This window comes from Mesoplodon bidens (assembly GCF_964165515.1).
Source record: "Mesoplodon bidens genome assembly, chromosome: 9".
Classification (NCBI taxonomy): domain Eukaryota; kingdom Metazoa; phylum Chordata; class Mammalia; order Artiodactyla; family Ziphiidae; genus Mesoplodon; species Mesoplodon bidens.
The window spans coordinates 5716843-5861021 of NC_138166.1; the positions used below are offsets into that span (position 1 = coordinate 5716843).

The 144179-nt window shown below is 36.7% G+C and overlaps 1 protein-coding gene across 1 annotated transcript; it reads left to right on the forward strand.

The window, feature by feature from the left end:
* Positions 1 to 13000: 13000 nt before the first annotated feature.
* Positions 13001 to 72084, forward strand: GNAT3 (G protein subunit alpha transducin 3; the record flags this gene model as incomplete). Its single annotated transcript, XM_081244415.1, is given in 11 exon segments — positions 13001 to 13228; positions 36474 to 36516; positions 38207 to 38330; positions 55968 to 56125; positions 60560 to 60688; positions 69455 to 69501; positions 69504 to 69520; positions 69524 to 69583; positions 69780 to 69933; positions 71901 to 72047; positions 72050 to 72084. Coding segments are annotated over 11 exon segments (1032 nt in total). The 5' UTR covers positions 13001 to 13110.
* Positions 72085 to 144179: the final 72095 nt, after the last annotated feature.

The following is a 144179-nucleotide window of genomic DNA, read 5'->3' on the forward strand; positions in this document are numbered from 1 at the left end:
ACACCTCAATAGACATTTCTCCAAAGAAGATATACAGATTGCCAACAAACACATGAAAGGATGCTCAACATCACTAATCATTAGAGAAATGCAAATCAAAACTACATTGAGGTGTCACCTCATAGCAGTCAGAATGGCTATCATCAAAACATCTAGAAACAATACATGCTAGAGAGGGTGTGGAGAAAAGGGAACCCTCTTGCACTGTTGGTGGGAATGTAAATTGATACAGCCACTATGGAGAACAGTATGGAGGTTCCTTAGAAAACTAAAAATAGAATTACCATACGACCCAGCAATCCCACTACTGGGCATATACCGTGAGAAAACTATAATTCAAATAGAGTCATGTACTACAATGTTCATTGCAGCTCTATTTGCAATAGCCAGGACATGGAAGCAACCTTAGTGTCCACTGACTGATGAATGGATAGAGAAATGTGGCACATATATACAATGGAATATTACTCAACCATGAAAAGAAATGAAATTGAGTTATTTGTAGTGAGGTAGATGGACCTAGAGACTGTCATACAGAGTGAAGTAAGTCAGAAAGAGAAAAACAAATACCGTATGTTAACACATATATATGGAATCTAAAAAAAAAAATGGTTTTTGAAGAACGTGGGGACAGCACAGGAATAAAGACGCAGCCATAGAGAATGGACTTGAGGACATGGGGAGGCGTAGGGGAAGCTGGGACGAAGTGAGAGAGTGGCATGGACATATATACACTACCAAATGTAAAACAGATAGCTAGTGGGAAGCAGCCGTATAGCACAGGGAGATCAGCTCGGTGCTTTGTTACCATCTAGAGGGGTGGGATATGGAGGATGGAAGGGAGACGCAAGAGGGAGGAGATATTGGGATATATGTATACGTATAGCTGATTCACTTTGTTATAAAGCAGAAACTAACACACCATTGTAAAGCAATTATACTCCAATAAAGATGTTAAAAAAAAAAACTCACAAGGTGGTGTCATCCCAGTCTTAGATTTCTTTCCCATACTTCTAAAATAACCTTCATTTTCAAAATAAAATAATTGTGTCTCTCTTGAGTACTAATCATGTATTTTCAAATGTCTATTATATGTTGCCTAAAGGAGAGCCGCTGTTATAGCAAATCAGGCAAATAAAATGTTAGTCCTCTTATTTTCTCTTTCAAATATGTTGTTTTTTTCAGCTATCTTGTTCTTACTTTCTATTTCAAACCCTGTTTATTGATGCTATCATAATCTCAATTCAGAATTTAAACTGCCTTAGTACCCTGTCATATTATAATCACACAGCAAATTCAATGGTATCACTATTCTTATTTTACAGATTAACTAACTGAGGTTCATGGAGATTGGGTATATGATTAAATTGACAGAAAGAGTGAAGGCAGGTTTTTGAGCCCAACTCTCTGACTCCAAAAAAAGGTATTCCTTTCACTGCATCGAGCTTTCATTTTATGCTCCTCTTTTCATCAAGCATCTATTAGCTTTTTCTAGATACTAGTTCCTACGTTTGTACATTATTTTAAAATTATTTTTCCACATTTAATACACTAATTCTCATCCTTATTTTCTAATGTTTTAATTACTGTAAGAGACTCCTGACTTGATCATCTATTTCTATTCCCTTTCTTCCAAGCCAGCTGACATGGTACTGGTGGGTTTACATTCTTAAGACGTCACTTCTACTTGGTTATTCCCTTACTCAAAAATATTTATTGGCTCCTTCCAATCTTTATAGTAAACTTTCTACCTTGGAATACAATTCCCTTCACCATCTTGTTTCAATCTATTTTTCTAAGTATATCTCCCATTTTTCCCAAATACACACAGTCCTTGAGCCAAACTGATCTGTTCATGGCAACTCACCACGCTGTCTCTTAAACCTACCTGTGTCTATAGGGATTCCTGCCTCTGGTTCTCAGGGCAGCAATTTTCTTCATCTGGAAAAGCTATAAATGCTACTCTGTACTGAATTCCTATGACCCCCCAGGAACCATGCTTGGAGTTTTACAGATATTATTTCTAATCTTCAACAGAACACTGTAAACAAAAAACAAACAACCCAAATGAAAAATGGGCAGAAGATCTAAACAGACATTTCTCCAAAGAAGAAATACAGATGGCCAATAGGCACATGAAAAAGATGTTCAACATCACTAATTATTAGAGAAATGCAAATCAAAAGTACAATGAGGTACCACCTCACACTGGTCAGAACGGCCATCATGAAAAATTCTACAAATAACAAATGCTGGAGAGGGTGTGGAGAAAAGGCAACTCTCCTACACTGTTGGTGGGAATATAAGTTGATGCAGCCACTGTGGAAAACAGTGTGGAGGTTCTTCAGAAAAGTAAAAGAATTATCATATTATCCAGCAATCCTACTCTTGGACATACATCCAGACAAAACTATAACTTAAAAAGATGCACGCACTCCTAAGTTCATAGCCGCACTATTCACAATAGCCCAAACATGGAAACAACCTAAATGTCCACTGACAGATGAATGGGTAAAGAAGATGTGGTATATATGTATACAGTGGAATACTACTCAGCCATAAAAAGAATAAAATAATGCCATTTGCAGCAACAGGGATGCAACTAGAGATAATCACACTAAGTGAAGTAAGTCAGAAGGAGAAAGACAAATACCATATGATATATCACTTACATGTGGAATCTAAAATATGACACAAATGAACCTACCCATGAAACAGAAACAGACTCACGGACCTAGAGAACAGACTGGCGGTTGCCAAGGGGGAGGGGGTTGGGAGAGGAATGGAGTGGGAGTTTGGGGTTAGCAGATGTAAGCTTTTACATATAGAATGGATAAACAGCAAGGTCCTACTGTACAGCACAGAGAACTATATTCAGTATCCTATGATAAATCATAATGGAAAGAATATTTTTAAAAAGAATGTATATTTATGTATAACTGAATCACTTCACTCTACAGCAGAAATTAACACAATATTGTAAATCAACTATACTTCAATAAAAAAATTAAAACTGAAAAAAAACAACAACACTAAGCCTCTCAGTCCTTAACTACTAAGGAATTTATACAAGATGACACAATTACTAAGAAAATGGCATGTCTGCCTACAAATCACATGTCCTTTCAGTATTCTACACTGTGTTCTGAATGCCTTTTTTTATTTTAAATTTTATCTATAATTAAAAGTAGAGCTAAAATCATAACTTCTTCATATCACATTTCTTATATATAAAAGCATGTAAAAACTTTAGAGGTCTCTCCTCTGAACTCCTTAATTCTTGTGTGTGTGTATGTGTGTGTGTGTGTACAATTCTTTTGACATTAACTACAAACCTCATGTACCATAGTTCTCTTTTCATGTATAGCTGTAGTGTTGCCCTAACTATATTTTATATTCTTAAAGAGTATCATTTTTCATTGTGACTACAGTTCGGAACTTCGGTAGAAATGTAAGTAGGGCTGAATAGGCAGAGAAATCACTTGACGATTTGCCAGGGAAAGGATAATTCAATGAAGCCGTGAAATTATTCTTTAGCTAGCACAATGAAGGGCTAGATAAATGCACAGTCATTGAAACAGGTTCATTTCTCTTCCTGCTCGCATCAGGCAGCCAGTAATGTCTCTCGTTAACCCATACGTGGGTAGAATATAGAAATGACAACAAACAAGAGTGAAAATACAGGGACAGGGGTTAGCGTTTTTGTGACAGCTTTCAGGCTTTCACGTGCTCCACGTGGTACGGGAAAAGGAGGAAATAACCAGATTAGGATTCACGTAGCGTGAGTCATAGAAAGGGGGTCAAAGTTGGTACATACAGTGAAGTTCTGCAATGGCTGAGTGAGGTCTGAATCTTAAAGCAGCGTTCACAGCAAGGGTTTGCACGGGGTGAGTTGAATGGATTTTGCAGAAGGAAGTACCCCAGGAAATCTTAGAGTCCATATGCAGGCCGAACATGTAATATCGAAAAGCCACTTGCAGTTATTTAAATAAAAATGATTAAAATTAAATAAAATATAAAACTTAGTTCCTTAGTTGTACTAGCCACACTTCAAGTGTTCACTAGCCACACGCAGCTAAGGGATGCTGAACTGGTCTGTGCAGATACAGAACATTTCCTTTCACTGCAGATGAGTTCTGACTAAAGTACCAATAACATATAGTATTTCAGATTTTTGTTTCCAAAGCCTACAGCGTGTCAATTAGTATGAGTAATAAGTTGGATAATTTAAATAAATTGCAATAAGTTCAATTAGTACTATAAAAGTGGTGCCAGTAAAATTTTCTATTTTTCACAGAATATTACTTTCAAGTTAGGACGGAGTTGAAAGTACTCGATGCAGTTGCGTTTGAATTCGGCATTAACATATTTTTTAAGTTGAGAAAGGGCTACGTGGCAACAGGAATAGCCCAAGGTTAATGATGAAAGGCATGAAGTTTCACAAAATGTGTGGGAAATAGTACGTGATTCTTTTTGATTAGGATTTAGAATAAACATAGGAAAGAAATGTAAAATTTAGGAGAAAAGTGGATTGAGATCAACTAGTGTAGGCTTAAAAGTTTGTCTTAAATTTAAACAATGGATGTGTCATAAGAGACATTTGCTGCTTGGGAATATAAATCTTCCAGCCCCATGATGCCAGATTGAATAAGCGTGTCATTAAAAGAAAAGAGGAAGTAAGATTCTTTAAGGGACTGCTCCAATAATCAGGGAGAGAGAGGGAACTATGTGTCTGGATAAGGGAGTTGGCAAAGGAAGTGGAAAGGGAGAAAAGGATTTGAAAGGACTTTTGAGTGCTATCGAACTACATTAAACATAGGAAGAAAGGAAGAATCAGAAATGGCTCAGATTTCAAGTGTGAGGGATGAAGAGAACGATGCTGCTGCTCAAGGGAATGGGGGAGGGTTCATCAGGAACTACGGTGAGTTCACTTTCAAACACTTTCACTCTGAAGTGCTGTAGGACTAGCCACAAACTGAAATGGGGGTGGTCTATGTGGAGGTAAACATTTGGGGTAAACAACTTCATCTCGTGATGGTGGAACCCTAAAGAGGAAACGAGGTTGCCTGGAGAAGGAACAGGGGATTTAAAAGACAGAAACATGAAAAAACCTGGCTTTAGAAATGAGTAAGAGAGAAAGAATTTAGTGAAGACAAGGTGTGAAGGCAGAAAAGGAGAATAGCCCTAGCATGAAAGCCCTAGTGAGAGAGGCTTCAGAGGAATGAGTGGTTAGCAATCTCCAGATTTGCAAAAAACTCAAGGACAACTCCTAAAAGAAAAAGGATTGGATGATCTCCCTTCTCAAGTACAAGTTTGAAGAATCATTCCAGTTACAGACTCCCCAAAGGATCAGTTGAAGCCGTTGTTACAACTGCATATAGTTCACCCTTTCCTACTGCCGAGTTCTGTCTCCCTCCGTCCATACAGGTATATCTGCCAAAGGTGTTCTCCACCCCTCTTCTTCATGCAAATCTGCCTCAGAGTCTGTTTCCAGGAAACTTAATCTGAGAGAGTTGGTACCAGGAGTGGTCCCTTAGAAGCAGACTGTAAATGGGATATTGGAACTAGATTACCCACCGCCCACTCTCAACCTTCAGCCAGCTGGGCAATTAGGGCCCCATTACTGGTGGTAGGTTTATGACTGATAGCCCCCGGCTTGCAATAGCAGTTAAGTTTTTTTTAAATTTCACTGGTAGTAATCTGAGATTGGAGATCAGTGAGAGACGATATATAAGTAAGAAAAATCTCAGTGTTTGAAAGAGTTAGGGCAAGTAGAAATTATAAGGACGGTAGCATCATGGCTGTTGCTGGGAGCTATTAATTCACTGAAAAATGACAATGGAAGGCCAAGGGTGATTAATCAGAAACTTAATGCAAAGTCCAAAAGTCAGAGGATCTCCTGTAGAGATGAAGGTGGAAAAAGTAATGATCAGGCATACGACTTAATTATAAAGATAGGAGAGTCCAACAGAAGATTGAATTTTCAACCTTGGCAAGACTGTAACATCAAAGTCAAGGTCTTTATGGAAAGGAATGGGACCTAGATAATTAGAATAGGGACGCCTGAGTTGATGCATCAAAAAATCTTGAATCCTTAGATTCTACTTGGACCTTCTGAGCTGGCAAAAGTGTTACACAATTCCCTTTTAAAGATAACACCCCCTCTTGCATGAAGACAATGCAGAGTCCTTTGTCTTATAAGGTAATATTCAATCTAATGAGGATCTATATCCACTGCTTCAGGAGACCAGGTTAATAACTATAATCTACTTATGACATAACCTGACCAGGGAAGTTCTGGACCTGCTACCAGAAGAAAGAGCCCACAAACCAAAAGAGCTCCAGAAACTAACCAACATGTACTTGCAGGAGCTAGATGAGTGTATATGTATATTTATATACATACCTATATATATTTGGATTTTAAGGGTACTAGATCAAAGGGAGGTGGAACATAAAGTTGGATAAAGGCCCTTTCCTATGATACAGGATGCCAACCCCCTAGGAAACAGTACCAACATATTTTCTAGGATGGCTCTTAGAAGCCTAGATAAAGTGTTGTCCCAGGGCAAATGGTAGAGGAAGGCAACAAAAGGCTCAGAGAAGTTGGCTTCCTAGACTGGAAAAATAATCAGAATTTAGGAAATGATCAAACAGATTTCCATGTATTAAAATAGTAAGGAATGCACTGGTGTGGGGAGGAATTTCAGCATTATTGAGATGGTTCTCTATAGGCAGGGGTTGATGACAGAAAATGCAATTACAGACCTCGGTTTCCTCAAAGCAATGGGAATTATAAGACCCCAAAATAATAGAAACCAGGTACCAGCATTTAATTATGAGCACCAAAGCAGGTGTAATATTATAAAGAGAGTAAAGTTCAGAGTGACAGCCAGCAGAGCCTGATATGCAGAGACCTATGGAAATAGTTAATAGAACAGAGTGTTCTTAAGACCAAAATAAGTGAACAGGCCATATGAGTACTGCTGAATTTAAACAACCCCGAGTCAAGGATACTTATTAGAGGAATAATGTCAAAAAATGTCTTGATCCCTTATCCTGTTTCCAGAACTGAGCTATTTCTCAGAGCCAGATCCCAGATACTGAAAGATCCTCATGAAGGAGAAATCTTCAACACCATGACAAATGTATAGAATGAAGATTCACTAAACATATCCTAGGAGGTCTGATTGGACTTTGATACGTGGGGACCAGCAGTAGCATTGTGACCCTCATGTTAGAGTGGAGACATATGGGAACCAGGTAATAAGTGTATCCTGGACCACGTCAATGTCACAGTGGGCCCAGTGGATTCACAGACCCAGCCAGTAGTTATTTCTCAATTCCCTGAATGTATAATTGGAATGAGTATATATCGCAGTTGGAATGAATATACATGGCAGACTCCCCATTTTGCTTTTTTTCTGGCTTGTACAGTAAGAGTTAGCATAGTGAGGAGCATCAGATGGGAGCCTCTGTTACTGCCCCACCCAGTCCCCAGCTGTCATGGTCCTTAAATGGAGTGGAGTGCACCAGTCTTTGTGCTCCACTTCAGTAAAAATCTGAAGGACCATCTCAGCTTTGAAGCTCCCCAGAGGGCTGGCTAAGTTCCCTGTTGCAACTCCACTGCACTCCAATTTCTCCCTTTGCCAATATTGCTTCCCTCACTCACTTACATGGAGTATTCCAAAGAACACTTTCCAGTAAACTTTCTGTATGCCTTTTTCATATAAAAGTCAGTTTTTATGGAACTTGACCTAAAACAATTACCTTTTCAGGTTGGTCTTTCTTGGATGTATTACATAAAATTCAAATCGCTCATCCTTACCACTACCCCCATACTCCTTATGTCCATTCTCGGTTTTCTTTTTTAAACAGTTGTCACCATCTATAATTCTATATCCTTGAAATATTTAGTGTGTTTATTGTCTGTGTGAACACCCCTATGCACTCACACACTAGAATTTGAGCTCTGTGAGAGGAGGCATCTGATTTGTTTACTGCTGAATCTCCCTATGCCTGGTACGTAACAATGGTTAAATATATCAATTGTTGAATAAATGGATCCCTGCCATTCTAGAGGTAATATTTCACATTTGCAATCATTTGGGAAGGAGAATTGTACATTTCCAAGATGGAGCAAAGAGCTGTCAAATAGCATATATCTACTGATCACTCACTATTGACTAATTAGTTCAATAAACAAGATTTTCTTCTATGTACTCTCAGTTTGGAGCTTACAAACAGAAGAGAGGTACAAGAGGGCATGGTCACTGCAAAATACTCTGCCTAGTTAATGAGGATGGACAAACTGATCGGCAACAGATTCCTCTTAGGGATTTGAAAAGTAAAGAATCACCTCATGGGGGATAGTAGATGTGAAGCATATTGGAGAATATACAGATTAGGTTCTCTCTTAAAGGATGATTATATGAGAAAAAGTCAGCCATGGAAGATCAAGATATTCTTAGTGAGAAAAAAAGCATGAGTCAAAGCTAAGTTGGGACACCTTATTAGGAAGGAGGTAAAAGCCCAGATCTAATAGAGAATGTGTTATGAGAAGTCATGGGAAGTACATTTGGAGAGTTGGGTGGTGCTGACTCTATCACTGAGTGCATGGTGGTAGGATTCATATAGGAGACAGTGATAAATAAGAAGTTCTTTCCCAACACGGAAAGTAGTATGATGCAACTTGAGTTTGAGGTCATTTAACATGGCACAAGCAGACAGGTTAGACTGGGATAGGGTAGAGACTAGAATCAGGAAAGCTAAATAAGAGGTGGTTGCAAATCATCAGGACTGAAGTTACTGAGGAGTAAGATTAAGCGAGTATGTAGTGGAAATGTTGCATTAAAGAAATATAAAAGTTTTTTTTTTAAGAGACAGAATTTGGGACAGGAAGAGGTCCCACAGGAAATAATTATCTACTTTGTCAGTTAGGCTTGTAACATTTTTTATTTCCAATAATCATTGTATATCATTACATCCTAATCCATAAAGAGGAGTAGGTAGAAAAATAAAGGTAGAAATCAACTGCAATGAATAAAAATATGTATTTGCACTACCTCTTAAGATATAAGAGCTGCTTAAGGCTGGCACTGTAAACTTATTGCACCATCTGAATGTGCTAACTTGAAACACCAAGTTTTGCCCTATTCTCTCAAGATGGAAAGACTGCTCTCAGGAAGTCCCCAAAGACATGAGATATCTGGAGGAAATACCATGCACAGAGCTCCCAGAAGTGCACATCTGAGTACAATTAGCAAAGAAGAGATAGTTTGCCTCAAATATCATGGGAATACACAAGGACAGAGGTCATTGCTAAGGGAGCCAGGACTCAAACCACCCAGGGACCCAATGCCTGAAGTCAACACCTCCTATTAGATATGGAAACAAAATAAATAATACAGATGGCAACCTGATTTGACAATTTTCAGAAGGAGCTGAGCCACTGAAGCCACTTATTGAAGTCAGCCACATGTCACAATCTCAGGGGAAATCCATCTTGATGACTATTTTAGATCCGGTAATACCGGCAAAAGAGACATCTCTACAAACGTAGGTTGACATCTCAATACTAAAAGCAAATGGTAAATAATCGCACATTATCTCAAGCTAGATGTTGAAATATAAATGTAAAATGGTGATTATTCAAACTGTTTAAAGGCTAATGTCCCAGTCTGAAGATTCAGAGAACCTGACCAAAAACAGACAGAGGAAAAATTATGACACCATATAAGCTTGCAGTATTTCAGTGACCTTTAGCGCTGAGGACTCACTCTCTGTATTTTACCTCCTCAGTTTTCTTTCTTGCACAGCCTGTTGCCCAGAGAAGATGTTGCCAATCAGGTTTGTGATTTTTTTTTTTAAAGGCAACAATGTTCTTAGAAGTCATTTTTGAATGACTATTTTAAAAGACCATGAGGCTCCAACAGTGTGTTTTGCTTTGTGTGTGTGTTTGGGTTGTGCATGCACATAGGTGTGTATCTATGTGTGTGTATGTGTGTACACAAAGTAATCTGCCTTTTTTAGCTGGTCAATACATAAAACTCTAACATGATATGGTCTTGAATAGCTTTATGTCTCTGTTTTAAAGAACAAAATTTATGGCCACATTTTTCCTTGAACAAAAACATCGAATTTAGTTACCTTTTCCTATTGTCATTGTCTATCAATTTTCCCTCACTATGGAGCAGGGTTTAACAATAGAAAGGAAGTGTGCTGGTGTTATTTTTAAGGCTGAGAAAAAAAAAGGGGGGGTAAATATTGAGCTAACAGTTGTCATTGTATCAATAGATACTGACATAATTTCTGACTAAAATTGGGCTTTTTTGTTGATTTTTTGAGTCACTCTAAAATTTCTAGGGTGTTGAGATAGACCCACTATGATGTTGAACCTTGGAAAGAAATGCTAAGCATACTGTTACCTCAGCAGAGCACACACAAAAAAGGCCCCGGGTCTCTATCAATTTTTTAAAAAGAAATAATTTTTGAACATTTCCTCTGGTTAGCACTGTGCCAAATACTGTGGAGGACATCCAAGCTAATAATATGCTGTGCTCACTCTAGCAGAATTTACTGTTTTATTGTCATCATTTTCTTGGGCCCAGAAAGCCATAATCCCAAGTGAAGCAACATGGATTAATAGCTGTATTAACCTCAGCTCATTTTTGAAGTTGTGTCCCAGGCACCCAGGGGAGAGGGATGGGAAAGAAGTCTTTCTCTTTTCTCTGGCTTTCTCCAGCCTCCCTCCCTTAAATATAGACACATCCTGAATTTTATGTCGAGATTATTTTAGTCACTGATGAAAAAAATCACATAATAATCTCATAAAGTTGATGACCAAACATTCTGGGTTACACAGAAAAGTGGAAATTCGTAATTTTATACAGTGCAGAAAATGCACAACTCTATTCCTGAAAGAGCTGGTCCGTTTTTGTCAGTAACCCACTTAGGAAGTCCTACTAAAACGCATACCCTTTCAAAGCCAGGGTATGTCCCCACCAAAAAGCTATGGGGTATATTTACCTGAATGCAATTATACAAAGTACCTTATCCGTTCATAATTGCTATGGAACATACAAGAGTCTTTTATATTCAAGGTACTTTACATTCAATTTTTATGTAAAAACAAAAGGCAAAAAGATTTTAACGGGGGCTTCCCGGGTGGCACAGTGGTTGAGAATCTGCCTGCCAGTGCAAGGGACACGGGTTCGAGCCCTGGTCCGAGAAGACCCCACATGCCGCAGAGCAACTAAGCCCGTGCACCACAACTACTGAGCCTGTGCTCTAGAGCCCGCGAGTCACAACTACTGAGCCCACGTGCTCCAACTACTGAAGCCCATGCACCTAGAACCCGTGCTCCGCAACAAGAGAAGCCACCACAGTAAGAAGCCCGCGCACTGCAACTAGGAGTAGCCCCCACCCACCGCAACTAGAGAAAACCTGCACGCAGCAAGGAAGACCCAATGCAGCCAAAAATAAATAAATAAAATAAATTTATAAGAAAAATAAATAAAAGATCTTAACGTTTGTGATCTTGTGTTGCAGTTAGCATCGACTCTGTGTTTGTGGGTGAGTATAAATAAAGCAGTCATTGTAAATCTTGTTCCCTTGGGGCAGGCCCTTTGCATTGCAAAAGCAACACCACATGATTTGCATGGACCCTCACATACCTACCTTTCCACATCCTTACACTATCATAAAATGGCTTTGGATGGATGAAATCCAGAAAGTTTTGACTAAACTTATGTATTGACAGCCTAATATTTTATGTGACAAAGTAAAAAAAGCAGGACTATGTATTGAATTTGACAGCCTATTTTCTTGTTCTATGAATATGCAAAACTCCACCTGTTCAGACTTTGCCCATGGTCCCACAAGAACAGCACCAACATGCTGATGGACTGACTATATTCTAACGTTTCCCAGTTAGGCTGTTCACAAGTCTCAAAATGTGCACTGAGAGATTTGCCTGCTGCCACAGGTAGCCAACTCTGTTTATAAGGAAAACATCACTTGACTACCTAAGCACTTTATGCTTCATATGACCAAAAAATTATACAACAGAATCTCTGTCCCCAAGCTTGCAGCTCGTCAAGAAGGACATGGCATCTATTGGGGTAGTCAAAAGGCATGGAACATATTTAGGTGTATTTACTCTTCTTACTTTTCAGGAGAAACCAAATGACCTACTGTTACAAAGAATACTGCTTTTTATTCCCTCAGTACCAAATCAATCAAAGTCCTTCCAGCACAGCAGCTGTTGCTTAATGGCCCCAAAGAGTTAATGTATTGCTTGAATCAAACACATTTCAGTGTCTCCACCAAGCGGATCCTCAATTAATGTTGATGGGTTGACTTTCTCACAAGCAGTAAAAGCTCAATTTATAGAAATCGATCCTAAGAGACGAAAATAAATAATTTAAGAGCACTGTGTGTTGAATTCTATGTTTGGCAACACAGTGATGTGTATAGATGTAAGAATTACATGTATTTATTTCCATTTTTTAAATAAAAAGCTGTTTTCTAGTTGGCTGACAGATACTAAGTCTCGGTTATTTTGAGTCATAATCTAAGCATAGCAAGGCTATACATTTGGGTGATTCAATATAAATATTCTGATAGTGGTATTAGAGTGATTATGAAGAATTTCAAGACGTATATCTAAAGAAAAGACACAAGCTTGTTCATTAGTAATTATAACTTTAAATCATGTAATAAAGATTGCTTATTAGTGAGAAACATTCTATTTGAACTGTTCATTTCAGGTTATCTTTAGTGTACAGATTTTAACAACTTTCTACATTATTGTATGCTATTCTTTAAGGAAGAAGAGCAGGTTTGAAGATGTGTCAGAAGTAACCATTTAATCTGAAAGCATAAAGAATTTTCTCTTTAGCTGCCATAGGGTTGTATGGTTTTTACCCTTTGATCAGGTGACAGCTCGAAAGCATCTCCTTAGTCAAAACAGAGTCTTAGAAAATGAGGGAATGGGCAATTGGGTATTTCAGCAGAGCATTGCTTTTACATCCTATGTCCAAACCAGAGCTGTGCTCTACATTTCAAAAAGTTTGAGCAAATAAACTGACAAGTATCAAACACTACAAGATGGGAAGTGGAATTAGTTCAGAGAGCAAGGAGTCAGCCAAAAGATCAAAAGAACTGGAGAAAAAGCTTCAGGAAGATGCTGAGCGAGATGCAAGAACTGTAAAGTTGCTGTTATTAGGTAATACCTTTTTTTTTTTTTGCTTTTGCTTTTAAAACCCTGATTTTTTTTCAATTGTGATTTATTTACTTTTCTCAAACTTTAATTTCAAGGGTATTACCATATGGGAGATTTATTTTCAAAATGTGTTTGGAACTTGACTTTGTGTGCTCTATAAATATTTACTTGTTTGTTTAGCATTTTATTACATGTCTTTTGTTAAGCACAGAGACAAATATTTACTAGATGGTTCAATTTCTCTACGTCAATAATCTTTTATTATTTTTTTTAAAACTTTATATTTTTTAAAAAATGGACATTTATTATGTTATTGTAGCCTAGTCATTTCTTGAATACCAACTTCTTATATGGAAAACAACCCTTTAATTACAAGTTATAAAGATTTATGTCATTTTGTTTGAAAATATGTTGAGTTGTTTGATATCAACACTAATATGTTATTTAATTACTTGTACTGTTAAAACCAATTAGTCTCAAGTTATTTGGAGAGTAATGATAAAGTACTTTAAATTATACTAATAATATTTAGGCTTCTGAATACTGCCTGTAATATTGTCTGTATGGTTGAAAAATACTCCATTTAAATCCTTTTAGGATATTTAAATATTCATTCAGGTCAGGAGTTACATCTCTTCTATCTTTTATTCCCTCAAAATTCAGCACAATATTTTACCACAACTATAAACTTAATAAATGTTTAATGAATTGAAAGAATGAAAATAATCTAGATGCCACACATTTTTCTAAAAATTTTTAACATGTCACTAGAAGATAAATATATTTTTGAAATAAAATAAAGACCTATGAAAAGAATACAAAACAGCTTTAATTTAATCATAGCTGTATGTTTCTCCTACTCCTAGTTATACACAAAAGGACTTCATTTTATTTCAGAACTGTGAATCTTTCACACAACAAAATGCTATCATTTGCGTGTATGTGTGTGTGTCTGCATGTCCCTTTACTGTGTCTAATTTGCTCCCAGTAGCAAGAGTATCTCAGAAACGAACTACAGCATTCCCAGCACTTGCTCCTCCAAGGAAAGGAAACGTTTTCTCCCTTTATGCCCAAGTCCTGAGGCCTCACACTTGCCCACAGCACTTGCAAGTAACCACCAAGGTAGGTTGATAAGTTGGAAAGATGTAGGGGTCAGCTCTTATGAAACCAGAAAAGAGACCTTCCCTAACACTCCAGATATTCTCCGAGGCTTTGATCAAGAGTCCAAGTAATAAGTGGACATAGAGAAAACAAAAGATGAGAGGGAAAACCAAGCATTCCTGCAAATGCATCCTGTGTCCTTCTTATACTAAGAACAGTGGCACAGGAATAGGGATACAAAACATTAAGAATCCCTATGTTTGAAGAAAATTTCAAAAGAATAGACATTTTCAATATACCAATGATTTTTAGATTAAAGTGGTGGGCTAGATAAAGAGGAAAGGGTAACATTTTATAAGAAATATAAGAGTAGCTCCCGCTCGCCACAACTAGAGAGAGCCCACGCGCAGCAATGAAGACCCAACACAGCCAAAAATAAATTAAATAAAGAAATACATTTAAAAAAAGAGATATCGAAGAATCTTAGTGGTATTATTACATCTTTCACTTTCCTAAAACAATCACAATTGCACAAATTCATTTCCAATGTTACCATACAATAAGCTTGGATTCATCTGGTTCCAACAATGTCACCAAAGTTTTCTGTCACATCTTATTTACACAAAATGAATCGAATTCTCTTTAGCTTTTCACATTTCAATGTCCAAACACTTGACTAAATTTTCCCTTCTGGACTCTATATGAGTTCTATATCTAATGATTAAGTTGTCAAAGTTCAAAACGATAAAGTTTTGTAACAACTCTGCTTCAATTCTCGTGTTTTGAATTGAAAGCAAATTCTCTAACCTACAATCTTTATATTCAATTTGGCGTCATTAAGATATCATAAAAGCATTCAGTGGAACTAAACAAAACCTTCCCACCCTCAAATCCCCTAACTAATGAAATCTATCTAATTTCTCCCATCATTGAGACAATGTTTCTCACTCATCAGTCTGGTCTGAACAACTGTTTTTAAGTTTACCAGTGAGCAGACATCATGTGGGACTAACCAGGTAAGCGTTGGGAGTAATCAGTCCCTGAGTCTAGCTCTATTTTTATAAAAATTAAAAATCTGAAAAACATTTTCAACAGAATTCATTCTTTATGTTGATCCTCTTGTTATCCAATGAATTTCTAGGTGCTTTAACACAACTTTCCAAATTTAACAGGTGCTGTAAAGTAGATGTACCATTTGGTATTACTGAATACAAGGTTTCACTTAATCTGAAGACCTATCTATATCAAAGTGCACTTTACAACTAAAGGATCGCCTTGCAGACAGATTCCCTTTTATTGTACCTTTCAGACATTCAGTAAAATTATAGAAGAGATGCAAAATCTGTTCCTAGAAGCAGGCTTCTAGGAAACACTGGAGATGACATACATTCCTGGCTCATTTGATGACTGCTATCAAGACAATAATGTCACATACTTTAAAAAAAAATTAGCCTGTAAAGGTGCCCCAGGAAGAGTGCATTTTAATAAGAAAAACAAATGTTAATGAATAAGCTGTTCTCTTTTGTAAACTTCCTATGTTACTTTTTTTTAAATCTTAATTTACAAATGTTTGATTAAACTTGTATTCTATTCAAAAGAAATACATGTCATTTGATTGTGAAATCAATGTGGATCATGTTTCTGTTTATCCTGTCCCCTTTCTTTATATTTATTATTTCAAATTTCAGTTCAAATTTATTTATTTACCACATTTTTTTTTTTTTTTACTTTTACAAATTTCTATCACAGAGCTAGTTAGATTCAAAGCTGTGAAGTACAGGGAAAAAAATTAGTTTCGTTCTTTCTTCATATCTGAAACCTTGCCTCATTCACTCTACAATTTTTAGTTATGATATTGTAATGAGCTTTTAGCCAGTGATTCCCAACATTGTCATGGACTGTTCATCACTGGTGTTCTATTCCTTTAGTTCTAAAACCATTTATTTTTTATTTTTTTATATGCTATCTTGTAAGCATCACACTATCATTTTTTTAATGGTGCCATCTGAGTTTTATCATTTTAAAATATTATTCTAGTCATCTGGCTCTTAGAAACATGAACCTGGATGGAGTCTAAAATTTCTTAATCTACTTTAACTATGTTTATATTTACTTATTAATCAACATCAAATTTTCCAAATTGGTCCACTTATTCAACAAGTGGATGTTTTAGAAGATGTTCCATTGTTTTAGTATGACAGTAGGAGAATTATAATAATTCTGACACTATGTAAAAGCCTGTTAGAAATTAATTGATAAAATAAAACTTGCAAAGCAGAATTAGCTAAATAGGTTTATCCACCTGGGAGAGTGGAGAGAATACAATTTACAATTCTGGTAGAATAGAATGCGTTTTTAAGCCATTTGAGGTAAAACTGATTTGTTAATATTTTCATCAAGTGTTATGCTTTTTTCACTTCTCTGAATGACCTCAGCTAGACACATAACCTCAGAGAAATGATGGGTATCAAAGCATTTGGTGAATTGTAAAAATCCAGACAAACGTGGTTTACTCTTACTGTATAACAGATTCCTAAATCTGAAATAAATTGAATGTCAGTAAATGTATACAGGTTTTCTTCCTCTTATGTACATCAGGAGGAAAGAGGACATAAGATTCATATCAAAGTTGTTATTTTATTGTATTTGTTTAAATAGGTCTTTATTTTTAAAAAGTATTTCTATATATGAGTGGGAGTGGATGCAGAAAACTGGAGGTGTCCCTGAGTCACTGGCTAGAGTATAAATTCAACAAGTGTAAGAAGTTCTGTTTTGAATTTCTATTACACCAATAGAGTCAATGCCTGTCTGTGGATGTGATCACATACACAGATCCCCTGGAATAATTATGCTACACTTAAAACTTGCAAAGCAGAATTAGAAAGAAAAAAATTTCTTTCTCATCACTAGGGATAAGAATCTTGTGAACAACACGTAGAACTTATTTCTGAATAAGGTTTCCATTTTTTTTAATTGAAGTCATTCTTTCCTTTCTGTAATATCAATACATTTTTGTTTCAAAATATTTTATAATATTTTATTTTGTTTCTAAAGATATCAATCTTGAGAGTGCACAAATATTTTTAATAAAAATGTTTAAAATGGCTTTTCAGTAAATGGAGAGAAAACAGGCAGAAAAGGTCTACTTGGAGAACTTCAAATCGTCTCAAAGCAATGAACTATTTGCCCCATAACAATTTGAAAGTTCCAGAGGAAAAGCCAAATATTTGCAGTTGTATTCATTTATAAAGAATGGCAGTTGGCAGCATCTAATAGCTTTGTACAATGTCCCTTTTTTCTAATAGGAAAAAAGCACTTAGATGAATGTTTTGCATATATTTGGTTGTTTGTTTTAGATTAATTTATCTCAAATAATCAGGATACATTAACCATAGGCTCGTAAGTCTCTCACATAAAATATGCAAACCATTCATTAAGGCATTCCATATTTACCCAAATGATGGTATTTGTTAATGAGATTAAATATCCTGTCTTGCTGAGAATAGCTCCCGTTAACTATAATTTAACAGAACCTCTCTAGTTATATTACAGAGCATTTTTATATTCATTTGTTTTATTCAAACCTGAATTATTGACTCAAGAGCAATACTGTACCTTTAAAAACATTCATATAAGCAACATGGGCAGTTAACAAAAATCGTTTACCCCTCCACTGTGTTAGAAAGGAATGAGGGTAGTGAAACATTTGATGGTGTAAAGGCTCCGTGATATATTTTACATAAAATAAAATATACTTCCAGTTAAGATTTAGATTCAAATTCAGAATCCATCTCCTTATTTAAGTTTCCTCCAAATACATCAATGTAGAATTTGCACCTAAGGAGGCAGAATTCAAGGAGAAACTGAGGGTGAAATTAATCAAGATATGAAAATCTCCATTCTGTTTACTAGATTCTGATGCTAATAAAGTAGAACTCGAGGGTTTAATTCCTGCCTCAATATTTTATATTCAAATAGAACAAATTTGCTATTTAGAATTGTTCCTCTTTTAAGATATCTGGAAAGTTCACTCTCTGACCAGCATGTGATTCTTTACTATCTCATACTTGTTCACAGTTACTGAATATCCTTTAATTTCATATATTTTCCTTCAAAGTCAGCCATTATACCTGTGCTCCTCCTAAAACTCTGAAATATTCTGTCTCCTTATCTTCTACCTTAACTGGCATTCACAACCTCAAACCTGGATAATTCCTCAAAGTTCTCCATTTATTATTGTTTTAATACACTGTTCCCAACCGATTTCCTCCAAAGTGATGTTATTTAACATCTTTTCAGCCCTCAGTGCTCATCCTGGTCCCCACGTAAACTTCTAATTTCCTTCATTCCCAGATGTTTTAGAATAAAACGATTTATCATTGTCAGTTTCCTGGCTGAAAACTTCCTGGTTTTAACTTTGGCTGGGCTAATAATTGTTTTACTTATTCCTACTTTTCTACTAAAATATTCCAAAAGGCAGCTCTTTCTACATATCCAACATCATTTTCTTCTAGAACCTCCTCTCTTCCCACCTCACCCTAGATGACCACCCCTGTGTAAGACAGTCATCACTCATCATCTCCAAACTCATTAACTTTCATTTATTCTCTTCTACTTCAACTAGTTTTAAGGAATTGGTGGTATTCCATTTTCATTTAAGGCTAACTTCAGCCTTTGTGCTACAGATTCCATCCCCTTCAGTATCTTAAGAATTTTGCTTTATGAATTATTTTATCTCTTTGCCATTTTCAAAATTCTTCTCTGCTAGCTCCTTCCCCTTGGCATATAATATTTCTCTCCATTTGCCTAAAAAGTTTTTACTCTTTTCTTTGACTCCCTTTGAATTCACCTTACAGAGTTATCTTTTAAAATGTTATTATATTGAAATGCTTATAGAAATAGTCTATGGTCACTGCTTCTATTTCTATACCCTCTACATTCTCTTCAGTTAATTGCAAAATAACTTGTATATCCTTCTCTCTACTAAAAAATGATCTCTCAAGATCCCTGATAACCTGCAAATTCACAAAACTGAGACCTCAATAACTGAATCTCTCTTCTTTTTTAACTCCTGTAACACTGAAATACCTTCTCATTTTTTATATCCCTTTACTCCCCACTTCACTGAAGCTTGCTTCTTTTCTCTCCATTTGTAAGTGGTTTCACTCACCAAAATTTGTCCTTGGGCCTTTGTGTTTTTCAATCTGTACTCTCTCAGGGACCTCATATCAGGACTTAAATATCACTTCTAGAAGAATGACTACGATTTGTCCAATTTCTTGATCCATATTTGCAAATTTCTGTTATTTATCAATAACCTGATTGTACTTTGGGAGACGTCAAAATTATTTTCCAAGTTTACCTTGTTTCCAATCATCTTCAAACTTTATTTTTTTATGAGATCACTCATTATATTCTTTCCCATTAGATCAACTTGATATTTCAATCTTCTTTAGCTCCTTTCTTTGTAATCATTCTCTATCCATTGTCCAAAGCCTGTTACAAAGTTTAGTTTTAGCTCTTCTCTGATAGAATGGGTCTCACATTTCTCTTTTTTCCACTACTTCTGTTATTGTTTTCAATCTACGAGGAACCCCTATGAAAAAGTATTTTCATTATATAGAGAAGAAAATGAGAACTTATTAAGGTAATTCAATTTCTAAGAGGACAAATGAGTTTACAGGAGAACAGAGCCTTTTCTTTCTTTCTATAAACATCTTTATTGGAGTATAATTGCTTTACAATGGTGTGTTAGTTTCTGCTGTATAACAAAGTGAATCAGCTATACATATACATATATCCCCATATCCCCTCCCTCTTGCGTCTCCCTCCTCCCCTCCCTATCCCACCCATCTAGGTGGACACAAAGCACTGAGCTGATCTCCCTATGCAATGCGGCTCCTTCCCATTAGCTATCTATTTTACATTTGGTAGTGTATATATGTCCATGTCCCTCTCTCACTTCGTCCCAGCTTACCCGTCCCCCTCCCCGTGTCCTCAAGTCCATTCTCTACGCCTGTGTCTTTATTCCTGTCCTTCCCCTAGATTCTTAAGAACCTTTTTTTTTTTTTTAGATTCCATATACATGTGTTAGCATATGGTATTTGTTTTTCTCTTTCTGACTTACTTCACTCTGTATGACAGTCTCTAGGTCCATTCACCTCACTGCAAATAACTCAATTTCATTTCTTTTTATGGCTGAGTAATATTCCTTTGTATATATATGCCACATCTTCTTTATCCATTAATCTGTTGATGGACACTTAGGTTGCTTCCATGTCTTGGTCATCGTAAATAGTGCTGCAAAGAACATTTTGGTACATGACTCTTTTTGAATTATGGTTTTCTCAGGGTATATGCCCAGTAATGGGATTGCTGAGGCATATGGTAGTCCTATTTTTAGTTTTTTAAGGAACCTCCATACTGTTCTCCATAGTGGCTGTATCAATTTACATTCCCACCAACAGTGCAAGAGGGTTCCCTCTTCTCCACACCCTCTCCGCCTTTTTCTTTTTATCTCTGTCAGTTTTAAATTACTCTCTGCATTCTAACTTCTATGAAAACTGAGAGCATGTATGCTTTTGCTCTTCTTGAATTCCAACAGCTTACCACGGGAAAGCATGCATGGAAAAATGACAGAGTCAGAACCTAAAATATTTCTGTATGTTGGTCATGGTGACTAAACCATAGAAATACATTTGGTATTTGAAAATAGAGCTGAAAAAGAGCCATGTATGTTATCTCATAAGGAGTTTGGGTTTTTTTGTTGTTGTTTTTTTGTTAAATTCATATATATGTTCACATATAACCACAGCTAAGAATAATATTAGATCATTGAAACTGGAAATCTACATTTCTTTTCTTTCCTCTTGTATTCAATTTCATTTTTTTTTTTTTCTTTCCGGTACGCAGGCCTCTCACTGTTGTGGCCTCTCCCGTTGCGGAGCACAGGCTCCGGACGCACAGGCTCAGCGGCCATGGCTCATGGGCCAAGCCGCTCTGTGGCGTGTGGGATCTTCCCAGACCGGGGCACGAACCCGTGTCCCCTGCATCGACAGGCAGACTCTCAATCACTGTGCCACAACGGAAGCCCTCTTTTATTTTTAATTAATTTATTTTTTTTATTAGTCATCCATTTTATACACATCAGTGTACACATGTCAATCCCAAACTCCCAATTCATCACACAACCACCTCCACCCCCTGCCTCTTTCCTCCCATGGTGTCCATACGTTTGTTCTCTACATCTGTGTCTCAATTCCTGCTCTGCAAAATGGTTCATATGTACCATTTTCTAGGTTCCACATATATGCATTAATACATGATATTTGTTTTTTGCTTTTTGACTTACTTCACTCTGTATGACAGTCTCTAGGTGCAACCACGTCTCCACAAATGACTCAAGTTCATTACTTTTTATGGCTGAGTAATATTTCACTGTATATATTTACCACATCTTCTTTATCCATTCGTCTGTCGATGGGCATTTAGGTTGCTTCTATGAGCTGCTACTGTAAATAGTGCTGCAATGAACATTGGGGTGCATGTGTCTTTTTGAATTGTGGTTTTCTCTGGGTATATGCCCAGTAGTGGGATTGCTGAGTCATATGGTAATTCTATTTTTAGTTTTTTAAGGAACCTCCATACTGTTCTCCATAGTGGTTGTATCAGTTTACATTCCCACCCACAGTGCAAGAGGGTTCCTTTTTCTCCAAACTCTCTCCAGCATTTGTTGTTTGTAGATTTTCTGATGAAGCCCATTCTAACTGGTGTGAGGTGATACTTCCTTGTAGTTTTGATTTGCATTTCTCTAATAATTAGTGATGTTGAGCAGCTTTTTATGTGCTTCTTGGCCATTTGTATGCCTTCTTTGGAGAAATATCTATTTAGGTCCTCTGCCCATTTTTGGATTGGGTTGTTTGTTTTTTTTAATATTGAGCTGCATGAGCTGTTTATATATTTTGGAGATTAATCCTTTGTCTGATGATTCATTTGCAAATACTTTCCCCCATTCTGAAGGTTGTCTTTCATCTTGTTTATGGTTTCCTTTGCTGTGCAAAAGGTTTTAAGTTTCATTAGGTCCCATTTGTTTATTTTTATTTTTATTTCCATTACTCTAGGAGCTGGATCAAAAAATACCTTGCTGTCAAAGAGTGTTCTTCCTATGTTTTCCTCTAAGAATTTTACAGTTCCTGGTCTTACATTTAGGTCTCTAATCCATTTTGAGTTTATTTTTGTGTATGGTGTTAGGGGGTGCCCTAATTTAATTTTTTTACATGTAGCTGTCCAGTTTTCCCAGCAACACTTACTGAAGAGGCTGTCTTTTCTCCACTGTATAGCCTTGCTTCCTTTGTCATAGGTTAGTTGACCATAGGTGCATGGGTTTATCTCTGGGATTTCTATCCTGTTCCATTGCTCCATATTTCTGTTTTTGTTCCAGAACCATATTGTATTGATTACTGTAGCTTTATAGTATAGTCTGTAGTCAGGGAGTCTAATTCCTCCAGCTCCATTTTTTTCCTCCAAGACTGCTTTTGCTATTCGGGGTCTTTTGTGTCTCCATACAAATTTTAAGATTTTTTTGTGCTAGTTCTGTAAAACATGGCATTGGTAATTTGAAAGGGATTGCATTGAATCTGTAGATTGCTTTGGGTAGTAGAGTCATTTTCACAATATTGATTCTTCTAATCCAGAACATGGTATATCTCTGCATCTGTTGGTATCTTCTTTGATTTCTTTCATCAGTATCTTATAGTTTTCTGCATACAGGCCTTCTGTCTCCCTAGGTAGGTTTATTCCTAGGCATTTTATTCTTTTTGTTGCAATGGTAAATGGGAGTGTTTCCTTAATTTCTCTTTCAGATTTTTCATCATTAGTGTATAGGAATGCAAGAGATTTCTGTGCATTAATTTTGTATCCTGCAACTTTACCAAATTCATTGATTAGCTCTAGTAGTTTTCTGGTGACCTCTTTAGGATTCTCTATATATAGTATCATGTCATCTGCAAACAGTGACAGTTTTACTTCTTCTTTTCCAATTTGGATTCCTTTTATTTCTTTTTCTTCTCTGATTGCCATGGCTAGGACTTCAAAAACTATGTTGAATAATAGTGGTGAGAGTTGCCATTCTTGTCTTGTTCCTTATCTTAGAGGAAATGCTTTCAGTTTTTCACCATTGAGAATGATGTTTCATATATGGCCTTTATTATGTTGAGGTAGGTTCCCTCTATGCCCACTTTCTGGAGAGTTTTTATCATAAATGGATGTTGAATTTTGTCAAAAGCTTTTTCTGCATCTATTGAGATGATCACATGGTTTTTATTCTTCAGTTTGTTAATATGGTGTATCACATTGATTGATTTGAGTATATTGAAGAATCCTTGCATCCCTGGGATAAATCCCACTTGATCATGGTGTATGATCATTTTAATGTGTTGTTGCATTCTGTTTGCTAGTATTTTGTTCAGGATTTTTGCATCTATATTCATCAGTGATATTGGTCTGTTATTTTATTTTTTTGGAGTATCTTTGTCTGGTTTTGGTATCAGGGTGATGATGGCCTCATAGAAGGAGGTTGGGTGTGTTCCTTCCTGTGCAATTTACTGGAAGAGTTTGAGAAGGTTGGGTGTTAGCTCTTCTCTAAATGTTTGATAGAATTCACCTTTGAAGCCATCTGGACCTGGACTTTTGTTTGTTGGAAGATTTTTAATCACAGTTTCAATTTCATTATTTGTGATTGGTCTGTTCATATTTTCTATTTCTTCCTGATTCAGTCTTAGAAGGTTATACCTTTCTAAGAATTTGTCCATTTCTTCCAGGTTGTCCATTTATTGGCATAGATATGCTTGTAGTAGTCTCTTAGGATACTTTGTATTTCTGTGGTGCCTGTTGTAACCTCTCCTTTTTCATTTCTCATTTTATTGATTTGAGTCCTCTCCTTTTTCTTCATGAGTCTGGCTAATGGTTTATCAATTTTGTTTATCTTCTCAAAGAACTAGCTTTTAGCTTTATTGTTCTTTGCTATTGTTTTCTTTGTTTCTATTTCATTTATTTATGCTCTGATCTTTATGATTTCTTGCCTTCTGCTAACTTTGGGTTTTGTTTGTTCTTCTTTCTCTAGTTCCTTTATGTGTAATGTTACATTGTTTGAGATATTTCTTGTTCCTGAGGTAGGCTTGTATAGCTATAATCTTCCCTCTTAGAACTGCTTTTGCTGCATCCCATAGGTTTTGGATCATCGTGTTTTCATTGTCATTTGTCTCTAGGTATTTTTTGATTTCCTCTTTGATTTCTTCAGTGATCTCTTGGTTATTTAGTAATGTATTATTTAGCCTCCATGTGTTTGTGTATTTTACGTTTTTTTTCCCTGTAATTCATTTCTAATCTCATAGTGTTGTGGTCAGAAAAGATGCTATATCTGATTTCAATTTTCTTAAATTTACTGGGGCTTGACTTGTGACCCAAGATGTGACCTTCCTGGAGAATGTTCTGTGCGCACTGGAGAAGAAAGTGTAATCTGCTGTTTTTGATGGAATGTCCTATAAATATCAATTAAATCTATCTGGTCTACTGTACTTTTTAAAGCTTGTTTTTCCTTGTTTGGATGATCTGTCCATTGGTGTAAGTGAGGTGTTAAAGTCTCCCACTATTATTGTGTTACTGTTGATTTCCTGTTTTATAGCTGTTAGCAGTTGCCTTATGTATTGAGGTGCTCCTATGTTGGGCGCATATATATCTATAATTGTTATATCTACTTTTTGGATTGATCCCTTGATCATTATGTAGTTTTCTTCCTTGTCTCTTGTAACATTTTTTATTTTAAAGTCTATTTTATCTGATATGAGTATTGCTACTCCAGCTTTCTTTTGATTTCCATTTGCATGGAATATATTTTTCCATCCCCTCAGTTTCAGTCTGTATGTGCCCCTAGGTCTGAAGTGGGTCTCTTGTCGACAGCATATATATGGGTCTTGTTTTTGGATCGATTTAGCAAGCCTCTGTCTTTTCGTTGGAACATTTAATCCATTCATGTTTAAGGTAATTATTGATATGTATGTTCCTATTATCATTTTCTTAATTGTTTTGGGTTTGTTTTTGTAGGTTCTTCTCTTGTGTTTCCCACTTAGAGAAGTTCCTTTAGTATTTGTTGTAGAGCTGGTTTGGTGGTAGTGCTGAATTCTCTTAGCTTTTGCTTGTCTATAAAGCTTTTGATTTCTCCATCAAATCTGAATGAGATACTTGATGGGTAGAGTAATCTTGGCTGTAGGTTCTTCCCTTTCATCACTTTAAGTATATCATGCCACTCCTGGTTTGTAGAGTTACTGCTAAGAAATCTGCTGTTAACCTTATGGGAGTTCCCTTGTGTGTTATTTGTCGTTTTTCCCTTACTGCTTTCAATAATTTTTCTTTGTCTTTAATATGTGCCAATTTGATTACTATGTGTCTCGGCATGTTTCTCCTTGGGTTTATCCAGTATGGGACTCGCTGTGCTTCTTTGACTTGGGTGGCTATTTCCTTTCCCATGTTAGGGAAGTTTTCGACTACAATCTCTTCAAATATTTTCTCGGGTCCTTTCTCTCTCTCTTCTCATTCTGGGACCCCTGTAATGAGAATGTTATTGCATTTAATGTTGTCCCAGAAGTCTCTTAGGCTGTCTTCATTTCTTTTCATTTTTTCTTTATTCTGTTCTGCAGCAGTGAATTCCATCATTGTTTCTTCCAGTTCACTTATCTGTTCTTCTGCCTCAGTTTTTCTTCTAGTGTATTTTTCATTTCAGTTATTGTATTGTTCATCTCTTTTTGTTCTTTAATTCTTCTAGATCTTTGTTAAACATTTCTTGCATCTTCTCTATCTTTGCCTCCATTCTTTTTCCAAGGTCCTGGATCATCTTCACTATCATTATTCTGAATTCTTTTTCTGGAAGGTTGCCTATCTCCACTTCATTTAGTTGTTTTTCTTGGGTTTTATCTTGTTCCTTCATCTGGTATATTGCCCTCTGCCTTTTCATCTTGTCTATCTTTCTGTTAATGTGGTTTTTGTTCCACAGGCTGCAGGATTGTAGTTCTTCTTGTTTTTGCTGTCTGCCCTCTGGTGGATGACAGGAGTTTGTTTTTTAAGTCAATGAAGATTTTGATAGGTTTTATTAATGTAAATGAGAATAATAATACTTGGATTTTTTGTCAAAGACTATCTTGGCTCTATTATGAGACAAAGATTTCATGAGGGTGGTTAAGGTAGGTAGGCCATTTAGGAAATTGTCACTTCCTTGCAAACACTTGATGAGGTTGTAAATTAAGGCAGAAATTCTAAGTTTGAAAGTGAGATTTGAAGGACATTAAGAGACAAAAATCAATAGAACTTAGTGACTTGACTGCCTGTGATTGTTTAATAAGAGGAATGATTAAGAGCAGAATTGGGAATAGTGATTATTTTATTCATCAGTATGTGAAAGAGAGGACAAAGTTTAGGTTAGGGAAGAAATGAAAGGAGTGATAATTTGAGACATTCAAATTTGTAATGTTTCTAGAACAATCAAGTTGAGATATCTATTAGATGAATATATGGGTCTGGAAAGCAGGAGGGATAAACTCAAGTGAGAGCTGTCAATTTGATATATTCAATCCTCTGTTCTCCCTTTCCCAGATATACAGTGTGTAAAGGCCAAACTTTACACACTGTATAATTAACCAAGGCCTTTTTCTGAAGCATTAATTTATAAAAATGTGTGTGCATAAACACTCCCACAATTAAGGAACATTTAGATAAATTCTATCAATCCATGTTTCTATCTATCTATCATCGATGTTTCTATTTAAAGCAGGCCTGTGTGGGAAAAAAAATCACAGAATGCTATATTTCAGGGTTTTCTCCCCCTTTTTTAGCCTAAGAAGTATATTAAAAAGATACTAAAGATCACATATCTGTTAAAATACTTCAAAATCTAAGAAGGCTTACATAAATAATGTTTTAAATATAATATTATCAGATATTTTTAGAACAACTATAAAACTGAAAGTATTTAAATAAAATTGCATTAGAAAGAAAAGATTACACAGCCACAACATTCTTTCTCACAAATGGAATATGCTTGTTTGGGTGATGACATATTTTATAGTTTCATAATGCTTATCATTACTGTATTACAGAAATAGGTACTTGGACATACTAATAGTAATAGAAATATATCTGACACCATATGACTACTGATGTGATTCATTACAAAAAGACAATATTACTTACATCATATTTATGTTAAAATATTTACATTGGATCTAACCATCAAATATAGAATATTGGACATTTTATAATAAATTGTCCTAGGCTTTAGAAAAATGCCAATGTCATGAAAACAAAATAACAACAACAATATAACAAGGGAAATATTCTAAATTAAGAGTTTAAATATTATAGCATAATATCCAAAGGAAAAGTGTAAGCGTTGATTGGATCTTGGGGCCAAGTCACATGAAATGCATGAAAAACATATTTTGGAACAATCAGATAAATTTGAATATGGAGTATATATTAGATAACATTTTGGATTTATACATCTCAATCGTGAAAATAGTATTCTGGTTTTCTGGGAAAATGGCCTATTCTTACGAGATGCATTCTGAAGTATTATGGGTGAAGTGTCTGATTGCTTTCAAGAGGTTCAGCAAATCAAAGCATAAATATGTGTATATATATATCTATATACATACACACACGTGTAAATTTATATATATATATATATATATAAATTTATATATATATATATATATATATATGAAACAAGACAAATGACAAAGTGGTAAGGTGAAGGGTATAAAAGGTATAAAATATAGGTTTCTAATGTATTATTTTCTCAAATTTCCATAGGTTTATAAGATTATTAAAATTAAAATTTGGGAAAAATAAGTGCATTTTTTTGGCAAAAGAAAATATACAAATGTATATGTAAATTCATGTACATTTCCTTACAAATGAATTCTATGTGATATCTCATGAGCATATCACTTTAAAATCACATAAACTTTTTAAGGAAATTCTTCTCAATGCATTATTTGATAAGCTTGACAACAAAATTTGGCCAATCTCCTTGACAAACAGAGATCCATAAACCAAACCAAAATATTCGCAAACTGATTCCAACAATGTATAAAATGTACCAAAAAAAAAAAAAAAGAGCCAGAGGTGGGAAAGGTGTTATCTCAAGAATGCCTTGTTGAAATACTATTAGAAGATTAATATATTCACATTATCAAAGGAGAAAGATCATGCTTATGACAGGAGATACACACATGCGTGCATGTATGCATGCGCACACAAAATAAACTTCTTTTTATCCATTCCAGATAAAAATTTTTATCACACTAGGAATAGAAGGCAATTCCTTAAACAGGATAAATAGTATGTACAAAAACCTGCAGTAATTGTCATATTTAATGGGGAACATTTAGCATCATTAACTACAGACAGTGAACAAGGACTTATGATAATGAATGAGCCTGACAGCTTCCTGCCCTTGACCTTCTCCTCTTCAATGCTCTTATCAGGGATTTGGGTAAAGATAGATAAGGCAACATTTCACACTTGAGTAAGATTCAGAATTTGGAAGGATATAGTGACAGGAAAATCAATATTCCAAGTGATCTCAACTAGCAGAAATGCTTGGCCCAAATGAGCAAAATGGAATTTAACAGATATCTTCAACTGAGGCTCAAAATCAACTATAGTCATACAGTATACACATGTAGTATGTGGGAGAATCTGTTTGCTAAGAGGTGATGTGAAAAGAGTAGCAACAAATTAACTGCTACAAGCTCAATACATGTAAAAAGAAAAGTAGTAAAGCTACCAAAAAAAACCAAAAAACAAAAAAGAAAAGAAGAAGAAAAGAGACAAACTAATCATGGTCTCTATTAAAAAAAATGTTCTATTTAGAAATAAGTACCAGGATTGAGGGAGTCCTATGTTGCACCCCTATCTTACTACATCAAAATATCAGTGCTCTCAATAAAATCACCTGATATCTATGGCACCATTTTCAGTAGGACAGTGTTTCAAAAGGACATCGGCTCTTGCATGGAGTGTGGTTCAGAGGGTAAGGAATCTAAAACTCATGTTCCATGAGGAAGGGTTAAAGGAGTGGAACATATTATACTTGAAAAGTCTCTTGGAAAAAAGGTGGGGCATGCTTAAAATAATAGAGAATGTTGAGAGCTCACTGTAAGTTAGAGTATGCACCAGGTACTTTATATGTTAATCTACCCAAACCCTAAGAGGTAGATATTAATAAGTCAATTTTATGAAAGAGGATACTCTCAGAAATTAATTTTGATCAAGACACCCAAAGTCAGCAATGAGTACACGCTCACTTTTATTTAATTCGAAAGCATGAGTTTGCTTATTACATTGTTCTACCCCGTCTAGCCTATTTGAAGGGTTGTAATGTGAAAGAGACAGGTAAGTTTGTTGTTGCTCAATGAGAAAGAGGAATAGTGAGTGTAATAAAATCAAGTCACTTCAAAAAGGGTTACCCTAAAAATCTTTTACGCCAACAGTCCACCAACAGATGACAAGCAGACACTGCAAACCCATATGTCTATGAAAGTTCACTTCTTCCATATTAACTTAAAATAAGTGATTTTAAAATAACTTATGTCTTGACATCATTTTGATATTGACATTACCAGTGCCTACCAAAAAAGAAAGCAACAGTGCTTTCCTGGTGGCGCAGTGGTTAAGAATCCACCTGCCGATGCAGGGGACATGGGTTCGAGCCCTGGTCCAGGAAGATCCCACATGTTGTGGAGCAACTAAGCCCATGCACCACAACTACTGAGCCTGCATTCTAGAGCCTGCAAGCCACAACTACTGAGCCCACATGTCACAACTACTGAAGCCCACATGCCTAGAGCCCGTGCTCCGCAACAAGAGAAGCCACTGCAATGAGAAGCCCACGCACCACAACGAAGACTAGTCCCTGCTCACCACAACGAAGACTAGTCCCTGCTCGCCACAACTAGAGAAAGCCCACGTGCAGCAGTGAAGACCCAACACAGCCAAAAATAAATAAATAAAATAATTTTTTTAAAAAAGAAAGCAACATTATAGCATTAATATGCGAGTCAGGAGACTTAATCTCTTTGTTTTAAAGTAGGTCTGGGACTTTGGATGAGTATCATAATCTCTACTAGACTCATTTTTCTCATGCATAGAAGGAAGATAAGTGCACAGCTGGTTGATTTCTAACGTTTCATTCTTCTGCACAATTATGTGATTTTAAGACCACCTACAAAAAAGCTTCTGCATGATTGATTATAAGTCACAGTTTATTTTCATTTTGCCTGTTTTAACAAGTTGTATGAAATGAGTGAGCAGGCCTCAAGCGTGTTCAGGTGAAATTCAGTTACAGGTATAAATATCATGTAGCTTTAAAAATTTTTTGGTATTTGCAAATGAAAATGTGGAATAAAATCTCTAATTTATACCTATTAAGAATAAAATAATTTGTATCAAAGTATGAATTAAGTATAAATTTAAATATTTAATTATTTGAAACACTTTCTACTTCTAAGAAATAAATGCATATCTCGTTAAAATTCCCTTGATGCCCCTTGACCCCTTACTGATGACCACAAATAGGAAGGAAGAGATTATTTCAGGATGCCCTTGGCCTGTGTAAACACGCTATTGTTATGTCTATATTTGGCTCTCTAACACGGTCTAATCTTACAAGAATGGAATGATTATTGTGAACTAAGACGTAGAAACATTGTGAGAATGGTACTCAATAATTTATTAACTTTGCAGTGGGGTTCCAAATAATAGATGAGATTTTGGACAGATGGGCTTTTCTTCAGGAATTTTCTGGTTAATGTTGTAGTTGACTATACTGGACCTTGATATGGAAGACTGAAGTCACCATATAGAGGAAGAAATGATCCAGGTGCCTTTTTTTAAAGTTCTCCAAAAGAAAATATTAATGTTTCATACGGAGTTTCATTGATGAGTACATACTATTTTTCAAAAGTGATTATTTGACACACATCATGAAAGATTAGTTACCAACAATCTTTGGATAATACCATACCCACTAGTGTCAGAAATAATTCTGGAAACTTGCCAGGTCTTAGTGTCATCAGTATGATTACCAACTGGCCATATTTATGGAGTATAAAAGACCATTTTAAATGTATATTAACTCTCTCAGTCTAAAAATCACTTTTTTTCCAAATTTGTAATAAATTTTTGACTAAATAATACAGAGTTAATATAATGAAATTTGGTTGTGATTATTTAAAAATTTTGTGTGTGTCCAATAGTGGTTCTTAATTGATACTGTATTTGTCCATGATACATATGCTGGTACAATTCTGGAAAATTCTTTACACACTTTTTATATTATTCTCATGGTAGATAACTGAAATTAAATGAAAATTATCTAAATTCTTTTTACTTCATTGTAGAAATCATAGATATTATAGCATTATGTAAGGAAATGTAATTGATAGTCAGAAATGAGACATTCTTTTCTCATTCTCACATTTTCTCCAAAGTGTTTTCCCCAATATTTCCACTCTAGTTGAAGAAAATGCAGTATTAAATACACCTGAATGGACAAGTACCGGAATTCCTATTGGGCCTATTGGTTTTCCTCCCACTTCGCCATAACTCTGAAATTTTCCATACAGAAAAATTGAAAACATATATTTAGAGAAGATATTCTACAAATCTTTCAGCTGTGTAGGATGATGCTACAATTTCTAATGTCCACTTCTACTGTTGGAGTTTTTTAAAAAACTACCAGTTTTATAATCTTATTGGCCAACTTTTCTTTCAAAGTGATGCACAGCCTGGAGCAAAATAGCAAATTATATAAAGCCAGCAAACCAAGATACTGTGCAAAGCTCCTTGATTTACTCTTGTCACTGTCACAAACAAATAACGCTCAGCCACTCAAAATAATATAGCCAGTTGTCTTCCAAAAACATGAGGTGATATTTTAATATGATTTTCATTTTAATCTCAAATGTTTCATTCTTGGACATGGCAGCCTCTGTTAAATGAAACAGTTATGCCCAATCTGTGAATTCCTGTTTGATTACTTTAAAAGTCTATGAAAAAAGATTAGCAAATTGCTGAGACTGATTTTGCATTTATCAACTTTGTTGCCGAATTTCACACTGTGTGGTGTGGACCACACTAGCCTAAAACCAAGAAGCCAAGTATGCTGGAAGTTTACCCAAGAGGAGGAATCGATAAATCATCACTGGCAATAAAATCTTATTTTCCATAGCTTCACCGTTCTGATTCCCTAAATATCCTGTAAGGTGGGCAGCTCTTTCAGATAAGTGCAGAAACTGGACATATTTAAATATGCCTAAGAAAAAAAAATTTGCTGTGAAGTATAATTAGATTGAGGGGTCGTTATATCTGTTCATCACAGCTTAAGAAAACATGGAGTCAGGCAGAAATGATTCTATGTGAAGAAACTGATACGAAACACAGGGGACAAAATTTTATTTTTCAAGCATTCAATATGAGTTTAAAGAACGTATTTATTTCATTGAGATTCTACTATTATGCACTGTTCTAGGTGCTTCAGATATGTAAGTGAACAAAACAGGCTAATTTCCCTGCCCTTGTTGAATCTACCTTGCAGTTTTGGAAGACAGACGGGAAAAGTTAAAAACAACATGTGAATAATTTGTAACTTTGTAGAATGAGGTAAGTACTAGGAAAAAAGTGGGGTAAGGAAAGGAAGATAATGGGTGATAGTGGGGTTAAAAGTTTAAATAGGGTAGTCAGGGTCCTCTGATTCAATATGGATTTTCATATAATTTGAATAAAATTCTGAGATTCAGGGTTACCAGAAGTCATATTATTTTTGCTTTCATAAAATCATACTAGGGGCTTCCCTGGTGGTGCAGTGGTTGAGAATCTGTCTGCTAATGCAGGGGACACGGGTTTGAGCCCTGGTCTGGGAAGATCCCACATGCCACGGAGCAACTAGGCCCGTGAGCCACAACTACTGAGCCTGCGCATCTGGAGCCTGTGCTCCACAACAAGAGAGGCCGCGATAGTGAGAAGCCCATGCATCGCGATGAAGAGTGGCCCCCCCTTGCCACAACTAGAGAAAGCCCTCGCACAGAAACGAAGACCCAACACAGCCAAAAATTAATTAATTAATTAATTAATTAAATAAAGTCATACTAGTTTTGGTAAAACAAGGCAGTTGATTGCCATGCTGGTAAGGGATATGTTTATGTCTGTTAATTAGTTTTCCTGAATTTGGGTTTCTCCTGGAAATTCTTTAAATTGCCTTAGTTGTGCTACTTTGAAATTTGTCCAAAATTAACAAGCATACAGACTTTGAAGATGTCCTGTAACCCAATTTCACAATATAATATTTCAAGGCCTTTGCTTCTCTTAAGGATACAGAAATTAGTATAAGACTAAAAATTTACTCATTGGCATGTTATATCAGGTCCTTGGTCAATATCATATTTCAATGATATTCACATATTTCACATATTTCATTGATGAATGGTAATTATAACCTGAGGATACATTTTAAAAGATATGATTTCATATCAATTATAAAACACTGAGTTTTCCTCAATGCTTTAGAGTTTAGTGATTCTATATAAAACTTTTATGAACACATTTGTATTATCAGGTTTTACCAATTCTTGGTGACTCCCTGATTTTCTCCCATCTATAAAACCAGAACATCCAAACTTCAAGAAATTGCCTGACATCACTAAAAAGTCTACAAATAACAAATGCTGGAGAGGGTGTGGAGAAAAGGGAGCCCTTCTACACTGTAGGTGTAGTTGGTGCAGCCACGGTGGAAAACAGCATGCAGGTTCCTCGGAAAACTAAAAATAGAATTACCATATGATCCAGCAATCCCATTCCTGGGCATATATTCAGACAAAACTCTAATTCCAAAAGATACATGCACCCCTCTGTTCATAGCAGCACTGTTCACAGTAGCCAAGACATGGAAACAGCCTAACTGTCCATCGACAGATGAATGGATAAAGAAGATGTGGCACATATATACAATGGATATTACTCAGCCATAAAAGAGAATGAAATAATGCCATTTGCAGCAACATGGATGCAACTAGAGATGATCATACTAAGTGAAGTAAGTCAGAAAGAGAAAGACAAATACCATATGATATCACTTATGTGTGGAATCTAAAATACGACACAAATGAACCTATCTATGAAACAGAAACAGAATCAGGGACATAGGGAACAGACTGGTGGCTGCCAAGGGGATGGAGGTGGGAGAGGGATGGATTGGGAGTTTGGGATTAGCAGATGCAAACTATTATATTTAGAATGGATAAACAACAAGGTCCTACCATATAGCACAGGGAACTATATTCAGTATCCTGTGATAAACCATAATGGAAAAGAATATGTAAAAGGAAGTGTGTGTGTATATATGTGTGTGTGTGTGTGTGTATATATAAATGAGTCACTTTGTTCTACAAAAATAATTAACACAACACTGTAAATCAACTATACTTCAATAAAAAAAAAAGTTGCCTGAATTTGCTCCTTCCCCACCCACATCCCTTACATGTTTAGGACTCATAGATGAGTAAAAAAATTGAAAGATTGTTTTTATGGTCTATGCATACCCTACATATTATAGTAGTTTTAATCAAATTCTCTCATCATTTTCACTCTCAAGAGTCATATTCCTTTTTAGTCTCTTTTCATACAGTTGCCATTTTTATTCTATTAATCATTTTGAACATCCTTATATGAATTCTCCTGAGTTCCATTGCATTTATCCTTACAAATCACTTCAAATTAATTTTGGTTTGTTGTCATTTCAGAGTCAATGTTCTTTTTCCACATGGACATTCAGTTGCTCCCACATCATTTGTGTAATACATGTAGGGTGTCTTCAGACTGTTCTGTTTTACAAAACACTGCAATGTTTCTTATGACCTTGATTCTCAAATAACATCACTTTATGTTTTATTTTGTGTTGTAGTTTGCAAACGATTTCATGTGTATTATGTCATCATGGTCTTCTAATAATCTTGAGGTAAGTATTCTCAGTTTATAGATGAGGAAACTAAGAGGTTAAAGGATTTACTGAAGATCTCTCTCACACACGCACACACGTACGTACACACGCACACACACACAAGCACACATACAAGCACAGAGCCAAATCCTCAAATCTAAGTCATCACACTTTATTTCAGTACTTCTTGGTTTTCACTTCCCAAATAAATATGCCTTAAAGGTAAAGGAGACTCAAGAAATATGCTCAAAAGGCCTTGAGGCATAGCCTGAAATAATCACTGATCTTTTCATTAAAGGTTCATGTTTTAAATTTTTTAAATCATGTGAATTTTGTATCCTTCTACATGTTTGCCAACTATACCAAAATAAAGTTGTACATTGCATATCATCAACTAAATAGATGTCCCAGATAAATGCAACTGGTTCTCTATGACATTACCACCACCCCGCCCCTCCCCCAGGAATGTGTAATCTATTTTGAGACATTCCTATATCACTGTTATCCCACATGCTCTTTAGGTTTGCTTAGTATTATTAACAACTTTCCTATGCTTAAATCAAAGAGAAAGTGCCTGTATAACAAGGTAAACATGACAAAAACAAGAGCCCATCCTTCAATCAAAATAGTCTTTGAACTCTTCTGGAAATAAAAGATTATTGTCTCAGGTTTTTATTTTCCTTGCTGTTTAATCAAATAGGATATAGGAGGAGACATTCTGGGAGAATGAGTGTGATCTAGAGACTATGAAGTTGGGACCATTTTGGGGGAGAGTTGCAAACACAGGAGATAGAAGCGTTCCAAATTATGTTCGAATGCAATAGAATTTTTTCCTGATGGTATACACTTCTTGTTTTAGAAAATACTCTCTACCTTGGAGCCAGACCTATATCTGAATCTAATATCAAAACAGAGGGGTTGCTACTATCATTGAAAGTAGACAACTAATAATACCTTTCAAAACTTGCCAGATTACTCTCCTTCTTTACATTGGAGAGGTGTCTGTAAAAGATTTACCCACAAGAAAGTGATAGTCACAGGTTTTAATATCTATATGAACTTGGTGTATCAGTTGATAACACCCCCATCTTTCTGTTGCAGGAGGAGGAGAATCTGGAAAAAGTACCATTGTGAAAGAAATGAAGTAGGTATTTTAAACGTTTAATATTTGATTTCTGTCTGTCCATGTATTTGCCCATTACTAAAATAAATACTTTTGGAAAATCTGATGGATAGTCTCTAAATCACAGGTAGTGGTAGAGCTGTCACATTTCCTGTGCAAATATTCCTCCTATACTTTAGCAGAAAGCATAACAGATGAGTAATATTGTAGTTTCCATTTTTCTTTTGCATTTTGCCTCTCAAACTTAATAGCAATTATGTTTCAAATATATTAGTATAGGTATGATTTATGGTCAATATTGTGAACATAAGCCATAAACATTTCAAAATATGTCAGTGATCCATTTGAATTTAGGAGGAAACAATATTTTTAACCTAATTGGCAGTTTGTATACCTGGGAATGAAATGCATATTTAAAGTTTTTACCATCACGGATTTCAATTTATTTTTCATTTATTTTCTCTACATTTTTTTCTCTTTCTAATAAAATACACAGACCTGAATTTCTTAATAAGGACATAACACAAAAATGCTGTAATTCAAGAATGTGATGTCTAAATGAGTAAAATGACATTGATAAGGGGAGATGAATACATGAAATCTCATGGCTCTGTCACTGCTGGAGAATTTTAAAGGAACATTATTGATATAGGAGAAGAAGATAATGAAAAATAAGCTCAACTTCATTGATTAGCTCTAGTAGTTTTCTGGTAGCATCTTTAGGATTCTCTATGTATAGTATCATGTCATCTGCAAACAGTGACAGCATTACTTCTTCTTTTCCGATTTGGATTCCTTTTATTTCCTTTTCTTCTCTGATTGCTGTGGCTAAAACTTCTAAAACTATGTTGAATAAGAGTGGTGAGAGAGGGCAAGCTTGTCTTGTTCCTTATCTTAGTGGAAATGCTTTCATTTTTTCAAATGGAATATTACTCAGCCATAAAAAGAAACGAAATTGAGCTATTTGTAATGAGGTGGATAGACCTAGAGTCTGTCATACAGAGTGAAGTAAGTCAGAAAGAGAAAGACAAATACAGTATGCTAACACATATATACGGAACTTAAGGAAAAAAATGTCATGAAGAACCTAGGGGTAAGACAGGAATAAAGACAAAGACCTACTAGAGAATGGACTTGAGGATATGGGGAGCAGGAAGGGTAAGCTGTGACAAAGCGAGAGAGAGGCATGGACATATGTACACTACCAAACATAAGGTAGATAGCTAGTGGGAAGCAGCCGCATAGCACTGGGAGATCAGCTCGGTGCTTTGTGACTGCCTGGAGGGGTGGGATAGGGAGGGTGGGAGGGAGGGAGACACAAGAGGGAAGAGATATGGGAACATATGTTTATGTATAACTGATTCACTTTGTTATAAAGCAGAAACTAACACACCATTGTAAAGCAATTATACTCCAATAAAGATGTAAAAAAAATAAAGTAAAATAAAAAAATATGTATGAATGATAAAAAAAAAAGAAAAGTAAGCTCAAAAATGATTATGTTTGAGGATCTTGTTCTTTGGAACATACCCTGTGAGGGGATGATCCTAGTTAATGATGAAATTACCTGTTTGTAATCTAAACCAGGTTTTTTTTCTTCTTCCTAGGTAATAATGTAAGTTCCATAACAACCAGTATCTAAGTCCCACTTTTGAAATCTTCTGTCACCTCTATCTGCAACAAATTTTTGACTTTTTTCCTGTCTTTGAAGAACAGGACTTCTTGACATGGTCCCCAATCACACTGCTTTGGGGGCCTCAGCTCCATCCTGCCCCCAGGTCATCTCACATTCTCTTATAACACCACGGCTGTGTTCACCTGTTCTTTTCCTTCAGGTTGTAATCATGCTTGGATCCCTCTTACCCTTCTTACCTCTCTATTCTCTATGGGGTTAAATGCAGTTAAAACAACAACCACAACTATTTAGCTATATAAAAATTAAAACAAAGAAAAAATAGAAAACTAGAAAAATATATATAATAGATATGATAAATGATGAATATACAGATTAAGAACAACAATAAGCTGCCCAATATATAGAAATAGGATGAGGCTATGAATGAATAGTTCAAAGACAAAATTTCAAATATCTATTAAATATATATATTTTTTTAGTTGAACTTCACTAATAAAAAATAAATAAAAATTAAAGCAATAACGAGTTATTTTTCATCTTAGTAAATCAGTGAATAATTTAAAAATAATATTACCCAATAGGGTGAAGTTTTGAGAAGTGAATATTTCTCATGACTACCTGTAAAATTATATGCTACAGAAAAGTTGTAGAAATAATTTTTCTAATATACAAAGTAAGCTGGGAAAATAATTATTGATCTTCCAAATACATTTCTGATCATTTTAATAATGAAATAATTTAAATGTTAAAATGTATAAAAATAAAAGAATATAAATATGAAAATATGGAAATTTATGTACAAAGATAGTTATATCAGTCTTATTTAAAATAATTAAATATGGGAAAGAATAAAGTACCTTAAAATAAAACACAACAAATAGATTGTGAAATTATAGGACTATTTACCCTTCAATTAATATTTTACATTCATTACAAGTTATATGTAGGTGAGAAACTCCTAATAAAAGAAAATACTTACGTTAAGTGAAAAACCAAGATACAAGATTGCATAGAAATCTTTATCTTTATCTTATCTATTTATGATCAAATAGGTAATTTTTTAAAGTGGGAAAACACATACCAATATTGAAAAATTTTCTGTCAGTAGTAGGATTTAAAGTAACATTTCACTTTTATTTTGAATATTGCTGAGCTTTTCACATTTTCTACAATGAGCAAATATTACTTCTATTATTAAAAAAAGCATCATTCTCCTCATTCTGCCCCATCCCTCTTTTCTTTTCTCAGCAGAGCCTCCATTAAGAATAGTCAACACGGATGATGGCGGAAGAGTAAGACGCGGAGGTCACCCTCCTCCCCACAGATACATCAGAAATACATCTACACGTGGAACTGCTCCTACAGAACACCTACTGAACGCTGACAGAAGACTTCAGACACCCCAAAAGACAAAAAAGTCCCCACGTACCTGGGTAGGGCAAAAGAAAAAAGAATAAACAGAGACAAAAGAATAGGGACGGGACCTGTACCAGTGGGAGGGAGCTTTGAAGGAAAAAAGGTTTCCACACACTAGGAAGCCCCTTCGTGGGCGGAGACTGTGGGTGGCGGAGAGGGAAAGCTTTAGAGGCGTGGAGGAGAGCACAACAGGGGTGTGGAGGGCAAAGCGGAGAGATTCCCGCACGGAGGATCAGTGCCAACCAGCACTCACCAGCCCCAGAGGCTGGTCTGCTCACCCACCGGGGCAGGCGGGCCTGGGAGCTCAGGCTCGGGCTTCAGAGGTCAGATCCCAGGGAGAGGACTGGGGTTGGCGGTGTGAACACAGCCTGCAGGGGGCTAGTGCGCCACGGCTGGCCGGAAGGGAGTCCGGGAAAAAGTCTGGAGCTGCCAAAGAGGCAAGAGACTTTTTCCTGTCTCTTTGTTTCCTGGTGCGCAAGGAGAGGGGATTAAGAGCACTGCTTAAAGGAGCTCCAGAGACGGGCACGAGCCGCGGCTATCAGCACGGACCCCAGAGACGGGCATGAGATGCTAAGGCTGCTGCTGCTGCCACCAAGAAGCCTGTGAGTGAGCTCAGGTCACTCTCCACAACTCCCCTCCCGAGAGCCTATGCAGCCTGCCACTGCCAGGGTCCCAGGATTCAGGGCCAACTTCTCCAGGAGAACACACGGAGCGCCTCAGGCTGCTGCAACGTCACACTGGCCTCTGCCGCTGCAGGCTCGCCCCGCATTCTGTACCCCTCCCTCCCCCCGGCCTGAGTGGGCCAGGGCCCCCTAGTCAGCTGCTCCTTTAACCCCCGTCCTGTCTGAGCGAAGAACAGACGCCCTCAGGTGACCTACACACAGAGGCGGAGCCAAATCTAAAGCTGAGCCCCGGGAGCTGTGCGAACAAAGAGAAAGGGACATCTCTCCCAGAAGCCTCAGAAGCAGCGGATTAAAGCTCCACAATCAACTTAATGTACCCTACATCTGTGGAATACCTGAATAGACAACGAATCATCCCAAATTAAGGAGGTGGATTTTGGGAGCACGATATACTATTTTTACCCCTTTTCCTCTTTTTGTGAGTGTGTATGAGTATGCTTCTGTGTGAGATTTTGTCTGTATAGTTTTGCTTTCACTATTTGTCCTAGGATCTGTCCATCCATTCTTTTTTCTTTTTTTTTACTATAAAAACTTTTTTCATAATAATTATTTTTTATTTTAATAAATTTATTTTATCTTACTTTATTTTATTTTTTCCTCTTTCTTTCTATTTTCTCTCCATTTTATTCTGAGCTGTGGGGCTGAAAGGCTCTTGGTGCTCCAGCCAGGACTCAGTGCTGTGCCTCTGAGGTGGGAGAGCCAAATTCAGGACACTGGTCCACAAGAGACCTTCCAGCTCCACATAATATCAAATGGCGAAAATCTCCCAGAGATCTCCATCTCAACACCAACACCCAGCTTCACTCAATGACCAGCAAGCTACAGTGCTGGACACCCTATGCCAAACAACTAGCAGAACAGGAAAACAGACCCATCCATTAGCAGAGAGGCTGCATAAAATCATAATAAGGTCACAGACACCCTAAAACACACCACCAGACGTGGACCTGCCCACCAGAAAGACAAGAACCACCCTCATCCACCAGAACACAGGCACTAGTCCCCTCCACCAGGAAGCCTACACAACCCACTGAATCAACCTTAGCCACTGGGGACAGATACCAAAAACAATGGGAACTACGAACCTGCAGCTTGAGAAAAGGAGACCACAAACACAGTATGATAAGCAAAATGGGAAGACAGAAAAACACACAGCAGATGAAGGAGCAAGCTTAAAAGCCAACAGACCTAACAAATGAAGAGGAAATAGGCAGTCTACCTTAAAAAGAATTCAGAATAATGTTAGTAAAGATGATCCAAAATCTTGGAAATAGAATAGAGAAAATGCAAGAAACAGTTAACAAGGACCTAGAAGAACTAAAGATGAATCAAGCAACGATGAGCAACACAATAAATGAAATTAAAAATACTCTAGATGGGATCAATAGCAGAATAACTGAGGCAGAAGAACGGATAAGTGACCTGGAAGACAAAACTGGAAATAACTACTGCAGAGCAGAATTTAAAAAAAAGAATGAAAGAACTGAGGACAGTCTCAGAGACCTCTGGGACAACATTAAATGCACCAATATTCAAATTTTAGAGGTTCCAGAAGAAGAAGACAAAAAGAAAGGGACTGAGAAAATATTTGAAGAGATTATAGTTGAAAACTTCCCTAATATGGGAAAGGAAATAGTTAATCAAGTCCAGGAGGCACAGAGAGTCCCATACAGGATAAATCCAAGGAGAAACACGGCAAGACACATATTAATCAAACTGTCAAAAATTAAATACAAAGAAAACATATTAAAAGCAGCAAGGGAAAAACAACAAATAACACACAAGGGAATCCCCATAAGGTTAAGAGCTGATCTTTCAGCAGAAACTCTGCAAGCCAGAAGGGATTGGCAGGATATATTTAAAGTGATGAAGGAGTAAAACCTACAACCAAGATTACTCTAACCAGCAAGGATCTCATTCAGATTTGATGGAGAAATTAAAGCCTTTACAGACACACAAAAGGTGAAGTCCAGCAACACCAAACCAGCTTTACAACAAATGCTAAAGGAACTTCTCTAGGCAAGAAACACAAGAGAAAGAAAAGACCTACAATAACAAACTGAAAACAATTAAGAAAATTGGAATAGGAACATACACTTCGATAATTACCTTAAATGTAAATGGATTAAATGCTTCCAGGAAAAGACACAGACTGGCTGAATGGATACAAAAAGAAGACCCATATATATGCTGTCTACAAGACACCCACTTCAGACCTAGGGACACATACAGACTGAAAGTGAGGGGATGGAGAAAGATATTCCATGCAAATGGAAACCAAAAGAAAGCTGAAGTAGCAATTCTCATATCAGACAAAACAGACTTTTAAATAAGGACTGTTACAAGAGACAAAGAAGGACACTACATAATGATCAAGGGATCGAGCCAAAAGAAGATATAACAATTGTAAATATTTATGCACCCAACATAGGAGCACCTCAGTACATAAGGAAAATACTGACAGCCATAAAAGGGGAAATCGACAGTAACACACTCATAGTAGGGGACTTTAACACGCCACTTTCACCAATGGACAGATCATCCAAAATGAAAATAAATAAGGAAACACAAGCTTTAAATGATACATTAAACAAGATGGACTTGATCGATATTTATAGGACATACCATCCAAAAACAACAGAATACACAATTTTCTCAAGTGCCCATGGAATATTCTCCAGGATAGACCATATCATGGGTCACAAATCAAGCCTTGGTAAATGTAAGAAAATTGAAATTGTGTCAAGTATCTTTTCCGATCACAATGCTATGAGACTAGATATGAATTATAGGGAAAGATCCATAAAAAATACAAATGCATGGAGGCTAAACAATACACTGCTTAACAACCAAGAGATAACTGAAGAAGTCAAAGAGGAAATTAAAAAAAATACCTAGGAATAAATGACAATGAAAACACAATGAACCAAAACCTGTGGGATGCAGCAAAAGCAGTTCTAAGAGGGAAGTTTATAGCAATACAATCCTACCTTAACAAACAGGAAACATTTCGAATAAACAACCTAACCTTGCACCTAAAGGAATTAGAGAAAGAAGAAAAAAAAAAACCCAAAGTTAGCAGAGGGAACGAAATCATAAAGATCAGATCAGAAATAAATGAAAAAGAAATGAAGGAAATGATAGCAAAGATGAATAAAACTAAAAGCTGGTTCTCTGAGAAGATAAACAAAATTGGTAAACCATTAGCCAGACTCATCAAAAAAAAAAAAAGGGAGAACACTCAAATCACTAGAACTAGAAATGAAAAAGGAGCAATAACAACTGACACTGCAGAAATACAAAGGATCATGAGAGATTACTACAAGCAACTCTATGCCAATAAAATGGACAACCTGGAAGAAATGGACAAATTCTTAGAAATGCACAACCTGCCAAGACTGATCCAGCAAGAAATAGAAAATATGAACAGACCAATCACAAGCACTGAAATTGAAAATGTGATTAAAAACCTTCCAACAAACAAAAGCCCAGGACCAGATGGCTTCACAGGCGAATTCTATCAAACATTTAGAGAAGACATAACACCTATCCTGCTCAAACTCTTCCAAAATATAGCAGAGGGGGGAACACTCCCAAACTCATTCTACGAGGCCACCATCACCCTGACACCAAAACCAGACAAGGATGTTGCAAAGGCAGAAAACTACAGGCCACTATCACTGATGAACATAGATGCAAAAATCCTCAACAAAATACTAGCAAACAGAATCCAACAGCACATTAAAAGGATCATACACCATGATCAAGTGGGGTTTATTCCAGGAATGCAAGGATTCTTCAGTATACACAAATCAATCAATGTGTTACACCATATTAACAAATTGAAGGAGAAAAACCATATGATCATCTCAATAGATGCAGAAAATTCGTTCGACAATATTAAACATCAATTTATGAAAAAAAAACCCTGCAGAAAGTAGGCATAGAGGGAACTTTCCTCAACGTAATAAAGGCCATATATGACAAACCCACAGCCAGCATCGTCCTCAATGGTGAAAAACTGAAACCATTTCCACTAAGATCAGGAACAAGACAAGGTTGCCCACTCTCACCACTCTTATTCAACATAGTTTTGGAAGCCTTAGCCACAGCAGTCAGAGAAGAAAAAGAAATAAAAGGAATCCAAATTGGAAAAGAATAAGTAAAGCTGTCATTGTTTGCAGATGACATGGTACTACACATAGAGAATCCTAAAGATGCTACCAGAAAACTACTAGAGTTAATCAATGAATTTGGTAAAGTAGCAGGATACAAAATTAATGCACAGAAATCTCTGGCATTCCTATACACTAACGATGAAAAATCTGAAAGAGAAATTAAGAAAACAGTCCCATTTACCATTGCAATGAAAAGAATAAAATATCTAGGAATAAACCTGCCTAAGGAGACAGAAGACCTGTATGTAGCAAATTATAAGACACTGATGAAAGAAATTAAAGATGATACAAATAGATGGAGAGATATACCATGTTCTTGGATTGGAAGAATCAACATTGTGAAAATGACTCTACTACCCAAAGCAATCTACAGATTCAACGCAATCCCTATCAAACTACCACTGGCATTTTTCACAGAACTAGTTCAAAAAATTTCACAATTTGTATGGAAACACAAATAGCTGAATAGCCAAAGCAATCTTGAGAATGAACAATGGAGCTGGAGGAATCAGGCTCTCTGACTTGAGACTATACTACAAAGCTACAGTAATCAAGACAGTATGGTACTAACACAAAAACAGAAATAGAGATCAATGGAACAGGATAGAAAGCCCAGAGATAAACCCATCCACATATGCTTACATTATATTTGATAAAGGAGGCAAGAATATACAGTGGAGAAAAGACAGCCTCTTCAATAAGTGGTGCCGGGAAAATGGGACAGGTACATGTAAAAGTATGAAATTAGAACAGTCCCTAACACCATACACAAAAATAAACTCAAAATGGATTAAAGACTTAAATGTAAGGCCAGACATTATCAAACTCTTAGAGGAAAACATAGGAAGAACACTCTTTGACATAAATCACAGCGAGATCCTTTTTGACCCACCTCCTAGAGAAATGGAAATAAAAACAAAAATAAACAAATGGGACCTAATGAAACTTAAAAGCTTTTGCACAGCAAAGAAAACTATAAACAAGACCAAAAGACAACCCTCAGAATGGGAGAAAATATTTGCAGATGAAGCAACTGACAAAAGATTATTCTCCAAAATTTACAAGCAGCTCATGCAGCTCAATAACAAAAAAACAAACAACCCAATCCAAAAATGGGCAGAGACCTAAACAGACATTTCTCCAAAGAAGATATACAGATTGCCAACAAACTCATGAAAGAATGCTCAACATCATTAATCATTAGAGAAATGCAAATCAAAAGTACAATGAGATATCATCTCACACTGGTCAGAATGGCCATCATCAAAAAATCTAGAAACAATAAATGCTGGAGAGCGTGTGGAGAAAAGGGAACACTCTTGAACTGTTGGTGGTATGTAAATTGATACAGCCACTATGGAGAACAGTATGGAGGTTCCTTAAAAAACTAAAAATAGAACTACCATATGACCCAGCAATCCCACTACTAGGCATATACCCTGAGAAAACCATAATTCAAAAAGAGACATGTACCAAAATGTTTATTGCAGCTCTATTTACAAGAGCCAGGAGATGGAAGCTACCTAAGTGTCCATCAACAGATGAATGGATAAAGAAGATGTGGCACATATATACAATGGAATATTACTCAGCCATAAAAAGAAATGAAACTGAGTGATTTGTAGTGAGGTGGATGGACCTAGAGTCTGTCATACAGAGTGAAGTAAGTCAGAAAGAGAAAAACAAATACCGTATGCTAGTACATATATATGGAATCTAAGAAAAAAAAAGGTCATGAAGAACCTAGGGGTAAGATGGGAATAAATACACAGACCTACTAGAGAATGGACTTGAGGATATGGGGAGGGGGAAGGGTAAGCTGTTACAAAGTGAGAGAGTGGCATGGACATATATACACTACCAAACGTAAAATAGATAGCTAGTGGGAAGCAGCCGCATAGCACAGGGAGATCAGCTCGGTGCTTTATGACCACCTAGAGGAGTGGGATAGGGAGGGTCGGAAGAAGGGAGATGCAAGAGGGAAGAGATATGGGAACATATGTATATGTATAACTGATTCACTTTGTTATAAAGCAGAAACTAACACACCATTGTAAAGCAATTATACTCCAATAAAAATGTTAAAAAAAAAAAACAGTGAGCACTAGCTCTCTTCTTCCACTTTCCATCTGTCCTTCAACCATTTCCATTGCTCTTGTCTCTGGCATGTCACAGAAATTGCCCTTATAAATGTCAGTTATAATTTCCTAATTGCCATTTTTTAGGAATTACTCATGAGTCCTTATTTTAATTCCACTTGACTTCATTGAGTTTTTCCCTCCTAAAACTTTACCCTGGCTTCTAGGATCACTCCCTTTCCCAGTTCACCTCCAAACTCTACTATCCTCCCCGATTCTTTGACTACATCTTCACTGTTGGTGTCTCTACTGTATCAGGTCCTCTTCTCTGCTTACTCTATGCCTCCATCACATGAAAATTGCTTAAGTCCACCGATTTTCACAATCATCTTCAAGGGGACTGTACCAGAATATTTCTTCCAAACTCAGACACTTTGTCTGAACTAGGGAAGCAGATAATATCTACCTCTATATTCTGTGGATAGGTCTACATCAGAATAAACAACATTAAACTTATCTGTCCATCTGGGCTATAGTCCCCTACAATGAATCACAGCAACAGCAGCCTCTAAAGAAATAAATCTAGGTGTCGTTATACTGACCCCTCACTCTCTTACCAAGTTATGCTACATCTATGTAAGGTATGTTTCCCAACATGTCACTTAACTCTACTGTCACTGCCTTAGTTCAAAACCTCAGCATTTCTGACCTGGATTAATAACGGCATCTTGCTGTGTTGTTTCTACTTCCCCCTCTCTTCCTTCCACTGCATTATCCACACTGCCACCAACTGATCTCTGAAAAAATGATTGTATCTCCTTTATAAATTGAATGCTTCACCTATGCTATCAAGATGAAACTCCGAGACGTGGTAAATCAACAGTTCAGAATGCAGCTCTTGCCTATCTCTTCATCCTAACATCCCATAATTTCCCCCTTCCTACTTCCTGCTTCAGAAATGCAGGACTAAAACAGTTCTGTGGACTACCATGCTATGGGTGGCAATACAACTTAGTGGCTAAGATCACAGGCTCTAAAAGCAAACTGTGTTTGTTGAACAGCTGTACTACACACTAACATTTTTAGTCAGGGATAGTGTCTTAATGTATCTATGCCTATGTTTCTTACCTGTAAAATGTAGGTGATAATTTTACCTACTTTAAATTAAGGCTTATTGTAAGAAATAAGACATAGAAAGCACTTAAAACAATGTTTGGCACATACTGAAAGCTTGATGATTGTCAGCATCTATTTGGTCACACAGATCCTTCTGCCTAAAATGTTCTTTTTCCTTTTGACTCTGGAAATAACTATTTATCCTTGAAAAAATCAGCTGATCATCACTGCTGCCAGGCAGTCTCCCTGATCCCTTACAACCACTCCCAATAGAGTTGATCACTTTTTCTAGTTCATCATACCACCTGCCAGGATTTTTGCTAAACATAATCACACTGTACAAAAACAGGATTTCATGCCCTACCTTCCTGTAATCTACTACTCTCCAATAGAACTTTCTGGGGTGACAGGAACGTTACATCTGTGCTCTCCATATGTGGCTAGTGTGATTGAGGAACTAAACTTTTAATTTTACTTAATTAACATGTCTGGTGGCTACTGTATGGGGCAATGGAGCACTAGTCTGTTTCTAGGGAGGAGGGACTTTTATAATTCATTCATTCTCTTCAGTGCATGAAATATGTTACTGAAAATGCCCAGTAAATGCTTTTTAATTTGAACAGATCTAGGAATGAACTTCCAGGCAGAGAGCTGTCTCACATCAATTGCAGCCCTTAAAAAGCAATATTGCTTAAGTCCCACTACAGCTGGATTTTGTTAACTGTGCTTTTGTCAATTTGCTTGGTGAAAGATATTTCCTCATCCTATGAGAAAAGTATAGCAATCAGAATCTGTTCCAGGAAGAAAACCTAAATGCCCCCAAGTTTATTTATAATTGCCATTTAAATATAATAATTAAAGTAATATTCTAATTTCAATTTTTGACAGAGAACTGGGATTTCTTTAATGAACTTATTCCTGATCTATCCATAAAGACATTTTACTGTTTTTTTTCTACAGCCTTTGACTATTTTATTCACTTATTTAAGTTATTTAATTGCTTGCTACAGCAGGACAAACATGGCCATTTTTGAAGTAGAAATACAGCCATTATTGGCAATCAAATATTGAAAACAATAAATAATAGGTATACGTACTGCCTTTACTCCTTTCACTAAGAGTCCTTGTATTTGAAGGTTCTAATATCTTGGGAGGCATTTGTGTTGTTTTTTTCCCCCTATGCTAAAGCCTCTATGTGTATGGATGCAACACAAATCCTTAGTAATATGTCATTCAAATGATGCCTGATGAACACACAAGCACTTTTAAAAGCAATAAGAAAAAAAAAAAAACAGAAAGGAACAAGAACATATTATGCAAAAAAAGTGATTAGCATACACAAAGACATTAACTTTCAATAGGTGTATATTCCAAAACTAGTAGTAAAACTTTGATCTCTGATTGAATGAGTGCAAGGGAAAGAAGAGCTCAGCCAAATTAAATGTCTAGGCATTTCAACTTTAAGAACTCAGTGGCAGGTACACACCATGAACAGTGACAATGGATTTAACAGAGGGTAATTACCGCCATTAAAGAGAATGCCTTTGTTACTGTTATAAATAGAAAGTAGGCACTCCTATTTTCCAGTGTGTCTTAAATAATAGGACAAGACGTGAATGTTTTGCTAAATTACTTCATTTCCTCTAGACATCATGTTATAAACACTACAAAAAGTTTCAGAACTCTGTGTGTATCTTTGTCCTCAGAATATTGAAATCTTTCTCTTGAAAAGAAATAACCTTGCTAAGTAAAAAGCTAATGACTGACCCTTAAGAGACAACCAGTATAATCCCCTTATTTAAAGATGTAAAAAAAAAAAAAGAAGGGCCAGAGAGGATTAGCAAGTTGACCTGCATTAAATAGCCAGAGTTTAGGGGAAAACCCACTTCTCCTGGCTTCCATTATAGTGCTTTTCCCCTATACAAGGATTTTTGTAAAAATATTTTTAACAATTAGCATTATTTCTTTTATTTTCTTCCTTCTAAGCAATAATAGTTCCTCAGACAGGTTTACCTTCTGCAATCCTTTGAGGATGATTTAGCAATGTTTGAATCTGCATGTGTAATATTCCATTTATTTGCATCACAACCTTGCCCACTGCTACTTAAATGTATTTTTTGTTTCATGCAGCCCAATGTTTGCAAATTAGTGATGCCAGTCGTCACTAAATACCTGAAATGTGTTGGTTAAGAGTCTTAATGATCTGGCATGCAGGTGGAGTGAAAACAGACTGTACATTGCTACCATTATGCTAACTACAAAATAGAAATAAATGTTATTTATTCAAACCCTACATTAAATGGTGTAAACAGAGTAACTTAAGCGGCACTAAGCAATTGACATAACTTCTTAGGAGTACTTATGTCCTCAAGTATCAAGCATCAGAGTTGTCAGGTACTATATAGCTCACATTTTGATTTCGATTAATGTAGATTATAGCAGTTTTAATCACATTCTTCAGTATTTGATTTTAAGATTAATACACTCTCTACCTGGCTTAAACTGTTTATTCAACAGATAATTGCTAAGCATTTTGCTTATGTGTGGCTTTCAGAGATCTGGTGTCCTATGGCTTTCAATTTAGCTTTCAATTTACTTATACAGTTTATATGTTTCGATTTATTTTATACAGTTTGTACATCATCACACAGATTGCCATTCAAAGAGAGAAAGTATCCTAACTGAAAATATACATGAGCTTTATTAGTCACTGGTTCGGTAAGTCTGGACAAGTTACTTAGGTTTCAGATTTTTCATCCACTCAGTGTTAGTGCTTTCATCATTAAATTACAATGACCATTACAGGAGGAAGCAAAACCATAAGAAACCCACATAAACACAAAGTATTGAAGAACGTAAGCCCCCAGTAAATATTAGGTATTTTTACTTTCCAATAATCACATTGAATGTAGGCTCATTAACACTTATGTATGGAAGTCTACATATCCAATACCATTTGAAAAAGTTTTTTTTCATTACACTATTATTTATATGGCAGACATCTGACTGGACACTAGGAATATACTGAGGAATCAGCAGTAAATGAGATGGAAATAGTATTTGCCCTCTAGAGAAGAAAGATTGGTGTTGAATAAATAATTACAAAGCATGAGCTATTTCAAAAGAGCAGCATAGCTAGATATGGAACTAAATCCTCCTCATGTGTAGAGAGAATTACTGAGAAAGGGAAGACTATCACTAATGAGGATGGGGCGGAACTAATAAATTTCCCTTTGGAAATGCTGAGTTTGTAATTCTGTGAGCCATCCACATGTATGAACAGTTGAAAATGTGCATTTGAAGTTCAAAGGGGATATTTGGTTAGAGACTTAAGTCTCAGTGTTACTGCCATACCCTTACACTAAGGCATATAACTGACATTAAGGAAGGGGATGGGATGGAAGAGATCAAGTGCTTAGATTGAGAAGAGAAGGGCACTAAGGAGAATGGAGATGTAGGTAACAATGTTGAAAAACTCCAACGTTTTCCGGTCATTTGAGAGGAATAGGAAACTTTGGAGAAAATGATGGAACAGTAAGAGGAAAACCAGGAGAATATGGAATCATGGAATTTGAGTGAAGTGTTCCAAAGCAAGGTGATCTAAATTGAAAGGTCTTAAGAGGTCAAGAAGGTAGTATATTTCAAAGAATCTAATGGATTTAATAATGTAGAGATTATGGGAGAGGATTCAGAAAAGTTGTGAATGCAGAATCCAAAGAAGTGTGTTCAGAAATGAGTAGATATGAGAACAGAGTTTAAAGAACTATCGCTGAGAGAGAGAATCTGTAGTTGAAGGGGAATACAGCTAAAGGGGGGTCATTCTTGTTTCTTTTGGTTTAATGTTTGATAAACTAATTTCATGAGTATATAACTTTTAAAGAGGGTAAAGTTGAAGAAACACGAGGGGGAAATAATAAAGGCATTCACTCTCTCTGAATATTCCTATATTCTATTTTAGAGCATCTAAAGCAATCACTAGACCAACATAAAAGAATGCTGAAAATTAACACTTTAATTACACATTTTGGGTGTTGTGACCATCTTTGACATTGCACCCTATGAAGTGAATCCTATAATTACAACTAAAGAACACTGATTCCTCAAGATGTTCTATGATAAAAGTTCTGTAATCAAATAAGTTTGGGATACATATGTACTATAACAACTTATTGGAAATTTACCAACAGTATTTGTAAGCAAAGGCTCTGAAAATCCTATAGTTAAAACGTGGTATTCTGAACCTGACAGTTCTGCAAATTATTAGGCTATGATATCCTTTCCTTCCATTGATATATCAATATTTTTTTCCACAACCTTTTGAAATATGATTCTAGGGTTCAGAATGAGTTCCACAAGGTTCTAGGATCATCTGAGGTCCCTAATATTGATGAAGAAAGTCTGAGTAACTTGTTGAGGAAACATATATTTAACTTTCTATGCAACATAATTCTAGAACTATCCAACATTAAGAAAATGAGCTATTCTAGAACCACCATAATTCCCAAGCTTTTCCAAATACATGATAGGGGAAAAAAATTTCTTTAGGATGCCACTCATACCCACTGTGAATTATTTGAAACTTTTGGAAAATTATTACACATCCCTTAAAATTTCTCTAGAACATGAGGTCTGAGCTAATTAGTATATTCATTTTACTGATTCATCCATTCAACAATATTTCAGGGACATGTACTATGTGTTAGGTTCTGTTCTTGGTTTTAAGGATATAGAAATGAACAAAACAATAAAAATCTCTGCTTTCATATGCTTATAGTCTAATATAAAAGATATAAAGAACTGTGTACTATATAGGTAAAAATAAGTGCTATGAAGAAAAATCAAGGAGGTTAAGGGGCTAGAAAGTGATGAAAGAATGAAAAAAAGGGTGATAGGGAAGGCATTCTCGAGGAGGTGGTATTTGGGAAGAGATGAAGATTTGGGAAGATTTCAATGAAGTAGGAAGTGAGCCACAGGAAACACACGAAGAGATCAGCCATTCTCAAAAGCTCTGAAATGGGGGCTTGGAGAGTTCAAGGAATAGTAAGGAGTCCAGTGTGTCTTGAGGAAAGAGGGACAAAAGTGCAGGGGTAGGGGGGAGGCAGGAAATAAAATTAGAAAGGAAGACGTGGCTAAAACTGTAGAGCCTTGTGAGTCACAGTAAGGAATTTGGAATTTTATTGGAGTTTGATGGGAAATTACTGGAGTTTTTCTTTTTTTTTTAATCTGGAAGATAATAGGTAGGAGTTTGATGTTCAATCAATTTGGCTGTTATATAGAAGACTGTTCATAATAGCTGCTAATTTTGGTGTGATGTATTTCAAAAATTCAAATTTCATTGGTGGGCCCAATCCCTTAAACAATATCAATTTGGACTCTTTCATTATCATCAACCCTTTGATAACTGTAGAAGAACTTCAAGAATTGAATTGCAGTATGTCTAATACAATATTATTTATGGTTAAAAAAAAATATGTTGCCAGTTTTCTCAACTCAGGCTGCACATTTGAGATACCTGGGAGATTTTTAAAACTACCTTTGCAGACCGTGACACCTAGAGATTCAGACTCATTTTGTTTGGGTTGGGGTCCTGGTATCGATATATTTTTTAAAAGTACCCCACATGTTTACAATGTGCAGCCTGGTTTGAAAATCACCACCATCAACTTTACCTCTGCATGCAGTACACTAAAATATAAAAGGTCTTGAAAGACAAAACCAAACTGATAGGATGGCTTGCCCTTGGGGAAGCTAATAATAAATGATGATCAAAGAGGACTTCATGGGCTTCCCTGGTGGCACAGTGGTTGAGAGTCCGCCTGCTGATGCAGGGGACACGGGTTCGTGCCCCGGTCCGGGAAGATCCCACATGCCGCGGAGCGGCTGGGCCCGTGAGCCATGGCCGCTGAGCCTGTGCGTCCGGAGCCTGTGCTCCGCAACGGGAGAGGCCACAACAGTGAGAGGCCCGTGTACCGCAAAAAAAAAAAAAAAAAAAGGGCTTCATGACATTTAAATGCTCAAGGTGAGACTATATTCTTGATACCTCTACAAATAAAGTATATGTAAATTTAAAATGGTAACTATTTAAAAGAATGAAAAAGTATATAATAGCTTGTTTTGTAAAGCTTACAAGGCATGTGATTTTTTTCCCTTTAGGGACAACACTGTTTGAGCAGCTGTTGCACTGCATCATTTGTCCTAAATGGCACTTTAGTGTGGAAGGAAGCAAATAGGATGATGCCAGCAAAGTGATCGGATCATATTTCACTAATTTGTATTTCCTATCACATCAAACTAATCGGGAAGAAGGATTTTAAAGTTCACCTTTTGTTGATGCAATAAAATAGGATCAAAGCCCTTGATTTGGGCCAGTTAAAGTTTGTTGCCTAGTGGTCATCTGATCAGTTTGGTTTGGCAATAAAATCCGATTGTAAAGAAAGATGAAATAAGGTTTTTAGCCTCAACAGAGCCTCTCTTTAACAATGAGAGTTATACCCTTGGTTCTTCATGCAAAGAGCAGATTTCTAGTAAAATGGTGACAGAAGCCTGTCATAGATTTCAAATAATAATAAATTGAATTATATCAGAAAGTCACCAGGTTCTTATTGGACATACTTCACTGGTATCCACCTGATTTTGCAGAAAATACGTTTGGGTTTGACTCTTTAATGCTTATTGTCTTCATTGATTTGGCAAATTTACCTCTAAGTTTTAGATTCATCATTTGTAAGACAGAGAAAATATTGTGTCTATGTGACTACTGTTGTCAGGACTATGTAAAATATTACAAGTGCTAAATGTCATGTGAGTTGTTATAATAATACACACTCAAAAGAGTTTGAGCAAGAAAGAGAATGAGATTTGGAGTCTGACAACCAAGATTTGAGCCCAGATTTCTTCATTTGCTTGGTCTAGCATCATGGTCAATAACTGAATTAGTCTGAAATCCACATTCTTTGTTTTGTTTGTTTGTTTCTTGTGGTACGCGGGCCTCTCACTGTTGTGGCCTCTCCCGTTGCGGAGCACAGGCTCCAGACGCGCAGGCTCAGCGGCCATGGCTCACGGGCCCAGCCGCTCCACAGCATGTGGGATCTTCCCGGACCGGGGCACAAACCCGTGTCCCCTGCATCGGCAGGAGGACTCTCAACCACTGCGCCACCAGGGAAGCCCTGAAATCCACATTGTTAATCAAAAATTTTTTGTCATAAACCAGTTGTTGAGTATTAGTTTAAGTAAACTGTGGACTACATTATTGACTCAAACTTTTATTGCCTTCTGCTCTTGTCACTTCCAAATATCCCATCAGGAGTAACACAATGCTTGCTTTTTCTTTTCTCCTTTTCCTCTTTTTACTTTACTTCCTTCCCATCTCTTTTCCTAATGAAGTCTCAACTCTGCCCTATCGATTTGCCCCAAAGGCACGTAAGTGACAACACCTACAAGGATGTTCAAAAACTGGGTGGATCAAAATGTTTACCATTGCTGGGCTTCCCTGGTGGCACAGTGGTTGAGAATCCGCCTGCCAATGCAGGTGCAGGGGACACAGCTTGGAGCCCTGGTCTGGGAAGATCCCACATGTCACAGAGCAACTAAGCCCATGCACCACAACTTCTGAGCCCGTGTGCTGCAACTACTGAAGCCTGCTCACCTAGAGGCTGTGCTCTGCAACAGAAGAAGCCACCACAATGAGAAGCCCACGCACCACAATGAAGAGTAGCCCCCACTCGCTGAAACTAGAGAAAGCCCGCTTGCAGCAACGAAGATGCAACGCAGCCAAAAATAAAATTAATTAATTAAATAAAAAAGTTTACCATTGCTAATTTTTATGATTACAAAGAGGTATGTGATGGCAAATAATACTGTATATCAATACATTTTTAAACTCTAATTTTAGAGTACTCAGTTTTAATTTCCTTTTTTACTCTAATTCTTACTTGGTATTTTTGTTTCCTGGAAAATATATGGCCATAATCAAAGGAAGACAATGTGTCTGACTAGATCAGGTTCATTATCCTTTGACACTAGCATGCATTTTGGTTGTCTAGAAGCTCAGTGGACTCACACTAAAATACTGTTATCCCTTTTTACATCACATTTAGAAATCAGTGATATATACCAAAATATCCTAATTTCTCCATGTAACAGTTCACAGTTTTTGCAATGAAAAACTTTTCTGGACATGAGCCAATCATTATAAGGAACTTGAGTTCTAATGTGTTAACCTAAAAATATAGTGACTAGATGCTCAATGAAATTATTACTGAATGAAATAAGAATCACCAAATTGAAATGCTCTATTGGAAAAAAAAGAATATGTGGTCCCAAATAACAACGTATTTTTATCCTTCTCACAAAAACAATGCTATAGGAAGACCAAAGACAACTTTATGCGATAACAAATACCTTGGAAGATGGCAGCATGATGCCTGAATTGGCTGAGGTAATAAAACGACTGTGGAGAGATCCAGGAATTCAGGCCTGCTTTGAAAGGGCATCTGAATATCAGCTCAAAGACTCAGCAGCTTAGTAAGTGAATGCATTTTGACAGGAACTGTAGCTGAAATATTTACATTTAAGAATTGTAACTCTGTATGCTCTACATTTGTAATCACAAATGATGAAAGTAAATGGCTTTACATTTTATCATACTAAAAAGCAAGTGAAGAGAAAGAAAAAAAAAGATCAAGATGCTGTAAATAAGATGCAAGAAACATAACCACAGGAGCATTTTAAATAACTAATTTTGAACCTATATGTCTGAGAAGATATATATGTTGTAAATATTTTCTCCCAATTAAAAAGATTTAATCCTTACACACTAAGTTCAACATGAACACAGACTGGTAACATGCACACTGAGGTCTTGGGCTATTCACTTCATCTCTATTCAAGTTACCAAAATCATCTTCTAAAATAACCTTATTAATGATACATGCTTTGGCTCCATTGGTTTGATGGGCATGATATAGCATTTTAGAAGAAAGTTATGTATTGATCTGAAAAACATTTGTATATTGTGGGATTCTTTTTGAGTCTCAAGCAAGATTACATAATTTTCACAACTAACATCAACCAGTTAGCAATGTTTAGCCATAAGGAAATTAGGATGTTGTAACAATGTTTATAATTTCATTATCAAAATGATTTTAAATTTCCATTTTAGTAAGTGTTCCTTGACCTATCCCATGGTTAAATGCTTATAAGCATGTGTGCACATGCATGTAAATATAATGTAAATACTTATTCTATATTGCTGTCCATGCATATGAATGTGTAAAAGGGTATAAATAGCAGTTCTTCTGAGGCTCCCAACAGAACATGCTAGCAGTACTTTAAAAAACAGTTAAGTAAAAGTTAAACAAATGAAAGATTATTTGAGGACAGAACAGTAAGACTTGCATGATGCTTCAGATTTTTAAGCATAACGAGTAGGAGGATTATGGAGAGAAAACAAACCATACAAACTCTAGGAAAACATAACAACAGTCTTCTGTGATTGCTCATTCGTTTTCATTTTAAATTACAAAATCCAATGGACATATTGCCCTTGGAGGAAAGTGCTGCCTTATCTCTCTGATGACCTAGAGAATGGATATCATCCTGTGATTACATCAACAATGTTTTAATACTACGCTATAGTATAAACATTGCTTTTTCAGCCGCATAGCACAGGGAGATCGGCTCGGTGCTTTGTGACCGCCTGGAGGGGTGGGATAGGGAGGGTGGGAGGGAGGGAGACACAAGAGGGAAGAGATATGGGGATATATGTATACGTATAACTGATTCACTTTGTTACAAAGCAGAAACTAACACACCACTGTAAAGCAATTATACTCCAATAAAGATGTAAAAAAAAAAAAAAAGGAAAACATTGCTTTTTGATATGAATCATTAATAAAGGCAGTCACAATCAGAAACTGAATTACGGAATATTCTCATAAAATGTTGCTTAGCAATGTTCTGGGGAGAGAAGAGAAGGATAGTTCAATACTCGTAATGCATACATTTAGTTTCAGATACACATTACTGGTTAAACGTTTTCCCTTAAAATAATGTAACTTGTATTTGCAATTATATTATCATTATGTTTACCAAATTCTTTGCTCTTTGATAACAAAAAAATTTTACAGATTGTATACCCCAAATGGGCAAATAGAATGACTTTTTTATTGTTTTTCCTAGACTTTCTAACCTTTAATTTTAGCTTTTTTCTTTGTTTTGACACATAAAATATATTTTATACTGGGACTATCACATTTCAGATTCATATTAAAAGCATTTGTCTGTTCTTCAAGTTTAACAAAGGTACACAATATCTATTTGCATCCATTTTTGTGAACCTCGCCAGTAATGTAATGATTTTTAACCACCCACATCGATTTGCAAAGAGCCGTAGAATAACGACAGGAAAAAGAAAGTTTTCATTTAAAATTTAAAAATTTAAATGTTAACTTTCTTTTCCCTTAGGGATTCTTAAAGGGAAGATTAAGCAAAAGCTTGCTAAGAAAAATAGTTGAATGGCCTTTGCTTTCTTCCAAAAATTAACAGCCGATTTTTTTCTTTCAAATAATTATATTCATGTTTTAAAACTAAATACACTATCAGATTGATAACACATCCATTTTATTTCATATGCATTATATAGGGCAGGGGTCTTTCTTTTCCTTCTCCTCTCTTCCTCTCTACCTCCCCTCCTTCTTTTCCTTTCCTTCCTTCCTTCTGTCTATTTATTCATCCACCCATCCATCCATCCATTTTTTGTGTGTGAAAGTGAGATATTTGTTATTCTCTCAAACCTAGCAACCCTTTAAGTTGAGGCCAGCAAAGAGGTGAGTCCTAATCAGAGAATGTTGTTTGTTGGCAACATAACACCTCTCCCCTAATCAGTACTAGCAAACTGAAAGAAAAGGGTCATGACAGTGGGAAAAATTTTAACTAATACTTCATGGTTTGCTGATTGGACTGTCCAGTGTGTGACTTAAACTCCAGGTTTTAAGATTCAACATGGACTTTACTAGGAGAATACTATTTTTATATGATTAGAAAAAGAATCAGATATTTTTTAAGTGATTTGAGCTATATGTATTCAGGGCCTCTGGTTTAAGTTTTAGACCACAGGCTTGAGCACCCAAATTCTATATTTGTTTATTAAAATGAACATCTTAAATGCAAATTTGTCACTCTGCTACTGCTTCTGCTTTGCTTGAGATCACTTATGCATGCAAATAAAAGTACATTAAAATGTGTCCTTACCAAAGCATTCATTTAGCTATCATTAAAATGAATTTAATCTCTATCATGGCAGGTATGTTTTTGTTTGGTTTGGTTTGGTTTGGTTTTTGCTCCTGCATGAGCTGACCAGTAGTATACTACCACATATGCAGCCTGAGTTAACAGGAAATTCACCAAGGACCTGCCTTCAAAAATCAAAAATACATAAACTAGAACATTTTTCCAATACTTTCTTCTGATATTTCTATCTTGATTTGTCTGTTTTAATAAAATTAAACTTTATTAGAATAAAACATGGTGATAAATTTTCCCATTATACATATATGTGTTTCTGAGTGTGATTGTCTATTGGTCCTTGGCCAAAATCCCTTTGAGGCACTTGGCAATTCTTAGTTTATTTCAGCTTAAAATCAGAAAGTTCCTCCAAGAATAAATTATCTATATTGCTGTTGAATTTATTAAAAAAATAAAATAAAATAGCATTGGCTTTCAAGGCATTGTGTTAGGCGCTAACACATAACAGCTCTTTAGCTTATTCCCTGAAAACTTCAACTGTTGAGTAATAACTAATATTCAGTTAGATTATACCTCTCAAATTCTGTCTAGATGGATACATGCCCATCATGATCTTTCTATTTAGGTTATATGTATAAACTTGGTTCAATATAATGGGCAATTTTGTCATAAAAACCTTACCAAGCTATTACTATCTCTATTTAACAATTTTATAGAAATAGCCATATTGCTAAGCTCCTAAAGCCTTAATATCAAAAGTGTATAATAAGTGATTTTCAACTGTTTTTAAAGCAGTGATACAGTTTGTTTTAGTCCAAAGACATGATCTGGTTTGAAGGATGAAGCTAAGAACAGTTTGTTTCCTCTAATCGAACAGACTCTTCTAGAGCACACAGCTTAATCAGATTCACTCCTGCCTCTCACCACCTGTGAGAAATCCTGTGGGCAGCAGAAGGACAGTATTTCTCCTGGTAACAGTAGGGTTTTTAAATATGGCCTCCGGTGAAGAGTGAAGGACACACTGAGGCACTGATGGAAGCGAAGAGGAGGTTGGAGAGGATACAGTGTGGAAATTCAGCTTTCTATCCCCAGGAGTGTGATTCGGGAGTGGGTCAGCAATTTCATGAACTAGTTCCAGCATGAACCAGCAAGAAAGTCAAAAGTTTCTTCTGTTACTGAGCTAACCAGATATAGTCATGGTTCTTAATGAAAACGATTCCGATTCTTAAACTAAACAATCCAGGAGAAACAACACAACCACCATCAAATTATGATATTAAAACCAGTCTCTCTCTTAAACTTTGAAGTGCCTACATACAAACAACAGCCTTTTGAGACTAGTCTAGTGACCATCATTACAAGGTAGCATTTTTGGGGAAGATCTAAGTCCTATAAGGAGAGCTTTCTTCTCAAATGTCTATTCAGATGCCAGTGAATCCATCACATCATCCTTATCAAATACAAGCTAAGGCAGCATTCATCCAGTTGCCTTTAAAAAAAGGTCCCACAGGTCAGCTGTGTGTCACACTCAGTGCTCTGTAACATCCCAGCCGCCATGTTCTTGTAATTCTGGGAGCAGAGTGTGAAAAGCACCAGTGTGGAGTTTAATAATTTTAATGGACTCTAAAGTAAACATTCATTTGTACTCAATACTGATATCTTCTAGTACAAAGTTAAAATTATATATGCTATTTTGTTTGTTTTCCTTATTAGCTACCTGAACGATCTGGACAGAATAGCAGCTCCTGGCTACATCCCAAATGAGCAAGATGTTCTACATTCTCGAGTGAAAACAACTAGAATCACTGAAACTCAATTCTCCTTTAAAGACTTGCATTTCAGGTATGATCCAATGTCTTTTTGAACTCTCAACAGAAATATGCATCAGACACAATATTTCTTCATGGAGAAGAGCTCTAACCCATGGTCAAGTGCAGTGAGTCCTTGGGCATGCTCACTAGGCCTCAGGTACTTTCAGTACCACTGTCTTTCATTGCCCTCCTGTAGCTCTACATGCCAACCCTCATGCTGAGCCTCATCCTTTCCCTCCAGTAAAAATGCCTCTGTCTTGAGTAGGTGGGAGCTAGATTTTATTTTCCTCATAGTTGAAACTGATATCCTACATTGAAAAAAAAAAAAAAAAAGGAAATATATTTAAATAACATTTAACCAACAGGTGCCAGGGATCATATTTCCTGTGCCTTCCTACTCCCTCATTTGCTTGAAATATTCTTAATTTGTTTTCTTAGTTTAAAAAAAATGAAAATAATTGAGAATTATTTGAATGTGACGCTATTTACTGGAATAACAAGGCCTATTTAATAAGCATGGTTTGTGTATAAAAATGAGTCCATTATTTTCATTGCTGTTGCATTATCAAGACACTCCTAGAAATTCTATTGTAAAATTACTCATTGACTATACTGAGAAAGAGAAATCCATACCATAGTGTTAGAAAATGTCCCTTGACACTTAAGTACTTCTCCCTATGATTGCGGATGAGGTGGAGTATTCAACATTAAAACCATGTCCTAGATGTCCCCCTTGGTAATGAAAAAACATCAGTAAAAACATAGTTCAGTCATTCATGTATGCGATAACGGGAATATTTTTAAAAAGTATAAAAAATGAAAAAAAAAGTGACATGACTTGTATCCATTTATGAGGACAATTTGTTTCAGTGGGATCAAAGTTTAATATTTTTTAAGTATTAAAACTACTGACACATAATATCTCATTAGAATAGTTATTACATGGATGGCCAGGATACTTTCAAGTTAATATGGAAGAAAGCCCTTCAAAATTTACCCCGTATTTTCAGGCCCACAAATAGTTAATTTTCTGAAAGATGAACCAATGATCAAACCAGGATAAAGGAACTGCAAAGACTGGGACGGACATCTCTCTTGACAAACGTAAGCTGTTTGTCTTCGGGCTTGTCATCACTGTGGTATAGTTCCTCTTTAGCAACTACTTTCTCCAGACTCCTGATCTTTGGTCCAGTTTTCAGAGTTTTCCTTTGAGAACCCAAGTCCAATTCCTCCTCTCTGCCCCTCCTAAGCCTGTCCATGCATTTGTGGCACACTCACTTTTCTCTCTTACTCTCCTTTCTCCTCTCCAAATTTCTCACTGAAACACAGACTAGAAGCTGAGTGTAGGCCTTGGGGCTGATCCTACCAAGGTCCCAATCCCAGGTTCTCCATTAATTAGCAGCAGTTTTTGAGGAATAAAGCTACTTTTTCTTTACTTGCCTCATGAGGTTGTTGTGAAGATTATTTGAAATGAAGTACCAGCACAGAGTTATAACTTGGTGTTCGCTTACCTTACATAAGCAAATGGAATTTTCTGGATCCTAGACTGTCTGGATCATAATAAGCCAATTTTAACACTTAATGCCGCACATTGAACACCCAGAATGACCCAATCCTGGTCATTCTCTACAACATCAACCAATTTAGTATTTTGTCAGAAATAGTCACTAGCATGAATTATCTTTTTAATATATCTGTTCCTTGAACATTCCAAGCCTTAGAGTCTTCACACTTACTGTTCTCCTTGCCTAAAATGCTCTGATCCTGGATCGAGAAATGGAGGCTAAAACAAAGTAAAAGGTTTCCCCAAGATCATACACAGAAGTGCTAGAAATGTGATTAAAATGCATATCTTCCTAACTTCAAATATCACACTTCTTACACTGCTTATCACTGATGGGCTATAAGGTAAATTGGGCTGGAAACTATTCTTTTCCTGTACAGTAAGTGCTTCCTCCAGTGTTGTTCGTCATTCACAATTCCCTTCAAAGAGAAGAGGGAAGGGGGAATAAAATGACAGTCTATTGGGGAGGTGTATCTTTCAGTTGTCAGGGCTCTGTGGTACTTCACCAGTTGTGTTTCTAAAATGAGGCTAGATGCGACAATTGCCAATGAACACACAAAACCTCAGAAAATCACGTTCATTTCCTGAAACATCAAGTTCACTCAGTACCAAGTAGTATCATATTCACACATTTTTAAAAATAATTTTTTGAATATTATACAGCATTTGCATTAGGATGCTAGACTTTCATTGGTGTATCATCATTTTTCTGTCCTTTTATAATTCTTTGGTTGATTTTGTAAACCATTTTAAGTTGTATAAGTGATCTATTCTACTTTCATATATCACCGGCCCTTATGAAGGAATGTGAAAGGGCTTGCTAATTCTCTATTACAGTATTGATGCTAAAATGTAAGATGCTTGTGAATTGGATTGTGAAGCTCAGTTAAGACTTATTTTGACATAACATTTTCTATACTATGCAACTATTACCTCTTTCGCACCCATTAAAACAGGTTTTGAGCTCTTTTGTTTTCTTAATAGGTTTTGCTTTCTCTCTGGCTTAAGAGGGTGTGTTATTAAAGGCACTGCCTATGAGGAAGAGAATGTGGAGAATTTCTCTAAAAACAAATATTTAAACAATAAAATTTTGAAAATACTTAAATTTTACTATGAAACATAAAAAACACAGCTATACATACTTTTAAGCAACTATTTTAATCATTTAAACACATTTTTAAATTTAGTCACAGCAATTGAGATATATTAATCCCTTAATAAATTCTCACAGCTAAATCACTTTTTTTCAAGTGCTAAATAAGATTATCCTAAAGCACATAGGCTTTTGCAGTGTAACATTTCATAGTATTTCAAAATAGGAATTGTAAAAAAAATAAGGTACCTTCCAACTTCGTTTCAGTAAGTGCCCAGGTACTCACATTAGCATTGATTTGTATTCACATAGCATAAATCATCCTAAGACTATTTAAAACTAAAGACTTAATTTACATATTAAATTCAAGAACTGTAGAATTTTAAACAGGAATATCAAAATGAAAAAATTCTCTCTATCAAAATATTGTATCATCCTCATGTATCACCTAATTTAATGCAAATTTCCTTAGAGCTCTTATCAAACCAGAACTCCAACTGTCAAACTGGTAAAATTCATTCTCTTTACAGAAGTTACTAAGTAAACAGAAAATGCAATGCAAATGTGAGCCCTTTTATTGCTAAAAAATAATTCCGCAGGGCAAAGAACTTACATATTTACAAGGATTTATCAGTTATAGAGAAGTCCTTTCTTCCTGATTGCTTTATGATTAAAAAATAGAACTGAAAGGACATAAAACTATATGGAAACTAGGGAAAAGAGGTCACCAACCATTACAACATAGAGCTTTAGATTTTGTACCTGTTACATAACTATTTGCAACAGTGTTTAGTGGATCCATGATATGAAATAAATTATAATTGTTCTGAATTTAAAGTTGAATCATGTGCACTATGTTCATTTCTGTGGGAGTATGAGACAGCTTAGCAGTGAGTCTGGTTGTCTACCCAGCAGCTATATCCCAACTTAGCTTTGTTAGTTTTGTTATTCTCTATTAGACCTCACAGAGCAGTAACTCATGTATAACTATACCTTTGTTTCAGGTATGTTCATGGTTAATGTTACCAAAATTATAAGCTATATAAGATGATGTCTAATTTATTCTCATGATAGAATTTACTTTAATGACTTTAAAAATTATATTATTCAATAATCAGAGAATTATCTAGTGGGCATTTTAAGTTACACACACACATTTAGTAGGAAATATATGATGGTATTAACAATTATGGGAGTCTAGAGACCCAGCTTCCCTTGTGGTTGTAAATCCTTTTGATTCTGTTTTTAATAACAAGCAATTAAGGGATTTAGAATGACCTCTGTGCATATACTTTTTATCTGCAAGCATCTGCCCTAATCTATTTTCAGAACTGGGTACCAGGGAAAGACTTGGTTAAGCCATTTTGCTGTGACTGTGTAGTGGTGACACAGATCTACCTGTTGGCCCTGACATACGTAGCCACCTTAGGATTTTATACCTAGACTTACTGTGCTGATCACTTTATAATGCATATAAATGTCGAATCACTGAGCTGTACACCTGAAATAATAAAATTTTATATGTCAACTATACTTCAATAAAAAAATAAAAAGTTATACCATTTCTGATATAGTCAAATATGTTGAATAAATCCCATTCAACAGAATAGTTTAAAATAAATTTCTACTCAGATTAGATCCTATTTTTCTGTGGTCAAATATATAAATGATGTCAGAAATTGTTATTTTTCCAAGAGAGTCACATGCTTATAGGATGAGCAAAGACATCTCACAAATAAATTAGCTGCAGTAACATTATTAATTTTTAGCTCTCCTAGACTATTCAATGAGTTTGCAAACACTATAAAGGGCATATTATTCCATAATAGTCTATTCTGATATGAAATGTAAATAATCTTGTGTGGCCAAATATTTAGCCAACTGTTTAACATAAACTAATAAAACTCAATAACTTTCCCAACTGTTTAAAATGGACTATAAAACTCAACTGTTTAGTCAACTGTTTAATATAAAGCCATAAAACTCTGATGGCTTGCAATATATTAATATCATGGGCAGTTTAACAAATAATTGATGTTCACTTGTCGCTTAAAAGCCTAGCCTGTGAATTTTTAGTTACGTCGTACATTTCAGGCATTTAAACCCATTTTCTTTACTATTTAAGAATCCTTACTTAAATATCAGACTTAAGGAAACATGTATTACATACATACATACATACATAAGTAAACAAATAAATAAAACCTTTCCAACATGAGAATTCCAAGTTCCATTTAAAGTCTCTAAAGCTCTAGTTATCTTAACTGTCCAGGGAATTAAGGTTATTCAAGCTATATCACATATGCATTCACCTCATTAATTATCCCAGTAGATTTGACCAATCCAGATATTCAGTCAGCAAGTATACAGGTTTTCCTCTGATTTCTATTACTGTTTTTCTCAGAATAGTTATGATGGAGTGTATATTTACATTTCTTCCATGCTCCACTTTGGGCATCTCCACATTTTTTCAGTGGTTATAATGCCTTACACCTCTAAAATAAGCCCCAAATGAAAATTTAGATGAAGAGCTATACATGAAAAGAGAAGTGTAAAGAACAAATTACTACAACAGCAGCAAGACAAAAATGTACCCTTTCTTAGAGCTAATGTAATATCCAGGAGAATCAATATAAAAGCAAAACTCCAGCCACTGGTCTGATTTGGTAATGAACATTTCAGTTCAATAATAGCAGATGACACTTAGAGAAACGGTCAGTGCTCCCTGGACCTAGAATATGAGAGGATTATTAGCAGGCAATCTAAGGTAGACTTTCAGAAGCCATTTTACCAACATGAATAAAACCCGAAGACTGAGTAATCTTTGTCCTCCCTTCCTTGGGAGAGAGCTAAGCATATTTAAACATATTTATTAGAGGCTGTAAGATGTGTTAAGAGAACAGTGGGCTAAAGGTCATATTACATAACTTATACCCCTTACCAACTGTGTATATTTGACTGAAGAGGAGAATAGCTATCTCTTATACACAGGTGTTACTATCCACAGCAGGCTACAGAGAAGCTGAATTGTCAAACTCAGGAGATAGCCAGATGGTCCATTTAAAGAATGCAACAAAACCACTGGGAAGGGGAAAGTTTTAAAGTTTTACCCAGTCACCTGTTCGATAACACAAAGAATTACTGTCTGACCTGGGGAAAGAAGACTCCCCAACAAAGATAATTCCAATCTACTTGGTGAGGGTTTGAGAGCTAACAGTAGACACTATGTAGTACTAGTTAGACACCTCTAGTCTAATTAAGTAGACTTAACGAGCTTCACAACAAAGCTTAACAACGTTCACAGCGTCATTATCATACACGAAGAACCTATCACGGCGCCTGGTACACAGCAGCCTCAAGGATCAGTTGAATGAATAAACCTCGGGCAAGTTGCTTAAAGGGCTCACGAAAAAACAGGAATAATAATCGTACCTATCTTATAAGTTTATGGTGAAGTTTAAATCATTGTTGGCTAAAAGTTTAAAAGTCTGAATGCATATTTATTATCCTTGCTTCCAAAAGAATGCTTATTGAATTTTAAAAATTAAATTTGTTGGCTAATTTTTACATAATATAACCTAAAGTCAATACCGTCCCTTTCCTCCACTTTTATCACAAGTCTGAAACTGCAGAGGATTTGGTAATTAGCAGCACTTATAATAGTCTTCATTGTCACTGAATTTAAATTTCCCAACCACACAGCGATTGAATTCCTCAAGGTTGTCTTCAATATTGTAAGCAACTGCTCTTTCAATCTACTATGAAATGGAGTGATTTTGCATTGGTACATATATATTTTTGAGGAATTTTAGTTCTATGTATCTGTTCTCCACTTGGTTACGTGAAAGGTAAAGTACTAGCACTACAGTGTGCTGTACTTTTGATTATCTTCAGTAAATCAGCTGGTTGACATTTAATACCCCAATATAGTTATTACCTTTGAAATCTCTGTATAGCTAGGATGCTCCCTGGTACTTAATATCTTAGGATTAAGCTATTATGAAAGCCCCATACTTTTTCCTTTGCCTGTGGTCTCTTCCTCATCAAATCTATCTTCTGAACTCAGATCAAAGTGACTTACCATAACAATAAGCAAACAAAAACAAACAAATGTTAATTCCCTACCCCCAAATCTCCTACAGATCCCCATTGACTACAATATAAAAACTAATCTTCTCATGTAATGTAAAAGACACAGTAAATCTATTTCTGGCCTAACAGGCAGGCTTCCTCCTGCCTGCTCAAAACTTTTCCTCTTGCTGCCTCTATTCTTTATACACATCTGTCATCTTCTAGCAGTTTCTGATCACTCCATTTCAAATTACAACCCACCCTCTACACTTCCTATCAGACACTGATATCCTAAGTGTATTCATACACCCACACACAAACACACACACACATAAACACCACCATCATCCACTTACAAGGTTCTCAAGACTGAATCATCTCTGGTACCTGAAATGTAATAAATCCTCAATAAATAAATATTTGCTGAATAAATGAATAAGTATCAGGCCATATACCTCAATGTTTTTACCTTAATCTTCCCATTTCCAAAAATATAATTATTTGCCCCAAGCATGCCACGTTCTCTCATTCCTTGATGACTTGTACATGCACTTTATGTAAAACTCCTCCCTCCATTCCATTAACATGGATTCTATTCATTTATTTGCAAGTATTTATTGCATGTCTATTATGTGTCAGGCACAGTGCCTGGTACTGGGAATATAGCCATCACTAATATAGATAAGGTCCCTGCCCTCATGAGGCTACTATTCTATTAGGGAGATGATAGCTATTAAACATGTGAAAAAATAAACCACTTATTTACTGATTGTGACAGTTACTATAAAAGAAATAAAGAGAGTGATACAATAGAAAGTAAATGGGCAATGAAAAGAGTTAAGAATTTACATGGACACTCAAGGTGGTTACTTGTGAAGGAGACATTGACATTAAGACCTGAAAGCTGAGAAAGAAGCGGCCTTATGGAAGGAAGAAAGGAACTGTGTCACGTGGAAAGGAGATGGACTACACAAAAGTCCTGAGATAGCAAAAAGTTAGATCTATATTAAAGGAACTGTTACATGGTCCCTCAGGCTGATTTAAATCTTCCTCTGGGCTCACATTTTACCATATATATTAGAATATTACATAATATTATAATAATGTGTTTTTCTCTTTACAAGACAGCAAGCTCTTTGAAGATAGTGACCAGTCCTTTTTTTTTTTTAAGTGGGAAAGGCAATTTTAGTAACACTTCAAAATTCAGAAGCCATAAAGGAGAAAAGAACATTTATAAATAAAATTATATAAAAGTATATGGAAAAAACCACATACACAACAGCAAGTGACAACACACAGGGAACACATAGATAAATTGTGAAAACATGGACAATAAGTTAATTCCCTTATTTTATGTTAGGAAAAGTCCAAGAACCTTACAGAAAGGAGTTCAAATGATGTTGTAAGCTTTTAACACTTATGAGACAAATGCTGTATTTACTCAATCATTAAAGCAACCTCACAATATAGGTACTGTTATTATCATTTATTCATCAGGAACCTAAGGTGCAGAGAGGTTAAGTAACTTGCCCAAGGTTACCCAGCTTATAGGGGACAGAGTGACCATGTCCTTTTATCCTTGTGTCGGTAGGCCTAGCACAGTGTCTAGTATGTAGAACACAAATGATAATTGAATGAATGAATGGAGGTAAGAGGAGCTAAGAGAAGAGGGAAGAATCGTAGTATCAGAACTATGGTAGCTTCCAATCTTCTTGTGGGCTCTGGATATTTAAGAATACGCATAGACTTTGAACAAAATCCCTAAGACCAATAGATGTCTTACTAAAACTCTAAACTGCTGTAAATTTTCCAGTTGCTCAAAGTCAGTATGTGAATTATTTTGCTCCAGGCTGAATGAATACCAAAAAAGTAAATAAATGTTCTCTTTTTCTCTAGTCCTTGAGCTGCAAATTGGCCAAGCAAGTCTTACTTTATAATCAGCAAAAACTGAAAGACTACCTTTTAAACAGATGGGAACATTCAATTATAAGTCCAAATGTTCATCTTAATGTAAATTTTGGAGGATATTTGTATGGTTCTTTATTCTGTTATTTTTGTTTTTTTTAAAGAATGTTTGATGTAGGTGGACAGAGATCTGAGAGAAAGAAATGGATTCACTACTTGAAGGAGTTACATGAATTATATTTTGTGCTGCACTCAGTGCCTATGACATGGTCTTGGTGGAAGATGAAGAAGTGGTAAGTCTAAAAGGAAAACACGGTCAAGGTAAAAAATAAGCAGTTGTGCTTTCCAATATGAATACCCCATTTCCCAACTCAGTTAAGACCTTCCAAAGACAGATGTTACTTCTACATCCTTGTTCATAATGCCCACCATTAATATCTTGCAAATAACAATCCAACACATTTTTATCTTTTATACCTAACAGAACAGAACAGAATGCATGAAAGCCTTCACCTGTTCAACAGTATCTGTAATCACAAGCACTTTGCAACCACCTCCATAGTCCTGTTTCTCAGTAAAAAAGATCTCTTTCAAGAAAAAGTAACCAAAGTGCATCTTGGTAGCTGCTTTCCAGAGTACACTGGTAAGATACTTTTCTTTTAATTCCATAGTACTAAAATTTTGTATAGAGATACATTTTTTCTATCTGGATTTTTTTTTTTTTTTTCTTTTTGGCGGTATGCGGGCCTCTCACTGTTGTGGCCTCTCCCGTTGCGGAGCACAGGCTCCGGATGCGCAGGCCCAGCGGCCATGGCTCACGGGCCCAGCCGCTCCACGGCATATGGGATCCTCCCAGACCGGGGCACGAACCCGTATCCCCTGCTTCGGCAGGCGGACTCTCAACCACTGCGCCACCAGGGAGGCCCCTATCTGGATTTTGATGTGTAATATTTAGGAGGTTGAGGCTTATGATACTTTTTTGAGTCATGTATATGATCCAACCTCGGAAGAATCTTACAAATAAAGAGGAAACCCTCTCTACACTGCCTGCATTAAAGCAAAGCTCTAATGAATAAAGGGGAGGTGGACAGACCAGGGTTGCTACTCTGTGTAATGTATAATGGCATTGCAAACTACATTATCTTAAACATTATAATAGGAGTGTAAATTATATTCCAAATTGGCATTTTTTTAATATATTTCCTAATGAAACCTTGTAATGTTGTACTAGACCTCAGTGGCTCTTCAAAGTCAGAATTAAGTTTCCAGAGGAATAGCTTGAATCAATGAGAAGAGTGACATCTATTTTTCCAATTTTCCTAGCTCCCAGAGTTTTAGTACTGACCCTCTTAGCCGATGAATATAAATGTCAGTTTCTCTAAAAGCGTTGTGTTTCTTTTGGAGACTTTTTTTTTTTTTTTTTTGGTAAATAGTTATATGCCCTGTTGTTAATGAAATTGTGTAAGATGGAAATATTTATGATTTAAACACAAATAAAAACCCAATTTCACCAGTTAGATATGTGGGTAGCCCAGATGTGCCAGGGGTGTTGAATTGTGTCAAAGTAGCTGTTTGTGCTCATCTATAATGAGTACTTATATTTTTCTTATTTGTAAACATTATGTTTACATAGTTATCATATGATTGAATATAATCATGCTTCTGTACTGAATGTTACCAATTAAGTATATAATCATAATTCAGGGCTGTATGTTTTCTTTTAAGTAACCATCTTTATTTCTTAGAGCAACTTTTAGTTTATGAAAAAAATAAACAGAAAAAAGTTTCTACATACTCCCTCTCTGGCCAGCTCCCACAATTTCCCCTATTATAAACATCTGGAAGGGGTGTGGTACATTTGCTACAATTGATGAACAGATATTGATACATTATTAACTGAAGTCCGTATTTCAGGTTAGGGTTAACTCTTTGTGTTGCACAGTTCAATGGGTTATGCCAAAGTCATGTCAATGTACCCACCATTACAGCGTTATTCAAAATAGTTTCACTGCCCTAAAAATGCCTGTGCTTCATGTCTTCACTGCCCTCAACCCTTGAAACCATTCATCTTTTTTACTGTTTCTGTAGTTTTGCCCTTCCCAGAATGTCAAAGAGCTGAAATCATACAGTAAGTGCCTTTTTGGCTTTCATTCACACAGTTTTTCGTCTCTCCTAGCTAACCCTCAAGGTCCAGCTCAAATAACACCTCACTATGTAGTCCACTCATCTATAATTTCCATTCTTTTCTTCTTTTAGTTCATATTAATACCCATGCACACATTTACATGCATAATCTTTAACATATATACAGGCTTTTTTACTCACTCACTTTGTTATATAAATATATTAGTGTTTCTACTCTACTGTGAGCTTTCTGACACAGAGGTTACATTTTAGCCACCTGAAGCCCCCAGGGAGGTAAGCATAGTTCCCAGCACAAAGTAGATGTTGTGTAAACCTCTGATAATTAACCATTGCCATTTTGATTTTTCAATCCTGAGAACATCAAATAGCATACAAAGTAAAATCCTAAAACTTATTGATATTACTTATAATTTGATGCTTTTCAAATGCAGTTAAAGTTTACTTCTTTCTTTTTTTTTTAACAAGGTACAAATACATTTGAAGATGCAAGGAACTACATCAAGAACCAGTTTCTAGACCTGAATTTAAAAAAAGATAAGGAAATTTATTCCCACATGACCTGTGCTACAGATACTCAAAGTGTCAAGTTCGTGTTTGACGCCATTACAGATATAATAAAGAGAATCTGAAAGACTGTGGGCTCTTCTAATCAATCCTTTTTTCTTCTTGCTCATGTACACTTTTCAACATACAAAAGGTGCTGTGTGATGTGTTTAGTTTTAATAGATATTAACTTGTATAACTAGTGTTGTAAGGTGAAATTTTTCACACAAAAATTTTAATGTATTGTCACCTGCATGTGGATGAGTTTTGATTTCTCTGAGATACTGAGGATTGGGGTGTCTTTGATGTCCTCAGTTCTGAAAACTGATACATTTTGGTAACACTATAACTGTACATATCAGTGACACTGAATTTGCTTGGAAGTAAATTCTGCACTGTGGCCTATTTTTAATGACAGAGCAATGGAAGAAAAGCAAGGTATTCCATATTACTTCCACTGGCCAGACTTTGAGAGGCATTCATTTTTGCTGATAATGTAACCACACCTGTAACTGTAGAAACTATTCAAAGATGATACATGTGGTGCTTTACTGGTGTTTATTTTATTGAATACTCCTATTCAGCCACCTGCAAATGCAATGTTCACTATACATGTATCTGTTGATGGAAATTACATATGCAAAAGAAATGCATCCAATTTTTATTTGCTACTTTTACTTAGAAAAAAATCGTTAATGCTGAATTTACCTTTTGAATTGAGGATTTCAATGATATATTTTTGTACCAATCTGACTGAAAACAGGGGACCACGTGTGGTCAAGAACACAGTGTAAGGCTGCTTAGGCTGAACAAAGTCCTCAATGGAGTACTTGTTTCCTACATTTCATTCCAGAGCAGCATGGAACATTACTGTAATTGATGGTTTGGGGACAATAAATCGAGACCTCAAGAGAAAAAAATAATTCAATGTCTTAGCACTAGCGTGTTTTAGCTTTGTGAATAAGAAGTAGGAAGTAAGAGTGAGTAATTAGGAGACTTTTTTCAAAGAGAAACATTGAACTTCCTGTTAGTAGTGTATTGTGCTGTCTAAACGTTACACCGGATGCTAGTGGTCAAAGCCTACTCTTTAAAAGCTAATTTGGTGCTTTACAAACAAAATCATTACTTATAAACAGAAAAGATGACTTTTTCTTTTTTAAAGTGTGCACTATTTACAACATATACTTGTTAAGCATGTCTGATATCATTTACCCTCTCCACTTGCAGAAGGTGATATATAGATCAGAATAGGAGATCAGTGCTTAAGATCTATAACTTCTTTGAAAAGAGATCTAATTAGTTTAGTGTAACTAGATGAGATGAAAGGAACATAAATAAAGCAATTTGCGAACCTGTAGCTCAGGCAGACTTAGGTAGCGCTGTCTCAGTGTCACTACTTCACTGTTCTGTAACACATTTCCACTCTAAACATGCAAGAATGATCACTATTCGATCAGTAACCTTGACTAGAGTGTTTCTGGCTTTATTTTCAAAAACACAAGGGGTTATTAACAAATATAGTCAAATAAAAACGTTACTATGGTATGAACAATTAATTTGAAATTTCTTTGCAAAATGTAAGTTATTAAGGAGCCTAAGATACCAAAGACAAAAAGTGTACGAGAAAATATTTAGTTCAGGTATTCAGTAAACTTTTCTGGCTAAGACCCATTATCTATATGACAACAACCCAACATTTTGCTAGGAGCTACTCAATGCTTTGAGATCTTAAATTAAGATTAGAAATTCTGTCATTTCATCCACTGCTTTTTGTTCTCCTGCTTTACTTTAATCTGTTTTCCTCTAACAGTGTGAAAAGAATGTACGAGAAAATAATATTTTTTGAAATACTACTATTATAACTTAGATTTTGGCTCTGACTTACCTTTAGGGTTCCTCTTTTAGATAACATAGGTAGAAAGGGTGAGGTCAGAAATGGTCTTTTAAAAATACATAACTCATTTCAATCTTTGCAAAAATTAACAGGCATCAGTATGTATTTATGAATATTGTTATCTGAGAACTTTAAACAATGTTAAATTACCAAACTAAAATTAGAGGTCAGTTTGGATTATTTATAAAAAGAAAACCTGTTCAGTTCCTTCCAATCCTAGAACTGAACTTTAAAAAACTTTCTTCACAATCAAAAATAGTTGCTATGCTAAATGACAACTTTAATTAAGAGAAATTTTTAGTTGGAAAATATAAAATAAATATTTCCATTATTTCTTTAATGATTGTACTCCTTAAAAACTGAGTCTATTCCTGATTTTACTTTTTAAATTTTTTAATAAAAAAGGGGGTGGAGTGGATACACAGCATTTTGGGTTAATTAAAGAAAGCAGCAAAATGGGAAATATGGGAAGATACACTTCAGCTGGAAGAAACTCACCCTGAGACCAGAAATGTTAAAGTTGGTTAGAATCAAAGCATCTGTTTCTGGGGGTGGAGTCAAGATGGCGTACTAGGAGGACGCAGAATGTGCGTCTCCTCACAACTAGGGCGTCTGAGGGGATGGGAGAGACCCCCAGTGACTGGATAGGATGTGGGGCGTGGGGAGTGACGGGGGAGGAGAAGTGGAGGCGGCACGGGAGTGGTGCTCCTGAGGGGCAGCTGGGGGAGGGGGAGGGGAAGGGATCCCACCCCCAAAGGGGGATGGTGGGGGGGACCATTGGGAGGGCAGAGGATCAAACGGGAGCATGGCCAGGTTTCTCCTACCCACTTGGACCCCCAGGAACCTGTTGAGATCCCAGGCCTGACCCTCTGCCCACCTAGGCCCCCTCCAGCCAGCAGGTCCTGAGGGAGTGGGAGAGAGGGAAGGGGGAGCAAAAGTAAAGGCCGGACCTCCGGGACCAGCACCCCTGAGGGGCAGCTGGGGGAGGGGAGGTGTTCCTACACCCAGCGGGACCCATCCACGGTCAGTGGTCCAGCGGCAGCGATGGGGAGACAGTGGGGGAGGGGCATGAAGGAACGGAAGGGAACAGGGCCAGTGCTTGCCCTGTCCACATAGGCATCAGGGAGCCTGTTGGGCTCCTGGGCCTAATCCTCTGCCCTCGAGGATTGGAGTAGTGCACAGAACTGAAGCCCCGCCCCTACACCCCCACCCAGGGCCCTACCTCTACACTCAGAGACCCCCTCTGAGACCCCCTCCAACGAGCTGGGCCTAAACCACTCCAACATGCTGGGCCTAAACCCCACCCACACACCCTCATTCAGGGCCCTACCTGCAAACTCCAGAACCCCACACTCCAGAGGCCCTCCTTTCCCCTTCTGTGCAGGTCCTAAGCAGAGGCGCCACCCCACGCTTGCACGTGGCCCCGCTAGGTCCCCGCACTATGCTCAAACATCACACCCCCAACCCGCCTAGGTCCCGCCCCACATTAAACCCGCTCCTGCCTAAGTTACAACACCCCCCCGCCTAAACTCCACCCTCATAGCCAAGGCTTTTTTTTTTCTTTTTTCCTCTTTTAGATTGGGGGTCTCTTTTACTTTGTTGATTCATCGTTGCTGATTCTTCTATATTTTTATTTTTCCTAACAAATCTTTTATTTTTCTAATTTTATTTTATTCTTTATACTTTGTTAGTGATCTCTCCTTTTGGCTTGCTCTCTCCCCACACTTTTTTTCTTTTCTTTTTTCTGTCGTGGTTTTATTTGACCTTGTTGCAGTTGTTTCAATTATAGTTTTATTTTTCCTAATATATACTTTATCTTTCTAATTTTACTTTGTTTTTTATTCTTTGATACTGTACTACTTCTTCTTTTTTTTTTTTTTTTTTTTTTTTTTTTATCATGCCGCAAAGTTTATAGGATCTTGGTTCCCAGGTTGGAGGTCAGGCCCAAGCTCCTGTGGTGGGAACTCTGAGTCCAAACCACTGGACTAACAAAACCTCAGAACCCAGGGAATATCAATCAGAGTGAGGCTTCCCAGAGGTCCTCATCTCAGCACCAAGGACCCAGCTCTATCCAACTGCCTGCAAACTCCAGTGCTGCATATCTCAGGCCAACCAACCAGTAAGACAGAAATACAGCACCACCCACCAAAAAAAAAAAACAAAAAAAAACAATGAAACAAAAGAATTTGTTACAGATGAAGGAGCAAGGTAAAAACCTACAAGACTGAATAAATGAAGATGTGAAGATGAAACAGGCAACCAACCTGAAAAAGAATTCAGAGTAATGACAGTAAAGATGATCCAAAATCTTAGAAAGAGAATGCAGAAAATACAAGAAGCATTTAACAAGGATCTACAAGAACTAAAGAGCAAACAAACAGTGATGAACAACACAATTACTGAAATTAAGAATACTCTGGAAGGAATCAGTAACAGAATAACTCAGGCAGAAGAACAGATAAGTGACCTGGAAGATAAAATGTTGGAAATAACTGCCAGGGAGCAGAAAAAAGAAAAAAGAATGAAAAGAATTGAGGACAGTCTCAGAGACCTCTGGGACACATTAAATACACCAATATTTGAATTATAGGTGTCCCAGAAGAAGAAGAGAAAAAGAAAGGGTCTGGGAAAATATTTGAAGAGATTATAGTTGAAAACCTCCCTAACATGGGAAAAGAAATAGTCAATCAAGCCCAGGAAGGACAGAGAGTCCCATAGAGGATAAACCCAAAGAGAAACACGCTGAGACACATATTAATCAAACTATCAAAAATTAAATACAAAGAAAAAATATTAAAAGCAGCAAGAGAAAAGAAACAAATAACATACAAGGGAATCCCATAAGGTTAACAGCTGCTCTTTCAGCAGAAACTCTGCAAGCCAGAAGGGACTGGCAGGACATATTTAAAGTGATGAAAGGGGAAAACTTAAAACCAAGATTACTCTACACAGCAAGGATCTTATTCAGATTCGATAGAGAAATTAAAACCTTTACAGACAAACAAAAGCTAAGAGAATTCAGCACCACCGAACCAGCTTTACAACAAATGCTAAAGGGACTTCTCTAGGCAGGAAACACAAGAGAAGGAAAAGACTTACAACAACAAACCCAAAACAATTAAGAAAATGGTAATAGAAACATACATATCAATAACTACCTTAAATGTAAATGGATTAAATGCTCCAACCAAAAGACACAGACTGGCTGAATGGTTACAAAAACAAGACCCATACATATGCTATCTACAAGAGAACCACTTCAGACCTAGGGACACATACAGTGTTGGAAATCAAAAGAAAGCTGGAGTAACAATACTCATATCAGATAAAATAGACTTTAAGATAGAGACTATTACAAGAGACAAAGAAGGACACTATATAATGACCAAGGGATCAATCCAAGAAGAAGATATGACAACTGTAAGTATGCACCCAACATAGGAGCACCTCAAAACATAAGGCAAATGCTAACAGCCATAAAAGGGGAAATCGACAGTAACACAATCATAGTAGGGGACTTTAATACCCCACTTTCACCAATGGACAGATCATCCAAAATGAAAACAAATAAGAAAACACAAGCTTTAAATGACACATTAAACAAGATGGACTTAATTGATATTTAGAGGACAGAATACACTTTCTTCGCAAGTGCTCATGGAAAATTCTACAGGATAGACCATATCTCGGGTCACAAGTCAAGCCTCAGTAAATTTAACAAAATTGAAATCATATTAAGTGACTTTTACGACCACAATGCTGTGAGACTAGGTATCAATTACAGGAAAAAAACTGTACAAAATACAAACACATGGAGGCTAAACAATATGCTACTAGATAACCAAGAGATCACTGAATAAATCAAAGAGGAAATCAAAAATAACCTAGAAACAAATGACAATGAAAACATGACAACCCAAAACCTATGGGATGCAGCAAGAGCAGTTCTAACGGGAAGTTTATAGCAATACAATCCTACCACAAGAAACAAGAAACATCTCAAATAAAAAAGCTAACCTTACACCTAAAGCAATTAGAGAAAGAACAAAAAAACCCCAAAGTTAGCAGAAGGAAAGAAATCATAAAGATCAGATACGAAATAAATGAAAAAGAAATGAAAGAAACAGTAGCAAAGATCAATATAAAACTAAAAACTGGTTCTTTGAGAAGATAAACCAAACTGATAAACCATTAGTCAGACTCATCAAGAAAAAAAGGGAGAAGACTCAAAACAACAGATTAGAAATGAAAAAGGAGAAGTAACTGACACTGAAGAAATACAAAGCATCATGGGAGATTACTACAGGCAACTATATGCCAATAAAATGGACAACCTGAAAGAAATGGACAAATTCTTAGAAAGGTATAACCTTCCAAGACTGACCCAGGAAGAAATAGAAAATATGAACAGACCAATCACAAATAATGAAATTGAAAGTATGATTAAAAATCTTTCCAACAAAAGTCCAGGAGCAGATGGCTTCACAGGTGAATTCCAACAAACATTTAGAGAAGAGCTAACACCCATCCTTCTCAAACTCTTCCAAAAAATTACAGAGGAAGGAATATTCCCAAACTCATTCTATGAGGTCACCTTCACCCTGATACCAAAACCAGACAACTATACTACAGAAAAAAGAAAATTAGAGACCAGTATCACTGATGAATACAGATGCAAAAATCCTCAACAAAATACTAGCAAACAGAATCCAACAGCACATTAAAAGGAACATATACCATGATCAAGTGGGGTTTATTCCAGGAATGCAAGGATTCTTCAATATATGCAAATCAATCAACATGATAAACCATATTAACAAACTGAAGGAGGAAAACCATAGAGTAATCTCAATAGATGCAGAAAAAGCTTTTGACAAAATTCAACACGCATTTATGATAAAAACTCTCCACAAAATAGGCATAGAGGGAACCTACCTCAACATAATAAAGGCCATATATGACAAACCCAGAGTCAACATCGTGCTCAATGGTGAAAAACTGAAACCATTTCCTCTAAGGTCAGGAAAAAGACAAGGTTGCCCACTCTCACCCCTATTGTTAAACACAGTTGTGGAAGTTTTAGCCACAGCAATCACAGAAGAAAAAGAAATAAAAGGAATCCAAATCAGAAAAGAATTAAAACTTTCACTATTTGCAGATGACACGATACTATACAAAGAGAATACTAAAGACGCTACCAGAAAACTACTAGATATAATCAACAAATTTCGTAGATAGCAGGATATAAAAATTAATGCACAGAAATCTTTTGCATTCCTATACACTAATGATGAAAATCTGAAAGAGAAATTAAGGAAACACTCCCATTTACCACTGCAACTAAGAGAATAAAATACCTAGGAATAAACCTACCCAGGAGACAAAAGAGCTGTATGCAGAAAATTATAAGACACTGATGAAAGAAATTAAACATGATACAAGCAGATGGAGAGATATACCATGTTCTTGGATTGGAAGAATCAACATTGTGAAAATGACTACAGCACACAAAGCAATCTACAGATTCAATGCAATCCCTATCAAATTACCAATGACATTTTTCACAGAATTAAAACAAAAAATTTCACAATTTGTATGGAAACACAAAAGATCCCAAATAATCAAAGCAAACTTGAGAAAGAAAAACGGAGGTGGAGGAGTCAGGCTCCTGGACTTCAGACTATACTACAAAGCTACAGTAAACCAGACAGTATGGTACTGGCACAAAAACAGAAATGTAGATCAGTGGAACAGGATAGAAAGCCCAGAGATAAACCCATGCACATATGGTCACCTTATCTTTGACAAAGGAGGCAAGAGTATACAATGGAGAAAAAACAGCCTCTTCAATAAGTGGTGCTGGGAAAACTGGACAGCTACATGTAAAAGAATGAAATTAAAACACTACCTAAAACCATACACAAAAAATGGATTAAAAACCTAAATGTTAGGCCAGACACTAAAAACTCTTAGAGGAAAACATTGGTAGAACGCTCTGTGACATAAATCACAGCAAGATCCTTTTTGACCCACCTCCTAGAGAAATGGAAATAAAAACAAAAATAAACAAATGGGACCTAATGAAACTTAATAGCTTTTGCACAGCAAAGGAAACCATAAAAAAATGAAAAGACAACCCTCAGAATGGGAGAAAATATTTGCCAATGAAGCAACTGACCAAGGATTAATCTCCAAAATATACAAGCAGCTCATGCAGCTCAATATCAAAAAAACGAACAACCCAATCCAAAAATGGCCAGAAGACCTGAATAGACATTTCTCCAAAGCAGATATACAGATTGCCAACAAACACAGGAAGGATGCTCAACATCACTAATCATTAGAGAAATGCAAATCAAAACTACGATGAGGTGTCACCTCACATCGGTCAGAATGGCCATCATCAAAAACTCCAAAAACAATAAATGCTGGAGAGGGTGTGGAGAAAAGGGAACCCTCTTGCCCTGTTGGTGGGAATGTAAATTGTTGCAGTCACTATGGAGAACAGTATGGAGGTTCCTTAAGAAACTAAAAATAGAATTACCATATGACCCAGCAATCCCTGTACTGGGCATATACCCTGAGAATACCATAATTCAAAAAGAATTATGTACCACAGTGTTCATTGCAGCATTATTTACAATAGCCAGGATATGGAAGCAACTTAAGTGTCCATCAACAGATGAATGGATAAAGAAGATGTGGCACATATATACAATGGAATATACTTAGCCATAAAAAGAAACGAAATTGAGTTATTTGTAGTGAGGTGGATCGACCTTGAGTCTGTCATAGAGTGAAGTCAGAAAGAGAAAAATGAATACTGTATGCTAACACATACATATGGAAACAAACAAAAAAGGTTCTGATGAACTTCGGGGCAGGACAGGAATAAAGACACAGACGTAGAGAATGGACTTGAGGACATGGGGAGGGGAAAGGTAAGCTGTGACAAAGTAAGAGAGTGGCATGGCCATATATACACTACCAAATGTAAAATAGATAGCTAGTGGGAAGCAGCTGCATGGCACAGGGAGATCAGCTAGGTGCTTTGTGACCACCTAGAGGGGTGGGATAAGGAGGGTGGGAGGGAGACTCAAGAGGGAGGGGACATGGGGATATACGTATGCATAGAGCTGATTCACTTTGTTATACAGCAGAAAGTAACACAACAGTGTAAAGCAATTATACTCCAATAAGGATGTTTAAAAAAATCTGTTTCAATTGAAAATTCAACCTTTTTACTATACAGTTAGTGGTGTTCTTTCATAGTATCTCAAGGAAATAGTCTTTGTCATTCAAAGGTCAAATGTGATTATACTGACATTTTCCTTTTCTCTTATTTGAAGCTTCTCTTCCTGACTGAGAATGTTTCACAATCCTGCTTGCCTTAGATTTTTAATCCTCCTAACTCATTATTTTCTAAGATTTGCCCAATTGTAGACACACTGCACTACCTCAGAGATCTGATGCAGACTTACATCTAATGGGGTCACTAACAACTAGTTCTTGCAGAGTTTTTCCAGAAGCATGAACTGATCAAGTTAAGTGTTTGCATCTTGGGACTAGTGGCTAGAGTTAAATGAAGAAGAGTATTAACTGGGCAATGTCTTTGTGTCAACAAAAAGTTGGCAACTCTATGAAGAAGCTCTATGGAAAGGGGGTTTCAAATTCTGAGGAATCTACAACATACCTTATAGATATCTAATATCCTACTCATTAATAACTTTTATAAACAAATAGTTTTCATGTGTATCACACAAATGGGCAAACGACTTTTTCAGGCTATGAGCCTGTCCTAATACACATTTTCTTGTTTCATCCAATATCCTATTTTAAACACAAAACGTATTTTTAAATACTTGCAGAGAATTAGTCAGGCTTAACATAATCAAACACTATGTATATGAGGAAAAAATAAATATTTTGTGTTGATTTATGTGTTTTCACTGTGTTACATCAGAATCAGAGGTAGAAGCATTGGTTAACGTGTGTAGCTGCTAAAACTAAATTCTTTGTAAAAAACTATAGGAGAAATTGTGAATCCTCTAATTTGGAATAACTTTAAAAATAGGAGAGAGAACCCTCTGCCTGAGATAGAGCCAGGATTCACTGGAGAATATAACCAGCTAAGGCCCTTATTTGAAACATTTGGGTCTTTTCTATATTTTTACAAACTTGTCTATAGCCGTTGGGGGCACACTTACAACATGTGTTTTTTCCTACACAAATGTTGCAAACATAATGAATTTGGATGATCGATAACGTTAATGAAACAGATAATAAAATCCTATTAAGAATCATAGTTCATTTTGTGCTTCCAGCTCAGTAGAACATGATAATTTTCTGATAATTATAATATGCACTATCTTAGTCAAATTTGTGAGTAACCACTACTAAAACAGCTCCAAATTTGTTTGATATTATACAGATATTTAGTCTCTGCATGCTTTTATTTTCTGACATTTTCAAACTGTTATTGAAATCTAAGTAACCATTTTGTAAAGTGTGTGTTTTCCATTAATTTGAATTGTGTCTAAAATCTTGATTAGCTTACAGTGAAAGAATAATTTGATGCCTAACATTTATGTTCTGTGAATAGGTATCAATTAGATGCCTATTAATGTGTATCTTTTCAGTAAATCAGAGTAAAATTCCATTCTGCTATAATATTAGCCATTCCATTATTCTGTTTATTCCAACTTTTTCTGTAACCACCACTCCACCACATCAAGAGGAAAATGAGCGCTCTGTGACATTTTGTTATTACCAGCACTGCCACTGCCAACACGTCTTTCGCTAGTAATAGTACAATATATTTTTTTTTTTTTCGGTACGCGGGCCTCTCACTGTCGTGGCCTCTCCCGTTGAGGAGCACAGGCTCCGGAAGCGCAGGCTCAGCGGTCATGGCTCACGGGCCCAGCTGCTCCACCGCATGTGGGATCTTCCCGGACCGGGGCACGAACCCATGTCCCCTGCATCGGCAGGCAGACTCTCAACCACTGTGCCACCAGGAAAGCCCTACAATTGTTTTTTAAGCCATATTTGTCAAACTAGTTAAGAAATAGAGTCACAAGAAAGAAAAAAGAAATAAAAAGACCCTAATTTACTTCACAGAAACAGTAATAGCCCTTAATTATTATACCTTTCAGATAAAGAAAAATAAAGAATATATGTGACACACAAACACAGTGATTATTTGCAGGACATTCATATTTTCTAAATTGGTCAGATTAAAACAAACTTAGCACATATATGTAATGGAAAATCATATTTTTCAATGTATATTACTGTGAGTTTTCTTTTCTGAAAAACAAATGGTCAAACATGAAATATTAGTATAATATCAAAACCAATGGAAACTGTTTCTCTTTTCACATATTAAAAGCCTTACATTGGAGAAAATACTAGATGATTGTACTTATAGTTAGCATATAAAAGTTTAGCACGAAAAGCACCCCATGCAGAATACTGAAGAAAAAGACGATCTATGCTATGATGATCTTATCCAGTTAAAATCTGAATATTTAATTACATTTTAAAAATACTAATGTACAAGTGTACATTTATATATAGCACAAATTAGGTGAGATAGTTTACCAGCACAAGAAACAATTTCATTTCCATTAGAGATACAGTCAAGTTATTCATCATTGTGAGTCCACAAGTGTTTACTCAGTGTCTACTACATCCAAGAAAGAATCACTTCACGTTGTTATTCACATATATGATGTGCTCCCCAATAATGCGTGCATAGTCATCTACACTTTTTGAACCAAAAGGTAGAAAATTTTATAAAAAATATACAAACCATATATATTACATCTAAAACAGACACAAATGCATATTCGTTTTTCATAATTCTATACTTTGGTAAGTATAAAAAGAAGTACTGCTTCATAATCTAAAGCAATAGCCATAGTGTTTGGCTCTAAAGCAGTAGAGGAAGTATCCAGACAATTGTATTCTGGACTACCACACATGGAAGGCTTCATTAAACTCAGAGATTCCAACAGCAAATTACTCGTCAGGTATTTCACTGTGAATCTGCGGCACGAGTCCCCCTGAACTACATTTTCCCCCAAGACAGGTGACATGGTCACTGTAGGAAACCCTGGTCTGTGCTTGAGAACTTGCATTTAAATCTCAGTTCTATCACCAATTGTCCCCGTGTGCGACATCGAACACTTAATTTTTTCCAGGTGGCTACTTTTCTTATCTATAGAGGAACAGAGTAAACAATCCCCACAAACCAATCCAGCCTGAGCTTCTGAGTCAGCCACATCTTTGAATACTGATACCAGAGTAAGCTTGTCTTAATTGAGAATTAAAAGAAAATGAAAACAGGAAGAGGAATGATGTGAAAAGGATTTTTAATTAACACTTAAAATGTGACTTAGTAAAACTTGTGACTTCTTTCTCTTTTCAGTGTTCAATTGAGGGCTAGAAGTGTTATTTATTCCTGGGAAGCAGAGTCTAGCACCTAGCATTGCCCCTAGTTAAGGATTCACAAGGAGAACATTTCCTAGTGCAGTCAGGTAGATCATCCCTTGCCATCCAAGGGAGGAAAACTGCACTGATTAATGTAAAATAATTATTAAAGACTAATGTAACAACTTATAAAGTTACCAAACATTGAATTACATACTTGAAATGGATGAACATATAAATTATACCTCAAATCAAAACAATAATAATGATAAAGATAAATTTTAAAAATAATATGGCACCCATCCTTCCCAGTAGTATCTCACACATGAAATGGAATTAATAAGTATTTAATAAATTAATAAGCAATAAGGTCACATTCCCCATAATGACCTCTTTGCCTGAAACAGACAAGTTCTAAACTCCAATACTGCTGTCTAGCTAGGTCTGCCCTCCCTGCATGGTTGGTTGCCTAAGAGTAATAAATTAGTTTTACTTCTTTAAAGTTCCTAAAAGCTTAGATCATTCTCATGCTAAAATATAGCTTCAGGATAAGTCCTAGTGCTCAGCGCACATGGCCCTGGTCCCTGACTCAGTAGGTCCTTTGCTCTTGCTGTTTTATTGTCAGGACTGCCCCTCTCCCACTCCAGGCTCTACTGGCTCCTACTTATTCTTCAAATTTTAAGTCTGTGTTCACGTCTTGAGACAGGGGTTCCCAGACCTCATAGATACAAGATCACAGGCTACATCCTTTTATAGCTGTTTATAATAAATTTACTCTTTATAACTTACTGACATTTACAATGAAATATTTATGTGTGTGCTTGTTTGATGTGTATTTGTTTCTCCACTTTACTGTTAGTTCCCTGAGGGTGGACCCCATATGTGGGTCTTCCACAGTTGTGTTTGATGCAAATTGGGAACTTAAAGAATATTTGTGAATTCAACCAATACACCAATGATTGTTCACCAGGTTCTCCTGGAAAGTTGCTTTTCTTTTAGCTTCCAGAATGCCATATTTCCCTGATCTTTCTCCTGTCTCTCTTGCTTCTTCTCAAACTCCTCTGATTTTCCTGTAAGTGTTACTTTTACTGAAGATACTTATCTAGACTGTCTTGTCTTCTTACTCCACATATTCTCTATTAGAAATCCGAAGTACTTACACACCTTTATTTTTCTTTAGGCAGCTTCAGTCTCCTGATGCCTGGATGTACATTTTAACTGCCTTTGGGCACATATACAGACTAATAAAATAACATTAAAAAATTAAACTCATGATTTAATAAGTTGAATTAATCTCCAAAAATCTATCCCTCCTCCTGTGATCTCTCAGTTGTTTAGTCCAGACCTCAGGTTTTACCCTCCTTTTCTTTCACCTGTCACCCATCTCAAATTATTCAACAAGGCCTATTGGGCTACGTCCTAAATATTTCTTTAACTATTTGCTTTTTTTCCATCATCACTACCCCTTGTCTACTTCAAGTCTCTCTCTTGCAGAGATTCCTGGCACAGATCCTTAAACTGTCCGCCCACCATCCATTCTTGCCACTTCCCATCTATTTTCCATCCAACTGACAGGATGACCTTTCTGAAATGCAGAACAATTACATTACTTGACTTCAAAGGCAGCCATGGCTCTCCAGTGTCAAAAGTCCACCTGCCACGTTTACATGTTCTCCATGATCTGGTAACTGTTTACCTCTCTAGCCCATCTTTTGCCATTCTTCTATCTAAATCCACTTGCAAACGTGCTCCCTCTTAGAACATTCTTCCTTCTGATTCACTGATTAAATCAACCTTTAGACTTTGATTCTTTTCAGAAACTCTCTCCTCACCTGCCACGTCTTGGTTACCTGTCTGTCCTACTGACCACCCTGCATCTCCTTCTTTGTAAACCTTATCATGATAAGGAAGTCAAGTAAATTCATTTCAGTCCCTGTGAAGACTACAGAAAGCAGACAATATACTTTAGGATAGGGATAGTTGTGTGTATGCTCTATTACTCTGTGTGTGTGTGTGTGCATGTGTGTGTGTGTTTTAAAGTTTCCAACTCTATCTTAATGTTCCTAGTAGGATAGAAAGAAATAATAAAAATGTCTAAAGAAAATGATGTAACACGAGTAAAAGGACATCATTTGTTTCTACTCAATTCAGACTTGCAAAAAATCTTGAATACATTTGGCAAAATTTCCAATTGGTAAATCTTATACACTAATATTATATTCCAAATAAGGCTACATAAATATGTCAGCAATCTGTTTCCCCAAAGCCATTTACCACATCCTATTAGTATCAATAGGAATAAACAAGCTTCTCAAGAAGAAGTCAAACCCACCACTATTCGAAGAAGTTATAGCTAGTCCAACCCTAAAGACATTTGAAAGAAAGCAACACCAGTCTTGGATTTGCTGCCAGCCTGATGCCTCTGTAAACAGAGACACATCTAAATGTCCTAGAGGTTTGAAATGAGATTTTTGATCCAGAGCAGACATACAAGCCATATGGATTTTTTTTAGGTTTTGGATAATGAACAGCAGCACATCACAAAGGCATGTAATAATTAGTCCATTTGTATATAAAAAAATAAGCCTTAAAATGTGAGCATTTATTTTATCTAATTGTTTGTAAAGGTAGAATTACATCATACAAAGCACTATCCTTAGAAGAGCAAAACCCAACAATAAAAGGATTAAGCTTCAGAATCTTTAAACATTTTGCTTCATAACTTTTTATTATTTTTTACAATAATTAGAAGGTTTAAATTTACTGCTATTTTGATATTCTTTTTTGTTGTTAAGTCTCTTCAAGTCTTTCAAAAGCAACTTTTATCCCGTTAACAGGACAGACTCTGAACTTTCTCTCTACACTACCACATCACCAACAAATCATATTTTCATCAAAGTATCAGTACCTTTTAAAGCTAGTTCCCTCTGTACTACAAATAACCCCTACCTGGAACACTCCAGAAGATTACAAAACATACTTGATCAAAGTTCTATTACAGCTCTTCAAAATGCTTACACTTCAAAACTTGCAATGTAACTTGGAGAATTAGTCAATAGATTAATGACCCTTTAATGTCTATAAATATAAGTAGATAATAGTGGAACTCTTATTTGTATGCTTTCCATAATCTGAATATATTGTTTTCTTTAAAATTTCTCACATTTTAAAATATATTTAAATAAAAAATACTACCTTCACTGAGATGTATAAGAATATTGGTGATAGATTTCAGTGGGAAGGCAATAAACACAATCTTGATGAGGTAACTGTGATCTTTGATACAGATTTAGGTGTTAGGTAATTTCCATTAACCACATGGGTGTAATACGTGTGTATGTATAACAGGGAAAAATCACAAAGTTTTTAGATTTCTTCTAATAACCTTCTTTAAATGTATAAACCCAACAAAATCCAGCAAATCTCAAATCTTTTTTTTTTTTTTTGGCTGTAAATTATGGAGCCAAGTTGCTGAATACAATTGCCCTCAACACCTGATGCTTCATGAAGAGCTAACATACCTTTACTAAATATAGTTTTTGTTTCTTTTTATAAATTTATTTATTTTATTTTTGGCTGCATTGGTCTTTGTTGCTGTGCGTGGGCTTTCTCTAGTTGTAGCGAGAGGGGGCTACTATTCATTGCAGTGCACGGGCTGCTCATTGTGGTGGCTTCTCTTGTTGTGGAGCGTGGGCTCTAGGCGCACGGGCTTCAGTAGTTGTGGCACATGGGCTCAGTAGTTGTGGCTCATGGGCTCTAGAGCGCAGGGTCAGTAGTTGTGGCGCACGGGCTTAGTTGCTACCCAGCATGTGGGATCTTCCCGGGCCAGGGCTTGAACCCGTGTCCCCTGCATTGGCAGGCATATTCTTAACCACTGCTCCACCAGGGAAGCCCTAAATACAGGTTTTAAAGTGTTTTTTAAATTAATGAAACCTACCAGTCCTTCTTGAACTCAGAAATTTAAGTCCACCAGATGGGGATTAGTAAATATTTCCTATACAATTCATGGGACTATTTTTTGATGACAACATTGAAAAAGCTTAAAGATTCAATGAATTTCTACTGTCCATGGACTAGTCTGTTCTATCTCTCAGTTGTGTTTCAATTCTAAAAATATAACTAGCAACAGTGTCAATTTTTAAAAAGATTTGAAAAGGCAAATTTTCCCTCATGCATAATGACCAGATGAAATTACAACCAGCTTGCAATCTATTAAACTCACACCATGTGAATGGTGAATGCACACAATTTTTCTGATGATCATGTAACAGTGTACAAAATGTGTTGTGATACTTATGTTCTGGAAATAATATTTTCACGTTGAAAGTCTTTTTTCTTTTCTAAGTTAAACCAAGTCTTACTCCATGAGACGCCTACCTTCAAACCCCATCTCAGCAGAGGCCCATCAGACGTCTGTTTATATTACCTTTGTGAGCTCTGACAACAAAATGCCCAGCTGAGCCCACAGCACTTTACAAGTATTCTAAACCCAGGAGGTTGGCATATCAAACATCCACATACTAATTGTGACATTAATCTCCAGCCATCAGCTGACTAAGGATGTTAGAGCTGTATTAAAAACATTTCAGTTCTAAATCACTTTGTCAAGTAACCCACGGGGTGCCATATCTTATTACTATACCAACAAGGAGTGGCAAGAAGCAATAGTATAGCTGAGCATGAATTTTGAAGGAAAATGTTCTGTTCTGTTATCTAAGTTGTGTAAGCAGTATATGATAAAACTGTGCAATCTAGAACTCAAAAGGCATTTATTTTTGATCATCTGTCTAAACGGGAGACTTCTTACTAAATAGGATGCCTTCCAACTAGTAGAGGATTTGCTCTTTTCAAACCCTGGTATTTTAAACCATAATGAATAGTTCAACTGTATTATAAACTATCTGTCTTCTGAGGTAGACTATACTCAACATATTTTACCCTTTCCTTAATGTCCCATAACCATTATGATGAACAGTGATTACTATATTGTAATGTAATGATACTCTGAGTTACACTGTAGGTATGTGGGTTTCATTTTATTCATTGCCGTAGGGACTCATATATGTGAGAAGATGATATGAGTCACCAGGATAAAAAGTGCTTGTTTAAAGAAAAACATGCAAGAGAAGCTCTCTAGTGTGGACAGAATATAAACAGAGAAGAACAATGCTGCCTAAGGGTTCTTAGTCATCTGGGCTGATATCTTGGTTCTGCCACTGATTAGCTGCACAGCTGGGGTAAGGTCGTTAGCTCCTCAGTATCCACATCCATACAGTGAGGAAAATAACAACAGCTACAGGCCAGATCCCAGGAATAAATGAGATAATATGTGTGGAGTGCTTAGAAGAGTGCCTGATAGATGTTAGAGATGACTGGTTATTAGCAGAGGGGGCAGAAAAGTTAACACGCAGTTGTGAAGTTGTATAGAGAAATATAAAGAGAATTCACGGGGGTTTCCCTGGTGGCGCAGTGGTTGAGAGTCCACCTGCCGATGCAAGGGACACGGGTTCGTGCCCCGGTCCGGGAAGATCCCACATGCCGTGGAGCGGCTGGGCCCGTGAGCCAAGGCTGCTGAGCCTGCGTGTCCGGAGCCTGTGCTCCACAACGGGAGAGGCCACAACAGTGAGAGGCCCGCATACCACAAAAAAAAAAAAAAAACAAAAATAACAACTATTTTTAATAATTGCATTCATTGTGTTAGGCCTAAGAATTATTTTTATTAATTTACTTACTTGTTCATCCTTCCATCTATTTCCATCTATATGTCCATCCCTACACTCACCTATTCATTTATTTATTCAATTTTTCAACAAACAGCTACCATGCATAGGAAATTTGAAAGTTACTGCAGAATCCTTAAAGTTCAATATGAGGCCTCTGTCACCAAGATACTTTCAAATTAATAGAACAGAATTTCCCACACTGGACAACTTCAGCAAAAGCGAGGGATTAGCTTTGTCAAACACATTTTTGACATACAAGGTGTAAACAAAAAGCACATAGAGTGTCACTCGTCATCTAGCTACACAAGGGTTAAGCTGCAACCCACTGCAGATTTCAGGATGAAGAAAATAGGAGGAAGCACCGTGTGCTTTGGATAAAAGGGCCCCCCAGATAGTTAAGATGCGTATCTCCAGAAGTATTTCAATGACCCTGGATTCTTCCATCTTCCCATACATCACAGAAAAGCACTAAAATTATTAAGCTATCTGTTCTTTGTGATTGGCAGTCATTTTTTTAACCAAGATGTATGCTTGACTGCATGTATTTCCTAGCCAAAAATTTTTTTTTTTTTTTTTTTTTTTTTTTTTGTGGTACGCGGGCCTCTCACTGTTGTGGCCTCTCCCATTGCGGAGCACAGGCTCCGGACTCACAGCCCAGCAGCCATGGCTCACGGGCCCAGCCGCTCCACGGCATGTGGGAACTTCCTGGACCGGGGCACGAACCTGTGTCCCCTGCATCGGCAGGCGGACTCTCAACCACTGCACCACCAGGGAAGCCCCAGTAGCCACAAATTTAATCAGGTATTGGACCCTCTCTTATCTCTTCTGAGCAGTTCATCAGAGCTATCCGAGAGACTGTTTCCCCAGCTATAGTCCTCAGTAAGATCCCTGAATAAAACTGACATTCAAAACACAGCTCTGACATTGTGTGTTTTCCTTTCAGTCGACCAAAGTTAAATTAAGTTAAGCATTTCTTTAACGCTGTGTATCTTTGAGATGGAGACACAGTATAAGAACTCCTTTTTGGAACCCTTATTTTTGCAGCTAGTGTTTTGGGAAATATTGGGTTATAAATTTACAGCAATAGCATTACTGGACAGACTTTGTGATAGGTTTTTGGGACAAAAGCCTTTTCTACTTACTTCCTGGTTTTCGGTTGTGTTCAGCATATGGTGATGAGGCTACACTTTCAGTTTCAATGAAATAAGGGTGCTATTTGTATTCCTTTAGATCATGCACATGGAAAACAGAATTCAGCACAGTAAAAGGCAGTTTTGATGACTGACAAAGTCCAGGTTGCAGGAGAGGGAGCAATGTCCTGTGCCTGGTGAGGTCATCTTGTGGACAATGGTTTTATGCTAGGAGCCAGCACTGCTTTTTTTTCTGAATGGAGCTCAGATACTATTTGGTGCAGCAATTTTCTTTAAAAAAACAAAAAGCCCTGGATAAGGAGAAGCCCTGGGAGTTCTCCAGGGACTTGACTTTCATCCTGACTCTCCAAAGTGAATTGAGCACCATCTTTAAGTTATGAAATTGTAATGCTGAAACACAAATCCTACCCTGGCAGAAATCTTAATTGTTCCAAAACTGGAGCCATTAGAATGTCATTAATCTGATTTGTTATCATTGTAAAATGATGAATCAAGATCCTCTCTCTCTTCCCTAGAAAACCACTTTTTCCTTTGCATAAAATCAATAATGAGGTCATTCATCTGAATACAACTCGTCCTTGATACTAATTTTTCACTAAAACACTGTTGAAATAATCTTAACATGGCTTTCTCAACCTAGCTATTTTTTAGATGATTTAGCCCACACAGTTGAACCTAGAAAAATGTTAACAGTTAGGTTGAGACTTCCCAATACACAGTAAAATGTATGAGACACCTTTGTAAATTAGGATAAATTACACATTATTGGGTACAACCATATGCTCAGCATCTAACTTTAACTAGCCCATCTCTGACCCCAAGACACAAGTAACAATTCTTTTATCACACAGGACAAAGATGTTCCTGCCCTTAGCAAAACATTGGTCAGATGAAATCCAAAGTGCACTTATGAGGCAGGAAAAGAAAAAAGCAAAGATTTGTAAGTCTATTGTAAATAAACTTGACTCTGATTTTGGACTTCATCAATATTAACCTACAGATGGAAGAAAGAAAGGGAAGTAGGAAGAATATAGTTTTTCCTTAAGACATGTCTGCATGATGTCATTGGGTTTTCCTTATCACTTTGTCTATTATAAATATAAATATATTACCTGTATTAAATTGATGTTTCACAAACTTTTCTTGCTAACACCAAACTTGATTCTTTAAAAATATAGATTCATGTATTCATATTCTGATTCTGTTGCTTTGAAAAACACCCAAGCATTTGTGATAGTTATGAATAGGCAGTAGGGGAAACATGGCTTAAAACATCAAAAATAAAACACTGATTTGAATTTAGTTTTATTTTCACTTGTATTTTTTCAATTTAAATGTTAATGAAGCACTTACTATATTCCAACTTAGACATATGAGGGAAGTGTGAGTGGATAAGATTAGTGTCCACTTTCAAATAGGCTATTCTAGTAAGGCAGATAAGCTATGTATCTCAAGAAGAATCATATAACAAAGGTAGGATCTCCAATCTTGCATTTATTAATTCATTTACTTACTCAATAATTTACTTAGTAAATATATATTATCCACCTATTAAAGAATAGGCAGTGGGTCAAATTAGAGAGCTACAATAGTGAGCAAAAACAAGCACAAGTCCTCCCTTCATGGAACTTCTAGTTTAGGAGGGAGAATGCCACTACACAAACTAATAACATTTTAAGTATAAAATGCAGCATATGTTATGAAAGCAGTGAATAAGACCTCATTGGCACATAGCATGCAAATAGTGATCCAGTCAGAGGGGCCGGGAAGTTTTTGCTTACTAAATAAACTTGAACTGAGGATAAGGAAGCAGTGATGAGACGAAGGGAGGAAGAAAACTCTTCCAGGCCACAGTAAGTACATGTGCAAAGGTCCTGGGGTAAGAGATATCATGTGCATGTAAAAGACTGTGGTGGCTGAAGGTCTAAGAGGAAGGGAGGAAAAGGCTAAAAAGATCAGACCTCATAGGATGTTAAGATACATCAAGGATTTTTGTCTTTATTTTAAATACAAGTGTTCAGAAATAGAATGGCATGATAAGATTTGCAATTTGAAAAGGTCACCTTGGCTGTGCTCTGGAAAAATGACTAGAGGAAGGAAGACTAGATTTGTACAGATGAGCGGGCAGCTATTCAAAATGTTCCAAAAGGAGATAATAACAACCTAAACTCGGACAACAGAGATGGAGAATAAAAGGGCAGACACAGTTATAATGTATTCTGGAGGCCAAACCAACAGATCTTGGTGATTAATTCATCACCAACAGATATGGTAGGGGCTAGTGGGTAGGAAAGGGGAGGAAACTTCAGGGATGGTGGTGACTCACTGAGGTAGCGAACAGTAGAAGACCACCAGGTTTGAGGAAGGAAGAGGGAATAGATGAACATGATTTTGAACATGATGAATTTGAGGGGCCCTGAAGATATCCCTGTAGAGTAGGTAATTCAAAATTCTGATCCAGAGGATAGAGGAGAAGTATGGACTAGAGATAGTCATTTGTGAATCATCAAGGAAAAGATAGTAATAGAAACTGTGGGTATGAATGAGATTAAGAATACGGAGTAGCCAGAAAAAAGAGCTTGGGATATAGCCTTCAAGAACTGTAGAAGCTTTTCGGCAAAGAGGAGGAGATTGTAAAGGACACTGAAAAGGAAAGGAAAATAAAAGAAGTAGGATTCAGACCAGGGAGTGTGCAGGAATAAGACAACGTGGGAGAATTTTTCAAAAATGGAAAAAAACAATCAATAGTTTTAAGTATCCATTGCATTTAGGGATGCTGGTGTGACTGATGACATTTTGGCAAAGTGACATTTGGCAAAGTCAGATAGTTATGCGTTAGGGAATGCAAGGATAAATGGTGACAATAAGTAATGACAGTCTTTATTTTTTTTTTAGAAGTTTGACCATAAAGAGGAAAGATAAGGCAATGCCGATTTCAAATACAATATTGCCCAGTAAAAACATGTTTACTTTCTTACTCACTCTTTTAATTTCCTTTCACATTTTGTTTCTATTAAATAAACCATGCACCTTTCTATCACCGAAGCTAGTAATGTTGTTCTAACACACACACTCTACCAAGACTTCAGTGATCCCATCTCATGCTTCAGCAGGTTGAAACGGTCTCTAGTACTCTGAACTTCTTTCCCCTCTGCCCAGATGAGCACGTGACTTAATTTCATGAGAAGATCCACCCTAGTTCTATTATTTAGCTAATCTAAACTTCAGTAAATAACATAACCTTTTAAAACTTAGTTTGCTCAACTGAAAGGGAAGACTCATCCTTATGTCAAGGTGTCGATGAAAGTGGAATGAGATAGTGAGTCCAAGTTGCTTATTACATTTCCTGATCACTGTAGATCTCAATGATTATCAGCTGAATTTGACTCATGTTCATGATGTCTTTTATCCAGTGTTAAAAAGAAGACTGTAGGCTCAAAATGGAGTCACTTATGTTAAGCCCCATTTCACCAAACTGGAACTTAACTTAGTTACAGTTTCAGCTTCCCCAGAAATGGAACCTTAAACCAGTCAATCAGAAATCACCTGGCTTGGGCTTCCCTGGTGGCACAGTGGTTGGGAGTCTGCCTGCCGATACAGGGGACACGGGTTCATGCCCCGGTCTGGGAAGATCCCACATGCCGCAGAGCGGCTAGGCCCGTGAGCCATGGCTGCTGAGCCTGCGCGTCCGGAGCCTGTGCTCCACGACGGGAGAGGCCACAACAGTGAGAGGCCCGCGTACCGAGAAAAAAAAAAAAAAAAAGAAAAAAAAGAAATCACCTGGCTAGCACTAGTGAAGTCATCTGCCTGGTACACCCAACCATACCCTAAGGGAAATTAATCTTGCAATAAGCAACCTGCTTTTTTGCCTACTATAACTTCCTTGTTCCTGCTCCTTTCTGCCTGTGAAAGTCTTTCATTTTGTACAGCTTTCTATGTGCTAGATTGAATGCTGCCTGATTCATGAATCACTGAATAAAACTTAATAAGATCTTTAAAATTTACTCAGTTGAATTTTATTTTTAAAACCAATTTTCACTCAGAAACTACATGTAAAAATGAACAAGAATCTTACAAAATATTGCTGAGAAAATTAACATTTAAATAGCAATTCAGATTAGGTTGAATCATGAAGACATATTCCTCTAAACTTCATAATCATTATCATCACATTACTTTAAATAGACACTTAGGGCTTCCCTGGTGGAGCAGTGGTTGAGAGTCCACCTGCCGATGCAGGGGACATAGGTTCATGCCCCCGTCCAGGAAGATCCCACATGCTGCAGAGTGGCTGGGCCCTTGAGCCATGGCTGTTGAACCTGCTTGTCCGGAGCCTGTGCTCCACAATGGGAGAGGCCACAACAGTGAAAGGCCCGTGTACCACAAAAATAAAAAAATAAAAATAAAATAATAAAATAAAATTTAAAAAATAAAAGATACTTAATGTGTTACTTCATTCCAAGCATTTAAAAAAACCTACAAACTGAAGGTAAGTTAGTTCAAGTAATGTACAACATCCCTATCATTATTTACTGAGAGATTAAAAGGTTGGTTTTTAGAAAATTTTTCTCATACTGTACTTTATAATCTTTTTAACTTAAGGAGAATTTCTTTATAAATTTATACATGTGAAAAAATCAACATTTACAACTTACTTTCATGACTTTCCATTTTAATAGTAGGGACGGGCAAACATATTCTACATGTGGGAGTGGAGATATAATTTCCACTCACTCCCTTGAGTGTGTAAATCAAAAAGGAAAAATAAGCATACATATCTGGAGGAGGAGGAGAAGAATGGCAAGGGAGAAAAAAATCTGAGAGCCAAGTTACGGAAGGATGATGGAGAATCATGGATTTAACATGCAGGCATTTGTTTTCCTTCGTGTGAGTAATACATCTTTGACGTATTCGTTTGATGTCTCAAACAAACCTCAACTAGAAGCAGGTGATCTAACAAAGTGCGTAGGAGCAAAAGGAATGTCTCTACACACTCTCATTTATTTTCTGATATAAAATTAGAAAGTTTCTAAGGTGGAAGCAATGATTCCAGAAGAAAAATATTGACAGCAGCACTATAAAGGCACATTGATTAATAGAACATGACATAAATAAGAAAAGGAGAAAAACTTAGGAGATTGTGCTTCCAGTGAATAAATCACAACTTCCTGCAGGAGAGGCGCCTACATCCAGTGGAACGCTGAGAGGGAACCATAGACACCTGCGGTCTGGGAGTGACAGAAACCCTGTTACCTACTCCCTCCCTCACACTCCCAGACCGCAGCTTTTGAAGGCAACGTGCCAAGTGACTGTAGTCAACTCAGCCTAGTGCTTAGGACTGTAAGAGCTCAAGTTCAAATGACAGACTCAGCATCTGAGTTCAAACTCCAGCTCTGCTATTTGCTGACTATGTGACTTCAACTCTGAGCTTCAGATTCTCTGTCTTTAACGTGTTCGTCCTTTCATGCTTCTATAGAAGAATACCACAAATTGGGTGGCTTATAAGGAACAGAATTTATTCTTATAGTCCTGGAGGCTGGGACATCCAGGATCAAGGTGCCAGCAAACTTGGTGTCCCATGAGAGCAAATTTCCTAGTTCCTAGAAGCTTGTCTCCTCACTGAGTCCTCACACGTCAGCAGAAGCAGCGCTAATCCCAGTCTTGAGTGCTGCACCCTCATGACCTAATCACCTACCAAACACCTAACCTCCTACTACCATCACATTGGGGGATCGGATTTCAACATGTGGATTTTAGGCAGACACAAGCATTTAGTCTATAAAGGTGGTGATGATAATGATTTCCTAATTCAATGAGTTGATGTAAGAAGTAAGTAATGTATATAAAGCACATAGCACAGTGCCTAGGGAACATTGAACCAATAAATGCTGGTTGTTACTATTCTGATTGTAGCCTTCTAAGAAACACGGAAGTGATGACCTTGTTAATCAAAAGAAAGTATCCAAGTTGTATCAGAGGCCACCAAGACCTATATCTACTTCAGCTAATTCACAAGGAAAAAGTAATATAAGGTTTTTTCAATTGTATCAATATAAAAGCACAATGGACATGACCTAGAGGATTCATACATAAAAACCACATTGAAAAGCCTCTGAAATGACACAAGGTGATGGGTGGAAGACAGAAGGGACTCCATATACATGCAGCATAATGAGAAGTGGTAGGAATTGATATGGGTAATAAGCTGGAGTCAAAGGGATGCTATTAGAGAAAAAGTGAATGAATGTGCTGGCAGAGGACAGTGGCGGGGGAGCAATGGGGATAGTAGGTGAGGATGAACATCCTGAGCAAGTCATCCAGGCAAGAGTCACGGAAGTCAGGAAGACAAGGTGGAGAGGCCTGGGGTTGACATTAGGAGGAATTCTCTTTTTTTTGTTTTTTCTCATTTTTCTAAAGTTTTTACAATGTTGCTATTGCTCTTATACTATAAGTTGTACTTTAAAGTAATTATCTGGACAAGCATGTCTAACATCAATATGGTTTTCAGTGAATGAAAATGGGCAGTTCTTTGGCAACTTTTATTCAACATTTTAAGACATTTCAAATTTATGTGAAAAATAAGGCAAGTATCCTTAACATTCATGTAACAGGCTGGAATGTTTCTTTGCTTATTTTTATTATAATTCTGTTTGTCTTCCACTTTACTTGAAACATTAATCTACTGACCTAGGTATTGTGCCTAGTCAATACATTATTTTATATCCCAAAGTTAGCTCAGTGTAGTAGGTGGAAATCTAAGATGGCCTCAAGATTCCTGCCCACTGGTGTACACATCTTGTAAAATCTCCTCCCTTCAAGTGTGAGCAAGACTGTGAGTATGATGGGCTATGACTCCTGTGATTAGATTTTGAGTTAATCAAAAGGGATAGTATACTGGGTGGGCCTGTCCTCATCAGGTGAGCCCTCCTGTGGGCCCCAAAGATGAAGTGAATTACAGTGTTGTGAGGGGACCTATGGGTGGGTCAGGGATCTATGGTCTCTAGGAGCTGACAGCCAGCAAGAAATCAAGGACCTCAGTCACACAGCCATTAGGGACTGAATTCTGCCAAAAACTATCTGAGTTTGCAAGAGAACACCCCAAGCCTTAGATGAGATTGGAATCCTGGCTGATACCTTGATTTCAACCTGGTGAGACACTGAGTAGCAAAGCCATCTCACCAATACCTGGACTCCTGATCCAGAGAAATTTTAAGATAATAAAATTGTATTGTTTCAAGTCACTAATTTTGTTGTTATTTTTAGGAATAAGGAGCTAATACAATGAGGAAAGTCAAAATTTTTTCTGGTGTTAAAAACAAAATTCAAAGGTGTGAAATGTAAAGCAACAAGGTATAATATGTCAAGAATTAGTATCAGCTGTTAATTCAACACAATTTAAAAATAACTCCTAACACTAATACAAGTATGGTAAAATGTGCTAGTATAAAGACTAGAAGGCTATATCTAACAATTTAGGAGATCTGGTAAGGTGGTTCCATTTCTGCACCAGCTGAAATCTCACTCATGTCATTACAATATTACTTGTATAATAAACTAAATGTTAAGGAATCAGTATTTTTTGAACCACCTGACATTTGACTCACATTTTGAGAAAAAGCAGGAGAATGGCAGAGACTGAATCTGGTGGCCTTGAGTTTGTTGGGATTCGACTAATTGAATTTATGGAGTTCCTACAAACTAGCTTATATTGTAATCACTAGCAATTCTACCTCCTAGCATTTACATTTTAGGCAAATAGCTATTAAACTCTATTATCTGCTAACACTAATACTGACATTTACATCAATGGCTATGCACCACCCCTCCTCACATCTCTTGGCCTTCTCTCTTACTTCAGCCAGTGTTTCAACAGCGTTACTCCGGTGATTCTCTACAGTGCCTAGTCTGGGCCATGCAGCATGCTTTCCCCGACCAGGGCCTCCTCCAATCCTGTGGCGTGGGGACGCCCTCAGGAGCCCAGTGGGCATTCAGACAAGTGCAACCAGGAAGTCGGGGTACTTAACACACCCACAGGGCTAAGTACCATCAAAGGAGATCAGCGGCTTATTGATAATGCTTTCTGCTTTTGTCCTCTCTAGAGAGAGAGTGCCTCAAAAATCCCAAGGGATGGAGCACCTCGTAACAATCAACTCAAAGGTGCATCCTTGCATTGAGTTTCTCTGGTGCCAGTTCTCACTTCTCCTATCTCTCATCCCTGCTCCCCAGGACAACTTCCCGAATTCATCAGCTATAATGAATCCTTTCTTTGAGGCTCTGCTTTCTGAGAAACTCAGTTTAAGACAAACTGTATGTGAAACATATTTAAATTCTTTAATCCGAAGTACATTTGATTTGATTACAGATATTTAAAAACTTAATGATTATGTTTTGAACTCTAAATTACAATTTTGTGGGAGGGTATGTTTGAACAGAAGTAAACAGTCTCAATCAGATTAAAAATGTTTACCATATTAAAAAGAATGCAGGATGTAATTATATTCCTAACAATTGGAAAGTTTCTGAAGTTGTCTATTTTCCCTTTACTTTTAGTAAAAATTTCACAGTTACTAACATGCCTTTCAGTTTGTGACAGGTGCAGGCCAATCAAGGCTTTACGAATCATCCACCTTCTCTAAGTTTGGATGAAGATGCTGATCCCGTTGTTATCTAGGAGACTTTCCCCTATCATATATTGGCATAGCTGATCCTAGTAGAAGATTGCTTTCAATTAATATGATGGGGTCTTCCCTGTGCAAGAGAGGATGAGAGCAATTACAAAACCAGAGAGAAGAAAAATGTAGAAACTGGACACGTAGGATGCACGCAAATGTGACAAATCAGTTTGAAGCAAAGTGACCCTGGCCAGGGTCATGTATAGAGACGTGGGATTCACTGAATATGTACCATTCTAACAGCTTGAGAAATAAGCATATGGTCTGTCTACTGGAACAAAGCAAAAGAAATTAAAGGGTAAAGAAAAAACTAAGCTTTTTTAACAGCTCTAATTGAAAACCTAACAGAGGAGTAGGGGATTACTCTTAAGGAGAACAAATAAATGTCCAGTACCCATGAGCCAATTGGAAGCCTCTAGACAAACAGGCCATACTAAAATCCACAATGAAGAATTCTTCATAACATAGAAAGCAGCCATTTGATTCAATATGAATAATACAAAGGGAGCTTATGGCTGAATACATAGTAAGAGGTTATCAAATGAGAAGAGCTTTATGAACGGCTGACAAACTATAAAATAAATTAGGCTATGGGGAAGTAAGAGTTTTAAAAGGAATAGAGGGCTTCCCTGGTGGCACAGTGGTTGAGAGTCCACCTGCCGATGCAGGGGACATGGGTTCGTGCCCCAGTCCGGGAAGATCCCACATGCCGCAGAGTGGCTGGGCCCGTGAGCCATGGCCGCTGAGCCTGCGCGTCCTGAGCTTGTGCTCCACAACAGGAGAGGCCACAGCAGTGAGAGGCCCGTGTACTGCTAAAAAAATTTTTTTAAAAAGGAAGAGAGTGATTGTGCTAACCTCTTAAATAGCTCATATTATGTTTTAACTCATGATGTGCTTCTTCAAAGTAGAACAAATCTGAAGTAGTATTACTCAAATAAAAGGCACCCTTGCTCTCAGGATTTTGCTGAGTCTTTACCTGAGCCTTGGAAACTCAAGTAGACCTAAATGCTCCAGAGGCTTTCCTTATATGTCTGTCATTCCTCATAAACCTGTGTTTTTTGAGGGGAAAGCTTTAAAATGACAGATATTTTCACACTGTTGATAATGAAGTTAACTCTGCCTGAGAAAATCTGAGGCTATGTAGTTTGACTAAGAAGTTTGCCAAGAAAGTTCAATACTATCATCATGGTTGAAATTTCCCTGAAAAACAGAGACAGGGGAGACAGGAAAAGGGGTCGCTAACATTTTAAATTCTCTTCCATTCGCCACCTTGAACCCCACACCTTGTCTGATACACTCCAAGGAAGCTATCTCATGTGGCTATTTAAGGGGAAAAAAAAAATCTTCAGATGATTAAATTAAGGCCAGATCTCCCTTCTCCCTTTCTCTCTTCTTTACTGAGAATCCCTCAAAGGCAGACAGTGCCTTCAAAAATGTAACCCCATATAAATGCCATGTTGTTGCATGTATCAATAGTTCATTCTTTTTATTGCCAAGTGACACTCCATTGTATAAATATACCATAATTTGTTTATCCACCCACATAGTGAAGAACCTTTGAGTTGTTTTTCAAGTCTGGGGCTGTTACAAATAAAGCTGCTGTGAGTGAACATGTACAAGTCTTGCTGTGGACATATGCCTTCAGTTCTCTTGGGTAAATACCTAGAGGTAGAATGGCTGGATCATATAGTTCAACGTTAAGAAATTGTCAAGCTGCTTTTCCAGCGTGGTTGTACCATTTTACATCCTCATGCCAGTATAAAGAGTTCCAGTTGCTTTACATCCTTGCCAACCCTTGAAAATATTAATCTTATTCACTTTAGCCAAATAAATATGTATCAGTATACCACCGTAGTTTTCATTTACTTTTCCCTGATGAAGAAAGGTTGAACATCTTTTCATAGTTTTATTGATCATTCATATAGTATCTACAATAGTATAATTCCATTAATATAAATTCAAGATCTTGTAAACAAATCTATATTGACCAAAAGTAAATCAATGGTTGCCTGGGGACAGGAATGGGATAACAGATGGATTGCAAGGGTGTAAAAAAACAACTCCTGTTTTCTGTCTGCTACTCTATTACTGTTCTCAATACTTCACTTCTGACACCAGATGTGAGTTTTTTGCCACACTAAGCAACTCCCTGGTTCTCTAGACACCAGCTGAGTGTCCTATAACTTAAGTCAATTCTGACAATAACTATCTGAAGATAGCATCAGATCCCACAGGTTAAGGGCTCAGTCCCACAAGACTCCCCCCACTTCAGACACTAATTGAAATTCCCAGGCTGTGGTCTATGCTTCTGACCAACCCAGTATAAACCAGAGGCTCCTGATCCCCTTTTTCTCCAGTTCCATCATTTGCTAGAATGGCTCACGTAGCTCAGGAAAACAGTTTACTTATCAGCTTATTATAAAAGGATACAAATCAGGAACAGCCATATGGAAGAGATGCCTAGGGCAAGGGATGTGGGAAGGGGTACGGAGCTTCCATGCCCTCTCCACACATACCATCCTCCCCTCACCTCCACATGTTCACCAACCCAGAATCTCTCTCCATCTCATCCTTTTGGGTTTTTATGAAGGCTTTATTCCATAGTAATAATTAATTGAATCACTGACCACTGGTATTAATGGTCAACCTCCAGGCCCTCTCCTCACCTTGAAGGTAGGGACAGGGTTGAAAGTTTCAACCCTCTGATTACACAGTTGCTTCCCTTGATAACCAGCCCCTATCCTGTAGTTACCTAGAGGCTTTCAAAAAAAAAATCACTGGGACGTAAACTCAGGTGATAAACTCAGGTGATTGGAATGGCTTGTTATGAATAACAAAAGACGTCTTTATAGTTCTTATCAGTTAGTAAATGCCAAGGATTTTAGGAGCTCAGTGTCAGAAACAGGGACAAAGGTCAAATGTTTCTTATTATAAATCACAATATCACAAAGGGGCATAAGGCAACATTTTGAAGTTATGGAAATATCTATTACCTTCACTAAAGTGATAGTGTTACAGGTATATACGAATATCAAAACTAACCAAATTGTTTACTGTAAACATGTGCAGTTGATTGTGTGCAATTAAGCCACAATTGAGCTATAAAAAATGCAAAGACTTTATTACAAGGTGCAGCCATTATTAAACATACTTTACAGATTTGTTCTCAATCCCCAGGGCAGAACCAACTTCACAGACTAGTTATTAACCTCCGCGGCAGAACCTTGTATTTTGATGCAGGTTGTCCAGAAGGTTAGGAATGGACCACAAGTCAGAGAAGGAAGCCCAGCCCAGCACATGGAAGGGAGAAGAGAATAGAAGGAAACTGGCTACCGCAGCAGGAGGCAGAGGAAAAAGAGGAGGAGGGCTGTTCCAAGGAAGAGACACATGGGAATTAAAAGAGGAGATTTTGGGCTTCCCTGGTGGCGCAGTGGTTGAGAGTCTGCCTGCCGATGCAGGGGACACGAGTTCGTGCCCCGGTCCGGGAGGATCCCACATGCTGCGGAGTGGCTGGGCCCGTGAGCCATGGCCGCTGAGCCTGTGCGTCCGGAGCCTGTGCTCTGCAACGGGAGAGGCCACAGGAGTGAGAGGCCCGCGTACCGCGAAAAAAAAGTTGCTTTTTCCTTCAGGACAGGGCTCTTTCAGCATTTTTCTGGGTGATATTTACTGTCTGTATATAGACCTCCTCCTACTCCATCCTCACTTGTAGATTTGGGGAATGTCTTCTGAAGTAAACTTAAACAAGAGTAGAAAAGGAAACTCTGGGAAGGCAATCTACTTTGTTACTGCTTCTTTTGAGCCATCTTGGTCTCAATTCTTTTTAGGATCCATAAACTCATGAGATATCAGTCTATACGGTGGATTCAAACACTTTTATTTGTGGGATCCTGGGAATGAGGTAGGTGGTGTTTGGAAAGATCATGAGATATAGAGTTAGGCCTGTGTTCAAAGCCTAGCTTTACCAGCTATATGACACTGGGTAAAGTACATAAAAGCCTATTAAAGCCTCTTTTTTTTTTTTTAGCTGTAAAATAATATTACTTAAATGATATAATGTACACAAAGTTCCTGCTATGTTGCTCAGAAAATTTTAGTTTATTTCCTACAGGTAGCTCTCTGAACACTCAAAAGCTAGAATTAATGTATTTTAAAATTCTGTGGACTTCCCTGCTGGTGCAGTGGTTGGGAATCCACCTGCCTAAGCAGGGGACACAGGTTTGAGCCCTGGTCCGGGAAGATCTCACATGCCACAGAGCAACTAAGCCTGTGCGCCACAACTACTGAGCCTGTGCTCTAGAGCCTGCGAGCCACAACTACTGAGCCCTCCTGCCACAACTACTGAAGCCCGCACGCCTAGAACCCGTGCTCCACAAGAGAAGCCACCACAATAAGCCCGCGAACCGCAACAAAGAGTAGCCCCTGCTCACCACAACTAGAGAAAGCCCGCACACAGCAACAAAGACCCAACACAGCCAAAAACACAAATAAATAATAAAATAAAATTTTGTGTTTATTAAGGTAAATATAAAAGATTGCCTTGAAACATTATATTTCTTTACCTTTAACCAAAAAGCTTACTCACTAGGTGGTTTGAATTTCTCTTCTATTTCTAAAATTCCTGTCTGTCTCCTCAGCAAACAATCACGATCTTTCTTCTGTACATTTAATAATTATACCATGAAACTCAAAAAACAATTTTTTAAAACAAAGCCTCTGATGATATAGCAGATTTGAACCCAATTAATAAAATAGCAAAGGATATGTCATACTTATAACAAAAACCCAACTATTCAAGTGGCCTTCTAAATACAGAAGTAAATTCCATCTTGTACTAGTATCATGTTCTCTTTCTTACAGGCAGTAACTGATATTACTTTCTTACTCTTACCCCAAAATTTTAGGTGCTGGAAAATCTTAAATGCATCACTTTCCAAGCATTTATTTTATAAAATTTCTCTTATTATTCTGATTTCAGAATTTATGTTTATGCTCGATATTAAATTAAAAATTTTTTGATCTTGAGATTATTTATAATCAGTTCTTTCTAAGAAGCTTTTTCATGACTCTCAAACAGAATTGACAACACAACTCTTTTAACTAATGAATATATAATATAATAAGGAGCAAAACGCTAATCTATGTATGTCACAAACTGCCTTCTCAAGGTAGGACCTTATTGTTATAGGTTCAGTTTTTCACTACCTTTGTACAGTGGGCTCTTCAAAGGTCTTTCTTTGTCTTACTTGTAATGTTGGCTTGCCAGGACAGTGAATGTCTGTGTGTGTTGCTGTGTGCTGCCCGCTACCGGAGAATGGCAAGGCTGTGTATTCAGGAATGGGGTATTGCCTCAAGAAGCCTACATATCATTGTTTTCTCACCTCTGATAAAGACAGTGAAAGCAGCTCTTTTGCTCCTTTCCTGTTTGCCCATTTCTGTTCCCCTCTAATTTTAAAAGAACCTAATTATAGGAATGAGGTCACTAAGCAATTGAAACTAACTCCTGACTTACGCTCCCCTGTATGCACACCATGCTTTGCCTAACCTGTTGATTCTTTTCCTAGATAAAAAGAACAATGAAGAATTAAGCAGATAAAAAATGACTAGCCCTCTACTCCCAACAGCTCCTTTAGCAATCCTGAAGGCAGATCATGTGGGCAATATAACATCTGAATAAAGAGTCAGCCTGTGTGCACTCACTGGAGAATGATGCAGAACCCAACCTCCTGCCTTGATGATTCACTGAGATTCTCTGCCACCCCAACGCCCATTTTTCCCTTTAAAAACTGTCATGGTTGAGCAGAATCTTTGGAGTTGGCCTCTGGACATGAGTCCACCTTCTCCCAGATTGCTAGCTTTCCTAACTAAAGCAACTTCTTCTTTTTCTACTGACACTTGCCTCTCCAATTACTGGTTTATGAGCAACAAACAGCCAAACCTGGGTTCAGTAACAATAGACATTTAGGAATCAGAACACTTACTTAAGCTTTCATGTTTCATGCCCACTCTAGATTTATATTCCTAGTCATTAAAACAGGCCATGTATCTACTCAAACACACATCACACTCAAAACGCCAGCAATTGATAGCCTCTTCCAATTTATGGAAAAGATTAAGGCCAACATAATAGATATACTGATATACTTGTTAGAAGCAGAGTTATACAAGCCTGGGTCTAAATCATACCTTCATTGTTCTGTGACCTGATCCTACATGCTAAAACTCAGTTTTATCATCTGTAAATTGTGGTTAATAATGTTACTCCATAACATCGCTGTGAGAATTAAATTCCACGCATAAAGCACCTAACAGAGTTTCTGAGAAAAAATACATGCTTAATAAATGCCAAAGAATGACAATCATTTAATGAGCTACGCATTTTCTGCAACTAAAAAATTTCTCCAAAAGCAACTTCCCTCCCCACCTCAACATCTATCAATTAGAAAGGTGTTTCCTTCTGTCAGAGGTTCCACCCTACACTCGTATTCTTTGTCTTATGCTCTATCACCTCACTTGCTGCTTTTCTCCATTAACGATTCCCTCTCCTAGAGTTTCTTTTCTTTGTACTGAGTTTTCTTCTCCGATTATAAACATGCTTTCCTACTTTGACCTATAACCTTATCACAGTCTTCCCTTTCAAATCAAAATTACTAGATATTACTCTACATTGGCCACCTCCCTGTTACTCCTTCAACCTTCGTTGTACAAAACTACTTTTCACAACTTACCAAAACTCTTCTCTGAAAGGTCGCCAATGTTTGATCTCCTTTTTGCCGCATTTAGTATCCAAGTATCCATATCCCTATTCTTGCTCTGCATGAACTATTTGTAGCACTGACACGGTTTCTTCTTCAGTTTCAGAACACAGCTCTGTTTTACTCCCTTCTTCAATTTCGCCAACCCACTGACTGCTGAATTCTGGACATGCCCTTGAATCAGCATTTTGCCTCTTTCCTTTTTGCTCTGTAATGTGAATGATCTTATCTTTATTTTCATATTCTCTTATCACTCATCATTCCTCTGTGAATGAGTCTCAAATCCACCATTCCCAGCAATATTTCATCACACATACCATATAACTCAACAATTCTACTCCTACTTGTACACGCAAGAGAAAACATGCATCCACACAAAAACTGGAACGTATATGGTCACAGCAGCATTATTCATAACAGCCAAAAAGTATAAACAACTCAAATATCCAACAACTGATGAATGGATAAATAAAATATGATACCACATAATGGTAATATGAAAATAAAATATGAAATCCATACATTGGAGTATTATTTCACAATAAAGAGAACTGAAGTATTGATACATGCAACAATATAGACAAACATTGAAAACATTACACTAAGTGAAAGAAGTCAGTCACAAAAGGCCACATATCATTCCTTACGTATGACATATTTAGACTCGGCAAATCTATGGAGACAGAATGCACATTAACAGTTGATCAGAGTTAGGGAATGAAAGAGCTAATTAACTGCTAATGAGTCCATAGCTTCTTTTAGGAGAGAATATACTAAAATTAGATCATGGTAATGGCTGCACAATCATGTGAATATTCTAAAAATACCGTAGTGTATTCTTTACATGGGTGACTTGTTTGGTATGTGAATTATGTCTCAATAAAGCTACTGAAGTTAAATACACACACAAGTAAATCACTAATAAGCATCCAAGTGACCTTTTAGAAACCTGTTTTTCCTTAGAATAAAGCATTTTCATTTTGAAAGTGTTTCTGAATTAATCCCATTATCACATCTTCCTGTGTTTTATGTATCTATTTCTTATCTAGTTAATTAGGCAGTCTTTGAACCTAGAGAGAGAATTCTATCTTTATTTACTGTTTTCTAAAAAAGCACAGACTAAGGAAACTAATAGAATACCAGATTCATTCTACTTAATGTTGAAACAGTGCATAATTTTTTTCAATCTACTGTGACAGCTCAAAGCCTGTAACCTTGAGTTTTCTTTATTGCTAAATTTTCAGTGCTTCTAATTTGCAAATGGAAAATATGACTTTTTGGATGTCTATGACTACATACATATGAGTATCCATATGTCTTCCAACAAGGTGATGTATCTAGTTGTTGAGAAAAAGATGATACCAAGGACAGATTATTTTTAGCTGTGGATGCCAGTTATTCTGCAGAAAATTTGTCCTCTAAGGAAGCAACGTCAGGGTTGTTTGGGTTTCTTTGTTTTTTTTTTTTTTTTGCGGTACGCAGGCCCCTCACTGCTGTGGCCTTTCCTGTTGCGGAGCACTGGCTCCGGACATGCAGGCTCAGCAGCCACAGCTCACAGGCCCAGCCGCTCCGCGGCATGTGGGATCCTCCCGGACCGGGACACAAACCCATGTCCCCTGCATCGGTAGGCGGGCTCTCAACCACTGCGCCACCAGGAAAGCCCAAGGTTTTTTTGTTTTTTAATGCCATGTATGACCTTTGTTTCACCAAGCTTTTTACTCCTGCAATAAAATGAAGGTAAGTGGCAGGAAACTGGGGCCACTTTTTTCAGAGTGAATTATCTGTCAAACACACAGTGAAGCTGATCAACATCAAACTTAGCTTGTTTTTAATATCTTTCTATACCCACTGCTCAAGTTAATTCAGCATCACTCAAGATAGAGAGGACAGGTCTGGGGTTTTTTGGATTTTTTTAATGCACATATTACTTTTCATAGGAAAATCCAGAGTACTGTTTTCTGTTACTTGATCCTATTGAACTATTGAATGTGATGAGGATTCACAGATCCTGATTAATCTAATCAGATTAGAACTAAGAATGTTAACTCTCTTTCTTGAAATACACATTCAAAGACTGAAATGCAGAGAGATTCAAAAGGAGAAAGTAAGACAAGCTTAGCAGACAGAGAATAACTTACCTAAAAAAAAAAAAAAGAAGATTAACAATAAGATGGCAGAGTACAAGGACATACTCTCACTCCCTCTTGCGAGAACATCAGCATCACAACTAGGTGCTGAACAGTCATCAACAGGAAGACACTGGAACTCACCAAAAAAGACACCCCACATCCAAAGACAAAGGAGAAGCCACAGTGAGATGGTAGGAGGGGCACAATCACAGTAAAATCAAACCCCATAACTGCTGGATGGGTGACTCACAGACTGGAGAACACTTACACCACAGAAGCCCACCCACTGGAGTGAAGGTTCTAAGCCCCACGTCAGGCTTCCCAACCTGGGGTTCTGGCAACTGGAGGAGAAATTCTTAGAGAATCAGATGTTGAAGCCTAGTGGGATTTGATTGCAGGATTTTGACTGGACTGGGGGAAACAGAGACTCCACTCTTGGAGGGCACACAGAAAGTAGTGTGCACATTGGGACCCAGGGGAAGGAGCAGTGAACCCAGGGGAGACTGAACCAGACCCACCTGCCGGTGTTGGAGGATCTTCTGCAGAGGCGGGGAGGGGGGTGGCCGGAGCTCACCATGGGGATGGGGACACTGGCAGTGGAGGTTCTGGGATGTACCCCTTGGCATGAGCCCTCCCAGAGTCTGTCATTAGCCTCACCAAAGAGCCCAGGTAGGCTCCAGTGTTGGGTTGCCTCAGGCCAAACAACCAGCAGGGAGGGAAACCAGCCCCATCCATCAGCAAAGAAGCAGATTAAAGTTTTACTGAGGTCTGCCTACCAGAGAAACAGTAACCTCTACCCACCACCAGTCCCTCCCAACAGGAAACATCCACAAGCTTCTTAGACAGCTTCATCCACCAGAGGGCAGACAGCAGAAGCAAGAAGAACTACAATCCTGCAGCCTGTGGAACAAAAACCACATTCACAGAAAGGTAGACAAGATGAAAAGGCAGAGGGCTATGTACCAGATGAAGGAACAGGATAAAACCTGTTAAATGAATTAAATTAAGCAAATTAATTAATGAAGTGGAGATGGGCAATTAATGAAGTGGAGATAGGCAACCTTCCAGAAAAAGAATTCAGAATAATGATAGTGAAGATGATCCAGGATCTCGGAAAAAGAATGGCAGTAAAGATCGAGAAGATGCAAGAAAGACCTAAAAGAATTAAAGAACAAACAAACAGAGACAAACAATACAATAACTGAAATGAAAACTACACTAGAAGGAAACAACAGTAGAATAACTGAGGCAGAAGAACGGAAGAGTGACCTGAAAGGCAGAATGGTGGCATTCACTGCTACAGAACAGAATTAAAAAAAAAAAAAATGAAAAGAAATGAAGACAGACTAAGAGACATCTGGGACAACATTAAATGCAACAACATGTGCATTTTTGGGGTCCCAGAAGGAGAAGAGAGAAAGGACCCAACAAAATATTTGAAGAGATTATAGTCGACAACTTCCCTAGCATGGGAAAGGAAATAGCCACCCAAGTCCAGGAAATGCAGTGAGTCCCATACAGGATAAACACAAGGAGAAACACTCTGAGACACATAGTAATCAAATTGGCAAAAATAAAAGACAAAGAAAAATTATTGAAAGCAGCAAGGGAAAAATGACAAATAATATACAAGGAGACACCCATAGGGTTAACAGCTGATTTCTCAGCAGAAACTCTACAAGCCAGAAGGGAATGGCATGATATACTTAAAGTGATGAAAGGGAAGAACCTACAACCAAGATTACCCTACCTGGCAAGGATCTCATTCAGATTCGATGGAGAAATCAAAACCTTTACAGACAAGCAAAAGCTAAGAGAATTCAGCACCACCAAACCAGCTCTACAACAAATGTTAAAGGAAACTCTCTAAGTGGGAAACACAAGAGAAGAAAAGGACCAACAAAAATAAACCCAAAATAATTAAGAAAATGGTCATAGGAACATACATATCGATAATTACCTTAAATGTGAATGGATTAAATGCTCCAACCAAAAGACACAGGCTTGGTGAATGGATACAAAAACAAGACCCATATATATGCTGTCTACAAGACACCCACTTCAGACCTAGGGAAACATAGAGACTGAAAGTGAGGAGATGGAAAGAGATATTCCTTGCAAAATGGAAATCAAAAGAAAGCTGGAGTAGCAATACACATATCAGATAAAATAGACTTTAAAATAAAGAATGTTACAAGAGACAAGGAAGAACACTACATAATGATCAAGGGATCAATCCAAGAAGAAGATATAACAATTGTAAATATATATATGCACCCAATATAGGAGCAGCTCAACACATAAGTCAACTGCTAACAGCTATAAAAGGAGAAATCGACAGTAACACAATTATAGTGGGGGACTTTAACACCTCACTTACACCAATGGACAGGTCATCCAGACAGAAAATTAATAGGGAAACACAAGCTTTAAATGACACAATAGACCAGATAGACAACTGATATTTAAAGGACATTCCATCCAAAAACAGCAGATTACACTTTCTTCTCAAGCACACACGGAACATTCTCCAGGATAGATCACATCTTGGTTCACAAATCAAGCCTCAGTAAATTTAAGAAAACTGAAATCATATCCAGCATCTTTTCTGACCACAACACTATGAGATTAGAAATCAATTACAGGGAGAAAAACGTAAAAACACAAACACATGGAGCCACAACAATACGTTACTAAATAACCAAGAGATCATTGAAGAAATCAAAGAGGAAATCAAAAAATACCTAGAGACAAATGACAAAGAAAACACAATGATCCAAAACCCGTGGGATGCAGCAAAAGCAGTTCTAAGAGGGAAGTTTATAGCAATGCAAGCCTATCTCAAGAAACAAGACAAATCTCAAATAAACAATGTAATATTACACCTAAAGGAACTACAGAAAGAACAAACAAAACCCAAAGTTAGAAGAAGGAGAGAAATCATAAAGATCAGAGCAGAAATAAATTAAATAGAAACAAAGAAAACAGTAGCAAAGATCAATAAAACTAAAAGCTGGTTCTTTGAGAAGATAAACAAAATTGATAAACCATTAGCCAGACTCACCAAGGAAAAGAGGGAGAGGACTCAAATCAACAAAATTAGAAATGAAAAAGCAGAAGTTACAACAGACACCACAGAAATACAAAGCATCCTAAAAGACTACTACAAGCAACATTATGCCAATAAAATGGACAGCCTGGAAGCAATAGACAAATTCTTAGAAACGTATAGCCTTCCAACACTGAACCAGGCAAAAATAGAAAATATGAACAGACCAATCATAAGTAATGAAATTCAAACTGCGATTAAAAATCTTCCAACAAACAAAAATCCAGGACCAGATGGCTTCACAGGTGAATTCCATCAAACATTTAGAGAAGAGCTAATACCCATCCTTCTCAAACTCTTCCAAAAAATTTCAGAGGAAGTAACACTCCCAGACTCATTCTATGATGCCACCATCACCCTGATACCAGAACCAGACAAAGATACTACAAAAAAAGAAAATTACAGAGCAATATCGCTGATGAATATAGATGCAAAAATCCTCAACAAAATACTAGCAAACAAAATCCAACCACACATTAAAAGGATCATACACCAAGATCAAGTGGGATTTATCCCAGGGATGCAAGGATTCTTCAACATACACAAATCAATGTGATACACCATATTAACAAATTGAAGAATAAAAACCATATGGATCATCTCAATAGATGCAGAAAAAGCTTTTGACAAAACTCAACACCGATTTATGATAAAAACTCTCCAGAAAGTGGGCATAGAGGGAACCTACCTCAACATAATAAAGACCATATATGACAAACCCACAGCAAACGTCATTCTCAATGGTGAAAAACTGAAAGCATTTCCTCTAAGATCAGGAACAAGACAAGGATGTCCACTCTCACCACTATTATTCAACACAGTTTTGGAAGTCCTAACCACAGCAATCAGAGAAGGAAAAAGAAATAAAAGGAATACAAATTGGAGAAGAAGAAGTAAAACTGTCACTGTTTTCAGATGACATGATACTATACATAGAGAATCCTAAAAATTCCACCAGAAAAGTACTATAGCTAATCAATGAATTTGGTAAAGTTGAGGGTACAAAATTAATGCACACAAATCTCTTGCATTCCTATGCACTAATGATGAAAAACCTGAAGGAGAAATTAAGGAAACACTCGCACTTACCACTGCAACAAAAAGAATAAAATACCTAGGAATAAACCCACCTAGGGAGACAAAAGACCTGTATGCAGAAAACTATAAGATACTGATGAAACAAATTAAAGATGATACCAACAGATGGAGAGATATACCATGTTCTTGGATGGGAAGAATCAACATTGTGAAAATGACTCTACTACCCAAAGCAATCTACAGATGCAATGCAATCCTATCAAATTACCAATGGCATTTTTTACGGAACTAGAACAAATCATCTTAAAATTTGTATGGAGACACAAAAGACCCCAAATAGCCAAAGCACTCTTGAGGGAATAAAACAGAGCTGGAGGAATCAGACTCCCTGACTTCAGACTATACTATAAAGCTACAGTAATCAAGACAATATGGTACTGGCACAAAAACAGAAATATAGAGCAATGGAATAAGATGGAAAGCCCAGAGATAAACCCATGCACCTATGGTCAACTAATCTATGACAAAGGAGGCAAAGATATACAATGGAGAAAAGACAGTCTCTTCAGTAAGTGGTGCTGGGAAAACTGGACAGCTACATGTAAAAGAATGAAATTAGAACACTCCCTAACACCATACACAAAAATAAACTCAAAATGGATTAGAGACCTAAATGTAAGACCGGACACTATAAAACTCTTAGAAGAAAACATAGGAAGAACACTCTTTGACATAAATCACAGCGAGATCTTTTTTGATCCACCTCCTAGAGTAATGGAAATAAAAACATAAATAAACAAATGGGGCCTAATGAAACTTAAAAGCTTTTGCACAGCAAAGGAAACCATAAACAGGATGAAAAGACAGCCTTCAGAATGGGAGTAAATATTCGCAAACAAATCAACAAAGGATTAATCTCCAAAACATATAAACAGCTCATGCAGCTCAACATTAAAGAAACAAACAACCCAATCCAAAATGGGCAGAAGACCTAAATAGACATTTCTGCAAAGAAGACATACAGATGGCCAAAAAACATGAAAAGCTGCTCAACATCACTAATTATTAGAGAAATGCAAATCAAAACCATGATGAGGTATCACTTCACACCAGTTAGAATGGGCGTCATCAGAAAATCTATAAACAACAAATGCTGAAGAGGGTGTGGAGAAAAGGGAACCCTCTTGCACTGTTGCTGGGAATGTAAATTGATACAGCCACTATGGAGAACAGTATGGAGGTTCCTTAAAAAACTAAAAATAGAATTACCATATGATCCAGCAATCCCACTACTGGGCATATACCCAGAGAAAACCATAATTCAAAAAGACACATGCACCCTAATGTTCATTGCAGCACTATTTACAATAGCCAGGTCATGGAAGCAACCTCAATGCCCATCAACAGATGAATGGATAAAGAAGATGTGGTACATATATGCAATGGAATATTACTCAGCCATAAAAAGGAATGAAACTGAGTCATCTGTTGAGAAGTGGATGGAGCTAGAGACTGTCATACAGAATGAAGTCAGTCAGAAAGAGAAAAACAAATATCGTATATTAATGCATGTATGTGGAACCTAGAAAAACGGTACAGATGAACCGGGTTGCAGGGCAGAAGTTGAGATATGTAGAGAAAAAACATATGGACACCAAGGGTGGGAAGTGGCTGGGGGGTGGTCGGGGTGTGCTGAATTGGGCAATTGCGATTGACATGTATACACTGATGTGTATGAAATGGATGACTAATAAGAACCTGCTGTATAAAAAAATAAATAAAATTCCAAAATTAAAAAAAAAAAGATAGGAACCATATCACTGGAAATATGTGACATCTCAGAGTAATAGGAAAAGTGCTCTTTTTTCCCATATATGGTTGTTGATGGTAACAGTTTCAATTTTCACTCCCTTTTATATGATTAACTTTTTTTAAAAAGCAACTTTGTATATTTCTAATTCTTAAAGTTATGTCTAAATATTTTTCTCTTTCCTTCTTATTCATAAATATATTTTCTTAATGTATATAATGACAAAGTTACTTATGATGTACTGTGCATACGAAAAGTATTTTTATGGTTTCTCAAAGTTTTCCTATGCTTTATCTCCATTTTCCCCCTACAAAATTTCCAGATCTTGGGTAGGGCAAACATTGCTATACATAGTTTACAAATGAAGGGATTGAGGTTTAGAAAGCTTGAGTAAGCAGAAAGCTTGCCTAAGGTTGTGCTTAATAAGTAACATGATCAGGAATCATATCAGTCCTTTTGACGCTAAATTCAAGTGTTCCTCCTAAAATTTTTTTTTTTTTTTTTTTTTTTTCAGTATGCAGGCCTCTCACTGTTGTGGCCTCTCCCATTGCAGAGCACAGGCTCCGGACGCGCAGGCTCAGAGGCCATGGCTCATGGGCCAGCCGCTCCACGGCATGTGGGATCTTCCCAGACCGGGGCACGAACCCGTGTCCTCTGCATCAGCAGGCGGACTCTCAACCACTGCGCCACCAGGGAAGCCCCCTCCTAATTAATTATTATTTACTTTTTAGATAAAAGAATCTTTGTTTTTCTTTCTTCAAATCACAAGTATAATACACACACATTAGATAACGGTCAGATAATGTACAAATTTATACAGTGAAACATGAGAGGCCCCAAATTTTAAATTCCAGTGCTTACTACTGTGAAGTGTTTGCTGCCTCCTCTTTCATTTTCTTCCCTTATACACATATTAGGATTTTTAACAAAATAGGTTTATATAACTATCTTAGCTCAGGCTGCCATAACGAAACACCATGGACTAGGTGGCTTCAACAATAGAAATTTATTTTTCACATCTGGAGGATGGGAAGTCTAAGATCAAGATGGCTGCAAGTTAGGTTTTGTTCTGAGGCCTCTTCTCTTGGCTTACAGGCAGCCATCATCTCCCTATGGGCTCCTCATGACCTCTTCTTCGGGCACCCATGGGGAGAGAGAGAACAAGCTCTCTGACGTCTCTTCTTAAAGGACACGAATCCCCTCATGAGGACCCCACCCACCCTCATGACCTCATCTAACCCTGATTACCTCCCAAAGACCCCATCTCCAAATTCCACCACATTGGGGGTTAGGACTTCAACATATGAATTTGGGGGGGACACATTCAGTCCATAATGACAACATATATTTTTCTGCAAACTATTTTTATAAATTATGTTTGTAAAATACTCCTTGTTAGGACAAGCATGCTATTTCATTAACTGAATGGCCATATATTAATCTACCAAGTGGATTCAGTAAATCATATTTATTGAATTATTACTAAAATGAATATTCTATTATGTATCATTTGTGCTTGAGTTGGCAGCTCCTATTGATATAGAAAACTATACTGTCAAGTATGAACATTTATTAATTTAAGTATTATTGTTATTAAAATTTGTTTCTTGAGAGAAATTCTATGAAGGAATGACAACCTTGGTCTTAAATAAGTTAACAGCATAAAGAAGTTTCACATCTACTATCTTTTTGATTCTTCCAGAGACAATGTAAAATTAACAGAGTAGACATATTTAACCCTATTTTTACACATTAGGAAATCAAGCCATAGAGAGTTAAAAATTACTCATCCAAATTCACATTTGAATAAGGACAGAATTAGAATTCAGGCCCAAGTCTGTCGGAGTCAGCAATTCATCTTCTTTATTTTCTCTGATATACTCACAGAAACAAAGAACCACGTGGGAAATGTGTACTGTTCACTTTGAATCTACAGCTCTCTGCTGCTGGGATTCTCTTCAGACTACTTCCATTATCTGTTTGCCCAGTCTCACTTTTTCTCTACAGGGCTCTTTTTCCCAGAGGCACTTCAAACTCAGAAGACGGCAACTTCCCAATTTTTTGTCACTTTCCTTGGACTTGACACTCTAGACTGTGCCTTTACAGACAGCAAAAGAAGAGAAACTTGGAGAACAAAAAATGCCAGCAAAAAACATACAAAGCTCCATAGCACAGTTCTGCTACCTACACACAGCTTCTTCATAACTTAATGGGAGACATTCAAGGTCATGGAAAAGACAAGGAATAAATACATGTATTAAATACCTGTACGTCATAACCTTTAGTCAATGGAAGACATATAAGCAGATCTCTTTCTGACTGTGCTGGTAGCTCTGTTGATTTTTGTTTTTTTATCTACAGAGGTCATTTCGCCTCTGTTTATAGCTGTCCTTTCAACAAAATAGAACGTGTTCTACCAAAAACAAAAACTCACTACTCTAATGAACAGAAATTCAATTATCTTGGCCTGGAAAGAAACTGGAGCATGACAAGGATTATCCTTATAATTTGTGTTGCCAATAAACACCAGACATTTCATCAAGTAAATAACCAAGACAAATCTTGTGCCTAAAACATTACATGAATTAATATATGCAAAAGTGGGCACCATCACAGGAAACGTGATCAGGCACTAATTAGCAAATACCAGTGTTTCAAGAATGGTTATGTACTTTATGGCCAACCCCCAAATTATATTGTGAGCCTTACAGAAGTCATTACATATGCCCCCTCCCCCACAAAGCTTCTCATCGTCCCCTTTATTTCCTTCCCTTTCTTCACTTTCTCATAGTGACTGAATTATCATCAACTGAATATTTATTGAGGTTAAAGTGTCTTATTTTAAAATTCAAATTTTTCTCAAAGGACTTGGAAGTGGGTGTGGGTTATCAGCTATTCATACTTTGGGTATCAGATAGTATAATCTAATTGATTTCTTTTCAGATCCAGCTGGCATCAGATTCAATATGAGATTGCCAATCTGAACGGAGCTAAAAGGTTTAGCACAGGGTGCTTTAAAGGGAGCAGAGAAGGTGGTCATGTGTGGATTCTTGGTGCCTCAAGGGTGCTGGACAGTAAGAGGACACTGAGCCAGGAGCACAGGAGAGAGCATGCCCTCAGCTGACCTGAACCAGGGGAAACAGGGATGATGCCGAAGCCAAACTCGGTCCTCACTGATGTCTCTCTAAGGGACTTGTCTTTGAGGGGACAAGTAAGGTGTAAGAAAAAGCATCTTAATCTACAACCTTTCTACTTTTATAGGACAGTATTAAAGTTTCCCAATTACAGTTCTTAGATCTATGCATCTCATCTTTCAGACATCTTCTCATCCTCTGCCCGTCACAATATCCCTAAGCTGCTTCCCCTGTGACTCAACCTACTGTTCCCCTTGCTTTCTCTCTGGTTTCAACTCTCTTTTGTATGGACAAACTAATGTAGGCATCACTAGCTCACGCAGTCTCATTACCCTACCGTCTCTGGGTTATTTGCCACATCATGCCGCACTAGTGAACTCCAAACCAAAGGAAGGCTAAATATGGAATTCAAAAATTACTGAGCAGGTCTATTTATTCTTTATCCACAAAAGGACATCACACCAGTATCAACACCAAACAGACATTAAAAGGCCACCGCTTAGTAACATTGCTGAACTATCTGATTCATAGAGTTCATTATTCTCTTTCTTAAAGGTTATTCTTGGATTCCAAAACAGATTCACAAAGAAGTATGCCCAACCTAAGAGCTTATCTTGACATGGATAATCATACATACGTACTTCAGCTTAGACTAAAATGGAAATGTTTTCCCTTCCACCTATTAGAAACAGTTCATATTGTTTTTTTCTATGTAGTCGAAAATGCTAATCTCTCAAATATAGACTGCTAAGTGTATTGAGACAGGTGTAGACTTGTTTCTTTCTTCATAGGCTGATTAATTTCTGCTGTGAGTAATTTTTTGACTGCCAAACTCAACTCATGCCATTGTGTTTGTTGATCCATATCAGAACATGGGCAAGGCTTCACACTTTGCTGGAATTTAGATTAATACCTTGTTATGCTTTTAGTTATTGTCTTGATTTATGATATTTCATTTGGTTTTTGTACAACTTTTAAATTTCATTATCTAGTTGTCTAATCATCATTAACTTTTTTCTTGCAGTCTTTCTTGGCCACGTTTATTGTCCTAATTTACGTATTGTAACCTACACTCAATATTTTTAGGTCTTAATTTTTACTCTCATTCTACAATCCAAACTATTTGTATGTTTATAACATTCTGTGAGATGTTTTATTTTTACACATTATAAACTTTTTATCTTCCAGCATTCTCTATATTGTATTAATGTATTTCTATTTTTTACAGATAAATTTTTATTTTTCTGATTCCAGTTCTTTCATTTTTAAATCACGTATTACTTCTTTAAATATGCTTTTATTATTTGTACCTATTTCTCAGTTTTCATCCCTTTTTACTATCTGCTTTCCATTTGTTAATTTACTTCAACTCTCCATATTTATTTTTTCTCCCAATGTTTTAAATAAATTGTTTTATGATAGTCACAGTGATTATGGCCATGCGTTAGGCATATGGATAAAGTCCACACCATAAGTCAGGGAACTGGGAAGCCTCCTCAGACTCAGCTGTCCATGAAATCTCTAAATGGATACCCTATCCTTTCAAGGAATGGTTTCCACAAGTCCCTGTAATAACCAGCCCTTAACAATAACAGGTTTTTTTCTCATAGGGGAAATTATTCCCTCGACGTAGATGTTTTATCATTGGATGCTATACATCTATTTCCTTATATAATGAGCTTTTGTTTTTATTTGTTTAATGTCTGTTCTATGACATACATAAATATTAGACTTGGAGAAATGTGTTAACAGCCTGTTTTGGTTAAGACACTGATGTCTGTATACAGAGGGACCAGGTGGTACTGATCCTCCTAGTAGATGTTCATGGCAGGAAGCACAGGAAAGTGCTACCATTTCAACATTTGTTACCTGCTAATGTATTTATTAGCAAGTTGGTCCTCCTTTTTCGTGGGTCCATGGGAAAATTGTCTTGGTGCGTGACTCATCTCCCTCCCTTCATTTTGATGGTCTAGGGGAAGCTGGATAGACAGGAGGTTATCCTGATAAGCATTTCTATAGGTCATTGGTGTACCTATTCAGTGGCTTCCATAACTTTTCAGAAACTTTCTGTGGGCCTGGACCAATGGAGAAAGATAGAATCTAAGAAAAGGGGAAATATTTGATTCATTCTGTATATTGCCTGAAATAGGGAGACACAGATGGACCTCTCCCTGTTTTTTTATTATTATTATTATTTTTGCTTTTTCTCTATAGGTAAAGAATAAGGTACTTTCAAAACTGAAAATATGGTTACTCTGAGAATAAATTATAGAAAGATTCAACATGTAAAAAGTAGGTTTAGCCTTTTCAAGAGATGACATAAGAATTCAGTAAAACTTATCCTGAGTATAAGCTCAAGGATGCAAGACTGAAAAGTGATTGTAAATGAAGAAGCTCTTATCTTGGTCAATATTTTTCTCTGTCTGAATTAAGAAATGTGTTCATGAAAGGAAATTTTTCTAAAAAGCATATACAAAAAGAAAAAAGAAAGAGAAAACTGGCATGATATTGCCAGCATCTTTTCAGGGGTGCCTTGTCCCATAGACATTCTATATGGCATATATATATATATATATATGGTGAAAGTGTACCATTGGGTATCGTGGTTTAATGAAGCATTAACAGCATCCAAGTTTAATGAAACATTAACAGCATCCAGTGAAACCCCAGTATTCTCATTATTTACAGGCCTGTGGTCAATTTCATCATCTGTGAAATGGGAAAAATAACGGTATCTAACGTACACTGTGAGGTTTAAATAATGTAATGTAAGTATGTCTCCTACAACATAATAAGTGCTCAATAAATAGAAGGTATCTTTAGTATCATATACTATCAAACTTAGGATTTGTAACTGCTGTTACAAGTATTACAAGATTCTTGTAGACATACATATAATAAGTGTAGTATTTTAGAGCCTTTGTTAAATAAGCAGTGACATTATAAAATATTTTTTTGCCTTATAATTCTAAGAAAATGTGTTGATTTTTGCCTGAGGCTATTGTCCAATTAAATACAATTCATAAGTAATCAGTTTGTTTTAAAATCTGGGGTGCAGCTTGTTCAATATGCCAGGACCCCTTCTATCAAAGCACACTAATTACAAACTGCTGTATTAGTCAGCTTGGGCTACCTAAAGAAAATGTAGACTGAGTACCTTAAACAGACATTTATTATCTCAGAGTTAAAGATGCTGGAAAGTCCAAAATCAAGGTCTGACAGTGTTCAGCTTCTGGTGACAGCTGTCTTTCTGGCTTGCAGACAGCTGCCTTCTAAGGCCACAGTCCTATCAGATCAATATCTCACTCTTATGACCTTGTTTAACCTTAATTATGTCCTAATGACCCTATTTTTAATACAGTCACATTACGTGTTAGGGCTTTAACATATGAATTTTGCAGGGACAGTTCATAGCAACTGTCTAGTCCAATTAAAAAGAATTGTCATCATACTTTGAAGAATATGCAGCATGCTTTCAGAGTACTCAAGTGAGCAGAAGTCCAGGAATAATACATATGGCAAAGCTTTTTCTTTAATGAAAATAGTTAGATCCTTATATTAACATGAGAACACATTCAGTTCCATAGACCGAGATCTTTGTTTTCCAACTATGAAAAGAAACGGATGAGTGGAGGAGGGCTATCTGCTATGTTGGGATGTTTACTATTAGGGATCTACTTAAAACATTTATTAGGAAAGTTTCTTCATTTTTTAATAATAGTTGTAGTAAGCCCAATTTGCTTACATATATTACCCCCCAAGGCAGACAACCAGGAAGATGAGTTAAATATATTTCATCATAGAAGGATGATGATAATCCTTTATTAAGTAATCTTATCTCCATTTTAGTTGGGATCTTTATGCCTAAAATGAGATGTGTTCATTGAAGTTAGGTTTTCATTTGGTCACTGAATATGCAAAAACACATGTTAAATTCCTTGTTTTTTTGCTGATCAATGTTAGTCACCACAGGTAACCTCTTATGTGGTAATCCTCACCTATCTACAGAGAAGCCAATATAAATTTTTGCCTCACCTATAACGTCATTTCACATTCATGGAGCAATCTATCAAGTCATAAAACCAAATATACAGTCAATATGAGATACTCTGTAAGAAAATGTACATAACATATATAAAACATGTATGAAATCTGTGGACAAAAAGTAAGAAGAAATCCTTGTAAGAAATCCAGGCCTTTCTAGTATTACTGTCTATGTAAGAGAAGGTTTTGTATTAATATACAATAGGAAGGATTTAATAATAAAACAGAATTTCGATAGAATTAGAGAATTATCATGTTCATTTTACCTGTAAATTCTGAGGTTTCTAAGAAAAAAACATTAATGTTCCAAATAGTTAGGATCAGTATTTCACAGGATGAGAGATGAGTTGTTACCACAAGTAAGGAATGACACTTCAGATCAGCTAAATACATTATCAAAGTGAAGCACTAATCACACAGCAAATACCTTTTCTTTCAGGTCTGAGAAGCAGTGCTGAGTTTTGACCTTCTCTCTGACGGTCCCTAGGTTGTTATAAAGATTAGCTCAAAGGCTAACTGATATTTTTAGTTTCATATACACAGACACTTAAAAATAAAACTTGTAAAACAACAATCATTTTTTCTGGGACTGTTGTTCATTGTTATCACATGGTTTATGTTTTTCCTTTATATATTCTTACTTCAATCATACTGTATTTATAATACATTGCTCTTTTTTTTAAACATTTGGAAAAGAGATAATAATATTTTTTCTTAAATAATGACCAAGGTTATGATCATTTGTGGAATTTTATAGATTGGTCTACATCTTATTTACACTCTATGCATCAAAGGATGGCTGACCATGAGAGTAAAACAACTTAATTTTGCACTGGGTGTTATTTTTGGTTACAATTACACAGCCATTTTTTAAAAATCTTAAAAACTTAACTCTTTTAGAACACAATACTTACTTACTTTTTTTAATAAGTGGAAAATAAGCAAAACTGACACAGTATTTAGATCTCGATTTAGAAGCAGTTTTGGTGACTTGAAAAGTAATTTGCCAAGCTACAGATGTCTAGTACAATTGGATCTTTATATATTAAAAAGCATATAGGGGCTTCCCCGGTGGCGCAGTGGTTGAGAGTCCGCCTGCCGACGCAGGGAACACGGGTTCGTGTCCCGGTCCGGGAGGATCCCACATGCCGTGGAGCGGCTGGGCCCGTGAGCCATGGCCGCTGAGCCTGCGCGTCCGGAGACTGTGCTCCGCCACGGGAGAGGCCACAACAGTGAGAGGCCCGCGTACCGCAAAAAGAAAAAAAAAAAAAAAAAAAAAAAAAAGCATATAAAGCTATATACCCCACCAGTCTTTCTGCAAGTCAGTAGAATATCCCAGAGTCAATCATACAGCACAGCTTGAACTAATAATGGACACTTAGAATTATCAGACTAAGCAACTCATTTGGGACTGAGACAAGCAGTTCCTAATTCTAGTCTCCCAGGCCGTCATTCAAATATATTATTATTCAAATAACTAATGAGAGAGGAAGAACTCGAACCATAACTGACTTGCATCCTCTTGGGAAGTCAGCTCTGAAAGTAGATCTAAATAAATTCCCCAAGTGTACTGTAGACAGAAAATATTGTAATTAATTGGCTAGTCATGCCCAAAGCATTGTGACTGAAACAACTGCCCAATTCCCCCTTTATCAACTGCTAGATTCCAACCTCTCTAGGAAACATTAAAACCTACCTCCACATATTCTGAAATAGAGGTGTGATTTAAAACATGAAATGTGATTTAGAGAAATATGTACATTATATTTTTCCAAAGAATATGGTGCAAAGAAAATAAAAGCACCCATAGATGGTACAATACTGTTCTAGATGTCACAGAAGTTTCATTATATTAAATATATCATATTTATATTACTATAAACAATCATTATTACTACTATATAATGTGCTCTGTGTTCTAAAATCTAATTTATTAATTTTTTTAACTGTAAAATTTTAAACATGGCTAAAACTATTTCTTGCCAAATGCTAGTAAAATAAGAATAAAAATATTTTAATATATATATATATAAAACACAACAATCACAAAGAGGAAAGAAAAGGAAACAATAGAGATGAGATATTTCAACACATTTTGGAAGATTGAAAGCATGCAGATAAGTGGGAAACTGACATTTTATAGCAGAGAAAGCTAAAACCTGGGCCCCTTTAGAGGAAAATCCTGGCGAAAAAGGGCGTAATTTTTTCATAGATCCTAGGAGTGTATATTGAAAAACGTAATGTGAGATATGGAGTAGATACAAGGAGATTTATTGAAATTCCACATTAATGTAGTTAGTCTCCAGATCTGGTCCTTAAATGACTACATTCCTCCAATGACCACCAAAGACCCTAAGGTTCCATTGTACAGAATAATTGAATCAGAGTTTCTAGACTAGTGTAGGAGAAATAGGAGAGTAACAGGAGGTAAGAGGCTAAAATTAGGGGAACTAATTCAATGGTGAAACCGTTAAGGGCCCCATTCCTAGACCATTTCTAGTATGAGCTCCAGCAAAGTGGACACTAACTGAACCTGTTCTATAGGCGGAGGTCACAGATTCTTCTCGAGGAAAATGGAATGGCCCCAGAAAATGTGATATATGAATATAAGGATTAGGTGGTACCCAAATAAAAGCATTATCTAACTGGAAGCCAGAAGTCAGCAAACACTACTATGCGCATGTAGCTTCAAATTCACTCAAATATAAACAGATAGCCAAGGGTCAGCAGGACAATGGAGTATGCTTCCAACCTGGGAAAAAAAAAGACCAAACTAAACAAGCAGAAGAAAAGGAATTGAGGAAGCCAGAGAGAATATAAAAATTCCAAAATTAATATCCTCAGAATAGGAACATAGAATAATATATGAAGGCAAAAAAAGGAAGATATAGTAAAAAGGCAGAAAAGAACAGGAAAAAGCTGTTGCAAATACGATAGCAGATATTTAAAAAATTCAACAAAAAGTTTTGACAAATATAGGGAAAATCTCCCTATCACAAACACACAGATGGAAAACCACCACCACCAAAAAAAAAAGACAAAGCAACATATCATTGGAGAAAAACTGGTAAGAAAATTAGAGGATCATTCCAGCTGGGCCAACGTCCAAATAAAAACAGTTTCAGAAACAGAGAAGAAAGGCAAGAAATTATTATTCTCCAGAATTGAAAGATTTATGTTCTGGATACTATTGCCAGCAAAATACCCTAGCATTTAGCTGCTTTAAATAACCATTTAATCGTGCTCATGGCTTCAGGCATTATGAATTTTGACAGGAACAGGGAGAATGGCCTGTCTCTTTTCCACAGTTCCTGGACCCTCTCCTGGGGAACACCTGATGGCTTGGGGTGACTGAATGGTGGTGTGCTGGAATCATTTGGAGCCACTTTCATGCATATATCTGGTGACGGGTGCTGGCTTAACACCTGTGACCTCAGCTGAGTCCATATGAACTACATGTGGCCTCTCCAGGTGGAGAGGCCTCTCACACAGAATGGAAGTTACAAGGTAATAAAATTTCTTATATGGTGGCTCAAGCCACCAGTCTGAGTGCTTCAGCATGCAATATAGAAGATCCATCACCTTTTGTGACATAACCTTGGAAGGTCACACATCATTTCCAATGCAGCTACTGGTTATAAACAAGTGATTAAATCCAGCCCAGATTCACGCAGATGAGACACAGATCCCCACCTCTCTCTTGGAGGTGTGTCAAAGATTTGCAGATAAAACTGCCACATACTTGAATGTCAGAATAAAGGCCTTGCATAAGGAGTGTAAAATTGCCTACACCAAAGCACTGATAGTAAAATTTCAAAACATTTAATATTTATATATATTTCAGAAGTTTCTGGAAGGGGAAAAATAACCAAATATAAAATATAGAATATAAAAGTGGTGTGGGAATTCTGAAGGTTTACACTAGAATCTACAATACTATATCAATGACTCCAAATTTCTAAAGACTCAATTTTTGACAAAGAAGTGAAGAAAATTAAATGAGGAAAAATAATCTTTTCAACAAAAGGTGCTAGGACAATGAAATAGCCACAACGAAAAGAATAAAGGGGTCTCTCTCCTTCACATCATGGGTAAAAAATTAACTCAAGAAGGGTCAAATGTCCAAATATAAGAATGCTTCTTACATCTTCAAAACTCTTAGAAGAAAACATAGGTATAAATCTTTGTGAATTTGGACTCCCTCTTGTGAGAACACTGGAATCACAACTAACTGCTAAACAATAATCAACAGCAAGACACTGGAAATCAAAAACGATACCCCACGTTCAAAAACAGAGGAAACGCCACAATGAGATGGTAGGAGGGGTGCAATAACAATAAAATCAAATCCCGTAACCACTGGCTGGGTGACTCACAAACTGGAGAACACTTATACCACAGAAGTCCACCAACTGGAGTAAAGGTTCTGAGCTCCATGTCAGGCAACAGGAGGAGGAATTCCTAGAGAATCAAACTTTAAAGGCTAGCAGTATTTGATTCCAGGACTTTGAGAGGACTGGGGGAAAGACAGACTCCACTCTTGGAGGACACACACAAAGTAGTGTGCACATTGGGACCCAGGGGAAGGAGCAGTGACCCCATAGGAGACTGAACCAGACCTACATGCTAGTGTTGGAGGATCTCCTGCAAAGGCAGAGCGTGGCTGTGGCTCAATGTGAGGACAAGGACACTAGCAGCAGAAGTTCTGGAAAGTAGTCCTTGACATGAGCCCTTCCAGAGTCTGCCATTAGCCCCAGCAATGAGCCTGGTCAGGCTCCAGTGTTGGGTCGCCTCAAGCCAAACAACCAACAGGGAGGGAACCCAGCCCCAACCATAAGCAGACAAGAGGAATAAGTTTTATTCAGCTCTGCCCACCAGAGCAACACCCAGCTCTACCTACCACCAGTCCCTCCCATCAGGAAACTAGCACAAGCCTCTTAGATAGCCTCATCCACCAGAGGGCAGACAGCAGAAGCAAGAAGAACTACAATCTTGCAGCCTGTGGACAAAAAACACATTCACAGAAAGATAGACAAGATGAAAAGGCAGAGGGCTATGTATCAGATGAAGGAACAAGATAGAAGCCCAGAAAAACAACTAAATGAAGTGGAGATAGGCAAGCTTCAGAAAAAAAAAATCTCAGAATAATGATAGTGAAGATGATCCAGGACCTTGGAAAAAGAATGGAGGCAAAGATCGAGAAGATGCAAGAAGTGTTTAACAAAGACCTAGAAGAATTAAAGAACAAACACCTAGAAGAATTAAAGAACAAACAGATGAACAATACAATAACTGAAATGAAAAAGACACTAGAAGGAATCAATAGCAGAATAACTGAGGTAGAAGAACGGGTAAGTGACCTGGAAGACAGAAAGGTGGAATTCACTGCCGTGGAACAGAACAAAGATAAAAGAATGAAAAGAAATGAAGACAGCCTAAGAAATGTCTGGGACAACATTAAACACACCAACATTCACATTATAGGGGTCCCAGAAGAAGAAGAGAGAGAGAAAGGACCCAAGAAAATATTTCCCTTGTTAGTGAAGTCAAAAACTTCCCTAACATGGGAAAGGAAATAGCCACCCAAGTCCAGGGCGCAAAGAGAGTCCCAGGCAGGATAAACCCAAGGAGACACATGCTGAGACACATAGCAATCAAACTAACAAAAATTAAAGACAAAGAAAAATTATTGAAAGCAGCAAGGGAAAAACAACAAATAACATAGAAAGGAATGCCCATAAAGTTAACAGCTGATTTCTCAGCTGAAACTCTGCAAGCCAGAATGGAGTGGTATGATATATTTATGATGAAAGGGAAGATGAAAGGGAATAACCTACAACCAAGATTACTCTACCAGGCAAGGATCTCATTCAGATTTGATGGAGAAATCAAAAGTTTTACAGACAAGCAAAAGCTAAGACAATTCAGCACCACCAAACCACCTCTACAACAACTGCTAAAGGAAGTGCTCTAGGCAGGAAACACAAGAGAAGAAAAGGACCTACAAAAAAAACCTCAAAACAATTAAGAAAATGGTCATAGGAACATACATATCAATAATTACCTTAAATGTGAATGGATTAAATGTTCCAACCAAAAGACACAGGCTCACTGAATAGTTACAAAAACAAGACCCATATATATGCTGTCTACAAGAGACCCACTTCAGACCTAAGGACACATACAGACTGAAAGTGAGGGGATGGAAAAAGATATTCCATGTAAATGGAAATCAAAAGAAAGCTGGAGTAGCAATACTCATATCAGATAAAATAGACTTTAAAATAAAGAGTGTTACAAGAGACAAGCAAGGACACTACATAATGATTAAGGGATCAATCCAAGAAGATATAACAATTATAAATATATATGCACCCAACATAGGAGAACCTCAATACATAAGACACTTGCTAACAGCAGTTATAAGAGACGAAATCGACAGTAACACAGTAATAGTGGGGGACTCTAACACCTCACTTATACCAATGGACAGATCATCCAGACAGAAAATTAATAGGGAAACACAAACTTTAAATGACACAATAGACCAGAGAGACAATTGATATTTATAGGACATTGCATCCAAAAACAGCAGATTACACTTTCTTCTCAAGTGCACACGGAACATTCTCCAGGATAGATCACATCTTGGGTCACAAATCAAGCCTCAGTAAATTTAAGAAAACTGAAATCATATCAAGCATCTTTTCTGACCACAACGCTATGAGATTAGAAATCAATTACAGGGAAAAAAACGTAAAAAACACAAACACATGGTGGCTAAACAATATGTTACTAAATAACCAAGAGATCACTGAAGAAATCAAAGAGGAAATCAAAAACCACCTAGGGACAAATGACAATGAAAACACAACAATCCAAAACCTATGGGATGCAGCAAAAGCAGTTCTAAGAGGGAAGTTTATAGCAATACAAGCCTACCTCAAGAAACAAGAAAAATCTCAAACAATCTAACCTTACACCTAAAGAACTAGAGAAAGAAGAACAAACAAAACCTAAAGTTAGCAGAAGGAAAGAAATAATAAAGAACAGAGCAGAAATAAATGAAATAGAAACAAAGAAAACAATAGCAAAGATCAATAAAACTAAAAGCTGGTTCTTTGAGAAGATAAACAAAATTGATAAACCTTTAGCCAGACTCACCAAGGAAAAGAGGGAGAGGACTCAAATCAGTAAAGTTAGAAATGAAAAAGGAGAAGGTAAAACAGACACAGCAGAAATACAAAGCATCCTAAGAGACTACTACAAGCAACCCTATGCCAATAAAATGGACAACCTGCAAGAAATGGACAAATTCTTAGAAAGGTATACCTTCCAAGACTGAACCAGGAAGAAACAGAAAATATGAACAGACCAATCACAAGTAATGAATTTGAAACTGTGATTAAAAAAATCTTCCAACAAACAAAAGTCTGGGACCAGAGGGCTTCACAGGTGAATTCCATCAATCATTTAGAGAAGAGCTAATACCCATCCTTCTCAAACTCTTCCAAAAAATTGCACAGGAAGGAACACTCCCAAACGCATTCTATGAGGCCACCATCACCCTGATTCCAAAACCAGACAAAGATACTACAAAAAAACAAAAATTACAAACCAATATCACTGATGACTATAGATGCAAAAATCCTCAACAAAATACTAGCAAAGGGAGAAACCAACAACACAGTAAAAGGATCATATGCCATGATCAAGTGGGATTTATCCCAGGGATGCAAGGATTCTTCAATATATACAAATCAATCAACATGATACACCATATTAACAAACTGAAGAATAAAAATCACATGACCATCTCAATAGTTGCAGAAAAAGCTTTTGACAAAATTCAACACCTATTTATGATAAAAACTCTCCAGAAAGTGGGCAGAGAGGGAACCTACCTCAACATAATAAAGACCATATATGACAAACCCACAACAAACATCATTCTCAATGGTGAAAAACTGAAAGCATTTCCTCTAAGATCAAGAAAAAGACAAGGATGTCCAGTCTCACCACTATTACTCAACATAGTTTTGGAAGTCCTGGCCATGGCAATCAGAGAAGAAAAAGAAATAAAAGGAATACAAATTGGAGAAGAAATAAAACTGTCACTGTTTGCAGATGACATGATACTATACGTAGAGAATCCTAAAGATGCCACCAGAAAACTACTAGCGCTAATCAATGAATTTGGTAAATTTGCAGGATACAAAATTAACAGAAATCTCTTGCATTCCTATACACTAATGATGAAAAATCTGAAAGAGAAATTAAGGAAACATTCCCATTTACCACTGCAACAAAAAGAATAAAATACCTAGGAATAAACTTACCTAGGGAGACAAAAGACCTATATGCAGAAAACTATAATACACTGATGAAAGAAATTAAAGATGATACAAACAGATGGTGAGATATACCATGTTCTTGGATTGGAAGAATCAACATTGTGAAAATGACTGTACTACACAAAGCAATCTACATTCAATGCAATCCCTAACAAATTACCAGTGGCTTTTTTTTTTTTTTTTTTTTTACAGAACTAAAGGAAAAATCTTAAAATTTGTATGGAGACACAAAAGACCTCAAATAGCCAAAGCAGTCATGAGGGAAAAAAACAGAGCTCAAGGAATCAGACTCCCTGACTTCAGACTATACTATAAAGCTACAGTAATCAAGACAATATGGTACTGGCAGAAAAACAGTAACATAGATCAATGGAACAGGATAGAAAGCCCAGAGGTAAACCCACACACCTATGGTCAACTAATCTATGACAAAGGATGCAAGGATATACAGTGGAGAAAAGACAGTCTCTTCAATAAGTGGTGCTGGGAAAACTGGACAGCTACATGTAAAAGAATGAAATTAGAACACTCCCTAACACCATACACAAAAGTAAACTCAAAATGGATTAGAGACCTAAATGTAAGACTGGACACTATAAAACTCTTAGAGGAAAACATAGGAAGAACACTCTTTGACATAAATCATAGCAAGATCTTTTTTGATCCACCTCTTAGAGTAATGGAAATAAAAACAAAAATAAACAAATGGGACCTAATGAAACGTAAAACCTTTTGCAAAGGAAACTACAAACAATACAAAAAGACAACCCTTAGAATGGGAGAAAATATTTGCAAATGAATCAATGGACAAAGGATTAATCTCCAATATATATAAACAGCTCATGCAGCTCAATATTAAAAAAAAAAAAACCAATCCAAAAATGGCAGAAGACCTTAATAGACATTCCTCCAAAGAAGACATACAGATGGCCAAGAAGCATATGCAAAGCTGCTCACCATCGCTAATTATTAGAGAAATGCAAATCAAAACTACAATGAGGTATCACCTCACACCAGTTAGAATGGGCGTCATCAGAATATCTACAAACAACAAATGCTGCAGAGGGTGTGGAGAAAAGGGAGCCCTCTTGCACTGCTGCTGGGAATGTAAATGGATACAGCCACTATAGAGAACAGTATGGAGATTCCTTAAAAAACTAAAAATAGAATTACCATATGACCCAGCTATCACACTAATGGGCATATACCCAGACAAAACTGCAATGCAAAAAGACACATGCACCCCAATGTTCATTGAAGCCCTATTTACCATAGCCAGGGCATGGAAGCAACCTAAATTCCCATTGACCGACGAATGGATAAAGAAGATGTGGTACATATATACAATGGAGTATTACTCAGCCATAAGAAGGAACAAAGTTGGGTCATTTGTAGAGACGTGGATGGATCTAAACGCTGTCATACAGAGTGAAGTAAGTCAGAAAGAGAAAAACAAATGTCGTATATTAACGCATATATGTGGAATCTAGAAAAATGGTACAGATGAACCGGTTTGCAGGGCAGAAATAGCGACACATATGTAGAGAACAAGCATATGGGCACCAAGGTGGGAGAGTGGCGGGGGTGTGTGTGTGTGATGAATTGGGAGACTGGGATTGACATATATATACTAATATGTATAAAATGGATAACTAATAAGAACCTGCTGTATAAAAAAATAAATAAAATACAATTAAAAAAAATCTTTGTGCACTTGGATTAGGCAGTGGTTTCTTAAAATGGCACCTACAGCACAAGCAACCAAATAAAAAATAAAATGTATTTCATCAAAATTGAATACTTTTGTGCATCAAAAGAAACTATCAAGAAAGTCAAAAGACAAACCACAAAATGAAAGAAAATATCTGTACATCACATATATGACATGGGTCTCATATCAAGTATATATAAAGTTCTTATAACCCAACAATAAGATAAATAATTTAATTTTTAAATAAGCAAAGGAATTGAATAGCTATTTCTTTGAAGAAGACCTAGAAATAGTCAATACACACACACACAAAATTATCATTGTCATTATAGAAACACAAATCAAAATTACATTAAGATTCTACTTTTCATACAGTAGTATGGATATAATCAAAACAGATAATAACATGCATTAGCAATGATGTGGAGAAACAGGAACCCTGTGCACTGCTGATAGGAATGTAATATAGTGCAGTCATTGTGAAAAACAGCTTTGTGATTCCTTAAAAAGTTCAACATAGATTTCCATATGGCCCAGTAGTGCCATTCCCAAGAGAACTGAAAATATATTCTCACGCAGTAACTTCAACATGAATGTTCATAGCAGCATTTTTCATAATAGCCAAAAAGTATATAGAAACAACTCAGATTTCATCAACTGTTGAACAGGTAAACAATGTGTGGTATATTCATACAGTGGAATGATACTTAGCTCTAAAAAGGAGTCAAGTATTGATACAGGTGACAACGTGGATGAACCTCTAAAACATGCTAAGCTAAAGAAGCCAGACTCAAAAGGTTACATATTGCATGATTCCATTTTTATGAAATATCTAGAATAGGGAAATCCACAGAGACAGAAAGTGGATTAGTGTTTGCCAGGGGCTGGGGGTTGCAGGCAGTAACTGCTTAATGAGTATGGGATGGGGGGGGTGGGTAATGCAAATGTCCTGAAATTAGATAATGGTGATGGTTTCATCTTGTGATAGATAGTGAATAGACTAGAACCCCCAGACTGTACAGTTTATATTGGTGAATTTTGTGGTATGTGAATTATATCTTAATATATACATGTGTTTTAAGATTAAACTTTTTATTTTATCTCCACCTGTGTCATCTCATTAGTTGCCTCAAGAAAATGATACTTGACGGTGAGGACAAAGGCAGGGCTATTGTTCATTATAAGCTTTTGAGTGTTATGAATTTTAAAGTCATTTACATACTTGTTATTTTAACTTTCATGAAACTTTTTCACTATAATTGTTTTTCATTATAATCATTATGATTTTAAAACTAAATGGTTGTTTGATTTTTCTACATAATCTTTTGATATATAGTCCAAAATATTACTAATTTTGTGAAGTCCATCATTTTATTTAATACGAGCAATTAGAGAGTTCTCTAGTCTGTGTTAATAACATTTCAATGAATCTGAAATTTAGCTATGAAGTATTTTCTACACAAGTTTTATTATTTTGTAGTTCCAATGATATTCTAAGTATATACTGATTTACCATGTAGAGGACGAAACCATTAGTTGTGGGCACTCAGAATGCCTGAATGTACCATCTACTGTCCCTTTAAACCAGTAATGAGCAGATTTTTTTGTCCTGAGGCCATACAAGAGCTCTACCCTAATCCAAGAATTTCTTATAGACACTAAAAAGTAGATCCTTTCAAATGTTCAACAACCCTAGTTCTGATTACTGTGCTTCATTCCATCTGATATAATAGAATTATCAAGGAAAACATCTGTACTTTATATATCCAAAGAATTGTTGGTATAGCAAGGAAGCAAGTAAACTGGATAATCACAGAAACCCAACTGTGAAACCCAAAGTAACTGCTTTCCAGGAGACAGAGATAATCTCGACTATAGAATCTTACAGATCATTTGTTGGCATGCCTCACTTGTATTTAGTTGTTCAAAAGTCACATTACTTTGTTAACTAAAATCAGTAATTTTATATTTGGTTTCAGCCCATTTACTACCTGTTTGGTTTTGTCATCATTATTGCTGTTTTTTTCAGGACAAAATTTGGCTTCAGGCTAAGATAACATGCATCTAGCTTTTTTCTTACTTCAGCTTTACTGAACTCTCTCACAAAGAATCTCACAGAATCCATCTGTTCATCTATAGAGGCTAGACACTGACCCTAGTGCCTAACTTGAGACCAAGTGCACGTGTTCACATCTAGGACTTTTAGACAATACACGGCATGATAGAAAAGGAATAAAAATGGTATACATACACAGCAATATGAACAATAGGAAAGGGGGATTCAGCAGATGAGAGTTTACAACAAAGATACAGAGGAAAAGCTGTTAGCCTGATGAAGCAGAGGAGGAAACCTCGATCTAAAACACTCTAAGTGGGATCTGCAATTAGAGAGAGGCTGTAAAGTGGAGCTCCAGGGAAACTCAGAACCCAAAGCATAAGTTGAAGATGGGCCAGAGTAAGGGCTAGGGCATTAAAAATTGAACTAACTGGAGTCTCTAAGGAAGCCCCTTTCCTCCAATAATATTCAATACATTACCTACAGTCACATGTTTTAGGTCTAAATAAAAATCATCAGGAATCTCTCTTTAAAAAAAGAAGTGTCGGGCTTCCCTGGTGGCGCAGTGGTTGAGAATCTGCCTGCTAATGCAGGGGACACGGGTTCGAGCCCTGGGCTGGGAGGATCCCACATGCCGCGGAGCAACTAGGCCCGTGAGCCACAACTACTGAGCCTGCGCGTCTGGAGCCTGTGCTCCGCAACAACAGAGGCTGCGATAGTGAGAGGCCCGCGCACTGCGATGAAGAGTGGCCCCCACTTGCCACAACTAGAGAAAGCCCTCGCACAGAAACGAAGACCCAACACAGCAAAAAGAAAGAAAGAAAAGAAAGAAAAGAAAGAAAAGAAAGAAAAGAAAGAAAGAAAGAAAGAAAGAAAGAAAGAAAGAAAGAAAGAAAGAAAGAAAGAAGTGTCTGGGAAACGTAAGGAAACTTAAATGGAGGTTAGCACTGTAGGGTGAAACTCCTTCTTTCTGGCATTTAGTGATACACCATCAGAACTTCTGGCTCTGTATCATTCACTCCAAAGTGAAGTTGTTAGTAATCCCCAAGTACTTTCCAGAGCTTTTCATTGTCAGATATGGCTAACAACCAAAGATTATATGACATTTGAAAAAAAGCTTTGATATGAAAGAGTAGACAAACAGGAAAAGCAGGAAAAATGATTTTGGAGGAAACAGATAATTTAAAAATAAAAGGATTAAATAGTCTGATAACATCCTCGTATGTGTGTGAATATATTACATTCATCAGCTACAAATAAAAATCTATGACAAATAGAATAACTGTGAGGTTTTGTAACTTAAATATATATTTGTAGAAATTTTTTTTAAAGACAGGACAAACAGTGAAGAGAATCAGAACATAGAAAGAAAAAGCAGAGAGAAAAAATGAAATACAAGAAGGAGCAGGAAACAAATCCAACAAGACTAGGAAGAAATTAGTGAAAATTCAAAAAACTGGGAATGGCAGATATGGAAGGAAAGAAATTACCAAAGAAATAATTCAATAAAAATTTCTAGTACTGAAGAGAGCCACGCGTCTTCAGTAAGAAAGGGTCCATGAGTGCTGAATGAATAAATAATGACCCACATCTAGGTATATAAGTTAGAAATTTTATAACAGAAGGAACCCAAGTCTTTATCCCATGTCTCTTCCTAATTTTTTGATAGTACTCCAACTTTGCACATTTTCTTAAAAACTGCTTCTGTACCATGAGCTTTTTTGGCAGACTCTGAGCTCTTTCATGTCAGGACTTTGGCCTACGATCTGTCCCTGGACTCCCCTGAGGTCATGTTCCAAGTGTGTCACATGTCAGGTCGCTCCAGTCACTCCAGCCTCCATCCCACCTAACTGAACACTGATATCTGCATACTGTGCATTAGTGGATTTTCCTCCTTGCTCCACTTACGATTCCCAATCTCTTCTTATGACTTTTTCCAAGATAGCCTTAGATTACCTATTGTGTGGAAAGAGAAAATATTTTTGTGTTTCTAGAGAGTTGGGGCCTTTCGCATGTATTTTGCTAAAACTTGGGATCCTGAGCTAAGAGTAAGATTTGGGAGGTTAGTTGACAACTGTAGAGATGCTGAGAGAACTCCGGAGATACTGATCTAACTCTAGGGGTACATATTTACATTTCAAGGGAAAATGAGGCCTAGAACCTTGGAGACATCTTTAGTCATAAAATCCAGAGTCACTGGATCTTATCTGGCCTTCGGAGAGATGTATTTATATTCCAAAAGATTAGAGTGAGAACACAATCCTTTTCATCCATCTCCAAGAAGCAAAAAAATTGTTTTCTCCTTTTGGGAGGGTAGGAGGAGGCAGTTGCCTCTTTCTCCTGTACATAAAGAGAGGAAACTCATTCTTCTCTGTTTCTCTCCTATGATACAAATTTTAAAATTTCACTTATAGGACATTATACCTAACTTTTATCTCATTGCCTATGGATAAAAATTAGGGAGTGGAGAATTACACAATCATTATTTTTAAGTGAATAATGATAACTTATCTCTGATCCAGAAGATTTCATGTGCACATTTAGAATTAATAAAGATGAATATTTAAAAACCCAACGTTTATCCTGCCCTTACTCACGCCTGACCATCAGTCCTCACACAGTTCCCGGGGTCAAAAATCAAAACTCTCAAATGTTAGCTTTTGAAGGAGCGAAATGGATACCATTTTTCTATTTATGATTAGAGCATAAAATATTTAATAATAATGTGAAATAATAAAGTAATGAATTTTTCCTCACTTAACAAAAGATAGATAATATTAACCTATTTAGAGTCATTTATTTATAAATAGTATTGAATTAAACATAAAGGAATGGCTACAACTAGAAAATAACATTTCCAGCTGGATTTAGGCTACATTCAAGACTGAAATAAGCTGAATATTTTAAAGGATATTTTCTATCACACTTATCTGTCTCTCTAAGAATTATCTACCATGGAGAAATAAAATATAAATATCATTTTCTATCTTGAACCAAGACTAACTTTAGCTTTTGTATTGGGGCTGGGGGATTAGGATTTAGACCTCTGTACTTTTTAATAAAGTTCCATTTTAATTTCATTAAGCTTTATATCCCTATTGTGAACATGTATATGATGGAATTCTTCCTACATCATTACTCTACATCAACCATATATATAGACCAGCAAAAGTTTTGAATGATTGATGTCATTTTGAGCTTGATATTTTTCCATTCCCTTTGGTCTGTGTTTATAGAAAACAAATATTTACAGTTGAAGTCTTTGAGATCAAATCAGTACTGATGTAAGTTTTTCACAGAGGTAAACCTATACCAGAAAATTTCCTGAATCAATCTTTAGTTTAGCATCCCAATACTTGTAGTTTCATTCAAATTGTTTCAAGGACCTCACTTCTCCAGTTCAATAATAATTCCTTGGTCTCTTTGTCTTTTCACCACAACTATCCTGATGATTCCATCTCTGGAGGGATCTAACCATCTCCTTCCTCCACTCCAAATCTTAGGCTGCCAGGGAAAATCAGATGCAACTAAGCATCATTACAAATAAATATCTTTTTTTTGAATCAGTCCATAAACTGTCCAGAATTCTATTTTTTGACTCTAAGTCACCCCAAATCCCTTTTTCTGAAAGCAGTTATTCACCGTTTTGAGTACTATCTGCAAGTCTTTTTTCCTTACTCCAAAAACCTTCATCTAATAGTTGATTTTACAAGATAATCTTTCAAAAAAACTTCCCCTCTGCTCTCATACTTTTTATATTCAGCCATACCTATTTTTCCACCTTCAAATTTTAATGCGAGAGGTGCCTATTTTCCGAGGTTAGCTCTTTCATTTGTGATCTTGATTCACCTCTTCCACCTCCTCGGGATTTGCTCCAAGTATCTTCTTTGCCTTTTGGAAATACATACAACTCTCCTTTTAAGACAAAAAATGTTTTCTGCTCTTGTATCCTAAATCTACCCTAGGTCCCTATCAAACAATTTCTATCTTTCTCTTGAACTTATTTGAAGACTAGCAACTTTCCCATGGAGTGTTAAATGCACAGCAATCTGTCTTTGTCTGCCAAAGGCAAGGTCAATAGTAACATCCCAATTGCCTAAATAATAGCTAAACGTCTGTTTAATCCTCTTTGACATTTTACGTTTTAGGTCAATCCATTCTTGAAATACTCTTCACTCATGACTACCAAGGAACTATTTCCTTCTGGTGCTCGTGCTGCCCATATGGCTTCTGGTTTCTTCTAAGTACACTTCACCTATTACATTTCTGGTCCTTCCCATGTTTTCCTTGAATAATTGCATCAGACTCAGCTCTAATAGCACCTGTGAATCAATATTCCTCAACTCCTTATCTCCATCTCTCTCCTTGGCTCACGTGTTAGTAGCGATGGAGTAACTTCTATGTAGAAACTCACCCTTGTTAGAGATTTAACTTCATAAGAAATCAATTCTACAATATATAACTGTTTGCTGCAACCTATGACTGCTCTTAACTGGCAACTAGAAAAGTAGCAGTACCCTAAGTACTAACCAGGGAGAAAAAAATATATACCACTGTTTAATATTTTTTCAATATTAAATATTTGCTCAGTTGAGCAAAACAATATTTATAGGGTATTTCCCAAAGGATATGTGGTATTCCTATAGATGCTCAAAAATGTAACCTCGGATTATGTCAGACCATTAAGGATTCTGATAGATTCCTGAATTGTTTATTATTGACCCTCTTCCCAAAGTTACATTTAGGGAGCCATCTTTGGCATAATCGGTTGGTCTATATTGAGAGATAGTGTAAGAAACAGTTCCAAGATTCTTATCACAGTATTTACTAAAAAAAAAAAAAATGTTGAGAATGAGAAATATATGGTTTTAAGAATTGGGACAGAGTGATGTCAGCATCATGGTGGTGTGAGTTGTTCCTTTTTGTTCACTCCTTTGATTTATTGTGCAATTAGTCGGGCATCCATAACCAGAAACAAAAAAAGAGGCACCTCTGTGCAACATACACCAGGACACCTGAGCAATACATCCATCTGTGCACTTGAAACTGGTGGACTGGACCTCAGAGGTCACTGTGAAATGAGGGGAGTGGTGGTAGGTCCAGCAGTGGGCCGCCACAACCCTTCTGGCAGAAGTGAAGGGTGAAGGAGGTGAGTGGGCATTGACCAGCTCCTAGTGCTACAGCTGGAAAGGCCCACTGTTTTTGCTTTTTGTGAAGGGAACAGCAGTGACTGGGGGAGGGAAAGGAAAGGGAAGAAGGCAGACAAATATCTGAAGGAAAGCATTTCCTGCTGTCTGCCCTGGGGTTCTGGCAAAATAACCACCCACAAACCTCTGAGACCCGCCAACTCAAGGATTCCACTACCAGGCCGTGATACACCCAAAGCCCCAAGTGCTAAGCACACACCTCCCCCACTCTGCTACCACTCTTTTCCTCTACTTTTTCTTTTTTCCCTCTGCCAGTTTCTTTGTTTCGTTTTGTTTTGTTTTGTTTTAAACGCACAAGTTCCCAAGCTTGGTAGCCAGTCAGCTCCAGTAAGAGAAACCAAAAACTTGGTGCTATAGTGCCACCTTCTGGGAAAAAAGGAAGGCTCCTAATGATCAATCTGTTGAATTGTTAGAATCAAAGCCTTACCTAAACAAGGTATTCGCTACTTCAAATGTGGCAACAGAGGTGCTTTCCATCAAACACTATGAAAGATCATTGTAATACAGTATCACAGAAAGGAAATAACAATTTTTCAGCAACTGAACCCAAAGACGTGGAATATTGCTATCTACCTGATAAGGAATTCAAAATAGCTGTTACGAAGAAATTTAATGAGTTACAAGAAAACCCAGAAAGGCAATATCATAATTTCGGGAATAAAATTAACAAACCGAAAGAGTGCTTTACCAAAGAGATTGAAATTCTAAAACAGAACCAGACAAATGCTGGAGTTGAAGAACTCAAATGACATGAAGAATGCATTCAAAAACACTGCCGAGCGAGCAGATCAGATGGAAGAGAGAATAAGTGAGCTCGAGGATATGAATACAGAAATGACCCAAGTGTAAGAGGAGAGAGAACTAAGATTTTTAAAAAGTGAAGAAATCCTACAAGAACCATCAGACTCCATTAGGAAAGCCAAGATTAATAGATATAACAGAAGAGAGCAGAAAGTGTATTTAAAGAAATACTAGCTGAGAACTTCCCAAACCTGGGGTAAGAACTAGATACACAAGTCCATGAAGCTAATAGAGCACCTTATTATCTCAACACAAAAAGAACTTCTCCAAGACACATTATATTAAAAGTGTCAGAAGTCAAAGATAAAGAAATGTAAAGGCAACCACAGAAAAAAGACAATATGCTACAAAGGAACCTCAATTAGGCTAGTAGATTTTTCAGCAGAAACTCTATAGGTCAAGAGAGAATAGAATGACATATTCAAAATATTGAAAGATAAAAACTTCCAGCCAAGAAGACTATCCAGCAAAGTTATCCTTCAGATATAAAGAAGAAATAAAGGCTTTTCTAGAGAAACAAAAGCTGAGAGAGTTCACCACCACTAAACTTGCTCACAAGAAATGTTGAGAGGAGCTCTTCAAGCTGAAAGGAAAAGACAAAAGTACACAAAACTCTAATTAAGGTGATAAATAGACAATTAGAAAACTGACCCTTTTTTGAATAGTATATTAAACCCTCCATTATAGCATAAACATTAAAGAAAAAGAGCACTAAAAATAACTAGAGCTACTACAACTTGGTAATGAAATCACAGCATAAAAAGATAATTGGTGACATCAAAAATATAAAAGGGAAAGAGTAAAAGGATAAAACCTTTACAGGTGAGTGAAGCTGAATTGCTACCAGCATGAAAAGGATTATTTACCTGTGAAATGTTTTATGTAAACCTCATGGTAACCATTAAAGCAAACAATCTAGAATAGAGACATGAAACATAAAAAATGGGAGGTCGTGCAAATCACCATAGAAAATCACCAACTTATACAAAGATAGAGGGAAGGAGAAAGAAACAATGGAGAGAACAATTAAGCACAAGGCAGGAGATAAAATGGCAGTAGTAAATCCTTACAGATCAGTAATCACCCTAAATGTCAATGGGTTGGACTCATTAACTGAAAGTTAGAGAGGCTGGAGGAATAAAAAAAAAAGAAGACTCAACCAGATGCTGTCTACAGAAGACTCATTTCATCTCTAAAGACACACACAGGCTCAAAGTGAAAGGATGGGAGATGATATTCTAAGCAAATAGAAAACAAAAGAAGGCAGGTACAGCCATTTTTATATCAGACAAAATATATTTCATGCCAATAAGAGTGACAAGAGACAGAGAAGATCATTATAGAATGATAAAAGGGTCCATACATGAAGAAGATATAACAATTTTAAATACATATGCTCCCAACACCCAAGCACCAAAATATATTAAGCAAATACTAAATAATCTTAAAGAAGAAATTGACAGCAATAAGAGTAGAGAATTTCAATACCCTACTATCAGCAGTAAATAGATCATCTAGACAGAAAATCAATAAGGAAAAATTGGAATTGAACCACACTTTAGAACAAATGGACTTAGATGTATACAGAACATTCCACCCAACAGCAGCAGAATACACATTTTTCTCAAGTGCACATGGAACTTTCTCCAGGACAGATTATATATTAGGCCACAAAACAAGTCTTATATTTAAGAAGACTGAAAACATATCAAGCATCTTTTCTGACCACAATGGTGTGAAACTAGAAATCAATTAAAAGAAGAAAACTAGAAAAATCACAAATATGTGGAAATTTGACAACATGCTACTGAACACCAAATAGATTAACAAAGAAATTAAAAGAGAAATAAAAAAAATACCGTGACAAATGAAAAAGGAAATACAACATACAGAAATCAGTTACATTCCTTTACACTAAGGGTGAAATATCTGAAAAAGAATTAAAGAAAACTATCCCATTCACAATAGCATCAAAAACAATAAAATACTTAGGAATAAATTTAACCAAGGAAGTGAAAGATCTGTACGATGAAAAATACAAGATTTTGCTGAATGAAACCAAAAAACACCCAAACAAATGGAAAGGCTTTCTGTGTTCATGGATCAAGAAATTAATATTCTTAAAATGGTTTTGATTTTTAAAAAATGGCTTTGGGTAGTATGGCCATCTACAGATTCAATACAATCCCCATCAAAATATTAAAGGCTTCCATCACAGTAATAGAAGAAACAATCCTAAAATTAGTGAGGAACCACAAAAGACCCCAAATAGTCAAAGCAATCCTGAGGAGAAAAACAAAAGCCAGAGATATCACACTTCTGGATTTCAAACTATGCTATAAAGCCATAGTAATAAAACAGTACAGTACTGGCACTAAAATAAACACACCGATTAATAACAGACTTAGACCCCAGAATTAAATCCCGGCATACATAGTCAACTAATATTTGAAAAAGGGAGCCAAGAATACCCAATGGGGGAAAAGACAGTCTCTTCAACAAATGGTGCTGGGAAAACTGGAGAAACACATGTGGAACAATGAAATTGGACCCCCATCTCACACCATTCACAAAAATTAATTCAAAATGGATCCAAGACTTAAACATAAGACCTGATACCATTAAACTTTTTGAATAAAACATAGGGAAGAAGCTCTTTGATATTGTCTTGGCAAAGTTTTTTTTTTTTCAAACATCTTTATTGGAGTATAATTGCTTTACAATGGTGTGTTAGTTTCTGCTTTATAACAAAGTGAATCAGCTATACGTATACATATATCCCCACATTGCCTCCCTCTTGCATCTCCCTCCCACCCTCCCTATCCCACCCCTCTAGGTGGACACAAAGCACTTAGCTGATCTCCTTGTGCTATGTGGCTGCTTCCCACTAGCTATCTATTTTACATTTGGTAGTGTATATATGTCCATTTGGCAATGATTTTTTGGACATAACACCAGAAGCACAAACAACGAAAACAAAATTCAACCAATGGGACTATATCAAACTCAAATGCTTCTGCACAGCAAAGAAAACCATCAACAAAATGAAAATACAACCTTCAGAATGGGAGAAAATCTTTGCAAACCATATACTGGAAAAGGAGTTTATATCCAAAATATAGAGAGGACTTAGTCAACTTAACAACCACCACCACCAAAAAAAAAAAAAATCTGATTAAACAATGGGCAGAAAAACTAAAAAGACACTTTTCCAAAGAGGACATCAAAATGGCCAACAGGCACATGAAAAGATGTTGAACATCAATAATTATCAGGTAAAAGCAAATAAGAACCACAAGAAGATATCACCTCACACCTGTTAGGTCGGCTATCACCAAGAAGAGAAGAGATAACAGTTGTTGGCAAGGATGTGATGAAAGGGAACCTTTATATATTGTTGGTAGGAATATAAATTGGCCCAACTGCTATGGAAAACTAGATGAGGGTTCTTCCAAAAATTAAAAACAGATCTACCGTACAATCCAGCAATTCAACTTCTAGGTATGTACCCAAAGGAAGAGAAAACAGGATTTTGACAAGATATATGTGCTTCCATGTTTATTGCAGCATTATTCTAAATAGTCAAGATATGAAAACAACCCGAACACCCATCAATGGATGAATGGGTAAAAAAGATGTGGTATTTATACACAAGGGAATATTATTCAGCCATGAGGAAAGATATCCTGCCATTTGCAACAACAGTAGGTGGACCTTAAGCAAAATGCTTAGCAAAATAAGTCAAAGACAAGTACTACATGCTATCACTTATTATGTGGAACCTAAAAAAGTTAAACCTGCGGAAAAAAAAGTAAAATGGTGATTACCAGGGGACGGGAGGTGGAGTAAGACTGATGGTGTTTAAGGGTACAAAGTTATAGTAAGTAGTAAATAAACCATAGAGATCTAATGCATGGTATAATGTATATAGGCAAAATTGTACTATAATTATGTAATGCAATAAATATAGCTAAATCATATATTACAATATATAAATGTATTAACACATAGTACACCTTAAACTTTTACATTATATATCAAATTTATTCAATAGAAAAGGAAAAATGTAAAATACCTCATTAATAATTTTATATTGATTACATGTTGATTTTTGATTTAATAAAATAAACATTTCAAAAAGAATGGGGACAAATTATATCATCACAGATTACACAAATTACTAAG